Source organism: Hippocampus guttulatus, chromosome 8 (assembly GCF_054856545.1).
Source record: "Hippocampus guttulatus isolate MCC_2025c chromosome 8, RoL_Hgut_1.0, whole genome shotgun sequence".
NCBI classification, from domain to species: Eukaryota; Metazoa; Chordata; class Actinopteri; order Syngnathiformes; family Syngnathidae; genus Hippocampus; species Hippocampus guttulatus.
Genome location: NC_141268.1, coordinates 9,874,536 through 9,978,158, shown reverse-complemented (window position 1 = coordinate 9,978,158; position 103,623 = coordinate 9,874,536). Strand labels below are relative to the sequence as shown.

Sequence of the window (103,623 nt, the reverse complement as noted above, 5' to 3'; positions counted from 1 at the left end):
GTTACTACATTTTTGTTTCATTCCAAGATCCCCAATTCTATCAGGTGGGCCCCCTGCAGGTATTCATGCCAGACGCAAACAGTGAGACTGCTGGGCTGACAAAGGGGAAATCGAAGTGGGGAGGGGAATGTGACAAAACACAGGCCTATCCTTTCATAAATTATATTGATAAACCAATGGAAGAAGCCGGTGTAATTCATTGTAATGATTTCATTAAATGCCCTTATCACACCTGGAGATAAATCCACTCATGTTATGACACTAAAATGAGTTTTGTTTTTTTTTTTATCAAGAGAGTAAAGGCTATTATTCCTCTCGCCTTCAGATAGGATGTCATCTGTTGCACTATGATTACCGGTATATTAAAGCAATCCACCAGGATTGATGACACACGAATATATGCACGCTACTCACAAAAGCACATGCTTTTAAAGAGTTATCATGTTGTACTTAAAAACAAAATGATGTTTGTTTTTAAATGAGGATGCTGCGATAGCAAAAAAAAAATAAATCGTCAGATTGCTCTCACTTTTTCGTGTGCTGAACATGCTGTTGCTGAACTTGCTAGCACATTCAGCATAATTAAAAAAAAATAAAAAAATAAAGGTGTCGTCCACATACAGCAGGTGAAAAACTGCGATGTGCTGCGTGATGCGATACAGATTCAGCACATGGTATGAGGACAGCTCCCCCCCCCCCCCCGTCCTTTTTTTCTCCCGCCGATGTGACATTAATACCACTTGGCCAAGTTTTACAGTTAAATCAGATTTGAGTCAATTTATCCTTGTTAACAAGATAACTTCATTTTAATTTTTTTTTTAAAGAGTCCCATTTTTTGAGCCTTCTAACCTTCCTGTTAAGCTGTGGGTCAAGTTGAGCCGTTTTAAAGTTTAAAAAAAAAAGTGTTATAAATTGTTTTGTTTTTGGTATGACATTTCAGCTCGGCCTAAAAATTGTTATTTGTTTATTTGGTTCATTTATGGGTTAAAAAAAACGACGACTCAATATACGGTGCCATGAAAACGTATTTCCATTTGCATACCTTCCCAGTGAATCATGCTGAGAGCCAATATCCACAAATAGAGAAAGCATGAAATGGTGGTGAACCTTCCCATGGCCAACCTACAGAAGTAACTTCAAAGAGCACAGCAACAATTCATCCAGGAGGTCACAAAGGAAACTAGGACAACCTCGAAAAAAACTGCTGGCCTCCCTCTCCTCAGTTAGGGTCAGTGTTCACAACTCAACAATGAGAAAGAGATTGGGCAAAAATGACATCAAAGGTATACCACCGCTGACCAAAAATAACATCAGGGCTCATCTTACTTTTGCAAAGTACATTTGAATGTTTCCCCAAGACTTTTGGGAGAGTATTCTACGGACTGGCAAAATGAAAGTTTTACTTTTTGGAAGATGCGCGTCTTATGACATCCGGCGCAAATATAACACATCATTTCAGAAAATGAACAGCTGACCAATAGTCAAACATGGCTGGAGTGTGATGTTCTGGGGCTACCAACTACTTCAGGACTTGGACGACTGGCTGTGATTGATGAAACCATGACAATAAAAAGCCATCAGCGAATAAATGTGTTTAGTTCACTGACGTGGGCTCAGGTTAGACGTCTGCTGTTAACTGGCTAATCATTAGCGAGTCTGCTTACTATTAGCTTGTGTATGAATGTTCTTATGACACGTTCATTTTGTGGCAGTTAGCTTAATAAAGCTATTGAAATTTCTCTTCTTGGCTCACTATCATCACACCAAGTTACTTCTACATTTCTACAGTCCTTATGTAGAATCAAGAAATATTGTAATGGAATTCATAATGAGACACAGATAATGTTTACTCGGATTTTTCGTTCCTGTTCCTGACACTTTTGAAAAATAATGAGAGACTTCTTGCTTCAAATTGAACACAGGACATTCTTGCGGTTTCTGGGAATGGAAGGTCAATATAGAGACAGTAAACAACTTTTGATGGGCCCCCCCTCACCCCCTCAGTTTCTAGCAAAGCTGTATAATGAGTGACTGAAAATCAAAGTGGGCTAACTCCATGTTTGTTAGTTTTTAGTTAAATGTAGAGGGGAAAAGGGGTTCCACGGAAAAAAAAAAAACAAGCGTTTGTGAATATTGTACGTTGAATAGGCAGGCGTTCACTGCATATCGATACTATTATAGTCCTACTGTATGTGCTCCCACATGGACAACATGTGAGGAAAAACGTGGATCCCTGTGACAACAAATGCTGCAAACTCATCTTGAGCACCGACACACATCTGTCAGCAGCCTGTGTGGAACTTTTTGACAAAACTCGTATGAGTGGGCTGGCAAAGAAAACGTGACAAAGTAAGACTGATGGTCGGGAAACTGTTTGCCATCTGGAGGAATTGGAAGTCATTGGTGTCACAGTCTTAAAAAATGCATCAAGGAGGAATGCACAGGATGACAGAATCATGACCCGCGTCGTCCCAAGCTTGAGATGTGCTGCTCAATAATGAAAACAAGTTCTGCTGGACCACAGTAAAAAAAAAAAAAAAAAAAAATCAACCAACTTCCTCAACTTTGACATTAAAATGACAACAGATAACAGCACAGAAATAGAGCAACCTAAAAGCGGTAAAGCGATTTATTCCACAGTGGTTAATGTCTCTTTATGGTTTACAATTTAAAATGTCCCTTCACGTTTAATGATGGAGACAAATGAATTGACATTATTTTCACAGGGGAAAAACAGTTTGGAAATGAGGACAACTCATCACCAATTTATGTACGTCCAAATTACGCACGTAAACTAACAACCCAGGCTCCTCCCCAACATCAAAGAGGTTTTCGACAACACCTCCTTGGCACTGTACGATCGTACAATTGAGACAGGGCTTTGGTGGTGGGAATTAAAAAGAAAAGAAAAGCATGAACAGGAAAATGTGTGATTAGTGAACCACAAACAGGCATCAGATTACCGAACACGTCACCGATCGGTGTAGTTCGAAGAGCTTGCATTGGGGTGTATAATCAGTCATATGTAAGCTTCAATTACATTTTTGCACATATTCGATAGGCGCCAGATTTTGATCATGAATTCAAAAAGAGGCCCGATTCCGATCTGTTGCTATCCAACTCTATGCATTTTTTCCCCCCTGTTCACACTGCATTGAGGCACATCCCAGTTGAGAGAGAAGAATTGTATCACTTACACCATGCGGTGTAAATCCCGCTTTTGTGTGTGTCTGCTTTCGCCCAGTGGGTACAGAGGGACAATTTGTTAACTGTGGTGATTGTTATTTTTCGCGCCTCTTGAGAAACTCGGAAACAGATTGTGTTGTTTCTTTTTTTTTTTCCACGCTTACCCTCACACATGGATGTTAGCCGAGAAGCCTTCTGCTTGAAAGCGCGTTCCCTTCCCTCTGCCTTCTGCTCATCCAAACCACAAATAACACCGCTCTCTGTCTAGCGACAACTTTCTTAGGCCCGGCGCAGACTTTTGAGCCCCAGATGGAGACAACACTGTGGTTGTGTTTGGTGTGTGAGAAATAGCTGTAATGCAATCATCTATTATTTGGAGGCGGTCACATGTTGGGGTCACCATATATTTGTAAAGCAAGACCAGGGCTTGGATAGGGCTAGTGTGTTTCTTGATAGGACCAACCAGACTAATTTCACCACAAAATAGGGTGTTATGTCACAGACAAAGGCACCCGCAAACGGTTTTAAATTCCCCCCAAAAAACATCTCCTTAAAATGTCAGCGTTGTGTATGACCTTGAAGGTCACGCTGTAACATTGTTGCTGTTTATGGAGCCAAAGTCTTTAAGAGCTTTTTTTTTTTTTGCTAGCAAGAGCGTTCCGACTCATTTCACTAAACTGCACAAACACATCCTTAATTGCTCGTTTCGACCTGATGAATATTTGCCTGTTCATGAGTAAATGGGACTAATGGAGGGCCCGAAGTTGATTAATAAGGCCTCTCTCCTGGTTCTGCAAATTAATTTTTTCAAAATACATCAATCCATTAATATTCTATACTAATGATCCTGTTCAGGGTCAGGGGGGGCGGGGGGGGGGGGGGTAGAGAACATCCCAGCTGATCGAAAGAAGGACCACACCCCGGATCGGTTGACAGGTCATTCTTGGGACAAATATAGTGACAGACAACTATTCACTGTCACATGAGTGTCAAAGTAATTTTTGCAGTACACTGAAAACAGTTCAACTTTTATTTCCAGGGATTTACATCTAAATTGGATACACATTACACACCATAGAACGGGGGTCAAAGTCATTTTTGTCACAGGCAGTGAAAAGATGAATTTCACTTGTTAGTGAGGTGACCGAAGACGAGTAACTCCGATTTCCTCATTCAGTATGGAACATGCATTCGGGCATAGAGGTGTACAGAATTCACATACAAACAAAGCAATCTGGTTTGTACTTTGTACTTGAAAAGTGTAACCGCCTCAAACTTGAGCCACACGACTATTGCATTAAATAAACAGAGCAGCTCAGCCTCTGGCGAGAGGGAATCAAGGCTCGAGACAGACCTTTGGCAGCACATCAAACTTGAAATGGCAAAAAGTCTGCAATGTTCATATCCAATGATGGTTATTTTATGAACAACAACGGAGTTTATAGGAGGAAAAGAAGCGGGAAGTGGCCGAGTCAATCTGCAGTTCTGAATCCTCTGAAGCAATACATTTTACCCACTGACAAGCAGAATGAAGCGAGGTAACATCCCTGAAAGCAAACTGAACGACGCAATGGGGATCCTCGAAAGAACAACAAGAATGTTAAGGTGTGTGATGAAGTCACGGGTTCAAATATTAAGACTTAATAGCTGAATTGCAGTTGATCCATTTTACTGCGAGACGTGTTAATTATGTCTCACACACATTTATTGTATGTCCTTAAATGCCTCTACGAAGTGAATCCACAGCCCCACAATGGGAACAACACCCCAGAGTTTTTTTGTGTTGTCCTTTTACCTGAGCCCCATTGTGAATTATTACAATATGACTGGATTATTTGAAAAGTGCCCTGTATGCAGTATGTTTACAATATCCACGTCAAGTGGATATTTTACACTTTGTTTAAACGTTGCTAGAATATCACTTTGTCGTGTCTCAAGCTCATAGTTGGAGGAAATGTTTTGCAAGGAATGCACATAAATACAGCCAAGAAGGACAAAGAGAATATTTATGTTGGTTATTTTACAACGACAGCGTTCCTTCAGTACTATCGAAAGATCCATCGGTCCCGTCATTGGGAGACGCTTCTTTTGCTGATGATTGACAAATGACGGGAAACTTGGAAAAAAATGGCGGACGAAGCACTGACGGAGGTGCGTTTTCATCAATCAGTGTAATTGACACTAATCGGGTCAATTATCGATGGACCTTTCAGTCCATCACTGACAGACGCCCGTTTTGCTGACGACTGCCAAAAACACGCCCTGCCGATCTCGTGTGTTTGTTCGTGGGGCTGCAGAACCACAGTTGTTGTCTGTGGAATCAACACTCCCGATGAAGATTCCTCTGGGTGTGGGGAGGGAGGGGTGGCTAAAACACCTTAGCATACGGCGGGGGCCTGTTTGATGTTGCAAACTTATCCATTTAAAGCAAGAGCAATGGCATAGTAATGACCACCCTGTTTTCCCCATAGTATGGAATTTTCATGCTAATCACATGAGGACACCTATTGCCGTTAGTGTACCTTTAAGGTCTTAACCGATCAATCTGAATGACCATGATGGGGGGCAGAATGCCTCAGAGTGAAAGAGCTCTGCAATGGTTGCACTCTAACTGCCCTCAGAGGCGAGCTTTTACATTGTCGATTTTTATCCAAGGAAACAATGGCGAGTCATATTTGAAGCAGCGAGGCACAACGGACCATTCGAGGGACACAAGGGACTCCTGATACGGTAGCGAGCAGGCATTCGCCTGGAATAATGGTCAAGAGAGACACCATCCCCACATAACGTAAAATCATCTTTAGTGCTGCACCAGGAGCTTGTTAAGTCTCCACAGAGGCTCTGAAAAGTACACCGCTGTTTTAGTTAGCAAGCAGAGTTCAAATCTGCTCAGTAACTCTTTCACCTCCGAGTTTCGAAAAAAAAAAATCACATTTGTAGCTAGTTACAGTTACTACGCATTGTTAAGATAAGATAAGAAAACCTTTATTAGTCTCGCAATGGAGAAATTCCCAATTCACAGCAGCAAAGTTACGAAAGGAAGAAGTAGAACAACAAAATATAGGAGCTGCTGGAAAGGCAGCCACTCTCGCGGCGCCATTTTGAAGTCAAAATAACAAAAATAACACAACACAACACATAGGACACAGACAGTCGTGCAATCTTCACCACTTTTCTGCATACACTTTGTTGTCTGAAGCAGTTCTAGATGAAAGAGGAGAGGATCAAAGTGTCCTTTCATCAGTGGATCAGAGAAGTCATGCTGAAAATGTGCACACGTCTGCTACAAGCTAAGTTTTGAAAGCAAACACGAAGCTGTTTGCTTAAAGAGGATGCCACAGTGTTGATGAGACCTTAGTCCACTATTTGAGGAACCGTGATATTAAGGAATATTACGGAGAATGCATTTTTATCTGTGAAGAGAAAGTTATTTTTCTTTGAAGCTAAACTTTTTTTTATGGGAGCAATGTTATTAAAAACATGTCTCTTTATGTTAGCTATTCAAACAATACCAGATTTTAGAGTGGAGCAATATCAGAATAGAAATCTTACTGTACCGTATTTTCCGCACGATATGGCGGACCTAAAAGCATTGAATTTTCTCCAAAGCTTATGTTGTGTGTTGTGTCTATTATTTTACTTAATGTTAACTGTTTTGTTCAGTGCTTTGTTACAGCTGCAGCTGTTGTGAAAGCGCTATATAAATCAGCATGTATTGTATATTGTATTGTATTGTAAAAGCTGACAGTGTGATTTATAATCCGAAGCGCCTTATGTATGGATCAATATTTAGATTTCTTGGTGATGTTCTGTAAAGCGCTTTGTTACAGCTGCAGCGGTTGTGAAAGCTCTAGATAATAAATCTGTGTTATATTGTACTGCATTCCCTTTAGCGTAACTCCATCTAGCGGATGCATAACGCAACCACAGCCACTATTGTAGCTTCCTGTTTATATGCCTTAAAATGCGATGTGCCCTATTTTTGAAAACAGTTTTAAAATAGGCCATTTATTGAAGGTGCGCCTTATTCTCCGAAGCGCCTTCTAGTGCAGAAAGTACAATATTATTAAAAAAAAAAAAAAGACGACAGTATAATATAACCCTGTATTGTACACTGATGTAGCATCTGAGAATATAAGAACAGTGACATTTCTATTACGTCAGCCTCATTCTACACTAAATTCAACTGTAGCACCAATTACAGATGGATTAAGCATAGGTCAATTTTCAATTCCTGGAGATTGGGGCACCGTGATAACGTGCGAAAGAGGCAACCCATGTTACACGCTTGTGAGCGGAATAACAGAGTCTGTGTGAAATTGTATTTTTTGTTGCCTCATCAAATTTAGGCTTGTTATCAGCGGGTGTTCTCCTAATGAAGAAAAAGCCAAATGGCAGCACAGATGTTTGGGAAAAAGTTTGAAGAATCAACGTCGCTCAAGTTCCACCTGTGATCGCTGCACAGCTCCTCTAGATTTGCATGGGTTGACAACAGGTGCTTTCTACCCATGCGGCAGTCTGCAGAGCATACTGTATCAGAAAGGTGAATTAAATATGGCTGTGACAACCACGTGTGTCCAATTACCGTTTTTCTTGTTAGGAAAAAAAACATTTCACCATTTTTATAAACATCTGTTCCTCGACAGATTTTAACGAGAAATACAAGTTTGAACATTGCGAACACGGCGGAACGAATCTACAAAACGCACAGTCGGTGATGCCAATTTAGCGATTTGGGTCCTATATTTAGCAAGGAACTATTCTGCTAAATAGTCTTTTGTGGTGAATTTCTATGAAACAGGACATTTTAAAGCAGTTTTAAAATCACTCTTTGAAAAATGATGACAATGTTAAAATGAGGAATATAGATACTGAGAAAATTATACCAGGTTAAGGTATTCACAATGCATTATCACATGACCTCCACACACAGTATGGGTATGTGTTAAAATATTCACGCATGTGTGTGTGTGTGTGTGTGTGTTTTAGCATGCAGACTGCGTGCGCCGTGTATTTGTACGTGACGCTGTCTCTCAGCCTGACAGGTATATTGTTGAGTTAGAGAGGCATACGCACACACACACACACACACACACGCACACACACGCACGGCAACGCGTCCTTGCCCGCTCAACCCCGTCTGACAGCGAGCCAATGCCACACGCATGGCCTGCGCCTCATGCATATGGAGGAGAGGGCAGAAGAAGGAAAAACAACCATCTGTGTGTGTGTGTGTGTTGTACACTATCTGTCTATGATAAAAATCACCCATCACAGCGAACCACTTGAATATTTGTCAGCGTAACAGCACTATCCGATGGAGTATTAGGAGTCCTATGGGAACAAAGGTGGGTTGTTTTGTTTCCCACCGAGTAAGAAGCGCACACCTGCTGTGTGTGCTTCTTAGTGAGTGATAAGCACCATTTCGCATGCTGGGGAGACAACCAGTGATGTAATGAGATGATGTTGTAGAGCACAGTTGTCAAACAGCCCGCCCTATATTTTTATGTAGCCCACAAACACAAATCATGTGTGTCAACTTCCGTGATCCTTGCGTTAAAAATTGATATTTCTAACGAAATAAAGTTATGATTTTTTTGCAATAATTTTTTTGGTGACCTTTTTTATTATTTTTTTTACATTAACTTCAACAATACTTGAACAAACTATTATCCTTGTTTTTTTATTTAAAAACAAGGAAAATAATTGGTTGTGTATGTTTCTTTGATGGTGCCCGGGAAAATAAATAAACCAATAAATAAATACAATTTTTAAAGAAGTCTTTAGGAGATATTTTTTGTTATATTTTTTTCATATCCTGTCCCACCCACTTATTGTAGATAATGTTTTTCAGTAATGAATAGACGTGTGTATAAATGTGTGATATAAACTGCAGTTCTGTTGAGAAAACCCAATAAAAAGAAAACTACACGTTGTTTTCAGACTTTTTGGTCCTTTAAAAAAAAGGTTTTGTCTCAGACTTTGGACCTGACTGAATGACATTGACCATTTCTGAAGCCATAGAATAATTAGTGCCCTCAACTAGATCTGGTAATAACCAACATTTTGTGAATGAAATACTTTAATTTGGATATCCTCCGACTGGTGTGAAAGTGAACTGAATTGAAGTTCAACCAGCGTCACAGTTGGTGGTCAAACTTCCAACATTCTCACAAAGGTCCAACTGACTGCCTGGAAACAAGCTGAAAACTTTTCTCGAGGCACAATCAATCAGTTCATGTCAGAGAAAGTACTTTGTATATTTTGGGGCGGGGGGGGGGGGTTAGTTGGATGAGTTGCTTCCTCATCTGTTCAAACAAAAGTCAAGGAAAGGGATGCAGATTTTGTGGGCAATCATTTGCTGTGCTTCTTCCACAAGGTCAGAGCCGGAGAACACGTCAAAATATATCAAAAGAGTATTATCGTGACCTGAAAGAGGGAGGAAGTGATAAATCTGAGGTGCCGAGAGCTGACGAATGTGGTTCCTCTCCCCCCCTGCTCCCCCGTACCAGGGAACGGAGCTTTTTCTCAGAATTTCAAGGGGGTGCGTTACGGGTTGGCGGAATGAAAGTCGTCGCAGACAAAAAAGGTCGCGATGCAGCATGTTTAATTCTCTGCAGAGAGGCAAAGGTCTCACATCGAAATTCCACTTAAGTCCAAAAGAGGGTTGTAATGAGGAGGGGGAAGAGTAGGAGGCATGATCGTTGGAAGACCAATGAAGGGAAATCCAGGCGGAAAATAATCCTCGCATATGATTTTCATAGGTGAGAGGTCACCGGGATGACAAGTCACACTTAGATATGCATCCCATGAAGCTGACCGACCTCCAATTTGTTTTGCTTTTTAAACAAACATTTCTCAGTGACATCAGTTAACAGTTGAATTGGTGATGTGACCAAAACCCAAATCATCTTCCCCCAATGAAAGAATTGGAAATGCCATTAATCTGTTCCAGCCGCCCCAATTTTGTGGGGAATTTCTGTTTTGAAAAAAAAAGTATAAAGTAATTCAATAGAATGCAAAGAACAAAACAGTTAAACACAAACCAAGAGCATTACATGTTGTGTATTTAGAGTAACCAAACCACATAGCTCTACCATTGGAAACTCTGCAATCTAAAACACCTTATAAAGAGTCATAGACAGGTTCACAAAATTAGCATTGATGTTGCGGTAGTTCTACGCTTTGAAACAACTTTTTTCTAACAACTATTTTAAAAACAAATGGCAGCAACACATGCAGAAAGACAATTTACAAATATTCACATGCACATATTCTTTATCATCTGCAACCATCTTTGGTTTCCTCTGCAAATAATCATGTAGTATGACCATGGACAATGAAATCATGGTGAGTTAGTGCATGTAAATTTTCTTTTACATTCTAATTAATTGTGATTTATGAATGTTTTATAAGAGTATTTTTTTCTATTTTGGATGGTGTTTTGGCAGGGGGGGGGGGGGGGGGTGTGCGCTGGAACACATTAACGACAATTCCATTCATTGCAATGGGGAAAGATGATTTGATGAGAAGTGTTGAGTTACAAGGGTGGCCAAAGACTGAATTAAACTCATAGGTCAAGGCAACACTATGCCTAATCTAACAAATAAAATAACTATACTTAAACACGCTAGTAATGTTCGACCAGAGAATTCTGAAATGCAATTTTTTTCACATTTAGCAAAAAACACAATTTCTTATATACAGTATAATACTGTAATACTGTATTCATTGATGGTCCCGTGTAATTTTTGCTCATGGTCTACATGTTCAGGCACACTTATTTTTGTGTTCTGCTCGAAGAAACATGATTTACACATCTCATCAACAAAGTCACACATGCGGAGATATGAAGCAACACATCAGGAGGACCGAAATAGAACTCAGTCATGAGAGATGAATATTTGTGTGGGTCATAGAGCTTCTTTTTGAGCCTTTGAGAGAAATCAACGAAGTGTTTGATCACAATTATATTCACTTCAGGAAAAGGAGCTGAAAAATAGCACTTCCTCCAAATATGTCTCCTGCTGTTTTGGAGAGTTCACAGAATGAGGACTTGCAGTGATTTGGTGCTTTTGTACTAAGACTGCAAGTGTGTGCGCATGTGTGTTTTGTAATATGTCACTCAGTATCAATGGACACCAGGCAACAAAATAGCCAAAAATCTGTCTCGAATGACTCACAAACAGTCTCAATGTCAAACTCCAGGGCCCTCCTAATCTTGTCCTTAATGGACAATCTAAACTATGTCCCCGCATGTGGCAATTCGTGTGTTTGTGTGTGCGTGTGTGTGTACGTGGGCGTAAGTTTCCGCTCCCATTAAAAAGCAATATGCTTCCAGCAAGCGACAGTGACCTGCCCAGTGGGTATTATTAGTGATATTTGTGTTTGTGTGTGTGTGTGTGTGTTTACAAAAGCTGCTGACAGGTAATCGGCATCACACCGGGGTGCAATCACAAGGTCACACACTCACAGTGTGAACAACTTCATTCAGTAAGTGGTGATTGTGTTGGTAAAGGTCTGAACCTCCAGGGCAAAAAGGCTAACACTCATGCCAACAACTTGCCATCAAAGAGTTAGGATACAAACATGCGGCTAGATATTATTTTTTTAAGGGTGCGCGGGCGTGATTTTACATTTTCCATGTTTGTCAGGTTAAATCTGGGACTTTTAAATTGATTAACTCAATAGCTTCCCACTACGTAGTTTACATTTTGAAGACCAACTTGACGTCAGCTACGGCTACCATCCAAAACCTTTTTGCAGTATTCCACTCAAAATAGCATGGAAACAGGAGTTCAGAACACTCAGGCGGCCAGATCCTCCCATCGCATGGGAAAAAACCCAAAACATTTTCGACAGAACAGGCCGCATCTGAATTGGGCGTTCACATGGCCATTGCAGCTTTTCGGATTCAGATAATTAGATGCGTGACACAGAGCGCTGTGACAATGCAAAGATGTTTCGAACTTGAAGTTAACTATTCGCTAATCCCGTTTTTGGAATCTCATCTTGCAATTCGACAGTTTACTTGCCCGTCTGCTGCCGTCGCTGGTCACAAACAACCTGCTAGACTATGAAGCCCGCCGCACACTGGAGCTATCTGCTGAGAAAAGTCTTTTGAGACTGTTTTTAACCAATAGGTTACTGTAGTTTGGTGTGTGTGTGCGAGTAAATTTTGTAACGTTTTTTTGCTTCACAAGGCCTTGAAACAAATACCTAAAATGCTATTTCTTTTGCCTTGTGGAATGAAAAACTCAGTGTGCGCTATTTGAACTATGTGGTGAGGGTAGAAATGGAAGTGCATTCCATGGAACTGGTGGTCCATGACACATCAAGGACGTTATAGTTAAAAAAAAAAGAACATAGTAACTAAAATTGAAGAATCAATTCAGTTCATGAAATAAAAACAAAAATGCTTTTATAAAACCAACACGAACTGAAGGATGGCCCGGTGGCTAGTGCGTCAACCTCACAGTGCAGAGGTACAGGGTTCAATTACAGCTCTGGCCTCCCTGTGTGGAGCTTGCATGTTCTCCCCGGGCCTACGTGGGTTTTCTCTGGGTACTCCGGTTTCCTCTCACATTCTAAAAACATGCTTGGTAGGCTGATTGAACACTCCAAATTGTCCCTAGGTGTGAGTGTGAGGGCCGATGGTTGTTCGTCTGTGTGTGCCTTGTGATTGGCTGGCAACCGGTTCAGGGTGTCCCCCGCCTACTGCCCGAAGACAACTGGGATAGGCTCCGGCACCCCCCGCGACCATTGTGAGGATTAAGCGGATCGGAAAATGGATGGATGGATTGACACCAACTGAAATTACGTCTTAGGTTTGTAAATCTACTTTAACTAAAATACTTTGTTTTTTGCGGTTAATTGGTTGTTTGTGAATTGTAGTTTTCATTCATTACGCAATACCTTTTTGTTTTAACCTTGCACTCAACAAATACTCCAAATGTTTTTTAAATCCTAAAACTAACACTAAACCTAATAAAAACTAAAACAAAGCATTTACAAAATAAAATAAAAATGAATATATTTGCTCTAAAATTTTATTTAAAAAAAACAACTCAAAAGGAAAAATAAATAAATCAAAAACTAACCATAATGAAAAGCCCAAAAGAGATACCACCTTGGATGCCAGAAAAATTGGGGACCATTGTACTGTACTGAAAAAATATCAATCATGTCATCAAGTAATCAATGTCAATTTGACTTTCATCACATTCACGTCAATTTAAAAAAAAAAAAAAAATCCAGGCATGTTGTGAGTCTTGGGCATTAAACTTCCCAATCTGATGCCAGCCATTTTACACAATGTCATAAGCTGGAAAATTTGTTTGTCAACTTGAAGCCACCCACATTGCACATCAGTACCGCTCACAAAGGATGGCGATGACCATTGCGAAAGGAGCTTCAGCTCCATGCATGTCTTCCTACTTGTCGATGGGAAAATGAGTGACTCTTCCTCCAGATATTTTTAGACAAGGATAAATTCTATTGGGTGAGAAAAGACGCCGGTAGTAGGACGGATAAATAAGTAAATAGGACATGGTGCGAAAAACAGGAGGCGGTGGCGATGCCGGGCAAGTATGGCCCTGGGCACATCCATTGATGCAGCGGAGATAGAGACGGCTTTCATCATTCCCTCTCAAGAGCGAGGAAGCGCATCAAATTCCACAACTGTCAGTCGCCTACTTAAAGTGGGGATGACCCCAGATATGCCGGGAGGGGGACGGTTTGTGGGGAGGGGGCTACCGCTTAGATGTGCCTTTAAAAAAAAAAAAAAAAAAAAAAAAAAAAGCATTTGCACTCTAGTGAGATGTTGTTCCAAAGATTGTTAGGATACACGCAGTGGCTATAGCGGCTCGTGTACGAATGGATTACGTTTCTATCGTTTGTTATGTTTGCAATTGCCGATTTTTTTATTCTATCTGTTAGTCTGTGAGTAGTTCAACAACACCCCCCCCCCCACACACACACACACAAAAAAGACAAATTGGAAGACAGTCAAATGTTCTAAAGAAAATTACATTCAAACAACCACCTATGATAAAAAACAATCTGGGAGAAAAACATTTAAATAAATCGTCAGATTTTTGCCGAGTTTTTACTCTTTTTGTGAGTCTGTTAGTAGTTCAACAAATACCAATGAACAAGTATTGAAATTACAGTTGTGTTGACACTATTCCACAATGAATAGTGATCAGAATGCTTGATGCCAGGACGCTGCGCGAGAGCGGCAGTATCCTGCTGATGCTGGGTCCTGTGTAAAATGCTGATGAATGATAAATCTGACACATCAGTTTTGCTGGATAGACTATGACTAACCCTGCAATCATGATGGTGTCAGACAAAACGAAGCATTATTATCCTTCTCTGTTCAGTAGTGCAAGTGTACCCTTGTTGTCTGATAACCATATATGCAAACTAATCAACAAGTCAATGGACCTTTGACACGTTGCAGCCGCACGAGGAAACATTCTGAGATGATCAATACAATAATACAAAGTTGCTACAATGGGGGAAAACAGCCCACTAAAAATATATCGAGATATAAATTCCTGAATCTCCCCGTGGCATTTTTATGTCACAGTATGAGAATAGCTTGTACTTCACGAAAAAGCTGAGCCAAGAATTATGCTGCATTGGCAAACTCAAAAGTTTCCCCTCTCAGCTGAAGAAGGTATTAAAAAAAAAAACCTCAGATAAAGGAAATACATACTAGATCCAATTAGTCAGTTCTGGTTGAATCTCGATGGTGCATTCCGAAGAATTCAGACTCCTGGCCGCTCATTACAAAACAGCCATTGTTATTAGCAGCGGTGGGAATGCTCGTACAGACAAGACATGCCGTCATGACTCTCGCAAGGGCTGAAACATGAGCATCATTAGGACATAATTACAACGCGTAGGCACAGCATAGATGTTTCTATTACAGCCACACTGCTCTATATATTTTTTTTTACTCTTCCACTCACATCAACTTAAATGATGTCAGGTATTGTCGTGATATACACCCTATTAATTGCTGACACTGTCATTCATTCCTCTGCTCATTAAACAGACATGATTTAGAGTGACACAGGCTACCGTCGTAAGGGGATTTTATCATCTCGTCCTTCGAAACAGTGTGTGTATTCTTTCAATAAGAGCAGATTAACATGGCCTTGATATATGGGCAACATTAGGGGGTAGCGTAGCAGATGGCCAATACAGTTCACTGTTTTGACAATTACACACAGAGAGTAGTTTTTCACACTGGTTTCTTGGTTACAAAACCCATTCTTTTAAACGCGCCAAGTCGCAACCACTTTAATCGCTCCTCCTCATAGAGATGGATATATCTTTCTCACTAAAGTGTTGTCATTTGTTTCCCGGTTTTACAATGGACTGCTTATAAAGTGGGACACATGCTGGTCTCAGCAATTCCATTTATTTGTGTTTATTTTTAAGAAGTGACAGTTAATAAAATAAAAAATACATTTTGCTCATGTAATACTGTAAACCGTGCTTTTTAAAATTGAAATATTCTTCACATTTAATGTAATTTATAAAAACAATCTCTGAAGGGAAATACAATCCCCAAAAAAATGACCACTTATGAATTGTACTGGAAGTCTTTTTGAGGTCTTAGAAGTTTGTGTTTGCTTTTGTTTTATGTTAGAATTTTCACTACCAGTCAAATGTTTGAAAGTGGTGACATTTTTGACTAGAGTGTATCTACATTTATTTAGATAATACGTGTACATTTGTCTTTTACATTTGATTTAATGTACATAACTTTTTCACAGCTGCTATTGTTTTTTTTTTTTTAAGTACGCTATAAAGAAAGTTCAGTGCCCGAACACCTCAAAAGTATGAGCAATGGGTCGATATAAATGTGTTAGTTTTCAAACGTTTTTAGGCAGTCAAAGATGAGTTATCCCGGCATGCGTGCCATAAACATCGAAATATTGCATGAAAACCATCAAATTGAAAGCGAGGTGACAGCGGAGATTCCACTGATGGTCATATAAAAAAAAAAATAAACGCAGACATATTTTATTCTGAGAGGGGTGCCAATGAGACCCGTAGCGACGCAATCACACGAAAACGTCCTCACGAAAAATGAAGCAAACAAGTCAGTTGTCACATCCCAACATTATGCAGCACTTTTTAGGAGTAGCATTTGTTTTACCTGAAATGGCGCTTGCCAAAGGTAAATTAATCCGCAAATTTGCCCAATAATAAAACCTCGACAAACAAGCTGAATCACCACTATGAACAAGCAAAAATTGAGCTAACAGAAAGCAGCGACCATGACCGAGCTTCCATAATTACCATCCGGTCGCATTTGGAACAAACATTTATCATGTAAACATACAACACAAGCACAACATTCGAATGCACGACAGCGAGCACTTACTGCAGTTTGGGCTTGAAGTTGTCAATCTTCCCAAAGTGTAGTAGTATTTTTTTTCCTTTGCAGGATTGGTAGTTGGTAACCAGGAAGTAGAAAAGGCCACGTAACGTAAGTAGCGCCAGAAATGGCGATGACTTCCATCCCTCCATGACCCCATTAACTGAACCGCTCCTCACGAGGGGAGCGGGCGTGCTTGCTAAAACCTCTACCAGCCGTCCACGAGCAGTCGGTGTGGACACACACCCTGATCCGGCTGCCAGCCAATCCCAACCATTCAAACTCGAGACAATTAGTCTGCTGTTCAATTAACCTACGCGCACATTTTTTGGAATGTTGGAGGAAACCGTTGAACCCAGAGAAAACCCACAAAGGCATGGGGAGAATATGCAAACAAGACAGGAAGGCCGCAGACCGGATGCGAACCCCAGACCTCTCTGCTGTAAGGCAGATGTGCCACTCTTGGCAAATACAGGAGTTGACAAAACCAAATGCTGTAAATTAACAAATTTGCAAAATGATAATATCCAAATACCTTGCACATTTTCATTTTTTTTCTTGTAGGATTCAATCCGCGCACAAATACATTGAAAAAAAAAATCTGTGGTGTTTGGACGCTGATGATAGCGTCCAGATACTACAATATCGGGAATGGATTTCTTTCGATTTTTGGCTTTCAAGTTTTATTTTTCAAGATATCCGACTCTCTCTCTCTATATATATATATATTTAGATATATACTGTATTTAAATAGTCTTACCAATTTTCAAGCTTTACTAAATTGAACCCATTCTAACTACCCGGTACACATGTGAGAAATGCTATTCTTAGTATATTTTAATCTTTTACTTAACATTTTATTAAATATGAAACTAATTACGAGTTATATTTTCAACACAAAGTCCACTGAGCTGAATTTAAATGACTCCTTCCTTACACTTCAAAAGCAGTCTCGTTGTCTCAAGCTTCTACAACAAATTAAAACATGTAAAAACTGACCTTCCGATTTTTTTTAAACATATATAATATACAGTACTTCTCTCATTCGGTAGCCAAGCATGCTTGATTAAATTTAAATATTGGCGTGTAACCACGACATAAACATAATTGACAAATATTTTGTTTTTAAAGCAAATGAACCCAATGTTGAATGTTTTTTGTTTGTTTTTTTTTAATGAGAAGAGGCACGGTCCATTGAATGACATTTTATTTAGACTCCATCAATGTTCCATCAAACTATATGTTGGCAACTAAGTCAGTTGAAACAACATGAGAGAAACTAAAAGGCTGATGTGTTTTGGCAAAGTGTACTCTTTCAAGAGATGCTGTGCAAAAGAAGAATAGACAGACCCAAATTGATCACTGATGCAGTGATTATGGCGGTCTGTGACCTAACTATATCTTGAGGAAAGCAATATATAAATTTTGAATGTATGAGTTCTGGGGGGAAAAAATGAACAAATTGCCATTGAGTAGTATTTTGTCTTGTCAGTTTGTTTTCCCATCCGTCTGTGTGCTTGTCCTCGTTAGGGTCGGGGGTGAGCTGGAGCCGAACTTTTGACAAAAGAAGCAGGGTCCACACAGTCACATACACCACTTTTCCACCTCAAAATTTTTTTCTAAAAAAGCTGGTGCTTGTTCGGGGCCAGGGCCACTGCTGTGCTCAGTTGGTGTTTAACAAGTTCTTACGAAGAACGTGTTTGATTTTCCACGGGCAAAGAGCCAAGTAGGAGCCTCGTCATTACTTCATCTGTAAAGCATCCAAACGTCACTGCTTCCGTCAACATTTAACCAAGAGTGCTTGCGCTATTAATAATTATAATAATGCGCTGTCAGCATCTGCTAGGCCACTTAGCATAGCATTGATCATACTTGTATGTAGCATATTACAGTCAATGAAATGCAATCAGCAAACACTTCTACTGTATCTTTCTGAATCATTGTAGATGATCATGAAGCTGGCTGCGAATCGGTGATCGCATGCTATCTGGGCACACCCGCGATCACTCTTCTGGTGGGACACAACTGTGAGTTCGCTGCTCAACAGTTTGTGCAAAACCTTTGTGTGTCCAGGGAGATTATTCCTCTACATCTGCGATTGTCATGACACCCCCCCCCCCCCTGGTGTGGTTGGCGCCGGAGTCTGGCCCAACAAGTAATTGGGACCAGCTTAAGCAACAGTTTCAGGCACCAGAGGGAGAGCCAATTTAGGTGGTGGGGGAAAAAATGGTGCTAACCTGGGCACTAGCACAAGCACAGTGGAAAAGGGCCAATAGACAAACAAGCAATCACGCTGACATTGATTCACACACAAGGACAATTTTGAGTCGTCATGTTTTTGGAATGTGGAACCAGGCTGGAGAAAACCCACGTGATAGGAGAAATTGCAAACTCCACATTGGAAAGTCGGAGATGACATTCAAACTCAGAACCTTGGTGCAGATGTGCTGACCATCATGCTGGCCCCAGTTCCTTTTGATGCAACGAAAAATAGTTTGCAACGTTGCTTTGTATAATTCATGTCTGGTGAAAGATGTTGAACATGAGGTTGGAAGGCGTCACTGTAGAATGCGCTGACAATATCGTCACATTTATGCAGCTGTGACAAACATTTGCTTCTTTCAGAGAGCAGCAATAGCAGAGACTGTTTTCACGCGGCAACCCAGCTTCCTATAGCTTGATAATTTGATGTGCGACGATGTCAAGGTGAAAGGATCCAATGGCACGATGATGGTGAAAAAAAAAAACGGTCAAACTGAGTTACACTGCTTAAGTTGCTTTACAACATATTAAGACTACAGAGTGGATCTCCATGAGCAGTGGCAACTGTGTGGAAAATTGAACAATCTTTTGAATGTACAATAGAAAATAGGTTCTTCTCTTCTATAAAATATGCCAAATTCTATTGTTAAACCTCAATACGAGGCTTTTCTAATTTTTTTTTGTATTATTATTATTATTTTTTTTAACAAGACTGCCAATATCTCTAATGGTCATGGAAGCCCGGCATGGGGAAAGGCCTGGCGAACGCTTCCACACGCTGACGCAGTTCAGCGATACGCGCCACTGTTTCGGGGTCCTCCAGTAAGAAGTTCTTAAAGTCCTGGAGTTTTCCTGCGCAGAAACGGGAGAGATGATTGAAAAGTCATAGCGACGCAGGGCGGCCATGTGATTTATCACTAATTCACACCTTGTACTTGCATCGCCGTCGCAATGCGTTGCGCCGCACTCACCTGTCTTTTTCTTCACGTCCAGGGCGATCTGGAAGCCCTCGTCCATCAGCTCCACGACCCGCACAAAGTCGGCTTCTTTGAATTGCCTGGAGGTCAGAGCTGGAGCGCCTAACACACACACCAAGTAAATACATCAAACTAAAGTACTTTGTGGTACGAGTAACTTTTTGCTGAATGAAACTTAGCTAAGGGAGATTGGATTTATGAAAAAAGGCATTGATTATGTATGGTGCTGTGGATGTGTCTAGTCACAGCATACCCTGATTCTTGCCGATTTTTCTTCATGTTTGCAATTGCCATATATACAGTATATATATACACCGTATTTTCACGACTATAAGGCACCATTAAAAGTTTTAAATTTTCTCCAAAATGGACAGGACGCCTTATAATGCGGAGCGTCTTGTGTATGCACTGAGTTCCAAAACCTGACTGACAGCCGACACGCTGTTTATAAAGAGAAAAGGCGGAAGTGAGTGTGGACAGGCATGCGGCGAAGAAGTCCGCCAATGAGTGAAGGGTGGGCGTGTAAGTGGACGCTAAAGGGACGCCCCTAGCAGGTACCAACACCTGTATAAAGTGTGGCTATGTGCATTATTGCAAAACAACTTCGTTTTTGGTTTCTGAGAACCCCCGAAAATAAATTCTACAAAGAGACACGCCTACGAAGCTCAGTTCAAACTTCAAGCCATCGGTTATGCTTTTGGCATGCGTGCCCATCTCACAGCAGCGGTGAAAAACCAAGTCAAGCAAATGAACTCTGAGCTTGCCGTCATTCCCGGAGGCTTGACTAAAGAACTCCAACCGCTGGACATCGGCATCAACCGGGCGTTCAAAGTAAAGTTGCGAGCGGCATGGGAACAATGGATGATCGATGGCAAACACAACTTTACAAAGAGTGAGAGGCAGCGCCGGGCGAGTTACGCAACAATTTGCGAATGGATTGTGGCTGCTTGGACGAGCGTGTCTGCTTGCACTGTTGTTCGAGTTTTTGGCAAAGCCGGCATCATTTCTGTGGAGCCACATGGCAATGAGAGTGACTCTGACAACGAGAGGGAACACGGCGTTTTTGATGGATTACCGGTACTTGCACAATCGTTCAGTTCTGATACAGAAGATGAGGACTTTAATGGATTTCTGGGTGATGATTGATCGAAAAACGTGAGTACATTGTACGGTGGCTAAATAAAATACAACCGAACTCAGTTTTGCTTCCGTTGCCTTTTAAAAAACGTGTTTTTAGCGTGTATCCGTATGTCTTGGCATGCTACCATATGCTTCAAGCTAACGTGTTTTTAGCGTGCGCGCATGCATGCCGTGTTTAAGCTGGCGTATGTTTTACCACTGTAAAACTGTGCCCAATAATACAGTGCGTTTTGTCTATGTGTCAAATACAGAAATAGCACCCATTAATGAGACTGCGCCCAACAATACGGTGTGCCGAATGGTCGTGAAAATACGGTATATATAGATCGATATATGTAAATTTCCCCAGTGTGGGACAAATAAAGGATATCTTAATCTTAAATAGATAGATAAAGAGAGAGAAAATGCAGATATATTTATTCGTGCATTGTTGTGAATCTGCATAAAATGTAGATATCCATCAAGAAATGGGTTCTTGATACATATCTACATTTGTCTGCGATATACAATTCTGCTGACTATTCTTGCTACTGTTCACATCTCCGTAGGTAGTACTGCTGGCGTTGATGTCATTTTCAACTTCTTACATATAAATTATTGACACAAATATATTTTCGCTATATACAATGCTGCTGACTGTTGCTGCTGTTATGATCAAAATCACTTCTCTATAAAACAGTATACCGTATTGTTTTGTGTTTTTTGCTATTGTAAAGTGTCCTTGGGTGTCTTGAAAGGCGCTTGTAAATAAAATGTATTATTATTATTATTATTATTATACAGTCAATTTATTCACATAGTCTGACATTGACAAATATATATATATATATTTTTTTTTTTTTTAAATATACACACACACACGTGTATATATATACTGTATATAGTATTTAGTATTTATGTACAGTTGTCACATTGTACCGCTCGTCGTAATTATGCACACACAATATTTTTTTTTCTTCATGTACGGCGACTGTCTATCTTCTTGCTAAAATTCAATTTTCCCAATTGAGGGACAAAAATGGTGTATTCCATTTTATTAGAGGCTCTTTGTCATGGTTGCATGGTCGCTAAAGTGTAAATGAACCTAAGCATAAACGACAACATGGGGAGGTAATGATCTAGCCTTGAGATTATGAAAAAAAATGGGGCAGAGTAAATGAGGGAAACTTCCTGGAAGATGATTAAAAAGCTAAACATATTTAATTAATCATGCACTGCTTAGTGCTCATGGCTTAATTGGTAGCTGGCTCATTTCCGTATGAGTGGCTGTATTTTTGTATTTTGAAAACAAACAAACAGGATTATGTGAAGAGGCAGTGAAGCGTAAAGTGAATATGTTAACAGTCCCTTACCAAGCCTGAGGCCTCCAGGGGTCAGGGCACTCTTGTCGCCGGGGCAGGTGTTCTTGTTGGCCGTGATGGAGACCAGCTCCAGCACCCTTTCGGCCCGGGCGCCGTCGATGCCCTTGGGACGCAGATCCACCAGAACCAAGTGGTTTTCGGTCCCCCCTGAAACATTTAAACCAGGTTTTGATGTGATGAGCTTCTTAACAGAAGAGAATTGACTTTTAAAAGGTTGTATACAAGTACAGCAGTACCTCTACTTATGAAATGAATTGGTTCTGGAAGAAGTTTCTTCACTAGAACATTTTGTATGTAGAGACGCGTTTTCCACTAAATGCCCTAATCCGTTCCAAGCACCCCACCCCACCCAAAATTCACACAGCTTGTCTTTGTAAAGTTGGTTTAATTTTCAATTTCAACTTTTTTCACCCCGGCTAGTCACTTGATTTGTTCTTTCATTTGTTAGCGGTGTGGAACTTTTTTGGGGGGGGTAAGAGCTGACGGAAGTGGTGCAAATCTGGAGAAAACTCTGGATACAAGAATGTATTTTCTCCATATTACATAGAGAGCGGGGGCTTAACTGGAAATAAGATGTATTAATTTAGATTTTTCCATTATCAAATTATGCTGGTGGAAACTGTGTAAGCACGACAAGAAATGGACAATGCTACAGTAATGTTGACTGACTGGCTCATTACAATGACATTACTCCATTTTCACATGAGAAACTGAATTAATAAAAGTCATTAATTGTCCTTGCATTTAAATTATGTTTTTTCTCTCTCTCTCTTATGTACTTACACATTTTTCTTATTCCAGTGAACCTATTCCGAGTCTTCACAAGTCAATGAACTATGCTGACCTAAAGTAAGGATCATCCTTAGACAAAAGTAGTGCTTTGCTACAGTCTTGTTGCATTTATAGGCAATTAAAAACCATGATGGGGGGGGGGGGGGGTCAATTTCAAAGATTCACTATTCATGAGACGGCACTAGGACGCTGTCATTCCAAAACAGGTTACCTGACACCAGGGTGTAGCCTTTGCTAAGCAGCGCAGTAGCCATGGCCTTGGAGTTCCTGATAACCTGGGCAATGTACTCCTTAAACATCGGAGACTGAGCCTGAAACAAACCAACATACAGATTGTTGAGAATCAAAGTCATGCATATAGAAAACACTGCATGAAGAGAAAAGTTGACTAAGGGTGTTTGCGTAAACTATTACTGTATGAGTATTACCTCACTTCAGGACGCTTTGTATTTTAGTGTTTATGCCATGAATATATATTTGGTTTTAGTGGCGTGTTTGGTGTAATACGAGAGCGGCTCCAACTCCCGGAGACAAATTCATTGTATGTTTTAACATACTTGGCAATTCAAGATGATGATGATGATGAGGATTGAATGTGTTCTTACCTGTCGGAGTGCCACAGCAACACCCGCAATGGCGTGGTTGTGAGGACCACCCTGCAGCGAGGGGAAGACCGAGAAGTTGATCTTGTCCTCCAGGTCGTACATGATTTCCTTGCCCTTCTTGTCTACGGAGCGAACACCCTTGCGGTAGAAGATGAGACCCGCTCTGGACCAAAACAAAGAAGTAGTGGCAATGTGATGGATGTCAGCTACACGGACATTTTGAGTTAGCATGCGAGCACGTTACCTGGCTCCTCTCAGGGACTTGTGTGTAGTGGACGAGACCAGGTCGGCATGTTCGAATGGAGACGGGATGGCTTTGGCTGCGACCAGGCCGCTGATGTGAGCCATATCGGCCAACATGTAGGCCTTGATGTCTGTACACAGCTGGGGAAGAAAAATAAATAAATAAATACAATTCTAAACAAACATTTTTGATGCATAATTGACATCTGTGTGTGATTGGGGTCAATAGGTTAAAAAACAACAACAAAAAAAAGAGTCATCTTTAACCCATCACTGTCAAAATGCATTCATTCAATTCATTCATTTTCCGATCCGCTTTCTCCTCACAAGGGTTGCGGGGGGTGCTGGAGCCTATCCCAGCCATCCTCTGGCAGTAGGCGGGGGACACCCTGAACCGGTTGCCAGCCAATCGCGGGGCACACAGAGACGAACAACCATCCGCGCTCACACTCACACTTAGGGACAATTTAGAGTGTTCAATCAGCCTGCCATGCATGTTTTTGGAAGGTGGGAGGAAACCGGAGTACCCGGAGAAAACCCACGCAGGCCCGGGGAGAACATGCAAACTCCACACAGGGAGGCCGCAGCTGGAATTGAACCGGGTAGCTCTGCACTGTGACATTTAAATTCGGGTTGTGTATTTGACGATATGGAAAAAACACACCCACAGTGGTGCCCTTGAGGTAAGTGTTGAGTCTCTGATTTTTGCTTGCAAGTGAAAACAAAACAACTGGCGATCATACTGTATCTTGAAACACTCAAGTTCAATTACCAGTACTTGTATCTCGAGGAACCAATGCACAAAGTGTGTATATTTTCAATGGGAAGTGAAACTGAATGTTCTGTACTCCTCTTTTCAATAAACAAACAAACAAACAATCGAACTTTATATTAACCCTGGAGAACCCAAGAACCGTCTTCTTCTTTGGAAAATGATGAATTTTACATTAAATGCTTGCTATATGTTCACTGAACACCAAAATATGTGTTTTTTCAAATATTTAATGCTTTAATCCTAATTCAGGATTAGGGCCAAATTTGACCCTTTGGGATTTAAGGGTAGCATTTGAGTAGCAGAATTTATAGGGGTCAAATTTGACCCCATGGGTTCTCCAGGGTTAAACTGACACTTGCAGCCCAAATGAGTTATTCTACTGTGGATCCACCTCAACTTCTTGCTTAACTTGTTATGTTGGATTTCTGTTGATGGTGAAGTAGTTGACACTGAATCAACAAATGGTTGCAGTCAACCATGGCACTCCTTTTGCCTCAGTTCCTTCAAGACTTCATGAATCAATAAATGCATAATTAACTGAATTTTCAACAAACGAGTAATTGGTGGCGGTGGCGTTACTGCTATTATGATTTGCAGCTTTGTCCCATTCCGGGTCGCCACAGCACGTCACTCTTGTGATTGGTTTGGCATGTTTTTTTTTAATCAATTGACAATCTCACCTGGGATAGGTTGCAGCTAATGAGGACAAACATGATTTCAATTGAGAGCTGGTGTGTTTAACATGGCCACATGCTTCCGAGGATCCACATATGATGTTTAATACGACACCATGGGACAAGTCTTCGCCTTCTCTTGCCAATATTTATGGAGTCACCGGTAATAAACAGCTTGTGAGCATGCAAATGACTCGCTGGCGAGGTATCAGAGTACCGCATCCTTTTAGCGCTCCAATAAAAATGTGCATTATCATGAAAATCTTAACTGGATCACAACACGTTTGTTAGTGGGTTCTCTGGCGAGAGAGAGGGGGATGATCAGCCCCTGCTGGAGGGTTAGGGTGTTCATGTGTGTGTGTGTGTGTGTGTGTGATGTTTCGCTCCAAAGGCTAGCCAGGCAACGACATTGGAAATCTGTCAAGGAGCCGGCCAGTTTGTGCCATAAAACAGTGAACGGTTCCACGGAGACACGTTAGTGGGAAGGCTTGGGGAGGGGTTGGGGGGGTGTAGATATATGGCTCCACTTCAGGTGTAGTGGCGGAGTTGTTATGGATCTTAATAAAGACACACAGTGCTGTAGTGGCGGGACACTCCATTTGATGGCACCTTGCTAAAGTGGAGCTGTGCAACCAAGATGAATCAGCGGGTGGGTTTGACAAAGATAACAGGCTCTCTGGTGCACTTTGCGAGAGTGAAATGTGGTTTGAATTTGCTTGGAGTGTCTACCTTCACTGTTAGTCAACAAGAGAGGAAAATAATGCATGTGAACTTGGCAAGTACGAGGAGCCCAGCAGGACAGCGTTCGCTCGCTACTTCGCGGTTCAGTTATTGTGCATTGACGCATTGCAGATTTTCATTTGTGACCATAACTTCATGTATTGCAGTTTTACTTTGCTATTACTATTTTGGCACATTTTCCTGCTATTTTTCTTCCTTCCTACCAATCAAAAAATTTAGATTTATTTTTCGGGGAAATTAGTTTTTGCAAAACCAAGACGCATAAAGATTACACAGCTCTAATAAAGTCATGGAACTACAAACAACTAAGAATAGTTTCACAAGTACATGAAGTGATTCAATGAGATGCTGTAATATTAGTTTATTCACAGGTTTTTGGGAAAACCTATCCGCAGCCATCTCGTTACCTCTGCGTCCCACGTCCTAGACGCATAATTTTCCCGCGGGACGCACAGTTCCAAATAATGTGCGTTTTTGGGACGCAAGGAAATTTCTCAGTCAAAACAAAAAAAAATAATACAGTATTTTTTTTTCCAGCAACGATCGCAGTTTGACCATGGCCGCCATTGTTGTTTTGATCTCGCGTTACGTAATCTCGTGTGACGAGATTTCTGTTCTCGCGAGACAAGATTGGCGAGATCGGCCTTCACCTCGCGGGAATCAAACGATTGCCATTTGCCAAGTTGTGTAACGTTAAGACAAGTGTTGCAAACAAGTGTTGCGAAAGTTTATTGCGGAGATATCACACAGGAAGTAGCTAAAGTTTCATAGTTTTTTGCGATGATACGTTGACTTTGAGAAAGCCTTGCATCATTGGAAGCAGAATAAAGACAGGACAATTTCTGAACTCAAAGACTGAACCATGGGATGAAATAAGAACCTATTTCTCAGCAAATCTTGTATACCTGCATTATTTAAATTTTTGCAGTATTTGTTTATAAGAAATAAACCTATTAGCAATGTATATTGTTGTTGCTTGTGTTATTATCATATGCAATTGAATAAGTAGACCATTTCAGAATTCAAAATTTGGGACTCTCTAAATGCATAATGGGACGCACAGTTTTCTGATCAGCAAGTCCCTGGGACTCGCAGGGCTCAAACTGTAAATTTATCCCTGTATCCGTCGTTATTCACTGAAAAACCTCTGACTTTATGCTCAGGCCAAAGCCATTTCTTACACAAAATATTGCCTTGGCACCGTCTAGTGAGATGTTGTTGCAAAGTACTTATTCTGAGCTGAGGGGAGGGGCTTCCTTCCTTCCTCTCAAATGACCTGATTTCAGCAAGCCAAGAAAAAACGTGTGTAACGTTTTCTTTTAAACAGTGGGAAAAACCCCCGCATACAACCACTGCATATGACCTGAGGGTAACTTTGAGATAGGAGTTGTTAAGAAAAGAAAAAAAAAAAAAGTTAAGCGAGACAGGGTGAAGGGCAGAGTGAGGCTCGCGCACCTTCTTGATGCGAGCGTAGTCAATGAGGCGGGCGTAGGCGCTGGTGCCGGCGATGATGAGCCGGGGCCTGAACAGCTTGGCCGTCAGCTCCATCTGGTCATAGTCGATGAGTCCTGTCGCAGGCTGAAGGGCGGGGAAGCGTTGAAAAGGAGTAGCGAGGACCGGGGCCGGGGGGAGATTTAGGGTAGGAATTGGGAAGGAACCAGATTATATTCCACAAAGAAAGAGAGAGTGGAGGGGGGGAAAAAAAAACAATTTCAATATCTGAGACTCCTTTGCAAACAACATCAAAGAGAGATTATTTCCATTTGACGCTGCTATGTTTTAAGTACTCCAGCTACCTTAAAAGGAGGAAGGAATTTAGTTATAAAGAGAGATTTCGACACGTCGCATCAAGGAAGGGCAACTGAGGTGATGAAACATTTCAGGCGCCTGCTCAACTGAGGTGAAACACATCATAGGTTGTTTTGGAGACACTCCCTGCTCTTGTATCAAAATAAGTCAAATTAGAAGAAATGTGTTCAGCTTTCACTCCTCTCAAACTTGAGAAAAGGCAGGTAATACAAGGAGAGAGCAAAACAGCAGAAAAGATGCGAATGGGTGTTAGAAAAAGCGAGACAGGTGAAAGGAGCGAGCGGGGAACACTTTATTTAGATAATCTGATAAACTCCCATCTAAAAAGCACATCTACGGCTACCCCCTCGCTCTATCAAGCTGACCGTAGTGAGGGCAGAGCCAGCGGTGATGGCCGGCCGGCCGGCCGGCCTGTCGATTTCCCATTATCTCTCCCGCAGAGGGATCCCGGCTGCGCATGCATCACAAAGACCTGGACAGGGTGACTCTCAGGGCCATCCATCAGGCAACCATCGCTAGCGCGATTCGATGGACCCGAGACACAAAGATACCCATTCGATCCATTGGTTATCCTAATGCTAAATTGCTGATAATAATAATTAGGGTGGTCCCGATCCGATCCCCTGATCGGAGCTGATTTTCAAATGATTGGTAACTAATTTCTAAATTGGTAATTTAGAAATTATTTAATTTCTAAAGTCAAAATTAAATAATTTTATTTCTTTGCTTGATTTGAACCTCTACAGACTGAAAGCCATAAAAACATGTTATGCTAGGATATTTGAATAGCTTCTTTTTTTTTTTTTATTTAAATAATTGAGAGAATTTGGATGGGCTCTTTTTTTCTTCTTGATGCAATGCCAAGGAATCGTATTGGATCTCGGTCTTGGCAAAATGAAGTAACTATGATTTGAATGAAAGTAAATAAAAATAAATAAATAAATAATAAAAATAAATCTACCCCTAAAAAGATACAGTAGATTTTCACCTGTAAACATGTATTTGCAATCATGTTTGAGCATTTTGTCAGAATAAGCATAAATTACAATTGAGTGCACAGTGGATAAATGGGCGGTTATTGAGATGTCTCCTATACTATGTTCCCTAAGGACAGACTGTCCCACGCTTGGAAAATATTACGAAACTACATGTTCGCATGGTTGTTTGTATGCATCTCTACTGTCATGACTTTAGGATCATAAACAAGTCGTACGGAAAGGGTAAAGGGGCTCTACTTACATTGAGTTTGTAGGGCATGGACTCAAAATAGATGGAGGTGGCCGAGATCCTCTTCACATCTGACATGTAGCCATGGGTCAGACTGGAGGGAGTAAGGAGGTAGGGGGGGAGCAATAAAACACAACATGACTGAAAAAAACGCACCCATAAACAGTGAATTCAATCGTTTTTTTACGGAGAAATTAAAGGACAGCGCATATCGTGTCATGTGGAGATTAACAGTAGCTACTGACTGGCCTCCATCTGGAAGGTCCAGACCCATGATGCGGTCATGGGGGTTGAGCACGGCGGTGTAGACGGCAAAGTTGGCGGGGGAGCCCGAGTACGGCTGGACATTGACGCCCCACTTGGCCGGGTCCAAGTCAAAGGCCTCCAGGGCTCGCTTTTGGCACAAGAGCTCAATTTGATCCACCACTTCTGCTCCGCCGTAGTATCTGTAGATACGGACACCGGTCAACATGAGCAATACTATACAGTGGCTATAAAACGTCTACACACCCACACCCATATGCGAGGTTTTCGACATTTAAATACACAAACCTTTTATTTATGTATTTATTTACCATTTGATGAAGTTGGGATATGCTGTTAAACATAAATAAAAAAACAATACAACGATTTTCAAATCAGGTTCAACATACAGTATATGTAATTGAATACATTACAAAGATAAGGTATTTAATGTTCAAACTGCTAAACTTTGTTTTAGCAAATAATCATTAACTGTGAATTTAAAAAAAACAAAAACTTTTTTTACCATAAATGCGACCTATAAAATGTACTGCTTGATTAAAAAAAAACAAAAAAACATTTGTTTCGAGAGGGGAAGCAAAATAAAAACATTTTCCCTCATGTGTATGGAAGATCTTGTTGTGATCCAGTGAACCTATGGCTTGACCCTCTTGCTCTTAATTCCAAAAGTGATATTTGGCACAAACAAATCGCTTCACTGAAGCATCATGCTTTGGCCTAAACAGGTGGAAGAAATGATGAGCATTCCACTTTTTGTGGAGGATCATGTGACCAAAACTGGACAACAGGGTAGTGTGCTTCCTTTTGAGTTGATGAGATGATGGTTTAAAGCCAAACTTGCTCAAAGTTGTTTTCTTTATGGACAAAAGTTACATGCAGTATTTATCATTTATTTATACAAATGTGATCTGATAATAGCTCTTTCGGAGATGTTATGCAAAACCAAAGACATGGTAAATATTTGAAGTTCCTGAGACCACTTGGTGTTTGACAGGGTTCCGCCACATACCTGTGCCGGAAGCAAGTGCTGTCACCTGTTTTATTTGGGATCTGTGAGCACATTTGCATCCCTGTGTTTGCACGTCGATTAACACCCCTAACGAGAAAGTGTGCAGCAAGCTGACACACTCACCTTTTCCCCGGGTAGCCTTCGGAGTATTTGTTGTTCAGACAGGAGCCCTGAGCCTCTAGAGCAGCTCGGCTGCAGAAATTCTGCGGCGAGAAAACAAACAAAAAGTGTGCGCATGAACTGCACCAGTTGACAGAAGAGACAAGGACGGCAAATTAAACACTGTTTGGCAATAACAGGTGAGGCATCCTTTTCGATAACTCCATTGGACGGGCAAGAAGAGGCACTCTTCGAATATTTGGGGTGGGGTGGGGGGTTGGATACAGTAATCCCTCGTTCATCGCGGTTAATGGGGACCAAAACCACCCGCGATAAACGAAAATCCGCGAAGTAGCGTCCAATTAACATAAACAGGTAAAAAAAAATTTTTTTTTTTTTTAAAGTCCACCCGCGAGAAGCTGCAAAACAACAGCGAGTCACATAGAGCAACATATACAGTACTGTACTCCATTTATATTTTAAAAAATATATATACAGTATATATACAGGTATATATATATATATATATATACATATATATATATTTTTTAATATGTTTGAAAAAATCCGCGATGCACTGAACCCGCGATAAACGAATCACGAAGTAGCGAGGGATCACTGTATATTTTTCTGGAAGGTCCAAATTATGTTTTTGTCCATACAATGGACAAAAACATAATCACGTTCATGAGAATGTTTGACCTTCAATCTCTGAAAATTTAGATCACTTACCGGAGATTGTTTGCCATTTCAAATAAGGCTGTCACCATTGAGTATTTTTAGAATAGATGATTCAATCTTTTCATCCAGTTACCTGATACAATTTTATTTTGCATTAATGTGCATGACAAACCCATTTTTTTCCTGATTAGTGTTTATTGATCAGTTGTTGTTGTTTATTTGGTATTGTTTAGTGATTACAAAAAACAACTAAATGCTCAAGCAATATCCCACGAGAGACGGATGTCCATATATTCATTTTCGAATCCGCTTATCCTCACAAGGGTCGTAGTTGTCCCAGTTGTCTTCGGGCAGGAGGCAGAGGACACCTTGAACTGGTTGCCAGCCAGTCGCAGGGCACACGCATAGACGAACAACCATCCACACTCACACTTAGGAAGAACTTAAGAGTGTTCCATTAACCCGCCACGCATGTGTTTGGAATGTGGGAGGAAACCGGAGTACCCGGAGAAAACCCACGTAGGCACGGGGGGAACATGCAAACTCCACACAGGAAGGCCCAAGTCTGGAATCAAACCTTGGACTTCTGCACTGTGAGGCCGACACGCTAACCAGTCGACTACCGGGCTGCCGAGAGACTTGATGTGCTCACCAAAGTTTTTGTAACTGATTCAGTTACTGGTTCTGTCAATTGTTTTACAAATGCCACATTTTGATCACACAAAAGATAATCAGTGCTTGTTCTTGAAATCAAAATAATGTGACACTTATCGGAGTATTTTTACCATCTCATATTAATTCAAAAAATAATTGGTTTGTCAATTTTCCCAATGGTCGATCAAGGAAATTAATTCACCCCGATTCACCCTCGTTTTCAATGTATAAAAGCGAACATTTTTGGCAGGATGCCTATATCTGATTTCATAAGAGCGGGGGAAAAAGCATTTGTAAGCGCTTGTATAATCTACAATTCAGCAGCATCATAAATCACAGCCTTCAAATTGATCACTAAAATAAATGATCATAAATAAATAAAGATAGCTCTCTCAAAAGGATTACATTAAAAATAATCCTGGCAAAAGGGAGGATTTATTGCTGTGCTGGAATTTAATTCAGCCTCAGATTTATTTATTCGTTGTCATCCTGCCTCATACAAGCGCATACGTCGGCCAAAATTTGGTTTCAAATGCCACGGCGGTTTCATATATATTTTCCGTGTGAGGATGCAATGAGGAAATATGTGCATGTGAGCGGTTGCGCTTTTTGTGAAAAATACACCCCGAGAGCTTGTCTGAGCCGCATTGAGCTCTCCTCAGGCTGGCGGCACGAGGCGTGGAGGAGACAGAATGAAGATATCAGAGTTATCTTGCGCCAGAGTGGCGTGGCTTTGTGTGGAGAAGCGGCCGACACACTTTGCTGAACAGCTACTGTGGCGAGGAAAAAGCAGGCGGTGGGAAAACCTTATCAAGTACGTTTTCACCTCTTCCGGCCATCAAATGAAAACAGCACACGAACCAAAGCTGCTTTGGTGCGAGTGAAAGTGTTTTGCACAACACGAGGAGCAGAAATGAATGATTAGGCAAGGTATAAACTGACCTAGAAAACATCATTTTGCAACAGGGTGGTGCTTACCAACCACCGATAAAAACCGATCTTGTGAACTTTGATCCACATTGATTTATTTATGCATTTATTTACCTCTGACGCGATTAGCTCCAATCCACGACATTGTCGGTCTTTCTCCTTCAACAGCAGGTCCCACATCTCCGGGTCGTCCTGAGCCAGACTTTCTTGGCCTGTCCACGGTCGCTCTTCATCCGCCACATGGCTGGCAGCGTGGGACTGTTGCCCGCGTACGCAGATGCGCGCCGGGGCACGCTGACACAATGGCTGTGGGAGCAAACCAAAAAAAAGTATGCTTTGCGTCTTTTTTTTTTTTAACACACAGCTTTAGAGACATTTAGACAAGCTAGGAAAATGTTTGAACTGAGAGGTTTCAACAAAGAGACTAATTCAGCTAAGTCATTCGTTGATGATCACTTTAATAGTCCAGTACCCCCCCCCCCCCCCCCCCGACCCCTTGCCCCCTCTTCAGCCTTAAATTGAAGATTTCTAAAATGTAGCCTGGAGGAATTAGACACACACGTTTTTCATGATATGAATTATCAGCATGGTTGTTCATTATGCTGCCATCAGCTCTTTTACTCAGCGTATTTTATAGCCTCAGTGTACTGAAAGAGAGAATGGACTCAGCATTTCTGGTTTATCTAATCTGAATTTGGCCAGTTTCACTGCTGCGACGTTCAACCATTTGAGTCTGTGTACGCTATATCTGGACCTAAATATTGAGCCATACTTGCCTTCGCCAAGTCTGAATGCGTTTTCCAATGTCATGCTTTGAAACATGTGGGAACGCATCGTTTTGTGTTCCATTATGAGCTACAGTAAGCAAGGCCCAGGTAAAGGCAGGGCTGGATGAATTTGGTGTGGAAGACGTCGGGGGTCAAGTTTATCCCCATCAAACACCTTAAAAATGTTCTTCCCTATTCCCCTCCGCTGTCTGGTCTAACAGCCATCTCTTAATACGACACAATGAAGTGAACCCCAACCTCTTGGCGGGGGATAAGGACCGAGGCCTCCTGCAAATGACGACAATCAAATCGACAACCACTCATTCAATCCTATCAATCCTCCCAGTTACAATACATATTTGGCATTTTTTGTCATCAATGGCAGTGTTAAAATGGTTAATAGTTGTCTGTTGATTCCATAAGATGGCGGCAAAGTAACAGTTATTGATTTGGTGTGAGAGCAAAAACAGCAAATAGGTGAATGGGACCCCCCCCCCCCACCCACAAGACACATACAAACGAATAAATACATAAATAAGCATTTCAAGGGTGCTCTTGGGGGGCTAAACGGGACCATGCGCTTCCTAACCAGATGTATGATAAAAATGCCATTTTAAATATGGACAAAATATGTGCAAGCAAGCAAAATATGTCCTCTAAATATTTCATTTTTTAATAAAACATTTCTCACTGCATGTCCATAAGATAGAGGGTTTGAAGCAAACAGCAAAATAACCACGTAATGTGATTTTGTATTTTTTTTTCCAGGCCAAAGGACTCTCTTGCATAAAAATGATCATTCAGGGATGCGCGGTAGGCGTCTTAAACCGTTTCACTTGCTGTGTACAGTGGGAAGACGGTTCCCAGGATACCGCTCAATAGACACAGAAAAGGAGACTGTGTAATCACAATGAAATGTCTGAAGGTTGATTGGGCTCACAACAGATTGGTGGCCTTGCGTCACTTAATCAGCGGTTAAAAATGACAACTGATGTATCGAAACCACCCCTGGCACTGCGACTGTGTAGTTATCGTCTGCCATGCGTGCCAGGGCGTGAGGGACGGCCTCCCTTGAACAGCGCCATTAAAAAGCAATTAAAAAGCTCGGGAGTTGACTGAAAGTGAATACAAAAGCACATCAGCAGGCTCAGACAATGCAGCGCATGGTGATTCACATTTCGCACGCTGAAGGAACGCAAAGTGTTGCTGTGTTTCCTGAAAAGATCAATTTTCTGTACTGACTATCATGTTCAGAGCGAGTCAAATCCATCTGATAGTCAGAGCATGATATATCGGATTGGTGTCCGGACAATTGCGGGTCATTTGTGAATGGCAAACTGCTCCCGTGCCAGCTGCTTGCAAGTCAGCAATGCGAACCACTACACAACCGAAGACCTGGTCCCGGGTAGATGGGAAAGGAAACACCTCCTGATTGAACATCCAACCCGCCTTGAGCTGTACTCCGGCAGGTGGCAAAGAGGACAATGGTGACACGCCGAGGGAGGCGGCGGGCGCGTTAGTGGCAGAGGCGCTCGACTCTCTGCTCTGGCCTTCTGTCACCTGTGGCAGTGAAAGTAGCCGAAGGGGAGAGCAACCCCTCACCCCCTCTCCCCTGCAGGAAAAAGAAGCGGCACAGGGGGAGTAGGAGGCGACGATGGGCCGGCTGCTTCTTGCTGAGAAATCACATGGGTCATTAAACCTTGACGGAAACTGTCCTTTGCTGTCTGCGCTTCTGTGGAGGGAGGGGCCGGAGCAATGGCACAGAAAGCCAGGAAAATTCTTACCATCCCTCTCTCCTCCTGTCACCTTACGCTGCTTAGCAGCCGGCGCCAAGCGGCACCAACATGGCCTTTTTTTTTTTAATATTAGCGTTTCATCAAATTTGCCTCCAAGTAGAACGGGGCTGCTTTTAAACAAACACATGGGTCAATTCCCTGAGGTCTAACATGCTGCCAGCTCATTTCTCCTTCCTGACGGTTAGTGGAGATTAATTAATAATCGCGGCCATAAAGTGATCCGAAGCGCACAAGAGCCAAGGCATGAGAACCAAGTGTGTCACATGTGGACTATTTTTAGGCGACAGATTAGCTTGGTGGTCCAAGGTGAACTTGGAAAAAACACCCAAAATGAGAGGCAAGATATTCAATTAATCTTAATCTCTAAATCAACCATTATCTTGAAATAGTGGAGAGCAAGTGTGCCTCACTTTTCTGAGGTTCGAGGCGAGAACGTCTGACCTTCCTGTCTATGGGTTCTCAATGGATACCCTGGCTTCCAGATACGCATGTTCGGTCGATTGAACGGTCTAAATCACAGGTGTCAAAGTCAGATCTGGCCCCCGGGCCACATCATTTTATGTGGCCCGGGGGCCTTGTCAACTTCTGTGATGTTTGCTAAAGTCTGAACCAAAATTTCAAATTGTCATATATAATGTAATAATTACAATGTTTGAACAATCCATTATTCTTGACTTCTGATGTCGAAACTAGTTATCTATTTGTTGTTCGCTGTGTATGTAATATGTGGAGGCGGTTAAACATTGATATGGTTTCACAAAATTCACGGTCATAAAGGCTCTCCAAGGGAAACCGTAACGACAATGTGGCCCGCGACAAAAATGAGTTTGACACCCCTTGTCTAAATAGTCCATAGGTGGAAACGTGAGGGTGAACGTTAGTTTGTGCCCTGTGATTGTCTTGCGCCCAGTCCGGGTGTGTACATTGCTTCTCTTGCCAAAACTCAGCTCGGGTAGGGTCCAGTTGACCCCAAACCTTAATGAAGACAAGCGCTATAGAAAATAGATGGATGGGGCAATGGATGCAGTGCACAATTTGATAGAAATTTTGGGGCAAATTCCGCTGGAGTGTCAGTCAGCGCTGGATGTATGGCTGCGTTCCTACTGCAGAGCTCAGCGGCGCTCTTCTTGCCTCGGCTTGGCAACAGTACGATGGGAGACTGCAAAAACAATGTGCCAAACGGATTCTATCAGTGAAAACAAGGCACACCAACAAAGAGAGCGACGATATTATGTATTTATTTCTGAGCGGGGGGACGTACCATGCAGTGGAAAAAGTGCATTGGTCAACAAGAGCCGTTTATTGACCAAGCCTATTATTGAACACGTTTTTAATGACGACCAAGGGGATTCAAATGTGTTTATGTTTTACATTTACTACGGATACAGTAATACCAGAACATCACTCCACCGATGTTCCATTTATATAGATACCGCAGCTATCACCATTCCGCAAACACGCTGCATGGTTTATCATCCTGGAACTGTACTTCTTGCTCAAAATGTGACTACAGGCAGTTTTACCTTCCTTGTCACAAAGAAAGGTGATGGGAAAGGAAAGTAAAAACATTCCCATCATCCCTCCTCTGTGTTATTGTTGCCCATTTCCTGAGGCGACTCTTGAGGAGAGTCAATTTTATAGATGACTGCCATCCATCAATGGTCATACCAAACAATCAGCCAGGAAAAACAAGAAGAAAAAAAACGAGGGGGGATCATATAGAAGGAAGGAAAGATACGTGCGGTAGTAGCAAAAGTAGAAGCATCCGTCAGTCTGGCAGTTTCCTTTGCTCTGTCAGTGGCTAATAGGAAGGCTGTCCGTTACAAATTGCCCCGTGATTCAGTCGGGATGACACTCGACTGAGGAAATCAGAGAATGGCCCTGAAGAGGCGTGCAGTGATGGGAGGCACAGCCCAGAGCGACTTCACTCGACCCAGGTCGGAGGTTTGCCAGGGTCACAATCAATACTTTGAAGACCTCGGTGAAGCCAATCGTCAAGTCGCTCAGCTGTCCGCTGCCATGGCATGCGTCTACGCTACACTGGGGCATCGTGTAAATCCGTGCGCTGTTTAACGTGGTCCAGCCTGAAGCCAAACGTTTAAAACTAGCTGAGTGAAACTGTGTGTTAATGTTGCATGACGATAGTTACATTAGGTACATTATCTGGATCCAATCCAGCAAAAAGCAGAAAAACGAGTAGGGCTGTATGAATCAGTTCACCTCTATAACTATTTTATTGTGGTTCTATGATGAACGAGCACATTAGACTGAGAGCACAGCTGCAACCAAGTCGAGACTGCGGAGTGTATTGTATAACTGTAGCATGAGAGCACCTAGAGCACAGGTATTTGTATTGTCGACTGTAATCCTCTGCTTTTCCCAAAAAGAGCTTGTCAGGTGAACAACATCCAAAACTCTGTAGCACAAGTCCTGATAAAGTCCAGAAGGCGGGCCCACATTACACCGGTTTTAGAATCACTGCATTGGCTCCCCGTGTGTTTCAGGATCGATGTTTAAGGTTCTTCTTAGGGCTGGGTGATACGGTAACAGTATAGATCATGATACACAGTTAAAAATTAAGAATAAAATATTTTTAGGCAAAGATTAGTTATTAAATTAATCATTTCTAAATACAATAGCTGAATTGTATACTCCATTAGAAAAAGCTAAAATGATGAAATAAATAGGGAGTGTGATCCGGATACTTTGGAATATTTACAAAAATTTAATTTACTCAGAGTTGTTCAATAAGATCAGTGATAGAAATCATTATATTGTTAAGAATAACCAAAAAATATGTACACTCAAAAAATAATAAATCCACATTAAATTTAAAGACTGAATTTCAAAGGCTATCCACAATCAACGCGCAAAGCTGATTTTCTCCTTCAGAATTCCGAATGCGACCAATGTGACTCAAATGAGTGACACAGGTCTATTCGTGAGGACAACACATGACTTTAATTATTTTAATTCAAGTTGGCCTGTGACACTGCCTAACCAATTATCAAGCAAGCCAACTAGGAACAAGCATGTGAATCTAAGGAATGGAAAAATTATAAAACTGTCCCTGAATTATCGGTACATGACATTTTCGAATCACTCCTTGTTATTCAGCCTTAACCCTTAAAAGATCAGATTCTGACAGTGTGACCAACATTTGGGGATAACTATGATGATGTGATGTTGTATCCATTTATCAGTGTCCTGGACGACAATTCACTGAAGGCATTCAGCATCTTTTCAAATTCACATATTTCCAAGGAACTGCAATTTTGGGCTCCTCAGAATGCCATTCTGTAATTTAGAAACCAATTATTACAAAGTCCTGCCAACAAAGTTCTATGTTTAACTGTGAAATGAAAGAGTTGGTGATGGCAGGAGTCTTCTGCATGTGTGTCCGGCTTTGGACATCCTTTCACTGTACAAGTGGAACAAAATTGTTAGTACCCTCCCATCAAAGCAGATGTGTCAAACTCAAGGCCAGAGGGCCAAATCCGACCCGCCACATCATGTTATGTGGCCCGCGAAGGCAAATCATGAGAGGCATGATCCTTCCTCAAATCTGCACCGAAATGTCAAATTGTCATGTGTAATAAATAACGTTGAGATTCTGCAATAATTTTGTTCCCCTGTTCACACTCACTTCAACAATAATTCAACAAAGTATTATACGATCCATCTTCATTCATGTAGCGCTTTCACAACAGCTGCTGCACTAATAATAGTTGACATGTCTGATTTCAAAACTAGTAATCCATCAATTTGTAGCGTACAAGTAATAATGCGTTGAGACAATTAAACACTTTTGTGGGTTCACTCTCAAAACGGCCCTCTGAGGGAAAACGTAACTCCAAAGTGGCACGTGACAAAAATGAGTTTCACATCCCTGCATTAAAAAAACAAAACCTCAAAATAACTTGAAAATGACAATTTTCTATCTTCAAAGTGGCAAATCCTGATGTGCATGGTCATCACTGAGTTAGGCCAAGAAATGGGCTTCACCAGTTAGAAATTATGCACTGTTGCCAGGCATAAACAAAAGGACACAAATCACAATCATTCACCACAATTAAAACGACAATTGCAATGTAGTTAACAGAAATGCAACGCTTACATTTTCTTCTTATTGTTATGTGTGTGGTGTGCCGTATTGTTCATCTCAAGTACACCATAAACGAGAAGAGCCAAAAGTAAATAGTTGCTGATTTTCCTCATCATATTGAGAGTCACTAACATTTAAAAAATTGGCTAAGATGTTAAAAATTGTTATGCATGTACCCAATTCTTAAACTTTGTGTCCTACAATCACCCCCAGGTGATTTTCTCCGGCACACACAACCTTATCACTTATTTTACTATCAAAACCTTTCGTTAATATTTACTGACTACCCTTGGGTGTTTTTCACGTTCTAGCTGCACTTTGGAACCTTTATTGAGGCTAAAGACTAAACATTGATAAATCCTTGTATGGTAGTTGACCTGATGTGGGTTTAAAATAAAATTGTGCATAGTTAAATATTGTCCTCACCGAGATAGTTAAAGAAAAAGTTTTTTTTTAAAACGAATCAAAACTATAACTATTAGCTGTGATGCGATATTCCATTCAAACGGGCACACTAGTAACAGTCACTGTAGTTCATGATGAAATTGAGCAGTGGCTGTTGCATCATTACTGCGGCCATACTGACATAATACACACACGCTGGCTAGCTTTGCACTCCCAATGAGCCTTAAACACAAATGGACAGCAGGGAAAACACTGCATATTTAAATAAATATAATGAAACGTGAAATCATACCCATGAAAAAAAAAGCCGGTGTTTAACAATCACCTCGTTACCGGCGGAGAGCAGCTTGTGATTAAGCTAACGAGCGATGTGACTACTAAATAATTCAAAATCATGCAAAATAACAGAATGAAAACACTTTCTTATTGAACCACTCACCCGGGCCAGTTGTCTCACGGCGAAGGACAGCATGTTTCCAGTTTACCAGGCCGGTTAGGAGGAGAAGCAATTCAACCTGCAGCCACACTGCTGTCACACACCCCGAGAGAGGGCTGATCAAGTTGCTAGCAACAGCTAGTGACGCGAACGTGCCCGCAAAAGGTTTGATGGGAAATGTAGTCCGCAGAGAAAAAAATTCCACAACTGAGCCACAGGAACTTCAAACTTAAATTACTATGCCACACATTAATGTATTCGTCCTGAAACAATATCTACTCACACGTAAGATAGATGATGTATCGTTTCATTTTTTTAAAAAAAGAAATTGAGAGTTTTCGTCTACTCGCCAACACGCGACCAATACTTTTGCTGATTCATAATCATTTGAATAGTTTATGTTGACGACAAACCTCTGCTCCACACTTAAGCCCTTTTATCACAAATTCCCTGAAAATGATCTAAATAATTACTTTGCAAGTCGATTTACAGTTTGCATCCCTAAACTTGTGCCTCAAGTAAGGGGCGACTGTACTTCGAGTAAAAAAAAAAAAAAAGTAAGAATAAGAGTGTAATGCTGCATTCGAAGAAGTCAGAGGAAAGTGGGAAGTCAGACTTTTCTGACTTTCGACTAGGAAAAGTGCACCACAACCTTTAAACTGGGAGGAGGTCTGAGTTGGGAAGTCAGGGGAAAAAAAGCACACCGAGTTCATCAATCACCTGACACTCGACACTTGACAATGGCAACTCTCATGGAGACACAGACCGTGAATGGCAAAACATAATTTGAAATATTGTAAACAAATATCAAGCTTTATTTAGTATTACATTCATTTAGCTCTACAAAATAACTTCACATAACACAGCACGGTTCATACTGACTACGCAGAGATATCCTGGTATGTTCCTGCATAAAGTTATTTGGTGAAATCAATGAAATTATTTGAAAGATATTCCTTTATTCATATACATTGAGAATGTTATGGGGAGGGTTTGTTGGAGGTTAATATGTGTTGTGAATGCAGCAGAACAACACAGAATTTATTGGAATCGGGTTGGGACTGGGATAATCCGAGTGGGAAAAATCTGATTTCCCATTTGCCATGAGAGTATCATAAATCCCCTTCCGCTGACATTGTCTTTGGGGAATGATTAAATTTGTCTCAAATTTGTTCCCACCAAATACATCCACGATTTGTTTCGAAAAATATATTTGTGGTTTTCACATATTAATATTTTAAGGAGAGACGATTGAGTACCTCTGTCTGTTCAAGATGGTTGAGTGCATTCAACTTTATTCAGTCAGCTCTCGCAATCTTCTATCCTTCTGTCCCAGAAGAAATGCATTTATCATAAAGAAAATAATAGATTAAAGAGGACATATAATGAGAGTTGAGTTTGTATTGTTTCTACAAATAGTTGGGTCTGGGGAATGCCTGTCCACCAATCAAGTGTGAAATTAAATAAGAACAAGCACAGTAAATCTTTGTCTATTTCAAAAAGTGTGTGTGTGAACAAGCTGTTCTGCACTTCCACCCAATGTTATGAAAGAGTGGGTTTAATTATATGATCAGTTGGGCTTGGATGGGTTGGGAAGATCCAAAATCACTTTCAAGCAACAGTTGGAGTGAAACATTGTCATCAGAACACACACCAAGCAGAAACCCCACATGTCCCGCAGATTAGACGTGACTGCTATCATTTCAAAGCCAAAAGGTAAGCAGAGCTGCAAAATATTTTTTTGAGATGCAGAGATTTGTGTTAGGTTTTGATAAGCAACACATACGTGATTGCTCGGTGAAGTTGTTGGGAGCTATTGCGTTTGGTGACGTGCTCATGCGCCACATACACACATCATACTGCATGAAATGCTGCCATCACCAGTTAAAATGTGTTAATTGTGTTTGTTACACTCTGGGCTTTGCTATTGCAAGCAGCTACCACTGCAGTCTCAATGTTTCCGCTCCGCCTTGAGTTGACATGGTAAAGAAAGCCAGCCTGACCACTGATGCAATGGTGTGTATGGGTCCGGACGAAGGCCAGCCCCTACAAATGGGCTAATTTCCGAAAGACAGTTCAGAAATAGGGTGTGTTCAGTCAAGTCTTTTATAATTCTTCATCATGTGGGAATATTGATGAAAGCATACAAAATATTAAATATATGGGAACTGTTATGAAATTGTGAAATATGACCTTGAAATTGCCAAAAATATAGAATGCTGTACTGTAATGTGAACGCAGACAGACGAGACCTTAAGGTATGGGTTGCCCGAGTCCGGTCTTCGGGAGCCCCCTAGCCAGCCGATTTTAGATGTCTCCCTGCTCCTGATTCAAATGATCAGCAAGCTCTGAGAAGTCGCATAACTGTCCTGATCATTTGAATCAAGTGTGATGGAAGAGGGAGGCATCTAAAACAAGCCGGATGAGGGCACTTGAGGACCAGTATGGATTTGGGCACCACTGCTCAAAGGGGAACTTTACTGTACTTGCTCTATGGTCTCTGGAACTCATCTGTGAGGTTGTCATTGGCAGGGTTTAAGGAGACAGATGCGTACACAGTTTGTTGAAATGAAAAGAGTGTGCAGAGCAAACAGCTGAATAGTCAATGCTAACATGAAGATAAACGAAAAATGAATCAGTGATTATGAAAGACAAACTACGTGGCAGACGGCAGCTTTTTGCAGTAGGTTTAATTAAATCATAGATGAAATCTGGTTGCTTTTGCTTTTAATTTAGCATGAGATCATGTGGTGAACAGATATAGAGGCATTTGCAATCACACCATTGTCTCCACAATCAAATCGCATCATGGGCATAAAATGAGCGCAAAGCACCTGGATGTTTGTTGCACATAACAAACAAAACAAGCACTGTATAGGCTTTCGCATTACTCAATGTAGCAGAGCCATGTTCTGTCCATTTCTAGTCCACACAGGGTGTAATGGAAATGCACTGTATATCAAATTAAACCATCTTGTCTCTCCAAAGAAGTCAAAAGTTGTCATTTTTCAAATGCTAAGGGCTTTCTTGTTCAAATTCCAGGCAAAACAAATTTTCCTTCAATGTGCTTCAGAAAATTGAAAGGCCATATCTTCACACTAAGCTTGGCACGCATATTCGTAATCATAATGAAACGTTAACTTAATTCAGAAGGCTGTCCTTGCCCCGATAATCGGAGTATGGGCCACAGCTTGTAAATTGTGCTTGTGGGCATTGAAAAAAGAATCCACTTTTCAAACGGCAGACAGTTTAAAATATTTTAATGTGCTTTTTTTTCATACAGCATATCGTATGCATACCCAGCATAGCATTTCTCATACATATAACTCTTATAACCAGAGGAGAGAAATGTGGGGCACAGGGGATAATTAACAGTCAGTCTATCAAAAAACACTACAGTGACCATACAGTGACTCACAACAGTGAGTACACCCCTCACATTTGTGTAAATATGAGGTGCCAGATTTAACTTTGAGAGCGTATGTGAGAAATTCCAGCAAACTTAACACAACTGCTCTCGATTCACATCTGGAACCTTATAACTCTAGTTAGACAACAGGGGGATGGGGCGGGGATAGCTAATGCGGCCCAATTTGGACATTTTCACATACAGGTGTACTCACTTTTGTTGCAAGCTGTTTAGACATTGATAGCTGTGCTTTGAGTTATTTTGAGGGGACAGTAAATTTACACACTGTTATACAAGATGTCCACTGACTACTTTACATTGTAGTGTACCGGTAATATATTCAGTGTTGTCCCATGAAAAGATATACAATATTTCCAAAAATGTGAGGCGTGTACTCACTTTTGTGAGATACTGTACGATTGGTGAAAGCTGCCTCTGAGGTTTGCTTTGTACTCAGGAGGGCGTACTGTTTTTCAAAAAGTAATAACACAGAGAAACAATGATCTAAAAACAATAAGGGTGCTGAGGATGAGATCAATATTTACAGAAAGAATTGCAAAAACAGAAGGTACCAAAGTTCCACGGAGGTCGGTGGGAAAATTACTCGGCCTTGGCAACTATTACTTTAATGATACAGTGGTACCTTGACTCCAGAATGTATTTGTTTACTTATTTATTTAAGTCAAGCTCTTAACCTAATCTACTTTTATGTCAAATCAATTTTCCCCATAGAAGAGACATGAAGTGCCCGTAATCCGTTCCAGCCGCAAGACAACTCTGGCTGTATTGTCAATTATGACCATAAAAAAAACGTAATACAAGACAAAATAAAGAGATGGACTGTTTAATATAATGTATAATTAAGCCGAAAGTCTCACACCTTCACTGTCGTACTCGTGTGCTGTGTGACTCTCGCTCCGTTTGGCCATTTACCACGATATCAGCTCAGTTTGAGCATCTTCTCCATACTCATTGCAAGGGTTTTCAATTTGTATTTGTTTCATTGTTTGTCTTGTTGACTAAACGTCTGAAAGAGGCTTGGCAAATACGGTACATGGAAAAAAAATAAATAAAAATTAACCAACGGCTCCTAACATAAGTTGGGCCCCTTTACTCAAGGTACCACCGTACCACTGTAATTGATTCAAATCCACCATTCACAGCAGTGTAGAGGCAAGAAACTGTCCCTTGCTCCATATCGCATAATCAATATGACTATCGTTTCCATCATTGTCTTCATCACCGCCGTCTCTGTTTGGCTTATCCAAAGTAAGGGTGCTCACTTTGGAAGTTGTAGTCCGGACACACCTTCTGAACCAGCTTGTAGTCGATGCTGAAGAAGGAGATGAAGATGCAGATGACTTTGAAGGGCTTGGCACACAGCCAGGCGGCGTGGGACTGGGTGTGCTCCGTGAAGCACGTCTGAGACGGGTCATACAGGCAGGGCTTGGGCTTCTTGGATCTGTTGGTTTGCTCGTACTCCACTCGGCAGTTGAATGTCTTAACCTCTTTGGGGTCCATGGTGGTTTGCTGGGACTCATGGATCTGTACCTCCTGTTGGGTGTGGGGGTGCAAGAACTGTTGCTGCTGGAGGACCTCAAACTCCACCACTTTGGTCGGTGGCACGATGCTGACCGACACGTTCCCGAGACTGGAGGAATTGTGGCGGAAGTAAACCGTGAACGTCCCGTTGATGTGGTCCACGATCTTCCCGGTCACCAGCAAACTGAACTTGAGCGTCTTGACGTTGAAGTAGAAATCTCCCCAGCCGAAGATCTTCTTGGTCTTCATGGCTGTCTTCAGCGAGGGCTTACGCTTGGAGCGGTAGCCTGTATGGTCTGGAAGGAGCGACTGGTTACGGGCTGCATCGTACGGGTTAAAGAAACTGTAGGTGGGGGGCTTGGCTTTCAAGGGCGTCTGGTCGAAGGAGGTGGAGAAAATTCGGGTTTGGTATGGCGGCTTAACCGCTCCTCCTGGTTGTCCGCCATCTGTGCCTCCACCCATACCGTAAGGCAGAGTCTTCATTGCCGAGCCCACCGGGCCCAGGTCTGAGAAGTCCACTCTCTTCTCCAACCCTTGGACCTGGAGGTGTAAGAAACAACACATTAGTTTCACATGCTTAAATGTGCATCCGTCCATTTTGTACCTGTTCAGGGTCACGGTGAAAGCAAGAATTGACTGTATCTCACCTAACTACTCCCTGCATTGGTCCCATGTTACGCACAGCACCTTTCACACTGTATTCTTGGTACACTAACGCATCAAATGTGTAATAGTACAGGATTTATTCGCCTGTGCCTTTCAGGCAGAACAGAAACGTGACATTGGTGTGTCCAAAGTGTCCTTTCACACAACTGATGGAGGTTGCCTTATGAATCAATAAACACGACAATGATTGCTTCCAACACAAAGAGACCTGGACAGCGAGTCCCGCATGTGAAACTTTAATCCACATCTGTGTCACCGCGATGTTGGAAAATGGCAAATTCACAGGACAACTTCAGACCTTCTGTATCACGACACTCTCTGTGACTAAGCTCAAACGGGGAGTTGTTAAATTGATTTATTTGTACCACATTAAGTATAGAAACACGATTTGGCTGCTCATACCCATTTTAACTAAGCATTGGAAGGATTGAAACTCTCCCACCTCGTTTAAATGATTGGTCATACGTGTGACCCAAAGTCCACCAAGCAAATGTAGTCAAATGCTGTTCTGAATTCATACCGATCTTCATTTCCCTTTTGTTTAGCTTTGTTTTAAATTAAATAGAGGGGTCCTCAGGTCAAGGTGAACTTGCGTTCCCATTGCTGTAACTGAATTAGTACGAAGGCACCGAATCCAATCACTTACCTACACTGAATCAGTAGTGAAGTTATAATGACATGAAATGACAAATCTAGGTCATGACAATTAAATGAAAAACTGCAACTATAATGGGAACTGATCTTTTAACTGAAAGGGCCTTCTTTTGCCACAGGACCACATATTTTTTCACGCTGCTGTGGCAAACTAGTTTTCATTTCTCATCAATCATCACCTCAACACGTCATACTGTATGTCAGTACCATTTTAAACCTCCTGCAAACTGTGAGCAGTCAAGTCATCAGTCGGTGTGCACAGTGTGAACGCTTGTATTGTTGGCAATGACTTTTGCTGCAGTGCACCGAGTTTGAATTTGAAAACAATTCTAAAATCGTGGTGAAGCTTAAAAACAGGACGCACAGTAGTTGCGCAGTACTTCCAAACACTCGGCCTCTGCTGGAACATTCAAACTAAATCCAGTTCATAATTGGTCTCCTGACCTACGGTGTTCATAATTAGAATCCAGTTCAACCAAATAGCCCACATATTTAGTCACAAGATGATTCCGATGCTGAATGCGGCAACACTTAGAGGCATCCAATGTGTTAGATGTCTGTGCTATCATCTCTCCAAATTCGAGAAAACATCTATTTTTGTAAACACAGTTTTGAATATTGCTGCTCCGGAGATCCAGACAAGACACGTGGATGAGACAATAGATGCAAGTTTGTTTGTTTGATTGTTTAGACAGCTTTCTGCCTTTAATCCACTGCCTTTGCTGCCGATTCTCAGGTGTGATTGACGACGCATCTCCTTCGGCTTTCTTTTATGCCTCACACACACACACACACACACACACACACACACACACACACACACACACACACACACACACACACTAAAACAGGGTGCAAACACACACATTAAATTCACTCAAGAATGGAAACAACTTTCCTGATGCAAAAATATCAGTAGATAGCAACAATGTATCATTTTAGATCAGCCCAGTTTGTAAATTCACAGGGACAAATGACAATTTGCTAAACCCACCTTTGTTCTACTGCGGATTATAAAAGAACAGAAGAGGGAATCTTCAAACTTTTTTTTTCTTGGTGAAAGGAGAGTCTATTCTTTCACTCCATAGATTTTAGTGAATATGTAACACAGGTCTGCATTAAAAAAAATGCACAGACAAGCAACCAACAACATTTTCGAGGGTGGTTATTTTTCTTTCTTTGTTTTGTAATGACCCATCCATACATTTTCTCATCTGATTATCCTCACAAGGGCCGCAGGGGTGCTGGAGCCAACCCCAGCTGTCTTCTGGCAGTAGTTGGGGTACACCCTGGTTGCCAGCCACTCGCAGGGCACACATAGACGAACAACCATCTGCGCTCAAACTAACACCAAGGGACAATTTAGAGTGTTCCATGAACCTGCCATGCATGTTTTTGGAATGTGGAAGGAAACCAGAGTACCAGAAGAAAACCCTCGCAGGCACGGCGAGAACATGGAAACTGATGAAAATCAGATTTTTGTAATGCAGTTATAAACCACATTAAAGCAGTACATGGGCATAAGAGGACTTGTATTTACTTGGAACTTGATGAGACTGAGTACATGTCAGCGAATAGTATGTTCATGCACTTTATACTTAAATATAATACAGTAATCCCTCGCTACAACGCGGTTCACCTTCCGCGGCTTCAATTTTTTTTGTGCAGTTTTTTTAAAGCTTTTTTTTTAAACAGTGAATTGTGTTCTGCATCCTGATTGGCAATGGGACTGACCAACGTGAACAGTCTCCACACCTTGTCTCTATACAGCTTGCCAAATTTACCTTTTCAGATTTTTGGTCTTTGGTTTCATTGAATCAGTGGCGGATGCTGGTCTGTCAAGGAGGGGAAGCTCAATTTCGGCCTACATCATAAAATGTGTCCGTTTATTGATTTGTGAAATCTACTCTCCGTTGCTTTTCAAAAAAAATGAAAAGGATGCCTTCACCATAAGATCGGTGATTGGCTCATTTCGCTGTCAATCAAAAAGAGATTCAGCATCAGACAGATCATCCAATCATCATGCAGAAAAGCTGATCTTCCTGGCCAGCCTATAAATGCCCACTGTCCATAGGCTCCCAGAGACGCTGAGCGTCCGAATGCGGGACAAAACCAGCATTTATCCAATGACTCGTCTCGTTTCAATGCATTGGGACAACCTACACTGAACTCTCTAGACGCCCAGCGTCCGCATGGTCGACGCTCAGCGTCCACACAGTGAATGTGAATGAATGAGAAGAGAGTCGCGTCGTAACCAGTAATAAGAAGCTGATTCGGAACAAAAGTTGAGTGTGTTGTAGTGCATATTGAGTCAATGACATGTCCACACAATTGTACGTACACACATATATTTGATCACTTACTTTTTGAAATTTTAGAGGAAGCCGAGCTTCCCTTGCAGTCTTAGAGCAATCGCCTCTACATTGTATACATAGTTCAGTATTGTATAATAACTGTAAAAAATAAAGCTGACTATCAAGTACCAAGTACAACTTTATTGTCAAAATTTCAAATGTGCTGTATGTGAAACATACAGCACATTTGACATTTCGTCCCTCTCACATTTTTTTGCTTTTTTTTATTTTTTATAAATCCTACTTCACGGATTTCACTTATCACGTGTTCTTTTTGGAACATAACCCCCGCGATAAACGAGAGATTACTGTATACGTCTACTAATGGAAAGTTGTAAGAGCGAGTAGCAAGTAGCTAGTAGCCATGCAAAATGCCCCCCCCCCCCTGCCTCACCTCCAAAAAATAGCACATAGCATGTTACAGAAAAATTGGGGCACATGGGGCAAAATGAATGGTAACGCTGTCTTCAGTGTGAAAAACTGATCTAATAAATATTTGTCATTTTTGTTTATTTTTTTTATGCAGACCGGCGTATTCACTCTTTCCAATATACTGTGGGTCTTGAAAAAGTCAGTGTATGAATGAACAAATCCTACACCTCAGGATATTAAGTCAGTAAAATCTTTGAGATTCCTGACACTCGGGCCTTTGCTCATTTGATCCAAAGTTTGTAAAAATTCACACATTTCAAAATGTGAGGGACCCTGCACACTAGGGGTGTGCATCCCTCCACCAGAAATATACATGAATATGCACATGCAATGAAGTTGTAGAAACTTTTACCAACAACGCAGGCAAACTTAACTACCCACCAACATACAATGCGTGTCAGTGGATACCGAACCACAATTAAGTGGGTGTATACTGTACACGGCTTTAGCTGTCAATGCTAGAAACCCCCAACAATCCAAGAAGACTAATTTTGAATTTATTTACAAGTGGATAAAACAAAGGAACAATGAAAACAATGTTTTCAAACTCATCCATTATCCCTTCCTCATGCATGTACTGCCATCTTCACTCGAGTGACAGGTCCACGGCGTAGCTCATCCATCACTGAATCTAATAACAACTCCACTTTGCCATTAGCAGAGGCAACAGTGCATCACTCCAACCGGCTAATGCATTCAGTCATTCAATTAATGTATCTATTTCTGCTGGCCATTCATTAACACGAGGCGATTTCTGCACAGATTGATTGATGCTAGCGTAAGTGACGGTGAAATAAGTGAATGCTTATTGAGCACTGGAAAAGTGAGTTACCACAAAATAAATGTCAGATGTTGATGAATGACTCATGACAGGGATAATGACCCAATGAAGATTTTCGACATAGCCTGCTACCACCTTTCATGCCATGCCAGGAGGCCTGTGCATCATTTCTGGGATGTTTGTGAAGGGGAGAATAAGCTACGTAAATCTGCACAAGCACAATGGGGAGGCTTCTTGAGAACGCACCATCAGCAGCGCTATGAATTAACACCGTGCTTTTCAATCTGTCAGGCAAACACTCTGCCCATGCAGACCTGATCATTCCTCAGGGCTGGAGGTGGTAAAAATACTCTGTACTTAAGTAGAAGTACCACTAGTTGGTTAAGGCCAAGAAAGCCTTCCCTGCTGACCTAAACGCTATCAGAAGCACTCACGTACATTATTAATTACCTTACTGTTAATCTCGTTAGCCTAAGAGTCTACAGTAAGTGCCCTAGGCCATACGCATTTTTAACTTTGTATTACAAAATCATCCCAAAATTACCCATGTATTTGGTCGATGACATTTTATTCATTTATTCCCTGCGGTCTATTTTCTTCTCGTTTCATAACAATTGTGCTTCCAGTTATGTATGTAGACTTTGGGTTTTTTAAAAATATTATTTGTTTTTTGCCCAATCAGATTGCAACCTTTATGTGATGCCATGTCAATCTACTGTTTTCTCAACCAATCAGATTTCAAAGTTGTCTGTCACAGATCCAGGTGGGGGCAACAAGCTGTTTAAAAAAAAAGACTCAAGTAAACTATACATTCCTGAAAAATCGATGTACTAGTGCTCATGGCACGCTCGCGCCATCATCACAATCCTCGACTATCACCAACGGGAATGTGACAAGCTTGGAACCATAAACCTGACTGCACCTGAATCTTGATGGGACAAGATATTCTGAAGGGAAAAAGTAAGCAGGCAGCAACATCATACACAAAATTATAATGACAAGACGTCTTCCGTGACTTAAAATGCCAACAGGAGGCAATGAACAGATGGAGCTTACTGGCAAAGTACAAAAAATATGCTTGTTCTTGACAGTAAATCAATTTAAATGCTGAGAATTTCTAAGAAAAATACCAGCCATTTTCTCTGGACATTAAAATCTATACACGATGGACTTTTTGGGGGGAGCAAAATCGGATGTTTGCAATATAAGGTCAAACCAGGTTGATGGATCCTCTGTTTAGTTTGTGACAAGTGAGAGGAAACTTTTGGAGCTGATGGAAAATCGTTGCATGCACATTTAAACACACTGAGTTATGTCATAATATACTGTACAGTTATATTATTATTCAATTTGTTCAAATGTGATCTAATTGAAAAGTGGCTGTGGCATTGCCAAGCCATATCAACAGAGCATGCGTGGGCTTTACAAAATAGTCAACTATATTCATAATGTCATATGTACCTGTGTCTAGAAAGCAAAGCGTGGAGAGTCCCTGTTGCCGAATTGCATGGGTGCAGTGAGTAAATGGGGCAATCGACGATTGCCAACAGCCAACACAGCATCACATTTTATTCTTTCCTATTTCCTCTCATTTGTGGCCATTCACTGCATCTTTAATAATCGCGTCATATTTTTGTGGGTCAGTTAAAAAAAAAAAACATACATTACAGTAAAGTGTTTGTGGAGCCTCAAAACCCAATGAAGGGTGTTAAATGTCACATCTGTTTTGGTCGGCTATTAAACAATCATGTAGAATTGGCAGATTATGTACGGTCATGTACAGACCTTGTTGAAAAGAATGAGGTTCGAGGAATGACGCTTTTGTGGCCATTCGGGGACCGCCGCCAATGCAACTTCGCGCATGTCACTACATCGTCGTGCTTCCCGGCAGTAATGAATGAGCCACATGTTTTCCAGAACGCTTTGGGATATTGTAAATGAAGATGGAATACGCATCGTGGAGGACCTATACATATGCATGATCATGGCAACTCAATAAGAGAACAATCATAAAGCGCACAATCAAATTACAGAGGTTGTGAGACAGAAGGAGATGGTGGGGAAAATGTTATTAGTCCATAAGTGGAATGAGTGGAGGAGCTTGTGTACATTTCCTCGGAATCGGTGAGCATTAATCATCTTTAACTTCATTTGGAGGTTCATCTGAGCAAAAAGTATCGGCGGAGAATCCTATAAGTTGCCGGGGTGAGGATATCAAAAAATGAAACGTAAGGGTTTTGGTGCGGATCAAAATCAGAAAGGTGAAACACACTGAAGGGTCAATTTGAAGCTCAGTCTAGCTCCGTCCAAAAGACCAAAACCAGGCTCGAAGTGTGGCCTAACTGTATGCAGGGGCGGGCCACACCAAGTGTTGGTATTTTCGCAGGTGCGTGGAGCTTGGCGGTATTAGAAATGACCCGTTTGTGCCGTTGTGGGCATGAACACAGCTGAGTTGATTTGCAGCCAGTTGAAGTGGCTCCCTTCATTCTCTTGAAAAGCGCATTGATCATCCTTGATATGATGGAAGGAAAAACTGATTTTCTGGAGTCCAAGAGCTGATCCCAGTGCACAAATTATTTTTTGAAGGAACTGCAAGCAGATCTCCACAGGCGGATGATGTTGGCCAGGTTAATCACGAATCTTGGACAATGATGTGTATGTTGCTCTAACCATATTCATTGCTTAAAGGATTACAACTACCGCAACTTGCAAATTGGATTTATGGGGTTTTGCATTGTGTGTGGACATTACCATAGTGGACATTCATCACTAATGTGGTTTGGTTCACCACACATTGTGGAGTTATCCTTATGTTGAAACACACACTGGGGATTTCGAGAGACCGCTTCAAGCAGGTCTCCATTTGTTCAGGAATAGTTCATGATATGCTGCCTGTTGTGAAATTACCCGAGTTAATAACTCAAAATCTTGACTCGAAACTCAAGAAGAAAATACTCAGCGAGGGCTTGTTTCTTCAAAAGCTCAGGTTAGTGAGTTGAGATACCACTGTTTTCCGAATTCAACAGAAAACTTTCTCCGCCTTTTCCAAAAAAGATTCTACAATTGTTCTTCTGCAAGGAAAAGTTACGACTCAGAAATTGCGAGCAGACCTGACTGGTAATGTGTTGAGAAGTGCACGCATTCATGCGGGTGGGCGGAGGGCGCGGCGCTTCGCACTATTATTAAATAGGAAAAGGTCAGATTGAGCTGCGGAATTGACTGCTGAACGCTGATATATGCCCACAATTAAGATCTCTTTTCATCATTAAGGAAGTGCGGGATCAATGTCTGCGCCGCGCAGGTATCAGTTGCGCTTTTACGCCCACGCTCATCAGTTACTTCGAAACCTTCCCCAACCCCAGGAGGACGGAAGACAAGATGAGAGCTGCCTGTCTGCGAGCACTTTTGCCACGCTGGTTCTTTTGTTTAATTGGACTTTTATCGGCGACAATCAATTCATTTCCATCGCCGCTCCTGGCCACATCGATCCGCTGTCACAGGGAAGAGTCAAAATGAAGAGTTCTAGTCCCACCACGGGTTCTCATTTTACCACCCCTGCCCAAGTGAGAGGCCTCGTGATTTGCCTCAGAGACCCCAGGTTGGGATGGGTGGAACTTTTGATGAACACATGAAAATGGATTCAGAGAGTTAGATAAACACTTTTAGATAGATAAATTATTCATTCCGCGAGGGAAATTAAATTGTCTCTTCTGCAATGTTCACGCAAACTTGCAAAACGTGAAGCGTATTTGTCTGGTGAAATTTCAGGATGAACCTAAAGTACAATAACCTTGACAGTTAAACTCCTTGAAAAATTTGAATGCACATTTCCACCTGTTCAATGTTTCAGAGGTTTTCACACAACAGGACACTGAGCTCAGTGGCAACTCAGAGACATCTGGCTTAAAGCCTCGCAATGGTGACATACTGCTGACCAATTCTTATGTGGTCTCGATCTCATGGCATCACAGTGTGAACTGGACTGTTTAAGTACCGGGCAGGTCAGTAGTCAACTGGTTCGTGCATAGGCCTTACAGTGCTGAGGGGCAGGGTTCGATTCTGGCTTCGGCCTTCCTGTGTGAAGTTCGCATATTCTCCACGTGTCTGCGTGGGTTTTCTTCAGGTTTCCTCCCACATGCCAAAAACATGCAACGTAGGTGAAGTGAACACTCAAAATTGTCCCAAGGCGTGAGTGTGAGTGCGGATGATTGTTCGTCTATGTGTGCCCTGTGATTGGCTGGCAACCAGTTCAGGGTGTACCCCACCTGCTGCCTGAAGACAGCTGGGATAGGCTCCACACACATAATATGGGCACATACAAATGGGCACACATAAACCACCTCCGTCCCACCTCCTCACTCCCTCGCTGTTTTTTGCATGTTTTGACGAACAGCCCTTCATTGAATAGCTTTTTAACAATGTTGTGCTTCATCCGTTTTGGGAAGAACTGTCTCTTCTTTTCTGCCTGACCCTTCAAAGTAAGCAACTTATGCTTGCGAAGTTGAGGCCTCTTTGGAAATTCCCAGTCAATGTTCGCGTAGAATGAATTGAAGTGCCACTGAAGATTTGAAGCCTTTGAAATGCTCTAATGATGCCTTACATATAAGGCAGAATGGACTGCCTTTACGTTCAACAAAAACAGGTTCATATTTGTTCGGGTTTTTTATTTATTTATTTATTTATTGCTGTGCATTTTTCCCTCCTCTTTTGAGAGCGAGCTTGGGAGGCCAACACTACTCAACCATTTTTCCTTCCAAGTCATTTGCATTAAAGCATGCACGTGAAACATATGAACCTTGTACCTCGCTTGAGGAATGTAATCCATCCCACTGCTGCATTCAAATTTGCTCTTAATACACTGGACTTGCTGAGTGTGAAAGGTCCGTGCAACAACGTGGCCATATTTGGAAGTACTGACATAACAGGCTTGCAGGAAGTAAAAAGTGAGGCTCATTCCACTGGTTTGGACAAGATGTCGACTGTACCGTGACAAAATGAGGCATTCATTGTTGCAAAAGAAAGTCTAGTCTTTTCTTATTTTAAGAAGGAGGAAGTGGAGGACACAAGATGTATCTTATATTGTTGAGTCCGCTTTCTGGCCTAATGACTAGGCAGCGCTAGAGAACATCCATTCATCCATTTTCTGATCCGCTTCATCCTCACAGGGGTCGCGGGGGGTGCTGGAGCCTATCCCAGCCGTCCTCGGGCAGTAGGCGGTGGACACCCTGAACCGGTCGCCAGACATTCGCAGGGCACACAGAGACGAACAACCATTTGCACTCACACTCACACCTAAGGACAATTTGGAGTGTTCAATCAGCCTGCCATGCATGTTTTTGGAATGTGGGACGAAAACCGGAGTACCCGGAGTACCCGGAGAAAACCCACACAGGCCCAGGGAGAACATGCAAACTCCACACAGGAAGGCCGGAGCCAGGATCGAACCCACGACCTCTGCACTGTGAGGTCTACGCGCTAACCACTGGGTCAGCGGGTCGCAGCGCTGGAGAACAATATTTTTTAAATTAGAAGTGACTTGCCATCGCGGCAGACGTTCCCGAGCCAGCCGCACAGTGCCGCCCAGCCATGCTTACATTCATCTGCCCCTCACCACATACACATTGCAGGGTGCAGTGTGCTGTTGTCAGTCCCATTAAAAGTTCAGCGTAAAAAGGGCTTTAAGAGCTACATGAAACCGGCCAAAAAGATGCTTGCATATCAGGAGCTGCGGGTTGGCCAGGTCTGGATTAGACAGTGCTATGGACAGTGACGCTCATGGCCACCATACTGAGCTAGCTAGCTATGATATACTGGATGCCACAATTTACAGAACAGCTTGGGTGTGGTATTTTAATTCAAAAGCGAGGAGGTGACACCCCCGAAAGGCGCCACAAAAGCGGGCTAGCTTGCAAGCTAGCTGATGGCTAACTCCTCTTGTTACATGGAAAACCCTGTCACAACCCGGTGGGATGTATTCCAGCAACCGAAGGCTTTGAGTAGATATATTTTCACAAACATGGAGGGGTGTGTTGATCTAGAAAAGTTGCATAACAAAGTAGCATCTATTTTTCAGCAGGGCATGGTTTCATGCATTCAACACCAGTGCTTGAGAGCAGAGACAAAGGTTTAGTTTTCCATGATTTTGGAGTCTTGGTTTATATACTTGGCAATAAACACTGAACTGAAAAAAAAAATCATCAAACAATTAAATTGAAACGCGTACCTCCAAACTGTGAGGCAGATGTTGGACTGCCTCATTTTCTATTTAAAGTTGATTACAATACAAACCCCCACAACAGATTGTGTTCCAATCTGAGGTTCCAGGAAAGAAGCTCAGGAACAGGTTGCCCCAATATTTGTCCCTTTTGCGCTATGTAATAAAAATATGAGATGCAACAATATGGAAGTGGAAAGGTAAATTGGACACGGGCTTCTAATGTGGTCCACTGGCTCAGACATGTCCAATTTTACAGCCCATGGTTCCACTCTTTGTCACATTTGGAAAAAAAAATACAGGACTTTTTTTTTCCTACGCGCAAAAAAGTGAAACTTTTCACTTGAGACCTCAACTCAGTGAGTATCAAGTGATTCATTTTGAGGGCACATCCAGAATCAATCCTTTGATGCATCGCGCGTTTGTTCAAAAAGATGGACCCCATCACAAATTACATCACGTGAGACTGCAGCTCAACAAGTGTCAAAGGATTCTTTTTGTAAGTGACTTTTTGTTTCTTTTTTTTGAGACATTCCAAAACATAGGTCCTCATCATGGATGATGTCACATGAGACCCCAGCTCACAGAGAATTTTCAGGAGAAAATGGATTAGTGACAGCGATTTGTGTTGGAAATGTTTTTTCTTTGGCTTTAATAAACACAGTAAAATAGATTTGCATTGAATCTTACTGAACTGTTTGCTTTTAAACATTTAAATAAGCACTTATTTATAGTTATGTGCAATAAAAGGATAACTGGCATAGAAGATGGATGGACATTTCATTTGAGTGATTATTTTAATATAGTTTTCTGATACTGAAGTGCTCTGTTCAAAATGTGCATAATGCTACAATGCCTTACAATCATAATGAAATATCTTTTTAAGAATAATATCGATTTATATTAACACACCGATAGCTATATCTATATTATTGTTTTTAATGAATTGAGAACACTCAGGCCTCCTGCGTCGCTGTATTTTAATGTTGATCATTATGGTGGCACTTGGAGAGCTAAGCGTTTTTGGAGGTGGTACTTAAAGTAAAAAGTTTAAGAACGACTGTTCTTAAATATAGACCACCATCATGAGAACTCGGTGGGGATCAAAGGATTATTTTGGATGTGCTTTTTCCCCCAAAAGATTGCCATCACGGATGATGTCAGATGATACAACCCATGCCTCCATTCTGTTTTGAGAACATTTGTCACGTAAAAATTGTTTTCTTAACCCCCCAAAAATTAAAGTGAAAATGTCATGGAATTACACGACGCACCATGAATAGCAGTCGGGTTAAAAAAAAGGTGAGATAAAGCAATAAAGGGGGGATAGATGGATTGAGGGAGAAACAGAAGAAGCAGTCAAGGCGATTTCGCAGTCTGCTGGTGTCACTGGATTATCATGAAAATGAAAGCTAGTGAGCCAGGGAGTATCAGGGAGCACAGAAATGGAGCACAGACAGATAACAGCAAGCCGGGGAGACGAAGAAGAAGAAAAAAAAAGAATAAGGAACCGAGCAGAGAAAGCATGAGACAATATGAGGAGAAAAATGTAAGAAGACAATATATATATATATACGCCATGCATGCCGAGATTATGAGTGCAATAAGGCTCGCAGCGCAATCACTTCATCCAAAAAGGAATAATCAGAGCTTTCTCGAGAAGTAATATCTATAACGTTGTTTTTCGAGAAGACCCGCTCGGCAGTGAAATAATTTCATAGTTAAAGAAGTGATGGCGAAGAAGGGGAAACTGCAAAGTGTCGTCTGCCGCCAAAAAGGATTTATGAAGGCATTGTGCGCTGGCTTAAGTGTAATATGCTGAAAATATTGCAAAATATTGCGGGTACAGCCTCAAGGGACTTGCAGAAGTCCTTTTCCGGGCACCACGATGTATTCAGGTACATGAAGTGAAGAACACGGGTCGTTAATTTGATGCTTTTTTGTCTCAATGGATGACCTCACTTGAGACCTCTGTCAGCGAGCATAAAAGGATTTGTTGTGTACACGCTTGTATGATTTTTGTTTATTGCAACACACAAAAGCACGTCCCAAACAAATCATATGAATAAGTGTCACCCCCACCCCCCAAAAAATGTCCAAATTGAATCCTTTGATGCATGATGCATTTTTCTTGGTTTTTTTTCCTTTTTTGGTGACACTTCTATTTATAAATTACAGTGTACTTGTGGCTAAAAAGCAAAGCGCCATGAGTTTCTGTCGTCAAAACACATGAGTACAGACAATGAATGATCTTGTCTTGAATTCTCGTCCATCTCTTTTTGTATTACTATAATACAGCTAAAATAATAATGGAACTCCGCTTCTTCCTTGACAGTGGTGACATGTCTCTGGTTCGAGAATTGTTTTAAATTGGGTTTATTAAAAATTAAAATAAATAAATAAAATAAAACAATCAACAAAAATCAGAGGCTGGTTCCTTAACAAAGCTTTGATGGTTGCAGCAGTTTCCCCCACACCATATCCTTTCCTAAGGATTATTCTCAAACTTTTTTTGTCAAACAACACAGTCCCAGAAAAAAGTGACATTCCAAGTCAGTAGAAGACTGTTTAGGAAACTTTGTTCAAGTAAAGCCTTGACACGCATTGCACGGATGGCCGCAATCGCTAACACGCTATTTAAATCCACTTTCTTCTCTGTCAGTCACTTCGCTTGGGTTACACTCATTAATATTTTCACTTCAAGAAGTCCCCACCATCATGTGAGCACTGCGTGATGACTAAGTGTGACCACGGCAAGATGACAATTAATCACACACTGGAAAAGCAATCAGAAATAGAAGCAAGATGTAAGAAGGAGTTATAGACAGAGCTTCAGTTTCCTCAACAGAGAAGTCGCAAAAAAGTTGTGCGTCTGGTGAAAACAAACCTTTGCAACCCCCATTTCAAATGTTACACAGCCAAATAGAATAAAGCAAACCATTTTATTTGATTTATTGATTCAATCTTGTTTCACGCTCTTGTACAATCCGCAAGTGTCAGCAAAATAATGTTTCTTGCAACTCCTACTCATTGAATACAAAGCCAATAAAGACAAGTGACCGGAGTTTTCCTCACTAATACTTTAAAAGTCTTGGCTAGTGTGCATTTAGAGGGTACAAATGGAAGCACTAACCACCACAAATAATTCCAAATAAGTGAAAAGACAGTCACCTGAACTCTGAACAACACACGTCTTTAACACCTCGCTAAGGCAAACCTCTAGACAAGTGGGAAGTCGGATTCATCCCACTCGGATTGTACCACCATTCAAAGCGAATGTATACCACAAAAAATCTATATATATATATCTATATACACATATAGATATATAGATATATCAATCTATATAGATAGATATATCTATATATCCCCCCACCCCCATACCTCCATTTTCTGAACAGATTTATCCTCACAAGGGTCGCGGGCCGTGCTGGAGCCTCTCCCAGGAGTCTGGCAGTAGGTGGGTGACACCCTGAACCGGTTGCCAGCCAATCGCAGTGCACACAGAGACGAACAACCATCCACGCTCATACTCAAACCTAGGGACAATTTAGAGTGTTCAATCAGCCTGCCATGCATGTTTTTGGAATGTGGGAGGAAACCGGAGTACCCGGAGAAAACCCACGCAGGCACGGGGAGAACATGCAAACTCCACACAGGGAGGCCGGAGCTGGAATCGAACCTCTGCACTGTGAGGTCGATGCGCTAACCACTCGCCCACCGGGCCGCCTTACTTATGACAATTAATTAGCGAAGAAGACATTCAGCCTGCTTATTTTGCCTCACGAAAAAATTTATTCTTTCATTAAGATGATAATGATTGACATCATCTTGAAGTCAAGATGGCGCCCGATTAGGCAGCCGTCAGCAAGTGCTCTCATGAGCCTTGTTTTTTGGTTTGTTTTGTCACTTTGTGTTTGTTGTTACGTCGTGTGGACCTGATGTGGACTTTTTTCAGCATTTTTTGGCCACAACATTCATCAAGGAGGAAACTCTGTGCTTGGTGGTTGCGCCTTCTCGGCAGCATGGGTATACCAGCACTGTTTATGACTGGGAGGAATGTCGGCGCCATTTGACTGTCGTTGCTGGACAGTCCCGGGGCGCTTGTGTCTTGCGCCTGTAATGGGCAGCAGTTTTCACAGCCCCGCTTTGTTCAGCGGAGAGATCGGTGCTGTTGAACGGTCTGCGGCTGGATGGATGTAAGTCTTGAGGAGCCGACGATGAGAAGAAAGGAGCGTTAGCGCGGAGCGCCGATGCGGATTTGGAACTGGGAGTCGCGGCTTGGAGTTTGAAGCGGATTACGTGCGACAGGAGAAGTGAACTAATCTCTTTTCGTCAATGGACGCTACAGCTTTGTGTTTGCTTTCAAAACTTAGCTTGTAGCAGATGTGTGCACATTTTCAGCATGACGTCTCTGATCCACTGGTGAAAGGACACTTTGATCCTCTCCTCTTTCATCTAGAACTGCTTCAGACAACAAAGTGTATGCAGAAAATTGGTGAAGATTGCACGACTGTCTGTGTCCTATGTGTTGTGTTGTGTTATTTTTGTTATTTTGATTTCAAAATGGCGCCGCGAAAGTGGCTGCCTTTCCAGCAGCTCCTATATTTTGTTGTTCTACTTCTTCCTTTCATAACTTTGCTGCTGTGAATCGGGAATTTCTCCACTGCGAGACTAATAAAGGTTTTCTTTTCTTAATGGCCATATCGCAATATTCAACACCCATACATATTATATATTGCATGTTTTTTCCAATATCATACAGATCCAGTGTCATGTTTAGTTATATCTAATATCTCCCTCCTCGGGAGTCCCGGGACTCAAAAACAGTGAGAATCCCTGCTTTCGTCCATCTTGCGCATCTCCGTGATGACATCACACTTTCATATCCTTAAGTGAAATTCTCCTCTGACCTTGATCAATAACCCCAGGAAACTTCTTTTTTTTTTAAATTCGGCGTGGGCCGGCCGATTAGGAAGCCGGGTGGCATTTGTCGAGTGAGGGCACCTCGTTTGCATTCAGCGTGGCAGGCAATGCATCAAAAGATGACGGCTCTCCCATTCCTCCTTATACAAGAGTGGTGAGACTCCCGCTGGCCGTGCCTTAACTTTAATCATTCATCTAAATAACTGTTGTAGGAGTCGGCCGCCGTGCGTGTGTGTGTGGCTGACGTCTCCTGAATTTCTCATTTGTAAACATATATTTGAGTCAGATTGCAAACACACACACACACACGCACAAACACACACACACACAACTTGGCCTCATCACCTCCCTCCCTCGTAGATGTTTGTCTTGGAACGCATTGAAGTTAGACTAAACAAGGAAGGTGTGGCGGCGGCATGAGTGACACACCGAGCGACAATGATTGATGCCCCGACGCATCTAGCACACAAAGATAAACATTTGAGACGAATGAAAAGAAGCACGCGGGAGTGTTGCGGCGGAGAGGGCAGACCAAATCTGCATAACGACAAAGTGAGATGCAGAAGGAGGAAGAGGAGAAAGCGACAGGCCTTGCCTATGGTGGTGGTGATGGTGGTCACTCAGGCGGAAAAAAAAAAAATCCACCCGCGCAGACTTGCTTGGATTTGTTTACCAGCTGTGGTGGCAAAAGTATCAGGCTCGAGTTTTTTAGTGATGAAAATTTTGAATTGCAGGTGAATGGCGACGCAATGTGGCAGATGTGACGGCCAATCAAAAATGACATGTATCACGTCAACCAGCAAAAATATACATTTGCAAGATCTATTATACAGTATACAGACAAGCCTTTACATAAATGTAGTTTCTTTCATTATCACGGTCGTAACTCAAAACATTCATATCTTGAAATACTCTATCTTTGCCTATCCAAATGAATGGAAATGGGTTTCATCGTCCCTCAAAAAGTTTATATTTTACACATATTTCAAATAAGGAAAATAGCACTCTATGATATTGTACTTTATCAAAACATACAGTAATGACGTAATTAAATGGACTGTAAGGAAAAAAAACGTTTTTACCATATTTGAGTCAATTCAATGAGCATTGTGCTTATGAAAATACCGACATTCAAATATACTGCACGGAGATAGGCTTAGCTCCTTGACACAGCAGTAATATTATTTGTTCATTGCACAAGATTAAGAATATATCTCTGTGAGTATTGTTATGTTCCTCGTCCATATGTGTGGTTCCATTGTTTGCGTCAAATATCCATTGGGTGATAACACTGCAAAACAGATGCTATTTGTTAGCCTGTGTATAGCATTTCCTGTTATGTGTTATAAGCTAGCTGACTTTAAGGCAAAATTGTGAATTGTAATTCTTTTTTTTTTCCCCCTTTGTTTTTCTTTTGTCTGACAGTGGACTTCAACCGGGAGTGGCAATATACAGCTTGAAGACTTCTACTCCCTTTTGGAGAGTAATTTACTATCCGCCAAACTGCTGCTTATTGTGAAGTGAGTTGAATTAGATGTGTGGTAGTGAGAAGTGGCTTAAACAGTGGCTCAAGTGCACGAGACAGCACTGCCTTCTTAAAACGGCGTGATTTCACCAAGTTAAAAAAAAAAATGTTAAAGAAAGTGTACCGTAATCCATGATCCTTGTGGTACTTTGACAAAAGCATCAGAAACTTAAGATGTAGCCAGCACAGGGCCCTCTTGATAATGTATCAGCAAGTTTGCGGGGTTAAAGAAGCGGCTACCCACATTGTCATTTTAGGTCAGCCCGTCCTCACTGGGAGCTGATTGTTTGTCATTAATTGAAGAGAATAAAGGGAGGGTATAAGGCTCCATTAAAAGATAATGGCAAAGCGGAGCACAGTGACATTTTGCTTTTCATTCTCAACACAAGCACACAAACAGCAGAGAATAACCCATGTTATCGAGGGCGAAGCAACCATGCTCCTCTATTATGATTACCTCGGCCAAGGAGCTTTTCACTGCTGCTTGTTTATTCGTGAGAGTACAAAAAAAATGATTTTGACAAAACTTTGTAGAGGGCTACAACTTGGAATGCAATTACATTTTGCTGCTGATCTAAGGTAGATAAAATGTATTTCTCGGACGTTTTGCATTCTTCAAGATAACCATCAACATAATGTAAATATGTCAACTGAACTGTCTAGATTTCGCTTCAGTCAATTTTGAGGTATATTTTTCCTGGGTGTCTGTCCAAACCACATGACATTTTCAATGACAAGAGATGATGCGTAGCACTGACAGACACTTGTTTGTCGTTGTTTTTCCGAACTGTACCACATTTCCGGTCATAAAAGACGATGTGTACAGCCAGTAGCGGTTCAAACTAGCAGCTAATATCAGCAAGTTAACTCCACTCTTTGGTCTCTTCAACGACTTTTGTGTCACACTTATTGTGACAATGTTGTGAATTGTACTTCATTTTCAATAAAAAGTGACAGTTAATATATTGACAAATCTATGACAAAGCCCTTGCCAAATTTCTGTGGGAAAAGAAGCTTCACAACCAAAGACCAGAACAAAGGTGTTAATAAATGGAGAGGCCACCACACTTGCGTGTCCACACAATGTAGGTTACGGCTAAGTTGTGTGTCCTCGTGCCGCCTTTCTCACGCCTTTGCCGATGTATAAATCACCCGGCTTCAAGGGCACCGCGCCGGGACCCCTAACTGGGACCCTTCAAATGCACCATCTGGATGAGCAGAGTGCTGACCAGAAGCTTTGCTCTCATTCTGTAACTCAGGACGAGCTGCCAGATGAGTGTGGATGCATGCTGGATTTATACACTGCATCCTGACGGTCACATTTTGTGGAACCTTTTTTTTCTGTCAGGGGACATTTTAGTTTATACAAAGTCCTTCAAGGGTCATTCTAAATGTAATAATTCATCCATCCATCTATCCATTATCTGATCCGCTTTTCTTCACGAGGGTCACGGTGTGATGGAGCCTGTCCCAGCTGTCATTGGGCACTAGGCAGGGTGCACTCTGAACTGGTTGCCAGCCAATCACAGAGCACACATACGGTAGACAAAAACACCAACAACCATTCACGCTCACACTCACACCAAGGGACAATTTAGAGTGTTCCATTAATCTGCTATGCATGTTTTTGGAATGTGGGAGGAAACTGGAGTACCCGGATAAAACCCACGCAAGCATGGGTAGAACATGCAAAATCCACGCAGGAAGCCCGGCGTCTGGAATCCAACCTTGGACCTCTCTACTATGAAGCGGACGTTCTAAATCAGTCAACCACTGTGCCGCCCAGTATAATAATAATAATAATAATAATATTATAAATACACTGGTGTTCGCATAAAGGTAAAATTAACATAATCAATAATAAGAAATATTAAAATATTTATCAAATACAGCAAACACCCTAAATTGTCCCTCGGTGTGAGCTTAGCATTGCAGGAGAAAAATTAAGATTTATATTGAAACTGGTGGTGTTTCTATTATATGGCCATATCAACTGATTCCTGTCATATATGTTAAAAGGGAGAAGGTTCTGGTGAAAATTTATTGAGAATAAGGTAATATCCTATGACTAATTGTCTGTACCTGCTGCAAATGGGTCGAACTTATTAAGAGCCATTGACCAATTGGAGTGATGTTTTTATTATTTTTTGTTATATTTATTTCATCGGCCATGAATGGCTTTGAGCACAATATATAACACACAAAAATATAATAAAAATAACACAAAAACAAAAAATTGTGTAGTGAACAAAATTACGTTAAAAAAAAAGTCAAGATATAATTCAATGTATTATGCTTACAGCGCTGTCAAATTACTGCACTATAATAGTTACTTGGGGAAAAAAAGGAATTAAATAGAACTTATGTAACCTAAATGAATGATATTTCAATGCAAACAGTTTTGGATGATGAAACGCATATGTATTGTACTTAAAAGTTCAACTGAAATGTCGAACAAATGTACTTCATAGGATAAAAATAAAGTTTAAACCACTGCAATTATGCACAGTTTGATGATCAAAATTAGGTATTCTTTTATATGTCTCTGGAGGAAGACGGAGTACTACGCTTTGAGAGTATTACAAAATTACACAAAAACGTAATAGTAAGGCACAATAAACAGTAGGATATTAAACATGTACATAGCAGGTAAAAATACACCCGAAGCTCCCTAAGCACTTTAAAATGATTGCGCAGAAACATTTCTGGAAGGATTTTTGTGGACAAAGTTGTTCTTCTGAGGCTCTTTTTATTTTAAGGAATACATGACGGGCCAGATGAAATGCTCCCGAGGGCTTGCCCACTGCTGGACTCAACGATACCGATGAAGTGAAGCAAGTGCCGCTCGTAACCAAGAGAGAGTCCTGATTCCGACTTCATACGTACACACTTGAGAGCTGCTATCAAAGCGAACATAAACAGCAGACAATGAGACGAGACACAATAGACTCCACTGTGCTTCTCCTTGAGAGGTTATCCGCTAGCTGGCCTATGTGTCTTGCGTGTCTGCAGATTCTTCCATCAGCTTGAAAACATGACAAAGGCTGAAAATGTTCCTATTTTTCTCTTTCCTCGCACCAGACAAAACTGTCATTTTCCCTCTCAAAGTGCACAACAACACCAATCATCCAAGGCAAACAGTCCAGAAGAGGGATGAATTTTCAGTCTTTAAAGCCTCGGCAAGAAGCTTTAGCAAGATGAATAGTCATGATTCCGTGCAAGTACTGCCTATTGCAGTGGCGTGCCGTCAAGACCTTCAAAGACTGTTCCGCAGGCCCAAACACTATCATGGGCACAGCCCTGCATTTATAACTTAAATGAAGTGGTAAGAATTCATTTACAATAGTCTTTTTTTCTTCATTTCATAGCGTGCGTCTTGACTGCGCGGCTTCCATTTGTTTGTGGGTTATTATTAGTATTTTTTTGACCAGTCAGATTTTGGCTTTCATGTGATGCCGTGCACATTTCATCCAACACCTTCAGAAGCTTGAGTGCAGGTGGTCAACAACACACACACACACACACATATATTTTTTTTTTCTTCTGGGTGTTTTTCATTTAAATTTAAATGAAATTCTAAAAAATGAAAGAAAAAAAATTGCCTGAAAGTAAGATTTTTTTTCAACGAGAAAGCCATAGGTAGTTATGTAAGAATTTGTGAACTGATTTTAATGAAGAAAAAAAAACATTTTAGAAAATGTCTCTCAGCTCTGAAAATCAACTCTCATGAGATGTTTTTTTTTGTCATGGGTATATTACTCCAACCAAATGTTGTATTCGGCATTTCAAATGAACAAAAAAATTATATATATATATATATATATATATATATATATATATACAGTATATCTTTTTTTAATAGTAAGCCTATTAATCCGTTTTCACCATCATTTCTTCTGAATATTGGCATCTGCATCAGCCTCAAAAAAGCCATAGTGTTCAGGCCCTTTAAAAAAAAAATGCCGAAAACCACTTGCAAAGGATTTCAGTGACCAAGAAAGACATTTATGGTAAGTAAATAAATTAACAAACAAATAAATAAATAAAGGTTTAGTTAATATTTATAGACTAATTATCATGAGATGAAGAGGAAGAAAATGAAGCAGAAAAAGAAGTGCACCTGCCCTGCATGTGTTGACTGGGCATCAAAAAGTGGACTGAGGGCAAGACCGAGGCTGGTGACTGATTGTCCGGCGAACACCGTGGTTCAATTACGGCAAAGGACAGCTCTCCTCTGTCCCTGGGCTGGAGGCCGGATGCTGGAATAGTTTCAGTAAATACACTCCAAGTAAACACACACTTTCTCAACGTGATGTCACCAGTCAAAGCATAGCGACGCTGATATACTTCTCTCTCCTTCCTCAAGAAATGTCCAGAAGAAACTGGCAAGAAGATTGGATAGCGGCACTGTCTTAATGATTGTTTTTGACCCTGCGGTGGCAAAAATGTCACCGAGTCCTCATGAGAGATACAAAACAAAACCAAAAAAATAAAATAAAATAAAAGAATGTAAAGCTCAAGCACGAACATGCAAAAAAAAAAAATGAACAGAAACCCATGAAGTCAAGTCCAGCTTGTGTTTTGATCATCAAAATTGGTGACACTACACACGGGCAAACTTAACCTTTCGTCAAACATGCGCAATTTTCTGAGGCCCCAAGATTTCCACCCTCAATGTCTCATAAAAAACAGAATAATAACATTTTCTTGAATCAAAACAGTTGTTATTGATTTAGCTTGGAGTTTCATGCTAAGCCCTTTCATGCACCCTGTAACCTGATAGCATGACAAGCTTTTCACTGTCGTAACCGCTGACCCTGTGAAGGGTTAAAATATAACAAACGATTTCATCTAGCATGATCATTCCAAGTACAATTTCATGCCGATGGTATGCACTTGCGATGTTCGATACCACTTTTTTTCAGAACGATACCAGTATGAGTATTCACTCTTGAGTAGTCATCGTCGCCGATACCAAATACAGATACCACTACTACCTGTGATACATCATTTCAATTGTGTCAGTGTAGCAATCCTGGCAAGAAGAGTACATGCCAGATTTGTTTTGCCGATACCGATACCTGGTATCAGTACCGAGTACTCTGGAGTATGGTGAAGTTATTCCTATTGGCTTGAGTCAGTAGTGACTAGTAGTTGAACGACCTAAGACTTTTTTTTTCTAGATGTCGACTATGTGTGATTAGAGCGAACAGAAAACGATTAATCAATGACATCAGTCAGACCCCAACCACTAGATCAGGGGTGCCCAAACTTTTTTGACTGAAGATCTACTTTTCGATCCACCAACCTCCCGCAATCGACCCGTTACCGTGCACGCGCGCATACACACGCACACACGCATGTCATGATGAGCAATAGCCTGACGTTGAGGCATGCGATGCACTTAGGCATCCTGTTAACTATCGTAGCTCACACGTACCGTTTTAAAATGCTTCTCTTGGTCCTCCAGATTCCCATTCTTTGCCCGTCCCCTCAGTGAATTGTACAAAACAAACAAACAAATGAGAATAATGATAACGATAAAAGATTTAGCGCAACAACTCTGATCACAAGCTGCAACTGCAGACTGCTGAGCGCTAACAACTTCCGGTGACGCAGTCACACGTCACCATAGGTTAAAGATGACCTGCTTTATTTTATTTTATTTTTTAAATACTTTTTGTGAAAGTGAGACTGATTGAATGATTAGGGTGTTTTGTGCATTAACAAAAAAAATATATTACTTACATGCACAGAGACAGAAATGTTTGGGGGGGGTTTTCCCTCTCAACCCCTTGGATCGACTTGGGACCAGTCCTTGATCTACTGGTCGATCGCGATCGACGTAATGGGCACCCTTGCACTAGATGATAGCCATTAACTCCACAGCATCCAGCCATCAATTCACAAAGAACAATATCATAATGTAGAAGGCACCATTAAGCTGGTTTGCCAACTACCAATAACCCCACGGAAGATCAAGGAAGGACAATACATTAGGTACACTGATGCTGCATGCTCACATTTACTTTTGTGTGCAGGATATGTAGAGTGTTTCTCACCAAAAGCCTGTGAACCCAAAGTGCATCAACGATTATACAAAATGGATGGCAGGATGGTTTCTGTTACGGTCTGACTACAGAAGAACACGCAAATCCAGCTATCGGGCCACATTCAATCGAGCAAAATTGTGAGCTCGAGACCAACATGCCACACACACACACACACACACACACACACACACACACACACACACACACACACACACACACACACACACACACACACAAACACACACACAAACACACACACACACACACACCAGCATGCTAAAGATGCTGGCATGCATCCAGAGCAGATGGGTGGGCTGTGTAGGAGACGACGGTGGGTGGGAGGGGTGGCAGGACGCTGGAGAGCGTCAATCTGTCATTCCTAACAAGCCGGGAGACCGGGAGCCAGGGCAGGTCAAAGAGATAGGACACACACACACACACACTCCAACCGCGACAGTATTGCTAATTAGAACAAAAATTAATGATCCAAGCAGGGGAGGGAGGCTGATTCCAGTCAACATTTAGTATGAATATCTGCATTTTTCTACACCACCTTTTCTCCTCTACTTCTGCTTTGTTTCCCACCCCCACCCTGCCACCTTTCTCATAGATAAGACTGTGGCGTACAGGCAAAGCCGCTGCCTATTGATGGATTAAGGTAAAATTAGAGTCTGTTAGAAAATTCAGAGCAGGCTCACAAATTCAACAGCAATATTTCTCGCAGGAAATGTATAGTGAATGAAATTGTTCCATGTCACCTGAATAACTTTTTTAGGGACAGCGGTTACTACAGCGGACAGCTTATCATGTTATCAGGTTACAGGGTGCATGAAAGAGTTAACTACTGTATCATAAAAGTAAAATAAGGTAAAAGTAAATATGCAATGGGGAGGGAGCAAAAGTTTTTGTCAAGCCTTCTGTGTGGCATAACAAACAATACTTGACGAGCTCATTCATTTCGATGCTCACTGGGCTGAAGTCTCTCAAGATTTGCTGATGTGTGCTTGAACTCCAACTTCTGTTTGAGTTCTGAGGCCACCGCATTTCATGCCTACTCGCAATCATACCACTTTTGAGGGTGTTTCAGCAACTGCATGTTGACTGATTGTTATGCCATCAAAAGGAGAGTGGAAAGTCACAACTGCGAGATTCATCGCGTCTCCTCTTTCACATTCGTTTTGGGACACCTCACCCACAACGGATTGGTGCGGGGGTGACCTTGAGGGCTCAGGCGGCAAGGTCACAAGGCCTCATGAGTACAGCTCCCCCCTGCTAGGGTGCTAAGAATAGCACAACGTAACAGACCAAGGACTCATCTGTGTTCATTATTTTTCTTTTTCTGAAAGAACCTCTCAAACGCACACTTTTTGGTGGCATAACTCAGCACTTCCCAACCAGTGGGACCCGGACATCGAAAAACCTGAACTCACAATCACCTCTCAGGGCCGAGGTCAGTGGAGTCAGCTTACGTTGCCACTGCTCAGTTTTCGCTGAAAATACTGTTATCAGTGCATGTTTTGTGCCAGGATCCCCGTACGGAGTACGGGGAGCCTCTCAAAGAAGACACTTCACTGCAGGCTGCATCGACCATTCCAATTATATTCTCAAAGTCTTGTGAATTGTGATTTACAGAGGTTAAGCTTTCCAGTTCACAGCATTTTTTTTTCATGAGGGTTTTTGCTTCCCTTTCATTGTTCATGGTTCTGACAACATAATGCAGACGAATTTTTGAGTAGTGCTGGGAGATATACAAACACTATGAGACAAAATGTATCATTTCATTCTTACCGATGTAATGTGCCTGTAGCGCTTCTTGAGATGGAAAAGTGGAAACTGTTTGGAACAATCAAGACGGGTGTTACCGATAAAATAAAAACAAACACAAAAAAATGACTTGAGAGAGTTAAAACAAACCAAAAAAAGGTTTGATACTTAACTCGATGCTCCAAAAGCAAGTACAGTAGTAGCAAGTAATTTTCCCATAAATTTATTTCCAAAAGGCAAAAGAGGTGCATGGAGAAATAAACATGATGAATGAAGAATATCCAGCCTAATCAAAATGTAAAAGCTCAAAGCAACACAAGGAAGCAAGGGACGCGTGACATGATTAGAATTATGTGACACCACAGCAACGTCAACTGGAGGGAGCCAATTGGTTAAAACAAGGGACCAGGTTGACGAGAAGAGTTGGAAAAAAACAAACAAACAAAAAATGATTGATACAAGACATGAAAAAATGGAACGCGGGGGAAAATGCGAGAAAACATTCAAATAAAATGAAACCTAATCAAGGGAAAGTCAACAAAAACACAGATGATGACACTCGTTCTGAGATGCATTTACTGATATCTTGAACGAAAATTCCCATTATTCAAACTGCAAATATGACAGAAGATCTACCACATCTACCATGCAAATTCCGGAGTTAGCCTTTGAGAATTAAACCCACTTGCCATAGTAGAATGCACACTGATATTACACTTCATGAGTCATTGTCCTCTATTACTCCAAGATGCTACCGGCTTGTCAAACAGAACTCCATTCAGCAGAACGGCGAGCTGTGTTTACAGCAATTGCTTTTTCTTTTTCAATGCCATAATCGGTCTGTGGTTATACTTCCACCAACCTTCACAACACCTCCACATCTATTCTCATCTCTTTCTTAGCCCCACACGGCGCTCTGGCTCACAATGGATACCTTATATGGTGAAGCCAATCTGCAATAATAAAGGCATTTAGCAGCAGGCGGAAAATAAATAATGTCGCATTTTGAAAGGATGTAGGCGATGCTATGTTCCGTTCAACCAGGTCGTCATGGCGAACAGGAAGCGTCATCGGGTGCCTTGATCCCCAAAATTCACACAAGAGCAACGGGGTAAGAGAGTTACAGGTGAACACCAGAGGTTTAGCATTCCCCTTGGCAATATATATTCCACAGGACTGTTTTGCCATATTAACGCTGTGGCCCGGTGGAGCACGCATCTTTATTTCATCTTGTGGTGATTAAAAAAAAAATATATATATATATATATATATATATTTTTTTTTTTCCCCTTTTTCACTCCCGTCCATCCACGCAAACGCCATGACAAACCACTTTGCCGGCTGAATCGGTAATGACGTTATGCATTTTAGAGCTTTCAGCAACACAAACCCACTTTGATATCCACCTTTCCTGTTGGAGGGGAAAAAAATAGGGAGAAGTGGAGATCCCAGTCGCCGCCGTATTTGTGCCATTATAAGTATATCTGGGACACGTGTGTGTGCATGTATGTGATGTATGTGCATGTGTGTGCGTGCGTGTGTGTGTGGATGATGATATTTACCTTGCCTGATGCAATAATGGTTGCATCGCCTCAGGATGTCTGAGATGTATCCTGACACAGAAATGTTCAATAGATAATGCATGCTGAATGATGGATGTCAGCTAATGTTTCAAAAAACAAAACAAAAAAAAAAACAAACGTGTCTGGTCAACGTATCAATGGCACTTTATTCATATTGCGGCAAAAGACAGACTTGGTGCAGTTGCCTATCTGTGCTTGTGGGTCAGCAGTTCTGAGCTGTGCCATTTCATGATGCGACGGTGCAACTAATTTGCAAAATAGTCCCCCGACAATGAGTTTCTCTCCCCATAACTTGGCAGCAATGCTCCTCATTTCGCCACTTTCAAGCGACAGCCTGTCTGAGACACTGTCACACAGTCAAAAGCTAAGCATTGAGTTTCAGACCAACAGACCAAGAGGTGACATCCGACAACAGACAACAGGGCACACAGAGCCCAACAACCATCCGCGCTCACACACGCACCTCGGGACAATTTAGAGTGTTCCATTAGCCTGTCATGCATGTTTTTGGAATGTGGGAAGAAACCGGAGTACCCGGAGAAAACCCACGCGGGCACGGGGAGAACATGCAAGCTCCACACAGGCAGGCCGGAGCTGGAATCGAACCCGGTACCTCTGCACTGTGAGGTTGACGTGCTAACCACTCGACCAGCGGGCCGCCCAGATGTTGCATCATGGTTTAAAAAATAAATTAATTTCAGTTACTATTAAACCATGACTCGCTGATAGTGTAGTTGTACACTTGCCTGACTTATGTGCAGGCAATGTGGGATCGGTTCCCACTCGGTGACTGTGTACATGTGAGTATGAATGTTTGTTCGTCTCTATATGTGCCCTGCGACTGACTGGCGACCAGTTGAGGGTGTAGTCCGCCTTCCGCCTGAAGTCAGCTGGGATAGGCTCCAGCAACTACCCGCAACCCTGTTCAGGATAATCAGCATGTTTAATAAGTTAAAATGAACACATTTCAAAATGGCTCTTGCTTCCTTCTATCATCATCTGCTGCACACAATGTAAAGCATAAAAATCCTAAAACCAAGGCGTAAAGAAACCGGAAATTATTGGTGTACCCTTAAACCCCTATTAAGTCCGGTATCCGCTAGGTCTAAATCTTTGACGGCGTGCAAAATCACAATTTACAGGACCGACATGTAATAGGACATTGAGTCTGATCAATGAATCAGGTGCAAGACAGTCGGTCGACTGAATGTAATCTCGATGCCGGCGGCTGATGGCTCAATGAAAAGCAAAAATTGAAAACATTAGGTAACGCATTCGGCAAGAGAATTTCATCTTTATTACATCAGCGCCGCTAAATGAAAACGGGAGGGTGCTCTGATATGCGGATGATTTGTTATCCCCTCTGCTCGCCACCCCGATGGAAATCTACTCTTAACAAAATAGAAATATGGGCGCATGACAAGAGATGTTTAGGTGGAGACGGACAAATATGAACACATTTGTAAAGCCACGTTGTTTAAAGCTGCTTTTACTCCACATTAGTGAATAACAATCACTGTTGAACATGTATTTAAAGGGAAAGAAGTGAATTACTGGATTGATATCGGATATTCGGGGCCTGACCTTGTAGATTAAGCATCCCGGGGAAATGAAAAACAAATATTTATCACCAATCATTTGTAAATCTCATTTTAATCTCTAGTTAGTGCACATCCAGTAGATTACAACAAACATCTCTGTTGGGTGTGATCAACCTTGAGGCCCACAACAAGGAAGAAATGTCATTGTGGATGGCTGTGTGTCGGCTTTCACAGCACCTTTAAAATCCACATGTCCCAAATATGAAAAATTTGGAATTGCACTTAAAAGTTGCAGTTCAATATCAACTAACAGTCACAACTATCGCCACTTGCAGTTATTGTGTTATTTCTGTAATCTGCGCTTCACATTGAGCGGCTGTTAAATGCGGAAATGCCCCTAATTTCACAGTCAAAATTGCTGAATTTGCTCATTCCCTTTTCAAATACGCATGCGAGCAGCCTCACCTCACCTCAGGTTGTCATTGCCAAATGCCAGTTTCTGTCTCTCTTCACGCCTCCAATGTGATTTTTCAGACACTTTAAATATGCACGAACATTTTCTAGAGTCAGGCTAATTGTGTGTTACAGCATGGTATTTAGTTTTGCTGATTGCATTAAAAAAATAAAAATAAAAATCAAGAGATGAGGCAAACAGTACTCTGCCTCACAAAGGTGGACTTATCATTGACGCAGGCATTCGCCAGGGACCCTGAGAGTTCCAGGGGCACATTTAACTTTTAAAATTAACTCATAAAAAAGAAATCATTAAATGTTCTTATATTTTTCAGGTAATTATTGTTGTTTTGGTCTTAATTCAAGACTTTAGAACCACATCAAACTGCTTAAGCGGTCATGATTGTTTAGACGGCTGCCCTTGGTTCAGCATGATGAGACGAAAACAAACATGTTGATGCAGTTGTAAGGGAAAATGAAGTGCAGTTGCAGTCCATGCATTGTAAAATATTGCTCCAAATGAGAGCCCAGCTTGGAAAATATTACAGGTATATCTCTCACCTTGAACATTTCTCAAAACTTGACCATCGGATATAATTCATAAAGGAAAACCAACACTGGAGATTACAGATCTGTTCTGAATATTGGGTCAGAGTATATCACTTTATCAGTTTGACAAACACGCCACTCTGGCTCATATAAAAATAAAGATGAATTGTATACATTTTGGAAATATGTGACGTGAATGTCAGTGCCTCGCCAGCCATGACCAATTGTCTTTCAGTGTTTCACGTTGACATTATATAGTAATGCTGCAGTGCGTTACTCATTTTTACACTTGTATGGCAATTTATTTTGACTTCAAAATGGCGCCGCGAGAGTGGCTGCCTTTCCAGCAGCTCCTATATTTTGTTGTTCTACTTCTTCCTTTGATAACTTTGCTGCTGTGAATTGGGAATTTCTCCATTGCGAGACTAAGAAAGGTTTTCTTATCTTAAAACCTTTACTTTACAGTTTTAAAAAAGGTTTTGTAATGCCCACAGATTGATTCTGAAGCTGTTAAAAAAAAAAAAAAAAGGATTGCGCTGGACACTGTAGGTTCCTCTGTGTATTCTGTCTGTGTGTCACTCCAAGGTCCATTATTTATTTATTTATTTTCCTTTATATCAAACTATGGGAAGGGTAGTCTTAATTTTTACAAGGCAAGTTGGTAGTCAATCTCTCACGCATATATTTTTAATCTCTTTGTCTGTGTCCTTGAAGTGTGTACGGGTTTGATTTATATGTGCTGGACCTTCTTGGCACGCTCAACACACAAAGGTGCCCTCCATGACTTGACACACGGTAAGTAAAATAAGGAATTAAAAAAACACACACACACACACACACACACACACACACACACACAATGTTGATAGATAACAGAATATCCAATGAACAAGTCCAATGCTGAATACTGAAAGCTCTACAAATGTCTTCAGAATAGCTGCTGTATTCATATTATGAGGTTTTCTTGCCCATGAAGGCCACTAGCACGTAAAATGTCTCCTTGCTCTACGGTTTAAAAAAAATAATAAATCATGAATACCAGAACATACACAACCACAGAGAAAACATTACGAAGTTTCCCTGATGGGGACCTGATTTTACTCGTACCATATTAATAAAAGGATACGTACACACGGAATTAAAAATAATAATAAGAATTAAAAAAAAAAAGACCTAGAGACAATCAGATTAGCTCCTTGTTATTTAGGGTGTCCATTCTAGGAATCCGATTTTTGGTCTCTATATTACAAGAGGCTCCCATGACTTGACTGAATAAGTAGACTTTTGCCCTTAAAGGAGGAAAACACACACGAGGATTTAAAAAGAAAACCATGCCAAAGGGTCCACTGCTAAAAATGTGATTTTTTTTTTCTGACCTGATTTTGGGTTGCAGATGCAAGATGTCCCCATCACGTGGCTGTGTAAATAGACTTTGGTCCCCATAAAGTCATGAATACCACACGGCACAGAGAAAAGAAAAACATGACAAGGGGGGTCACTGCTAAAACTGTCAGATACCTTCCACAGTAGCTACGAGATTATGGGATTTCCATTATCGAGGCCTGATTTATGGTCCACGGGATATGGCGTGTAAACTGACTTTTGTCCTCATCCTACCAGAATCCACACTCAAAACGGGCCAATGGAAAACAAAACAAACAAAAATAGATATTGATACAGATACTGTCCTGCATTTAGGTAATCTTCCCTGATTTTTGGTCTGCTTAGTGTGGTGTGTAAAAACAGACATGCATGTAAATGCACACGCACCCACGTAGTGGAAATCATGCTGAATCGACAAGTACTTCAAAAATAAACAAACCGACCGAAATGCTATGTTAAGCCATTCCCCCCCCCCCTCCACCCCGACCCCAACACACGCACGCACGCACGCGCACACACACACACACGCACACGCACACGCACACACACACACACACACACACACACACACACACACACACACACACACACACACACACACACACACACACACACACACACACACAATGAGCCAAAAGACTTCAACTGATAGCTTGACAATAACTCCTGTCTATAGATAACACATACACACAGACGGAAAAACATGACAAAGGGGACAATGCTTGAAACTTTACATGGGTAAATGGGGTTTCTTAATGAAGACCAAAACACAGGTATCCATCTCTGAAGAGGACAGTGTAATGTGTTCGTGCAATAAGGCTGAATGAGTTCAGGAAAAAAAAATTGATTGGATTCACAATTATCAAGCTTCAGGGCAATATTCACTGTGTGCGGTAACCTTTACAAATATGAAAGATAATTAAATGAATAACATCAAAACATTAATATCTCCTGAGTGATGTAATAATGTAAGGTGGTGGTTCAATAAAGCAAAAACGATTGGTTGCTGTCAAGTGTATAAGTATGTAAATGTGTAATCCTCGATGTAAAAATGTATTTTATTTTCCATCCATCCATCCAGTTTCAACACCGCTTATCCTGAACAGGGTTGCAGGGAGTTGCTGGAGTCTATGCCAGCTAACTTTGGGCGTCAGGCACACTACACCCTGAACTGGCCGTCAGTCAGTTGCAGGGCACAAATAGAGACAAACAAACTTCACACCCACACAGACGCCATCACTGAGTGGGAAGCGATCCCGCGCTGCCTGCACACAAGTCTGGCGAGTGTACCACGACATCATCAGCGACTATATTTAACTTTTTAAAAGAAAAAAAGTTTTAACTTTTACACTAATTTGCATGTTCATGGTACATGAAAGGTACAATTTACAGAGAAGCACATTTTCTGGTGTTTCGTGACACGACATTAACTTAGCAATTAGCAGTGACTTCTTTTGCTCTCTCTTGCTCGTTGTTAAATGTTCTGGGCCAGTCAGTGTCAGGTTTCTAGAAAACTTCCAGACAGAATTGGGACTCCACAATTGTAGCTACAGATAAGATGTTTTGACAAAAATAGATTTATTTACAAACAAACGCAAGAACGACGAAGTACAATGAAGGACACTGGTAACAAAGAACCAGGAAAAGGCGAGAACAAACAAAGCGCTTACAAAAGGTAAGGAACGAGAAAAATGTAAATTGCTTGTTCATACCCTCGTCACCTCGCGACTCGATTACTGTAATTCCCTCCTGCTCGGTCTCCCTCAAAAAACCCTCCATAAGCTTCAGCTGGTCCAAAATTCAGCCGCCCGCATTATCACACTCACACCATACATAAACCATATTACACCTGTCCTCCAACATCTCCACTGGCTCCCCATTTTACATCGCATTCAATATAAAATCCTGCTCCTCACATTCAAATCCATCCATAACCTAGCCCCTCCATACCTATCTGACCTCATCCATATTACTACACCTGTCCGCTCTCTTCGTTCTTCCTCCTCTCTCCTCCTCTCTGTCCCCCCTGCTCGCCTCGTCACCATGGGAAACAGAGCCTTCAGTCGCTCTGCTCCCCAGCTCTGGAACACACTCCCCGCTGACCTTCGTAATACGGACTCCTTAACACATTTCAAATCCAGCCTCAAAACACATCTGTTTAGACAAGCCTACTCACTCGGACCATAAAGCCATTATTTTTATTTATTTATTTTTGGTTCAATTTTTTCTTATTTTATTTGATGCTGTTTTTAACATTGTGTTTGTGATTTTAACTGCTTGTTGTAAGGTGTCCTTGAGTTTCTAGAAAGGCGCCCACAAATAAATATATTATTAATTCAAAAGACAATCCAATGCATGAGAATACAAACCGAGAGTACACAACAAGAAAATATATGAAAAATACTCTGAACTAACGTGGTGAAAAGCTATGAGGAAAAAAAAATGTCTTGAAAATTAAAGCACTTGGAGATGGAATCGTGAGCAACGCTTAACCCATTGAATACCACCCCTTTTCACTGGAGCAACCCCCTCAATCCCTCATATTTTACTGAATTTTGACAGATTTGCAAGGCCCACAGAATTGTCTGTTCTATGGCTGTATATACATGCAACCTGTATAAGAAAGGTGAGACTCTCTTCTTTCAGCAGAACAAAAGTTTGTTTTTATCTTTCTCCGTTCCATGGCAATCAGCATTAGAAAACTGCTAAGTTTTATGGAAAAGGCCGATTTTCTGCAGAAATCCAGAGAAAATGAGCTTTTTGTAAAAGCATGCATTTCAAGCATCATTTCAAGTTTGACACTATTTTTGCTTTTGTGACAGCTCAAATACCTCAATAATGTGTTCCTCCTACAAAAGAACATCACAAATAATGGTTTTTGTAGCAAAATAATTTATTTGCACACAACAAAACTATTGAACTATGAACAAAAGTGCAAATTGAACAATGAACGAAAGTGCAGCTGTGGAGAGGATGGTTTTTGGCTTCCATCCAGTTTGTCACCACATCGATTCATCCCACCACGTCCAGATGCACGACCTATAAATTATAGAAACATGAAAAGTATTTACCTTTCTTTCCACCACCAAAGCAAGGAGTCGTCATCTTTTGGCTTCTGGTTGGACAATCTGTAATTTATAGAAGTATGTACAACTACCACACTTCTATGTTTCTATTTTTTTATTGTTGCTTTCCACTTACATTTCAACATCTCTAACACACACACATACATGCTGGCACACTGCTATTTACACCATTCATTCCACGTTGCTCAGGATCCAATTTGAAATGAAATGGAATATGAATTTAACACTAGTGGTTTTAGCAGAGCTGAGCGGACCAAATGTGTCCTGTTTTTTTTGTTTTGCTTTTTTAAAACCTACGGCGACACGCATTTCAGCACATTTACGGCGCATATTTTCATCCACATCTACGAGACGCATCAACCGTACATAAATGATTAGTGTTACTGGCAACTTTATAGTATAGCGGGGAATGTAGCGGTACATAAAAGTGACTGATGAGGCATAAGAAGTGATGAAGTTTTGAATGGGAACTTGCAAGCTAGTCAGCAGTTACCTCCTCGTTCCAGCGGCTCTGGTGAGGACTCTCAGCTGCTTTCCGTTATGTCCGAAGGCACGTATTCGTCCGACATATCGGGATCCAAATCGCTCTCCAATTCATCATTTTCGCCGTCGTCATTACGAGACGATTCCAACGAATCGCTGACGTGTGCCCGGCGTCGGCCATGCGAAGCAATGCAGCCTCTTTGCCGTCATCGCTGGAAGTCGCCGGGGAGACGATTTGTGGGCGATGCGGGGCATCGGGAGGCACAAAATGCTCTGCCAAGCGATGGTCGCTGACGTGGAGCATGTTCATCTTCATCAGATGAACTCGAAACTCGGCGTGAGCTATGCGGGCCGCGTGTAGCACGCCATGTTTGCGCAGGCCGACGTTCGTTTGACGGGTGCCGCTTTCGATTACGTGACCGAAGCGTCATTTTCTCTTCCACACAAACACCATCTCCTTTGTTGTTTTTTTTCGAGGACGCTTTTATAGCGAAAAAAAATCATTTTTAGTTAGTTATTTCCTTTTCTCCATCGTTGCTAGTTGCTAATGTTCCAATCCACTATCCACATACGCCCCTCCTCCACTGTACGCCCTTTCTACTACTTCTGCGGCGTGATCCTGGTGGATTTTTGCACCACTACCACCCGATGGCCATTTTTTTGCTATTTATCATTGCCGTCAAGTCTAATCCTGTGGTGAGAAGTTGCATCAGACTCTCTTGCACCCTCCCCCATGAAAAAACGTGATTGACGTATTAATACGTCATGGGGAGGGAGCGACTATGCGATAATTGGCGTATTTATAAGTCAAAGGGTGTAAATGAGTTAATAATCCGACAGCCGTTTGTCGGTGTGGCATGGCTTTTAAAGGCAGCTAGGTAACAAGGATGATTTGTGTCAGGTGCGGTTCCTGAGGGAACGCCCACTCTCCAGCTGCAGACTGAAAAAACAAAGCACGATAACAGGACAGGATCATGGCAGTCAGGAGTGCTGAAAACCCCCCAAAACAAAACAAACAAAAAAAGTATATCGTCTTAACTTGACCTGCAGATCCCTTGTTATTCAATTAAATTGAAAAAAATACTTGCCATTGTTTCATTCTTCTCCATGAGTGAATTTTCTATTATATTGTATATTCATTATATTTCAGATAAACCATGCCCATTGAACATGAATGACACATTTCTCAGTTTAAACATGTCAAATATCAGCCTTTCCCCCACCAAAACTGGGTCAGTCAGGCACGTGACATTTTCATTTGGGTCATCAAAATTATCAACGATGGGAAAGAGTCAGACGCACAGATTTCTAATGACATAAGTTCAAGTGCATCAGTCAAGTAGAAAAGGATGCTTCACATCTATTTTGGTTCATTTTGCACGTATAGAAAAGGGAGTTGGGCCACATGATTAGCGTGTCCGCCTCATTGTTGGAGGTTCTGGGTTCCAAACTTGGTTTCATGTTTGTTTGTTTGTTTGTTTTTTTTGCTGCATTAAACACCGACACACAGTGATATTTCCAAGAACACACAGGCCGGACAGATGTAGTTTACTGTATGTGGGTGTCAATTCCTACCGCTCATTTATACAACTATTTTTAGCATGTGCTTGTTTGTTGTTTGTTAAAGTCCGTCTGCGGCCTGTGCAAGGAATTTTTGTTTTCAACTTTAGAAAAAACATTTTTTGTTGTTTTTTGGGATTCTGGAAAAATCCAACAGCCAGGCAGTGACAAACGTAGAGGCAAAGAAATATACCACAGAAATATATTATAAAGTGTGAGCTCAGCAAGCGCGCAGGCCATTAAACGACCCGGATACCATCTTGTAGCCCAATTACATCTGCTAATTCAATTTTTTAGAAGGGAGCTGTAAATTTGTATTGAATAGTTACAAATTAGCATTTTGCTGACACGTTATATTTCTAATGTTTCTACAATAATAATAAAATAAGTTCCAGGTGCCTACTTTTCCACTTTTAGGTCTCTGCTTTGGTGCAATTTTTTAATGATCAAAATGGTCTGTATGGCATTTATTTTGAAGGGTAATGTAACTTCTAAGGATATTTAACTGTTTTAGGATTTACGGTTTGAAATATACAGTACTTTGAGGTGCCATTTTTGTTTGCTTTTGTACAGTGAGTATATTCAAATGTTAAATGTGTAATTAACCGCAAACACCAACAAGTCATTTTTGGATAATTATGCTGGTGACCCCCCCGCCCCACCCTCACCACACACCCACACACACACACACACACACACACACACACACACACCCTTCACCCCAAAAAACAAAACTGTAGGCACTACAGAGAAAGAAGGTAGACGATAGATGGTTAATAAAGAAAATGTTCAAAAAGAGAATGTGAAATGCTAGCACTGCACACCGTTGCTGACAGGATGAACTCTTCCTCTTCCATTGGCCCAGTGCACATGCACTTATACACACTGTGCTAGAAGAAACTGAATTCAGGAGGCTGCGAGTGTGAGAGAGGCTTCGAAAGGTGTGGGTCGAGAGATAGAGGCTGGATTGTGTTGGTCTTGTCAGGGCAGGTGGCGGGTGAAGACAAAAGGTGGGAGATGAAAGACGAACGAGAGGAAAGTGCAGGCAGGACGACATTCATGCCGAGTGCTCCAACGTTCGTCAAAATTCTCCACCGCTTGCCAATCGGCTTCCAGGAAAGCATCAATAAAGCAGAGGAAGAGGAGCGCCACTCGCAGACTTGTGACTGGGCCGAATAAAAACACTTTATTTTTATTTTTATTCCTTTGTATTGCTGTTGATTGACCTTTCACTATTATTTAATGGGGCCTATTGAAAATTGCCTTTTTAATCGTATACAATTACAAGTGCCTCAATTTACAAGTTTTCCCACTTTCACTTGATCGGTAATCGGTCCACCAAAAGTGCAGCCCGAAGCTCAGGCCAAATGTTAAAATCTCAATCAATACTAAAACTGCCCCAGATAAATTTGATGGAAATGGATCAAACTGACACTTTTATCCAAACGTATGTCACGGAAGTTCAAGAAAATCGGTTAATTCAGCACCTATTTCAAGATTCACATTAAAACCACCCCACACAACTTTATGGAAATCGGTCATATCATTACCGTTATCCAGATCAGCACAAAATTCTCACCAAACCTCGAATGATTTTCTTTGAAGAAACAAATAAAACAAACAAAACCCTCCAAAAAACAAATAACAGCTTTAATCTCACGTAGTATATAAAATCCCCCATAGATCCAAAACAAGACTGAATGTGATCTTTATTTAAATAAATAAATAAACAGCACCACAAATCCACGGCAAGATCACATGTTCAAAGATTTCCACAGCACCTTGTTATTTCTGAATATAGCGTGTGTGCCCATACGGAGGCTTAGATAGAATGTCAGCATCCAAGCAAAGCGTTTCTTCTTATTCTTCTCATCCAATAAATCCATCACCGTGTCTGAATTAATGCTGTACAGGTCATGCTGAGAATATGAAAAATGATGAAGACAAAAAAAAAAATCCAAATCAAATAAATAAAAAGCCTCATCCTTCCTCAAGAGTGGCATCTACGGTGGGGGTCTTATGCTGCGCTGACCCTGAGCATTCTCTCAGCTTCCCGTACCGGTGAGTTATGATATTTCGTGACTCAGATTGTGCTTGAATATTTCATTACGTGCACAAAATCCTCTTCTATATATTTCCTGCAGGTTGGTGATTATTAATCATACGACGTTGTGCCGAGGAAGCCCAAGGCTCCCCCGCCCACCGAGCCGCAGTTCATATTAATACTATATCAACGAAGCACATGTCATGATTATTATTGATGAGAATGCAAAATAAATAATTGCAAAGGTAAAAGGTAATGAAGAAATCGGCAAAATAAGGACAAGTGACCTCCGTTGTCCTCAAGTGTGATTGGGAGTATGAAAGGTTGTTTGTCTCTGTGTGCCCTGTGATTGGCCGAGAACCAGTTCAGGGTGTCCTCCGCCTACTGGCCAAAGACGGCTGGGCAAGGCTACAGCGCGCCCGCGACGCTAGGGAGGATAAAACAGTTCAGATTATGGATGGATGAATGAAGTCTGGCTTTCAACACATCGTTTAGAGGCTGATTACATATTCATGTACGATATTTATATTAAATGACAAGTATTTAAACTGGCTGATATTGCTGTGATTATAAACATCGATGGGCAGAAATTAAAATGTTTTATTTTACTTTTCATTTTATTTCTTGACTTTATTCACCCTCAAGATGATAGACAGAGACTTTTTGGGGTATTTGTATTGTATTTTTGAAATGTATTTTACTCACTGTTAGGTCATTGAAAGATCCTATAACTCCTTATAAAGTCCATAATTTCCGACAATCATTACTGCATCGAATATATTATTGTATTATTTTACATTGCCGTTTCATAATTACTGATTTGAATAATTATGAATGGGAATATAGTATTATGTTTTTCAAGATACTGTAATCAATTATGTGAAATTTCAATATTTTATTATCATTATTATTATTATAGTTGTTTCATAATTATTGATAATTCTGAGTGTACTGCGGAAATCAAAAAAATATTTTTTTGTTGCTGAATTTTTATCTATTTGAGTAATACAGTACTCTTGATGTTATTGTAATGATTATGAATGATTATTATTCAATTTAGATTTAAACGTGACACATATTTGTAAAATAATTGTATGCAACTTTTCATTGTTTTAACTTAATAATGAAAAAAAACATACATCATAATATAATATTTTCGGGATCATAGATTGCATAATAACACATGGGTCAACGTTCAGGAATTGTGTGCAGGACATGGTGTCTGCTGGGCAAAATTCCTTTGTACATCTAAATGTTAGGCAATGAAATATTTCACTGAAATTGGACTCAGCAGCCTGCCGACACTTTCTTGTTGTTGCAGTAAGTTGCATTTCTGGTTCCATGTTGAGCATCACACTTTTTCCCGGTCTTTGCCATTAAAAAAAAACAACAACAAAAAACCAACCCCCCTCCCCCAAAAAAAACACAGCAACACGACCCTTCCCTAAGTTTGGCTCGAAACTGCACAGTCGACATGCACTCAAACATAACTGTGTGTACTTTTCATACATTCCATCAGTAAGACCCCCACAACACATTAGAATGCGCAATAGTCCAGGAACTAGCACAAAGATGAGACGCAGCATGCCTCTTCCTAGGGAGAAGCCAGACTCGGCAACGCACTGACCAACGGGACTTCACGCCACTGCTGGCTTCCCGACTCATGCCGCACCCCGCACTTCATCATGCATGTATGAAACAAACATGGCGCCCATTCATCGAGAGCCAAGAGTCCCCTCTGATGTGATCTACTTCCAAAAGCTGCACTCGGCCTCCAGCTCGGGTGTCACAAAACACAAGGAAGGATTAGCACACGACACACATCACAAAGAAGATGACATGGGACGCCTCAAAAGTGGAGCAACACTAGCGGAGGCGTCCGAAGTAGGGCTGACCACTTCACACACACACACACACACACACACACTCCTATCCCAGTTCCATTCCCCCCCTGCTGCTTTATTTATGATGTCATGCTAAAGAGGACAACACAAACCAGCACTGTGACACTGAGACTACATGTGATCATGTTTTGATACAGTACGTGCATATTTTTCTGGTCCATTCCCATTTAATTCCCAATGTTCCAAACCACTGCTAGATTTTGGTTAATCGTTCGTGTCCCAGCTATATCGCAGCTTTTTGTAACGAATCATTTTTTCGAGGTTTTTACAGTACAGTGAAGTCGACGAGAAATACATTTCAGACCCACCTGCAATAGATGAAAATCCTGGTCGAAAGAGACCATTTTAATGCTTTGAATGCATTTAAGATGATTAAACAGAAACTATCAAAGCACACTGTCAAAATATTCCGTCAATAATATTAGAAATAAATGCCGTCGTACATGTTAAAATATTCCTCCATTCTCATTCTCTTGCTTGCAATGAGATATAAAACTAAAGAGAATGAAACGTATAGTAAAATATTTTCAACCAAACCATGTTAATGAAATGACCAATGCATATTTTATATAGTATGTGTATTCTGATTCAAGCTGTCAAATCCATATAAACAATAACAAATATATAGTTGCAAATTTTCATCTATCTATACAAGCGAGTGACCCATACCCATCGTTAGGCAAGTTACTGCCCTCTAGATGGGTAATTATGTCGGTATGCCACGCCCCTCAAAGGCACACAGCCAACACACAAATACTATGATACATACCAACGTATTTATTTTTTTTAATTAAAAATGTGTTCTTTATATGATTCATTGTAAAACCCCGACGCACCAAAGTTGTTTTCATGAATTAAGCAATCATATTTTGTTGTGAGTGTTTCAATGGTAGCCCCCCCCCCTTCCCCTTCCCCACCCCCACCCCACCATCCCTTCACCTCACCTCACTGCCACCCCTCCGTGCAATGCAGCATGTTTTTCCCTGTCGGAACCAAGCACCAACACCACAACATCGATGTCCCTTTATCAGATAAAGCAGAGCATTCACTCTCGAGTCTTTATACCTCAGTGTGACTTGTTTGTCATCAATCCACTACTTTGTCTCTCCCACTTTGGCCGACGTAGGCATAATCAAGACCATTCGATAAAGCCTTCATTTTTACCGAGTGTATTTGCACATTCGCTTGAGAAAAATGTCCTTTTTTTTCCCCTGTGGTGGCTCCATTATCGTTGTGAGTCCTTACGGCAAACCAATTACCAGAAATATTTCCAAATTGATTTCTTTTGCAGCCTCCTCGGGGCCTTTGCAATTTGGAGTTGGGCGATTCTCGGGCAGCAATTTTCTGCAGTGAGACTTTTAGGTGAGTCACACTCATACACATATAGATACGATATTACTGCCGTTGCACTAATGGTTCCGTGTCCATTGACAAAGTAGGCACGGATGCTTTTATATGCTGACCGAGGGCAGATTGGGGGTTTCAATTACAAAGGGTGCATACGCGATCTTTTTATACCCTTTCCATGCTCATGTTCAGATGTATCCAGTGTTACGTAAGGCCTTGATGGCAGAAATAATTTTATGGGTGACAAACTAGGCCATTGTGTCACTGAGACCTTTCCTCCTAACTCAGCATCGACCGATCCACCTGTACTCTGGCACACATATTTAGATGGAACTAGTTAATACCGCAGAGTTATACATAGTCACATAGGTCAGACAGTAATGATCTCTTGGGTGTGTCCGGCTGAAGGAATATAAAGAATAGGGACTATTTTGGACAGATTAGACCTTCTTCCGCATGTTGCAGAAAAGGCTCCACGGGCATGTTTCAATCTTCCTGTCTTTTGTTAATGGGACAATGAACATTGACACTTGGAAAAATGATGTCACCACTAGAATAAGCCCCTCCCACTCTCCAAAAAACTCACTCGTGATTTAATGCATGTTTTATTACGACATTCAACACATCTTAATGATGCCCATTTTTTATGGCCGTGGCCGGTTTATCATCTCAGCCTGACTACATGGTGACCAATAGCAACCAAAATTCATATGCACAACAATTTTTAAATTTATGCCATTGGGTTTCCACTTTAACCTGTGAAAATATAAAAGCGTTATATTATAGTGATATTATATATATTTTGGATTTTATTGACATTACATGTGAGCTACAATGAGGAAAAGGCATTAACATCTCCACAAAATTGAAAATATTGTGCCAGTTGTTCTTAATTTGTTTTGCAGGAAGAATGTGCATATGAAGTTTGGTGACGATTGGTCTTGAGACATTTCGCAATGCTAACGTTTTTCCATAGGTAGGCAGCCATTAGCTAACAGACTGACACCACTGACTGACATCATCAAGTTTGTCCACTGATACAGCCAAGGTGTGTGTATATATGTATATATATATATATATATACACACACACACACACACACACACACACACACACACAAAAGTGCAACCAGCGATGTGAACGTTGTTGCCACAATCAAAGAATATTTTGACTCTGGAAATATGAGGTGATATTGGATATGCTCAGGACTCATCACGACATTCAAATAAGTTCAGGCTGAAGATGCATTTAAAAGAGGTTGGGCTTTGCAAACAGCAAAAGTATTCTTCACTTCCTGAGGTGATGTGAGGTGTAATCTTGCTCGATCACTTATAGTTTTACAAGAGGTAGAAATACTCTTCTTTTTCATTTGTGTCTACATGACTGTATAATACTGCATTGAGACATTGAGATTGACATGATAATCGTGTTTTAGGATCAAAAGTTTTTTTTTAATAGTTTAAAGTATAAATAGGGATGGTGCATTAATCAATAATTTTCATGAGTCTTCACTGCACTGCTGCTTGACTTCCTCTGAGCCGCTCGTTTCTACCATGCCCTCATGCAGCGCTAAAGCTAGCTAGTTTTACAGACACCCACCATTGACGGCTGGGACAGTGGCTCCAACCGGGCCAACCTCATGAGGCCCAAGCAACAGCTGCAGGCCTGCTTTTCCGGCTGAAGGCTGTCTCGCGTGGTCTGATGAGCAGCCCAGTTTCTTTCTCAGTTTGCATTCTCACTGAAGTTCAGGATCGGATGGAAAAACAAAAAACAGACCTTGAGGAAGCATTGGAATACCAGCCAAGGCCCTTGTTGGGCGGGTACCAATTGGAGGCCGAGGCACTTTGTCTGGAGCTCCCCCAGTGTCTTCAATTTATTTGAAGGAATTTAAAAATTGAAAATAAACGCACCTACACAACACTTATTGACTTTATTGTTGGGGTGATTGGTTTTAACTAAATCACACGACCAGAACTAAGAGAATGTGTTGATTGAATCTGATGCATAGCTCTGTACAATTTTGCACAACTACAGCCATGGAAAGATGCGAAGAAATTGTCAAAACAGCAGGATGCAATCGTTTAGTTGTCATTTTTGATGATCATAAAATAGATTTGAAAGAGTACTTCCTCACGTGAGCTATATTTACAAGGGATAGTCGGAGCTGATCCACTGGTTATTAAAATTATTATTATTATTTAACACTCCAAAATGACTGGATCGGTATTGGGATTGTTTTTCTTTGAACCAGTCCAATCCAATCCAAAAACCCAAACTATATTATATACTGTATCCTCAATTTCAGTTTGTGTGCAGGCATGTATATTTTTGTCGTACCGGAACTTCAACTACTTCCTGCTTCCGTGTTGAAGAATCAGCATGCTTCCAACAGCTGCTGTGAATGTGAAAAAAAAACAACAACAAAAGGTCGGATGATGGCGAGTGTACTGAGTTGTTTACAGCTGCCGACCAAGATAACATTTAGCATGAGACACAATAATAACACAACCACCGGTCACCAGATTGACTAGCATTTTTTTTTTCTGGACTGCCTCCTCCCTATACCGGTAGTCCTAACAAATAAACATATGGCACAATTAGAAGTCAGTAAACTATTCTCCATATATGCTTTGCAAAGATAATATGCCTTATAACCCAGTGTGGTGAAAATAGGCCTGTTCACTGATACTCAATTCAATTCAAAACACTTATTTGTCCCCGAGGGGCAATCAAAAGATTTAAGGAGCAGCATTAAAAGACAAGCAGAACACCAACAAACATAAAAACATCCACAGAGTGCTGCTGGTAAAATATTCGAGCTACTAGACAGTAAATTGCTCTCTGCTCGATGTTACGTGCATTCAGTTACTGTACTCAGTCACAGTTGGGAAGGAGAGGGGCCAAAGTGGAATGAAAGATTTTATATAATACGACAAGATGAAGTATATGACATAGATGGTAAAAATACCTCATGCCAAAATACAGTCAAATATCCCCTTTGAGAATTTGGCATCATCTTAACATTTTCAGGGACAGCGGTTTCGACAGTGGACAGCTTATCACAGTGGTCCTCAACTAGAAATGCTGTACGTCCACTTTTTTCTTTTTTAAGAAGACCAAGGTCCGGTCCGATGCACGGCGTTCATGGGGAGCAGGGCTATATGCCCATTTAGTATGGTCAAGCCAAGCTTATACAAATCAATACTCCTCACAACCAACCAATAATGGGGTGCATGAAAATAACAATTATTCACTTTGCCAGTACACAGCAAATAATGAGAGGTATTGTGTTGAGGCACAGGAACTCTTATTTTGTTAAGTTGTGCCTGCTTAATAATAGAAATAGCCCTTTTAGGGAAATAAGACATTTTTACTTTAACTTTGTTAAATAGTAGTTGTCTTTTTTTCCCTTAATTTAACAAAAACAAAACAAAATACCAATTTTACCAAAATAAATACTAAACATGAAAACAAAAATATCCTTTTCATTTGTACAATTCCCCTTTTCACATCCCCTCTGAAATCACTTAAAAAATATATCAGAAGAGGAGTTAAGAACCATTTTAAATACTGACACAAGGGAGCACAGGAATGTGCAGTGCTGTTCTTCCACTATAGGTGAATGCAATGTCTGAGGCATGCAAATATTATTTGAGGACACCATTGTGATGTTCATTTACCATGTTGCGGTGTTCTGCTGTTAAACAGCTGCAAAGATCCCCGGGTAGACGGGAGCAGAACTGCACACAATCGAAACCTCCCGCGATTCGTTTTGTCTAATTGTCTGTGTGCGGCTCTCCTGGGCTGAAGCTGTGAACACACTGTGGCGTTGCGCATGCGTCTGTTTCCTGACACAATGATCCATTTTGAATGCGTGTGTATTGGGATAGACGCGTGCTGACGCTTATGTATGGGCACACCTTAAGTTCAGAGGAGCCAATCAGCGCATCGTATATGCTGACGCTTATGTATGGGCACACCTTAAGTTCAGAGGAGCCAATCAGCGCATCGTATATGCTGACGCTTATGTATGGGCACACCTTCAGTTCAGAGGAGCCAATCAGCGCATCGTTATCGCCGACATGCCCTGCTCAGCCAGGGTCTCCAGTTAGTCAAACATTATACACACAAAGTCGCGCTGCTGCGGTCCTCTGCATTACATCTGTTAGTGCACGCAAAGAATACAATGGATAATTTTAACAAGCAATCGCGGTAATGCGCAGATTATAGTCCAAAAATATAAAATGTATAATGTAAAAATCACTTTATAATTTTTTATTTTATACAATTTGCCGAGGGCCCGGACAGAGGAGGTCCGGACAGAGGAGGTCGGCGGTCCGGTCGTGGATCGCGGTCCGCCAGTTGAGGAAGACTGGCTTATCATGTTACAGTGAAACTCCTCAACAACGAAACCTACATGGGCGAAAATAACCCTTAGTGTGAAAAAATCTTCGTGCATTAACACCATTCCTACTCTCCTGCCCCCCCCCCCCATATAACGAAAAAAAAAACGGTTGCGTTATACGAAATCTTTTTCTCTGCTCTTGCCTCACGACGGGATTCACTACAATGAAGTCTAATCCAACAGCGACCTCTACTGCTTCATTCGGAAACGGCACCACCACCACACTGGTGTACACATGCACAGTAGTCCAGGAAGTATTTGTTATTGTTAGTTTCAGATGCAGAAAGAACGTTGCCTTGCTAAAATGGCTACAAAACGGACCTTTGGATGTCAAGCAGCTAAGACAAGAAGAGCTCTGACGCTGGAAGAGAGGGTAAAAGTGATCAAATGAAAGACAGAGGAAGCAAAATAAAAGACATTATCCAAGAAACTGATGTCAGTGAAAGTGAATGGTGATCGTAAATTTTGCAATTTCTTCCCTTTTTTTTTCTTTCTATACTGATTATATGAAGTGTCAAATAAGTGTATGCTCATACTTATGCACTATTGGAATAAAAATAAAGAGTACACAAGTGTGTGTGTGTGTGTGTGTTTACATCTGAGATCAAATTTGCTGCAGTGAAAAACCCCGTTGTGAAAAATTTCTTGCTGCAAACATGATTTCGTTGTAGAGGAGTTTCACTGTATCAGGTTACAGGGTGCATGAATGGGTTATCCTCAACCTTAAATTCAATAAAACCACATGTTCATGTTTAAATCACACATATATAAATATTCAAATATTAAATGAACATTTTTATATGCATTTATATTCGTTTTATTCATGTATTTATTATTGTTTTGGGTTGCATTTTTATTTTCAATTATGCCTTACATCTTTAATCCTAAATATTTTTTGACTTGGTTGAAAAAAAATTTTTTTTAATGCACGTTTTAAAAATAAGAAATTTCTGATTGTCAACTGTGCTGCAGAATTTGTTTTTAATTAAAAGAACATAATACAGTGCTTCTATTTTGTCTCATCACCTGCTAAATTCTGTTGTTGCTGTTTGTTGGCCAAGCTATGACACAGAGGACAATAGAAATGAGTGTTAAGGTTTGTAATTAATGTCTGCCTGTTGAAATAAGTGACATAGGACTGTCGTTATGCGATAATATCTGCTTGAGAGAACGCTTGAGTTTCCTTGTTGATAAGAGACGCAGGAACAAATTGTGATTCAGCTGGCAAAACACTTGCAAGGCACGGTTTTATATTGTGCACCGTGCTGTAATTCGCAGCACCGTTTTACATTCATTTGTATAGAAACCCCAGACGAGCGAGAGTGGGTGTATTCAAACTGTCAGCCTCCCTACATTTCCATATTTTCCTTTCCAATATAAAAATTCAAAAAAGAAATAAACTTCCGCCAACATTATTTGCTTTTGTATGAAATCCCACCAACTGGAATTCACAAGCAACTCAATCCACAGCAAAACAAGATGACTGAGACAGCTGGAGGCACGTCTGAAACTAAACAGGGAGAAAAATATATATATATATATATATATATATATATATATAACTGCTTTTCATAACCACTCTTTTTCTTGACAAAATCCTGTTTATTCTTTGGCTGCATACCTTGCGCTATTTACACATCTTTTTTTCCCGCAAAGAAGTAAATTGAAGTGGCCGGATGAGTGGATGACAACTCGATTGAAAATGAAACTAAAATCAAAGTTAACATCAGTCAAGTATGGTAAAAAATAAATAAATAAATAAATGGATGCACAGACATTAGAAGGTTCCCAAAATCTGTCGTGAGACAATCATCAATGCTCATACCATACGTCCTGAGAGTTTTGTCAGGGCCTTCAAGGCCTTATCTGCAGGCCTAAATATGATCAAAATCACTGACCTGCATTTCAAACTTCGTATACATTTGTGCAATATTATTTGCATTTACTTCCAAAGGTCTTTTGTCTTCATTCAATGTCGTGTGTCTTGGCAGCGCATCTTAAATTAAAGTCGTTTGTGGGTTATCGTTTTCTTTTTTGTCTGGATTCGGATTTCGGCTTCTATGTGTTGCTATATTGGCGTAAACTTCCCAAGGCCTTGAGACGCAGGACTGCAGGCCCAGTACTGTTGAAACAACGATAAATTGGTTTGTTTGTTTTGTTTTGTTTTGTTTTTAAGAATCTGATTTCAGATTCAGGGCCTGCATGAAACCCTGCGGGTGGGTCAGCACCTTTCCTTTGATTGATTCAGAGCAACTCGTGTGGTATTCAATGTATGAAGTTGGGAGGGGAACCTGACTAGAAATTCATTTTCAAGGGAGATTTTTCAAAAAAAAAGGGAAAAAAGAAAAAGAAAACTTGGTCAGAGAATGTTTCCAGCAGGCCGGCTTAGCGGTAAAGTACTGTATTTATTTGCCACTTTCACAGTGACCACAACTCTACATATCAACACCGCTACTAGCAAAAGACGATGGAGTGTGTCTACAAATAATAACCTTCTCTGGTGAGTATGATCTATTTTACTTCAAGTTTGACATTCTTATGGCCCGTTATTAGATAATGATTATGCACTGTTATGCTGTAAGCGAAGAGATTTTGAGTTGAATGTTGAAATGGAATTACTGATAGAATGAACGTTGAGTGCGAAATGGTAACCCGTACGTTTGCTTGACTTCATTCAGTAAAGGTAGCGTGGGAAATTGTCCCTCAAGGACAAAGTGAGAAAGGTTGCCCATCTCAATATGTGTGCCCTGCCCAGACTGCCCGATGTCTTAGTGTAGGCCTACATCTGGAAGCCACAATCCGACGGCGAGTTTGATTCAATCGAATTAATAGGTCGATACCTCATCAAAACAAGTTCAGGGCAAACATCCATCCATCCATCCATTTTCCGAACCGCTTGATCCTCACTAGGGTCGCGGGGGGTGCTGGAGCCTATCCCAGCCGTCTTCGGGCAGTAGGCGGGGGACACCCTGAATCGGTTGCCAGCCAATCGCAGGGCACACAGAGACGAACAACCATTCACGCCCACACTCACACCTAGGGACAATTTTAGAGCATCCAATCAGCCTGCCATGCATGTTTTTGGAATGTGGGAGGAAACCGGAGCACCCGGAGAAAACCCACGCAGGCCCGGGGAGAACATGCAAACTCCACACAGGGAGGCCGGAGCTGGAATTGAACCCGGTACCTCTGCACTGTGAAGCCGACGTGCTAACCACTGGACTACCGGGCCGCCTTCAGGGCAAACATTTATGGTCAATTTTCAAAAGTTGTCATGAAATTTGTCTGTACTTGGTTTCATAAAACCAAATAAGGGCTTGACCTATTTTCAACCACCAGCTACAAAAAAAAATGTCCATTGATTTTCAAAATGGTGGGCACTTAGCTTACTGAAACTAAGTACTGTCAACACTTTCGGTCAACCGTCTACTTAAAACTTAACATTCTTTGGAACAAAGGTAAAATACAGGTGATATACAGTAGTAGTGAATCCTATGTACCGGTACATTAAAGTTATGGACTGTACTTATTGTTGATCCTAAGCTCAATACTAAGTTTTTTTTTCTACAATGTGAGCAAATGTGGGCATTAAAAAAACATTGCGGGTACATGTTCATGCATTGATAAATATCAGCTCACAACTGTTGTCTATGATGTTGATACTTGGTTCATTTGAACAAAATAATGCTTTTCACCGATTGTTATTTTTTGTTAAGTTGATGGTACTTAGTTTATAAAAACCACATATCTATTCCTACTGGTTGGAGTCAACTGTAAAGTAAGTTAATATACAAGTCGTTTAGATAGATACTTTGCTCCATTTTCTGATCGAATTAGTGACTGAGTATCGGTTCTTTCAAACCTCCTGATCGCTGATCGACCCCCAAAAACCCTGATCGCGTAAAGTGTTGGCTAAACCTGGATTTTGTGTAATCCTTCTTATTATTAAACTCACGAATGACGAAATGAAGTAAAACATCTAATTCTCATAATAGCCAGCTGAAGCTTTTTACTTTACTTCAAGTCTGAATGCTATCATAGACATTGAGAAATGATTTCATATCTTCGACATTATTTCTCCAAAAGTGACAACACATATTCACTCCTCTTGTGTGTCAGTCTTCATGGACAGGTTGTACTTAAGACACACAATTGCTGAAGAAATGAGAAATAAAGTGATGTTATTGCGCTGATGTGGTCTTCACAGCCCTGGAAGCTTGGTAAGAGCTCAGCAAGGACGATTGAATGAATGTGGCCTCCTGAATGTGTGTGAAAAATAGTAAACCATTTAAATTAAATGCGGCATGGTTATACAGTATAATAATGTTTTTGCTGCAACAGATAGGAGAGGGGGGGGGGGGGGGAAGCCGTCTTCTGCAAGGCGTGTGAAGCTGTCACTTTTTTAAAACGAAGAGAATTATTTTACGAATGATGTCACTATGCCGTTTCCTTGGCAACTAGGGGCAGAGGGCTGTGCTGCCCACATGGAAGTGAAAGGACACAGAGACAGTAAGCAACACACGCTCGAATGCAACTTTCATTCGGTACTACTCGAGGGTTGGTAGTAACGGAGTCTGAGGAGCAGAATCGAAAACCATAGCGCATTGAACGCACCGTGGGTACGAGACATCTTTACAAACTCACACAACGGAGAAGAGAGTCTGCTGTATGTACTGTACTTCTCAGAAGAATGCCCGTTTTTTTTGTTGTTTTATTTTTTTAATAAAATATTCGATAAGGTGCGATTATGAAACTAAATAAATAAATAAATACTTGCTGTTACTGCAGTGTGCGCCATGGCCTCTTAGGGGCAGTGCATGCATGCACGGATATACACACGTACATGAGGCTAAAAAGACTAGAAGTAGAAAGTCATAATGAAACTTAGAACTCGTTTTTAGAAGAATATATTCCTGTAAGTGTTGCTCTGCTACCTTTCTGTATGTTTTATTACAGCATTCGTATGTAAAAATGTGTTATTTGAAGGTAAATCCTTTGTCATGTTTAATGCTAATTTTTGCTAGCTCGCCAATGGGGTTTTCCACTGACTGCTAGCAATAAGTTGGCGATGTTTACAAAACAAAATACACTTTGTATTGAAATATACTGTTCATGTGTGATTTTTACAATTCGACTCTACAAATGGTTGCTGCACATCCACAATGGATAACAAATGTAGAATCAAAACTGGAAGGAAGTCGAGATTCAAACCGCTCAACTAAGAGGAAGAAATGGAAACCTCGACGCTGGAAAATCTGAAAGCGTGGCATACACATTTTGTATCTTTTTAATTAAATCCCTATTTTCATTAAATAACCATCTATCATATTTCTGGCATCGAGGTCTAATTACCTGACAGACGCTATCTGTATTGCAGCATTATATTTGATTATAATAAATGGTACGTCATCTTCCCTGCTTAATTAAATTGCCGTCTCCTTAAGGCTGATGGAAACAAAAGCTTGAGGTGAAATTGTTCATGTTGCAAGCAACGGGATTGTCAAACATGCCACGCCGGGGAGACTCAACGTGAAACGCGGGGGGAAAAGTGGAACGGTCCAAATGTGGGGAAATTATGAATTCAATTCACATTTTTCAAACTGAATTTGATCAAAGTGCCATCGTGATTGAAAAACGTGCCCTTTCTCTGACACAGGAAAGTATCTGGCATCTAAAAGATTCACTTTGACATGACCAAATGTTTTGCTTTTCATATGGCTTGTATATGTTGTTGTTGACTTTAAATGCGGTTTGGTGCTTAATACGAAACAAACCATGTCATAAACAATTGAAATAAACCATTTAAACGTTTTTGGTTTTTTCCTCCCCTTTGAAGCTTAAGGAAAGACTCTTGATGCGTGGGCACAATTTGGGCTGATAGCGGTGGGTAAATGTGATTGCTTCTGCCATCATGATTCCGCAGATTACATATCAAATCTCTGTGCCGAATGAGCATACACTGTCATTTACACAGATTACAGCGCTTTGGTGGAAAGTGGGCCGTGAGACAGAATCCGCGGACGGACAGAAAGACCCCCATTTGCAGAGGAGGGGGTAAAAATATATGACACCAAATGTCAACCTCCTACATTTTATGTGAATACCCAAACCGTGTGGAATGACGTTTTTTTTTTAACTTCTTTTACGTTTGTGACACCATTTTACAACTGTCAGTCCGAATCTGATGCAGTGGCTAAAAAAACAAGATGAATCATTGTTCAACTTTTCTCCCCAATAATGTGACCTGTAACTTGTAAAATCCCCCCCCCCCAAAAAACAGCGACCACATGGTTGCACAAGTGTGCACACCCTCCGAAATGGCCGTGTTCAAATCGAACCACCCAAATTCGAACTCATGTAAAAAGGGAGGCAGCACACACTGCCACCATTTTAAATACCACTGACCCAAATAAAGTTCAACTGTTCTAATGGGCTTTTCCTGACATATTTTACTTTCTAGCAGAAACCTGAAGATTTTGTGGTAACGGTGTTATTTAGAAATGTTCCTTCCACCTTGACTAAGGCCCCAGCTAAAGAAAATAACCACGCTTCATGTGGGTTTGGTCTTCTTTTGGTGATGAGCAGCGTTGTGTTTGTTCCAAACATACCTTTCAGGACTATAGGCAGACCACGATTTGTGCTAAGATGTGTCCACAAAGATGTCAGGAAAAGCCGGCTAGAACATCTGAACTTTATTTTAACAGAGACACTTTACAATGCACTTGGTTAATTCTGGATGCAGCCACGCCCACACTCATGAGAGAGTCTGCACACTTTTGCAACCGCATTACCTCTCTTTTTTGTTTAGTTTTTATTTTTATTGTGGGGGGGTTTTTTTGAGTTGTAGAGGTTTTAGGTCACATTAACCATTTCAGGGACAGCGGTTACTACAGTGGACAGCTTATCATGTTATCAGGTTACAGGGTGCATGAAAGGGTTAATGCTGGGACAAGTTTTTAAATGAATTATTTTAGGTTCATTTTTTTTTCATATGCATCATCAGAAAAAAAACGCACTTGAACAGGTATGTGGAAACTTTTTAATATCCACCATATAGACACAGAATGAAATTAAAGTCATTCGCTAGTTGTAATAATACATCCATGGGCATATGCACTTGCTAGTTGTTTTATAAGGACAAGAAGGAAGAAAAGAATTAGGGAGGGACGCCGGGGGGGATAAAGTAAGAGGATTTTGTCAGGTTGAGATGGCGGCTAATGCTATTGTTCCTAACGGGACCGCCAAAAAGGCAAAGAAGCTTTTCACAAATCTTTGCCACTTTGCGTCGCGCTGTTGGAGGAGATACGCTTTCAAAAAGCACAAGGTGGGAAAAGCGGTGGAGTCAGATGCTGGATGCTCTCAATGAAAACTTCTTCACAAAGTTGCCCGAATGTGACAAAATACACGGAAACTATACAAGTAAGAGATCACAGCATTTTACAGAAGGCGCCAGATACAACACAAATGCACGCTGGTGGATGAAAATGACAGCATTGTTTTGGGGCTTGTTTTTTTGTCCATTACAACATTACGGTGGTGTCCCGAGGTACAAGTTCAATTTGTTCCAGAACCATGCTCTTATTTCAAATCACACTTCCCCATTAACATGAAATATGCTCAAATCAAATGAGCTGATGCTCACATTTTTGTTCCTTTCATTTCAACTTTTCACTTCATAATCCTTGCATAAAAATAAAAAGTGGAGCACCTAAGGACGGAACTCATCATATTGTCAACCGCAATCAAAAAGCAAAAGCGGGGTGAACGGGGCATGAAAATTCACTGGCCCCCTGAAGCCAGTCTGATTTAGCAACATTTAAATGTGGTAGACTTGAATTTCATAAGTAGACCCGCAAAACTGTCTCAAGAAGCTATGCGCGAAAAGACACAAGAAGTCTGCTATTTGGGGTTACACTGGATATTTCGGTAAATATAAATTAATGAAGCATCCTTCGAAGGGTATTTTGTCCTAGCAATTTTGTCAAAGATGCAGAACGTTGGCATTCTTGGTTGTGCGTGATCCCTACAGGGTCATTTTGCCTTTTTTTTTTTTAGATCTTTCAAAGGCAACATTTTCCTTGAGATTGCTACCAAATTTGAAGTACATATTACGAACGAGACAGATGAGCAACACTAAATGGCGATGAATTTGAGTTTTGGTGAGTGGGTGTGGACTACTATAATGACAAATTTTGGCAAGGTCGCTCACAACCCCCGTCAATCATTTCAAAATTAACCCTCTGAAATCAGTATTATTTTGCAGCACAAAACTTGGTTGTCACGTCTATCATGAGTCCACCAACCAAAAAAAGTCTCAAGAAGCCAAATTTGAAAACAAACAGGAAGACTGTCAGTTTGGTTGATCATGAGAAGACAGAAAAACTTCAAGAAGTCATGCTGTAAATGGAACAAGAGTTCTCCCATTTTGGTGTCATGCGTCTATTTTAACCACTTTTTTCAAAAACAAACTCGTCTTTAAGATTTTGTCCAATTGCTACCAAATTTCAACGACATACACTAGCCCGATGAGTGATGCTATTGCATGGCCGGCGAAGTTCGAAGTGACCATATATCATGCCAGGAACTCAGCTCCACAAGGTTGTGATGAATGTTATGCCCTAAATGTATTCATAAGAGTAAACAAGTATATAGATGCAATAACTAAATATTCACAAATCTGCACAAGTCAACAGACCTTCCTCCCCAATACATAAATAAAAAATCCCAATGCCAATCAAGTCATAATGTGGCATCAGACAGCGCACTCAATTTGAACCACAGAGCTCACACTTAACATCTTCAGAGTTTCTCGCTTCTCTTAAAGCAAAGCCAGCCGTCGTGCATTGGGATGCACTCGTCGATACTTGTGAGTGCTTTGAATTCTTGCGCGTCAGAAATCAAATTATCCGTAATGGAAGAGCGAGAGAAGGATGTAACAAAGGGAAAAAGAACACTTTTCAGAACATGTGATACATTTCCATCACATATACACACTACTCGAGGTCTCTATAGTTTAACTAGTCAAGAAAAGAGCCCATTCATGATATGGGGGCATCCCTACCACCAGCCAACCATAAACACACACACACACATACACACACCTCACATATTCAGCAGCAGAGCCAAACTAAACTCCACTTGAGCAGTGGTGATACGGAGATAATAAAGCAAGCCAGCGGCACGTTCAACTTCAGAAGGAGGGATAAAAAAGAAAGGAAGTTGCTGCCAGCACAAATAGATAAATAGATACATGGGGAGGGAGAGGGGGGGAGGTGCAATACACAGAATCCAGGGTGCCCAAACAGGACAGGACAGACATGAAACTTGCGTATGTTTTGGGAAAATTCCAAAACATTATTACAAAAACACATGCATGGCATGACATTGACATACAAATGAAATTAGACCTTAAAAAGCATTAAAAAGGCTGGAAATGTTGTTGCAATGGTGTAAAAACATTTTTTTAAAGTCCAAAGTTGATCGGTTCTTGTAAACACGCTTATCTTTTGCTATTTTTATGCAATACATGACGTAGCAATCACACTTACTGTACTTAATGTGTACCTGTGCAGTGTCTTGTAAATCTCAATATCATTAAGACACAATTAGGCAGCAAGCAGCTTTGGTCCTAAACTCCACACTCATCTTTTTTTTTCGATCTACAGTGCTGTCACTCAGAATTTTGTTTGTTTGTTTGTTTCGCAGACCTTTCATATACTTAAGATAAGCAGCACACAACGAACGGGATTTTAGTTCAAACACAAACGCAGACTGGGGAAAGAGCAACCAAACAACTTGTGACGATAAAAAGGTGGACGTATTAAAATGGTTTGGGGGGTTATTTTAAACAGCGAGGGGAAAAACGCCAATCAATATCACAGTTTACGAGTGTTTGATTAGATATTAGATGAATGTCAAACCCAATGATAATGTCGTACGTTCCAGCACATCGCCCCCGTTTAAGATCATCGCACGTTTGGTGCGCATTTACGCACGAGCGACATGGGCGACTCTTGGAGCTCACCTTACGCAGGATCCACTGGCAGAGGACGAGCGCGGTCCATCCGAGCACCCGCATGTCACCTTCCGTTCACAAACGCAACTCAACTCTTCCTTGTTTGCGCATACACGAAGCGAATAAAGAAGGAGGAGGTGGAGGCGGCGGAGGAAGAGGAGGAGAAGGAGGAGGAGGGACGGGAAAAGGCGGTTGGCGGCGGCGGCGGAGTCCGGCCAATCCGAACTGCTCCAGCCAGCCGGGGTGACAAGTTGACTTAAAGTTGTTGGCGTTCCTCGGCGCGCGATATTGAACGACAACTTGGGTGTCTCGCCGCTCCTCTCGGTCTCACGCGCAACATCCGCGCCGTCCGCCTGCGTTCATCGGCGAATGTTGTGCGCCAAGTTTTGCGCGCAGAGGTTGGATATTTACTGAGGTTTTGGAAGGGGCGTGCGCGCTTCCTGAGAGGTTTCAGGTTGTGAGTGGTTGTTGGAAGGAGGAGAAGACATACTGCTCATCACTTCTTACGCTCCCTCCTTCCTTTCTCTCGTCCCACCTCTTCCTCCTCCTCCTCTTCCTCACTCTCTACCTGCGTGCGTCACAACCAAAAAGGAAAACTGCCTTTCTGGACATGCAAGAATTCCGCTTAGCCTACTAAGATCAAAAGGAGAGCTAAGCTTAGCAATTCAGGCGCTCATCATTGTTCCAGTACTTTTGCACTCAGTTGTTCTCAAACTTTTGACATCAAGTACAAGTTTAAAAAATAATAATGAATAAATAAAAGTTGCACCAAAACAAATATTACACCGTTCAACAAATTTGTACGACTTTTTTTTTTAATCAGAGATGCGGGTCAAGTTTTCGAGATGACTTTATTTTTGTACTGATTCCAAATATTTTCTGCACCTTTTTTCCTACAGCACAATGGGTTTTCATTTAAAAAAATGTAATGTTGTAATACTGAATTAAGGATTCGGTTCATTTTTTCTAAGACGCCAAATAGCTTCATAACAAGGCATGGTAAAACCCTCATCGCACAACCCTTGTGAGTAAGTCCAACTTGAAAAAAAATTCTGATGTCCAAATAAAAATAAAAAAAGAGTAAAGACATTTTTTTAATCAGCTTAGATTACACATGAAGCCTGATTAATGGTTGCTGTTGACCCTTGTTATTTGATTGGGAGTTACATTTTGTGCATTTTAAACATTAACTCTGTGCTTAAATATGGGGAAAATAAGTTTTCCACGATGAGATTGTACCGAAATAAACATAAAAAAAAACACGTCTAAAAGATGAAATGCAAATAAACTGCTCTAAAAAGTTAAATACGACTGAACTGTCCTTGGGCAGTGATTCTTGCGCTCACCATTAGAGGGAGCCAATGAACTGCACTTTAAGAATCATTGCACGAGAATATATTACGATCGGTGGTGTATCGAAGCATCTTTGAACACATTGTATTCAAAATCAATAGGTTTCTGCCCCACTTTATCTGTGTTATGATACAGATAAAGGTCTTTTGGGGGGGTGGAATCTATAAAATAAAACTAACTGGTTGAGCCTTGACCAGGCTAAAAAAAAAAACGGACATAGTTGAAGCAACTACCATCTGATCAAATTCTAAATCTTCCGCACATTAAAGCACAGACAGATTTTCTTTTTAGGGGAAAATCTGTCAAACTGAACATTTGGTTGAGGCTTGACCAGCCGAATAAGAATAATATCACACTGACAAATTTGTAAAAACCTAACAATAAAGCACACATAAAAACTCTTAAATTTAGGGGCGGGGGGTAATGAGTTACAAGAAGTAGAGGCTTGACAAATAAATATGGAGTGACAACAGCCACTTGAAGCATCTTAGATCAGGCTTTGTTTAAAATTGTTGCGTTTCTTACACTCTTAACTATTTAACAGACAAAAAAAAAAAAGAAGCACAGATTGAACTCCGGCCGATCTTACAAACATCAAGCTTTAATCGCCCCAAAATATGACTTAACCCTTGCCACTTCTTTCTTGCAAAGAACAATGGACCACAAAACCAGTTTTGTGATCCATTGTTGTGTGAAAAGTTACAATTTGCAAACACTGTGGCTTTTTGCCCCTTTAAGGCCACCGTACAATCACTTGAAACCTGCCAAAATCCATATGCATGTATTAAACACAAAATAGCAGCCGCATTCCTATATTCTGATCGCACTGCGCCTCATTCAAGGGAGGATTGCTCACCTAATTTTTAGGTTGGCAAAATTGCAAACGAAGAAATATCATAGCAGTAGAAGTAGTCACAGTTGTAGTCGTAATAGATTAATTAGTAGTTGAAGAGTCATAATTTAAAAGATAATAAAAATAATCATGATTTGAGAGTTGCAACAATATATGTTTCCGTATAAGAATCCCTGTATGACATGACTGTAGTCCCACAAGGGACACCATCAAGAGTTTGGAAAAATGCTTTTCACTAAGAAAAATACAGTCCTGTATTTATACAGTCCTGTAAGATGGGCGTGAGATTGTTAGAGAGCTTGTGTAAAATGAAGGGCTGAATGCTTATGTGTGACTGAAAGTTTTGCTGAAGTGTGTGTGTGTTGGTGTGTGCAACACGGTACTGCCTCCTTGTGTGACAAACTGTC

General features: G+C 41.1%; 2 protein-coding genes across 2 annotated transcripts; both read right to left on the bottom strand.

Annotated features, from left to right (window-relative positions):
* Window positions 1-17,775: 17,775 nt before the first annotated feature.
* On the bottom strand, window positions 17,776-40,473 carry shmt2 (serine hydroxymethyltransferase 2 (mitochondrial)). Its single transcript, XM_086117269.1, has 12 exons — window positions 40,341-40,473; window positions 32,943-33,134; window positions 30,588-30,667; window positions 29,437-29,637; window positions 29,204-29,285; window positions 27,611-27,733; window positions 23,967-24,106; window positions 23,723-23,885; window positions 23,329-23,428; window positions 22,317-22,472; window positions 19,819-19,926; window positions 17,776-19,699 (listed from the first exon to the last, which is right to left on the bottom strand). The coding sequence occupies exons 1-12, from the start codon at window positions 40,371-40,373 to the stop codon at window positions 19,572-19,574; spliced, it is 1,506 nt and encodes a 501-aa protein (XP_085973395.1). The 5' UTR covers window positions 40,374-40,473; the 3' UTR covers window positions 17,776-19,571.
* Window positions 40,474-43,580: 3,107 nt separating this feature from the next.
* On the bottom strand, window positions 43,581-101,449 carry nxph4 (neurexophilin 4). The gene is made up of 2 exons (XM_086118887.1): window positions 101,020-101,449; window positions 43,581-45,828 (listed from the first exon to the last, which is right to left on the bottom strand). Exons 1-2 carry the CDS (start codon window positions 101,071-101,073, stop codon window positions 45,007-45,009), a joined length of 876 nt encoding a protein of 291 aa, XP_085975013.1. The 5' UTR covers window positions 101,074-101,449; the 3' UTR covers window positions 43,581-45,006.
* Between the last annotated feature and the right edge of the window lie 2,174 nt (window positions 101,450-103,623).

What these genes read in the sequence shown, in the direction of transcription:
- shmt2 (XM_086117269.1), bottom strand. Translation starts at nt 40,373, where the DNA reads ATGCTGTCCTTCGCCGTGAGACAACTGGCCCGG. An exon ending in AAGTCCCTGAGAGGAGCCAG is followed by an intron (nt 23,886 to 23,966) that starts GTAACGTGCTCG and finishes GTTTTGGTCCAG; the next exon opens with AGCGGGTCTCATCTTCTACC. An exon ending in TTGCTGTGGCACTCCGACAG is followed by an intron (nt 23,429 to 23,722) that starts GTAAGAACACAT and finishes GGTTTGTTTCAG; the next exon opens with GCTCAGTCTCCGATGTTTAA.
- nxph4 (XM_086118887.1), bottom strand. Translation starts at nt 101,073, where the DNA reads ATGCGGGTGCTCGGATGGACCGCGCTCGTCCTCTGCCAGTGGATCCTG. An exon ending in GCCAGTGGATCCTGCGTAAG is followed by an intron (nt 45,829 to 101,019) that starts GTGAGCTCCAAG and finishes TTACACCTCCAG; the next exon opens with GTCCAAGGGTTGGAGAAGAG.